Raw genomic sequence first — 139,934 nt, forward strand, 5'->3', positions numbered from 1 at the left:
ACTACAGAAAAACGTACTAGCATTGTGTCAAAACATTGGTTTGGGATATTGCAAAGTGACAATTTAATTATAAAAACCGATCCAAACTAAGCTTTACACCTGTAAAACTCCATTTAAAGGGCTGCATTCATGCATCAAATTTCCTACAAACTAGATGTACGTCCATGCATCGCTATAGAACATATTTGATGAGAAAATGTTTGTCTTCCTGAATTAAAAGATCTTTTATCATACCAAAGTAACCAACCAAAAAAAGCAACAAGGTGAAGTTGCTGCCATGGTGTCCTCATCAGCTCCATATGGTATTCTATTGACATGTTTAAAAACTCTCATGAGTTGCAGCTCATGACTATCTTGATATTTCCATAGACCACAAACAACATGGTCTTGGATCTGATACCTAGAAACCCTCCCTGTGGTATTTCTATGACTGTGCTTAGAAATTCAATGTTAGCTAATTTAGATCGATGGGAGCATCAAACTACATAAACTCACGGTACACGTGCAAAGACAAATTAATATAAATGAGCCAAATTTTGGTTGCAATAATCATGCGCATTGGTAATTTAAAAAATCTATATAATGAAGAAGGGTAAAATAAGGCATGTAAATGTCTATATTTGAGATGGACCATATGGTAAAAAAAAACATAAGCTCTAGAAAGTTTTGTATTTGAGATAAATCAGGATAAAACACATAAGTTCTACAAAATGCAATAACTGACTTTCCTAAAATGCTCTACTCAATATGGCAAAGTTTATGGACCTTACTCTCTATATCCAAACGATTGAAGCACTAATGGGCTGCAAATTTTAATTCAAAATGAAAGCACTTGCTGTGATTTAAGCAAGTAAACATCAACTCAGTCGAGAAATGCAGCAAAATGAAACTGTCACTACTCAAGATAACACTAAATCAAAAATATATCTCCAACCATAACATCAGCTTCGTGGGTTTTCGAGCATTATTTTACTGCTGTTAATATTAGTTTGGAATTGACCAAAATTATTTGGGTTTGTCCCCACATGCGCCTGAAAAATTTTGTTTCGGTTCATTTCTTCTGCTCCGCCCCTAAATGCATGTTGTCACTGACAGTATGGAGCTAGCTTCCCAAACAGAACTCCTTCACGTTTATGTTCATTCTTGGGATTATTTAATTAAGCCAAGTGTAGTAAAATAATTCCACGACTTTTTTTTCAAAACATGGGAATCTTTTTTTTCAAATTTTTGCGAGCATATAATAGTAAAAGAAATAAACTCTTGCTATGATTACTGGAACGGTTTGGCAAGCACCATGACTTTGAATGTTTTAGCTTTAGCATTACAAGGGAAACAAACACGAAAAATTTGCAATGTGGATATAATATAATTTGCTACGTGAAAGAGGTAAATAACATACATAGGCAGTAAAGCAACGAAGTGAAACAGCACAAAGGAGATATATGTAATAAAACAGCAGAAAGGAGATATTAATAAAAAGAGGCCCCATTAAAAGATGAGTTCACAATTCGCTGATAAGAACACAAACAATCCTAGTACAGTACAAAAAAAGGAAATATTGAAACCAGACAGAAAGAAAGATGAAGACGATGTTTTCCACACCATATCATCACGTCAACTCAATTCCAAATTTCCATGTCACCAAAGGGAGGCCAATAGAGCACGATTGTTTCAAATTTCAGTTCTCATGACGATGGCTCTAGTTCACTAGGATCAGTCCCAAGCACTAGATATACCTTGACCGCCTCCACCGTAGCTGCTGCCGCCACCATAGCCGCCACCACCATAGCCACCGCCTCCATAAGCTCCACCTCCACCACCATACCCTCCACCACTGCTGCCCCTGTCTCGCCGGAAGTCACGACCGCCGAACCTAGCACCACCACCTGATCTGCGGTTTCTGCCGCCACCACCACCTCCATACGATGAACGGGCAGCATACCTCTCAAGCCATTGAGGAACCTCCTGGTTAGCCTCCTGCATGAGCTCACTCAGTGACCGTGCCAGTGAGGTGTTGCTCTCGTTGAAAAATGCAGTTGCCAGACCAGATTTCCCTGCACGCCCTGTCCTTCCTATCCGATGGACATAGTCATCGATATCATTTGGGAGATCAAAATTAATGACATGAGCAACATGAGGTATATCCAGTCCACGAGCAGCAACATCAGTTGCCACGAGGATGGGAGTTGCTCCACTCTTGAAGGATCTCAGTGCATATTCTCTTTCCTGCACGAGAACAAATGATACTATGTTCAACCGGACCTTGCAGAAACCAGAATAAGGGGATACAGACATCATCGTTTAAAAGAAGAAGTTTTATAGCAAAGATCTCCCCAGTGCACATGCAAAGTATGATGTATCAGTATTTACCCCGTTGTCCAGGATAGCTACAGAAAAAGAAGGGTACTACCTGAAGATGTGCTGCTGGTATCTCAGTATTAATTTGTAATTCTATATTGAATGATGTGATCAACTAATCACATTTTCAATGCAGACTCAATTTAATTAGAGATTTACAGCTCGGTAGCAACTTAAAGAACTAAAAAACTTAAACTCACAAGTTCATCAGTACTAGTAACAACTATATTTTGAGATGATATCTTAAGATAATAGTCCAACATCACATATTGTGAGCTCTCTTTCAGCAAACATGCAATAGTAAGTGAACAAGGAGGTGTTAGGTCACTACATAACTTAATTCGCAAGCAAACATGATATGCTAAGTTGTAAAAAATTCTAGTGAAACAAATTAATGAACAGCTATACTATAATATTTTCAAATATCTTTAAACAGATTCAACCATGCACTGACACACAAAAGAATACACTTTTCTATGAAAGCAAATCATAGCAATGCCACACCTGTTGTGTTCTGTCTCCATGAATGCTAGTTGCTGGGAAACAATTGTTACAAAGCCAGTTCTCCAGAGCATCAGCTCCCCTCTTTGTCTCCACAAAGACCAAGGTAAGAGCTTGCTGCAATAATCAAAGTGAACACAATAAATCATTACAGATGTGCTAGCAAGTATAAAAATAATGTGATTTTAGAAATAACCAATGGAATACTTATGCTAGTTTCGCATACACAAATACCAAGGAATTTATATGTTGAAATGACAGGATAACAAAGAGTTAAAATAGGGAAAGACGCGGGACGGCCCGCGAGTAATTTAGAATCAGCTCTAGTTCAACTAAATGAAAATGAATTAAGTATCACTACAAAATAAAATTTAGTTCATTTAGTTGAACTAAAGCCGACCGAAGGCCATCCCTAACTTGACATACACAGTACCTTCCCATGTGTACCATTTGCCCGTTGTGCATGAAGAAGGTCCATGAGGTAGCTTCTTTTGTCAGCCTCAAGGACAAACTCAACCCTCTGGACAATCAAATCAGTACTTGAGCCAACTCTCCCAACAGCAAGAAATATGTAATCAGCAAGGAAATCTGAAGCCATCCTCTGTATAACAAATTCATAACGGATTATTAGCATAATCCAATCTTGGTAACTTTATGCAGGAAGCCAGAAACAATATACAGCCCAAGAGAAATCATGGTAACTTGGGAATGATTGATGCTTGCAATATCATGGTACTTTTTCAATGCTAACCAAACAGAAATTGCTAAGTAGGTTCAAACACTTTTCAAGACAAATGTATTGTGGCGGAAAAAAATAGTGCCTTTTTCTCACCATAATACATGCATCCACATGTTAAAAGATAGATCCAACCACTTTGAAATTAAGTACAATGTTTTATTTGTATGAAAATCTGATGATCATGGTGGAGACGAAATATGATAACAGAAAAGCCATGTGTGAAACAAAATATGCAAACATTCATTAAGAAAAGAAATACAGCATATGGAAAACCGGATGCTTAAAAGTGAATAAAACTCCAAGAAAATAAAATTAGTGATACGACAAAACATGAGTAAACAGGAGACTGAAACAAATTTAGTGATATGACAGAATAGTAGTATAAAGCCAGATAAGGAAAGAAGCAAACCTGTATCTCCTTTGGAAATGTAGCACTAAACAACATCGTCTGCCTCTCTCCACGTGGAGGCATGTCCATCTGCTCGACTATTTTACGAATCTGAGGCTCAAATCCCATATCAAGCATTCGATCAGCTTCATCAAGAGCTAAATACTTTATCATCTGTAATGAGACTCTAGCCCTCTCCAATAAATCCATTAAACGGCCAGGAGTCGCCACAAGGATTTCAACACCTCTTTCTAACTCCCTCAGCTACAAAAGAAAAACAACCATGCACTTTACTTAGTAAAGACACAATAGATCACAATGCCCAATAACATGGCAAAAATCTTCCCAGCATTCAAATATTAGTGTATTCCCACTATAATTGTATTTCTTGTCCCGTCACAAGTTCTGCTGCTAAAACCCCCGCTAACATTATTGAAATAATAATTTGTATCTATTTTATGTAGTTTACAACATATATGGCATTTTTCTTTAGTTTCACTCATGGTATGTTGGCTCTCGCCTCTTGGATCTCAAGTTTTATCAACATTGGAGTTTATTAACCCAATTTAAAAACCCTTTTAGTAACAGAATGATAACAAGAAAAGGAACAGATTTAGCCAAGTTTTTTTTGCCAAATGCTATTGTAGTTGCGCATCTAAAGTTCAGTTCAAATATCTATGGAATACATAATAATCCTACGTGCATTTACAAATGATGGATCCAAATGGACACTAAATCTCATTTCATTACTGCATTTCTTGCACAAGCACCACGATGTTGCATCTCTACCAACACTATCTGGACTATGGATTCTGGGCTTGTTGCTACTTAAAATTTTCAAATAGTGGTAATGTTCATGTCATCATAAGTTTCTAACAGAGACTTAAGGACAGGCCACAAGGTTTGCTTTTCACTGGTACGACTATGATGCTTACAAACAAAGGCCTTGAACTGATTTTCTATTTTATCATAGCAGATTGTACACGTGAACTTGCTAAAGCATTCAGTTTTCTTGCCTGGCGTGTTATTAAAAATTTAAGCCACAACAATGTAAATGCATTAATATATCATAGTAAATGCATGTGAGATTAAGGCATGCCAATAAAGCAGAAACAAGGTGCAGTCTTCAGGGCTATGGACACAAAGCACCACATATTGGTGACATAAAATGTATGTTCCACACAGGTATGCAGAACCCAAAACACAAGGCATTACTAGAAACACATCACAGACTAAATAGACACAAACCTGCTGATTAATCGGTGCTCCTCCATATGCAACGACTACTTTAACACCAGTCTGGTATGCAAACTTCCTCGCTTCTTCATGGATCTAAGGTATGAAATATTGCAGGTAAATCAACCAAAATAATAACGATAGTTCTGGGAATAATACAAAAAGGAAAACAATGTTCAGTTGGACATACTTGGACTGAAAGCTCACGAGTGGGAGATAGGATTAGTGCAAGAGGATATGCAGTCCTAGAACCCCGTGACCTGGGAGGTGGCCTTGACTTCATGATTCCACTGATGATAGGGAAACAAAAGGCTGCTGTCTTTCCAGACCCTGTTTGTGCACAGGCCATGAGATCCCGTCCTGCCATGGAGATTGGGATGGCATAACGCTGCACTGGTGTTGGCTTCACATATTTGCACCTTCTGATATTCTCATTCAACGCATCGCCCAAGTCAATCGCTGCAAATGTGTTGACTGGTGGAGGCACATCATGGCCACTTGTCTCAACAGGAATGTCTTCGTAAGCATCAAAATTGATGCCTGTGTTCTCACCCTCAAAGTCAACATCTGCAGCGTCACTGTTGGCAAAGGGATCTGGTTCACGGTCTCTTCGGTCCCAACCCCCAGGGCGGGAGTTCCAACCAGTGCCGCCGCCACCACGGCTACCGCTACCAACGCCATAGCCCTGGCGAGAACCACCCACGCTGCCACTGCCACCACCATTCACAATGCCTGCCCAGCCAGGGCCGCCAGCCACACCAGGATGGCCAGAAGGCTGTGCAGCAGCTGAGGGCAGCGTGCCAGCTTGTGCCGGCACCGCTGGAGCTGCTTGGGCCTCGACACCGGCACCAGACGAGTGGCCACGTAGGTGCGGAGGAACGTAGGAGCTGCGCGGCAGGCGCGAGTTGCCGTGATTAGCAACGGGTCCGTTAGCAACAGCAGTCGCGGGCGCCGATTCCTCGGCGTTCGCAACTGAGTCAGCCCATGAAGATCGCATAATAGCACAAGAACGTTGATGAAGGCCTACCACTGATCACTGAAACATAGCATGACGCAAAAGGTTAGCTAAGGATGCTTAGTCCAGAAATCTAGACCAGTTCACAACAACCAACATTTGAACACACATTAACCAAACAGAATCAGGTTTACTCAAAATAACTCATACATCTCCAAATATCTAAAACATGAAACACGGATCAAATCTAGGTCTATATATAACCAAAAAAGCTACTGAGCAATTGGTATCCTCCAAGTAGACACTAGAGACAAGGAAAATGCGAATTTAGTACAAACTCCCGAGATAATTACGGCTCTACGCAACCCGCTCATTTCTACTGGAGAGGGAAGATCTTCGCAGCTAGATCTACATCAACACATACACCCGCGGACCAAACGAATAATTTGGGGTTCGCCAGTTCGGTCTAAACCCTAGCACAACATGCCAAAGCAATCCCAAGCAGCAATCACCCAAGCAGGGGGGAGGGTATACCAACCGAGAGCCGGTCTCCTGAGAAGCGCAGGCGACGGCGAGCAGGAGGAGAAGGGGAAGGGGAAAAGGCCTTGGGAGCAAGCGGGGGACGCCCGTCGGGTGGTTGAACGAGGGGAGGCAGCTTGCTGGGGAGCGGGGCTGGCGTCGCCGGCAGAAGCGGCGGCGGTGGAGAAGGGAGTCGAGGAGGCGGCGGCGGCGGCGGCGGCTAGGGCAAGGGGAGGGGGAGTAGGGGGGCTTCGTCGTCGGCCGTCGCGCGATGGGGGTTGGGAAATTGGGATCGAAGGGCAGAGCGGATCAAGACGGCTAGGTGGGCCGTTATGGGCCGGCTGCGTTCTTTTTCCGTGTGAAAGATAAAAGATTATTTAAATTTTTATAGCTATTTAATTATATAAATAATGAAACTAACTAATATAAAGTTTAAAATCTACTTTAAAATGGTGGGATGATAAACTTATAAAAAACATTTTAAAAAATATATAGCAGTTAAAAAGCGTGTGCGTAAAAGCCAAGAAATAATCAGGTAATATATATAGAGAGCAAGACTAATGTGTGCACCTCTCTTAGTAGTATAAGTTATTCTACACCCCCACTCTTCTAAGGCTTCCCAAGACCCATCCCACCTCCTACCCTCCTCTCAAGGCCTAAAAACATCCCCACCTTGTTTAAAGGCCGGTCAAAGGATTAATCCCGTGGGGTCAACCCATTTATGTGCTTCCTCTCATATCTATCTAAGCTCACCTCTCATCTCACAGGAATTGTGCAGTAACACGACGATAAAAATACAGTAACACGACGATTAGTTTGCAGTAACAATGTCAAGACATACCCATGAGGGGTCTACTTTTTTAGAACATTTTTTTCAAACAATATGGTACAAAAGTTCTTAAAAAATAATATATGAGTTGAGAGATAAAGTTGTTTAAATTTCAAAATCTTAAAAAATATCTATATGTGCAGTAATGATGCGGCTCCTATATAGTAATAACGTTATGTTGCTATAAAATATATGTATTATTACTACACAATTGCAGTAACGTCGTGATAGATGTGCAGTAACATCGCGATATACGTGTAGTAACATATATGTTGCACAGTTGCAGTAACGTCATGATAGAAATACAGTAACATCACGATAGAAGTACATTAACATCAAGACTTTATATCGTTGTTACAGTACAATTATTGCGTGTGAGGGAGCTAAAAATATGGTATTCCTAATTTTAAAAAGCAATATCTCATATGTTTTATATTATTTTTTAAAACCGTTTTCACTACATTGGTTAAAAAAATGTGATTTAAAAAACTAGATTTGTCATGACTATATTTTGACGTTGATGTTATATATATATATATATATAATATATATATATATAGCAAAACTAATATGTGTACCCCCTTAGTCAAACCTGTCATTTGACCTTACTCCAGACCCCACATTTGCCAACTCCTGTCTATCTGAAAAGTACACTAACACAAAGCCAAAATTACAGTAACATGTCTTATAATATATATATTCTCCGTTTTACGATGTAAGACTTTCTAAAATTGACTAGATTCATATGAATGCTAATAAATCAAGACATATACATAAATTATATATTATAAATTTAGATAAGACTAGAAAGTCTTACCATGTTTTTCATTCTGCAGGGCATCACAGTCCTTCAGGAGTTCAAGGTTGGAATAAAGCTATACAAGCTTACCACCTGCTTAAAGAAGTCATGTTTCTTTCAGCTTAGAATTATTATAATCTAGATTATTGGGTGTAAGCTGAAAGAAACAGACAACTTATTGAAGTAGCTTATTATAATGTTGATCCCAGCTTATTATAATCTGATAAGTTTATTTAGGTGAGCTTTTTCTAGTTTATTGGGTGAAAAATTACTCACAATGCCACCCCACTCCCTCTTTAAACTTGCAAACCCAATAATCTAGGCTATAATAATTTAGGAAATAAACAACTCACAACTTATTCTACTACAGATTATAACAATCCAGCTTATAATAATCTGACTCAATAATCTAGATTATAATAATCTTAAGCCGAAAGAAACAGGCCCTAAGCCTACTGCCTCTGATTTATTTTCATTTCAAGTAATTGATTCTTGAATCTAAGTTTGATTGCTTGATTTGTTAAAAAATGCATGACTATTAATTATTTTGTTGTGATTTATTTTATCATCAAATATCTTTAAGCACGGTTTATAATTTTGCATATCTGTATAAAAGTTTTGAATAAGATGAATAGTTAAACGTAAATATAAAAGTCGTTAAATAAAAAATAAAGGAGTATAATCGCAATCTTAGGCTCTTAGTTTCTGTGTGATTGACACAAAGACTAAGAGCACATCTCTAAAAAACTTGTCTTCTGTTACAAGTGGCTTAAGTTTAGCTTTTTTTTTTCATGTTGGCCCCTAAAGCCATGCACCGTGCAAGGTTGTGTCAAGTGGTCTCATAACACCAAGTTGGATGCCGCATCCATAGAGGAGAGAAGCGTGGGGGCAAGTGGAATAATGAGACCCCACGTGTATCGCGTAGGTCATGGTGGCCTCAACTCACCCTAGCTCGAGAAACACCAAAGCATGCTCGAAGTTGTCATTTCCCTTCGTTTTTCATCAAGAAGACCGCTCATGCTGCTAATCTGCCCGTCTCCACCGGATATGCACGTGCCGGTGTCACCTCATCTCACCGCTAAAGCCACCACAATCTACACTAACCTACACCTCTCAGGAGCATATCGGAGGCCGGTGAAGGATGATAGAAGGAGGATAATGGTGTCAACCTCTTGGTCCACGCCGATTCACATGTCATAGCTCGTCTTGCGCCACATTGATCTGCATCGGTGCTAGGAGTTTGTCGGTCACGCTAAGAGCAAGTATAATAGCAGGTTATAAACTGGCTATATGCTTATATGAAGGAGAGAGAGGATGAGAGAGAATGTAAGCATGTTGTAAGCTTGTAACCAGCTTGGGCACATGAACCAAGAAACTTTGTGAGAGTGACATGTGGGTTTTGTACTAAAGATAAAGAGCTAACTAGTATATGGATGGGCTAAAAAAAACTATAAAAAATCTTATAGCCAGCTTGTTGGCTATATTATTAATCTTGCTTTAACACTAAACTCCAAAAATGTGGCACTGTTTGGACCATCACCCCGATCTATGTTGTTGTCGGTATGTCGCCTCGATCCATGGGGACAGGGATGAGGATGTGGGATCGATGAACGAGGAGGATGGGATGTCGGCTGATTGCGGTGCTCAAGGAGTAGGGGAGGACGGACCGAGCGTGTCACTCTTTAAATTAGAGAAAAGATAAGGCCTCAAATAGAAAAAAACATATTTTCATAAACTAGAACACTTTTAATGCATGTCTCCCAATATCTAATGTACTCTATATCATCAACTAGTAGTAAATTGTAGTACCCACGTGTAATATTTTGTATTAAATTTATGTTCTTGTCGGCAGTAACTAGATCTTGACTCATATCAGTTAATTAATGGTAACCGCAATTTTTCATTTAAATTTATATCCATCTCAGCAACGTTAAAATTTTGTTTAATTTAAATCATTCTCGCCGGTAAGCGGCAACTAATACCGGATCAGTTGAGCGCGGATCAAGCCTAAAACATTGGATCCAACCAAATTTTTGGTAAACCAACCGCGTCTTTCAACATGCACGACACCAGCAAAGTTTCTACCACGAACACTGAGGCTAGGGGCTGTTTGGCGAGTTTTAGATTTAAAAAACAACTACTTAATAGCCAGCTTCTGTATTCTTAGTTCATTTTTCAGAATCTGTAACTATAGATTCTCAGAAGCTATGAAGCTATGGACCGTTTAGGGCAGCTTCTGGCAGAAGTAGCTTCTGAAAAAAGCTGCAACTAGGAAAAGCTCTCCAAACAAGCCCTAAGAATTGTTCCAGCATCCAGCAACACACATCAGATACTGTGCAGTTGATTGATTCAATTGATGCCGCTTATGTAGTTTTATCATTTTCATTTTTCAACAATCGTGTCAAGCATCACACGCTAATGAAATCCCAAGACATAGTTAGGCAAAGTGCCTAAGTACTGCCATTTGGAGTACCAAACAGGGTAGGCTGGAAACTGTAATGGGCAAACACAAATGCCACAGTAATCAGTATCGGTATTTGGTGGAGTAATCCTTTGGGGCGATCACCAGACCCCGGCCCTTCCGAGCACCCCTGTAGACAGTCTCCACAATGTCGATGAACTCCTGCTTGTCCTTCAGGGCCCAGTTGATTTTGTTGTTGTTTCCAGTCCCAAGATCAATCATGATGTGCTTGTTTCGGAAAAAGAACATAACCGTTGATGGATCATACAGCTCGTACATGGTGTTGAAGTCCGGAACCTCGGTGATGTCAACTAGGTAGATGACAGCAAAGTTCTTTATGGTCTCGGCTACTGCAGCCAACACCTCATCCATCTAGAAGATAAACAGGAACATGAGTTGGTAATTCTACAGCATACAGCAGTATTTAAAATTACTGCAAACAAAGGGGCACTAACAGATCAGCCTGCAGGTTGTGGGCAACGCCATAAGACCATAAACAGCTTACAGCATAGATTTTTTCTTTGCAAAAAAACAGGAGTTGCACTCACAAAACAAATAGCATTTCTCCATTTATCTGAACACAATCCCCGCTTAAAAAGGATGGAAGGTACAGAGTGTAGCGTATCCCCTATTAAATTTCATTGAGCAATGCATAGATACTTCAGTTTTGTGAAGTGTGAAATTTCGATACTAAATGTGCATATAACTCTTTTAGTTCATCACAAACAGATCAATATCTTAAGTATAAAGTTTATTTCTTATTTCCCAAACATTCACAGTGGCTAGTTTTTAAATATCCATTGTACATGTAAATAATAATATATAAATATATACACTGTAGCAATCTTTCCTGAAGTATTTTCCTTGAATAAATAGTTTAAGGATGACAGAAATTCCTAAATCCTACTGCTCTTGTTGGCACTGGCTAGCTATACCCTACAGAAGAACAGGGCTTGCAACCAATTCTATAGGTCAACTGTTCCAAGCAGTGGTGTAACCAAGCCTCATGCTAATTCGGCTATAGCTGAAGAACCAGAGAAAATCGTCCACGAAAACAATCGTTGAAAGAGGGCAAAACTAACCCAAACAACAGATCGCCCAGTTCACGGTTTGTCCAGACACTGGTTTCTGCCTCTAAAGCTGGAAGAAGTTTAAGAATGCTATTTGAAGATAAAACCAAGGCATGGTTTAATATGTAAGGCAGAAAGGAGGAATGTTGCATTTACACCTAGTTAACTAAGTAGTTATTGATGTGAAATCATAAGGTTTACTTAGACGAAATGAGCATCCTAAATACTTGTCACTTTCATTAGATTTTTCATTAGAGCTGATAAACAAATCTCTTTTAATTTGAAAAGAATGTTGAACTACATTCTATAACATGTTAACTTATGAAAATTGGAAGGTTAAGACAGTAATCATGCATAAATCAGGGAGATATGAGTATCGAAACCATGGTTATGCCCCACAGACCCAAAACCACTATAAACCTAAACTCACTGGAATTTACTCACTTAAAAGAACATCCGCTAACGTAGCAACTAACAAGATCACTAAACAGTTGATTAAAGTAGAAATCATTGTGCTAAAGTGGTGTTCCATGCTCCTTACAATCTAGCCACTTGCTGTATTCGACAGCACCACACAAGGGGGCTCGATTTCATGAATTCAGGAGCACAGGATCCCCAATTTCAGTAATTGATCCAGGACAGTTGGTCGAAATGAACCCGACCAGCGCAGCGAATTCGCCGCATCTTATAAGCCACCCATCCTGGCTCCTGCCATACCCTACCAACAGTTCTTCTGCCAGAGCCAGAGACAGAGCCAGCCACAAACAACCGCTACAATCTACCAGCCCACGGAATCGCGACGGCAGATCGAGGCCAACCATGAGCGGCAGCACAAGCACGCACTACTCCTACCCTCACTTAGCTTCCCCTGAAAGCTAGGGGCTACTACTACTAGGGTTACGAGAGGAGAGAGTAGGCACCTCACCTGCATGCAGGTCTCGTCCCAGTCGTGGCCGAAGCGGATGATGACGAGGCGCTCCTCCTCGGCGAGGATGGCCTGGTCCACCGCCCACCCGGAGTGCAGGTGCGGCAGCAGGTACGACATCCCCCTTCTTCCTCGGCGGCGGCTTTCCCTCGGCGAAGCTCCGGCGGCCTCCGCGACCTGCGGTGCTGATTCGCGAGTCGCGAGGGGAAATTTTGGGCAAAAAGCCAACCCTTGGCGTTGAAGGATCGGAGTGGAATACGAAGGGCCCACAAGACAGTGGCGTGCGAGGTAAATACTGCTCAAAATGTATTTGTGTTTGTATATTATTTTAGAAAAAACATAGAAATGGAATAAACACTCTAAACAGAAAAAATAGATATTATCAAATACAAATAGAAGTAAATACAGAGTAAGAAATTATTGGTAGTCTATGGGATTTTTTTTATGACATCAAAAGCAGCCCCTTATAATGGAGTTAGTATAAATTAGTTGGTGTCGTGTGACACCACATGCTAGCTCCGTCCTAAATTATTGGAGGGGTGAATATAAATTGGAACAAACGTGGCATAAATATTTAATAGAATATAAAAATCCAGTAAATTATGCTCTAAAATCAAGGATGAGATATCACTAGTACTTTATCCAAAAGATTATTTCAGGTATTTAAAATTTAAAAATTATTATGTTAGGGCCGGAAGGTAGCTCAATTGTACCGTTAGCTCAAAAGATAATTTTTTTGGTAGCGCAAATGACTCTGGAAATGATTGGTTTCTCATGAATTTTCTACTTTTTCCTTAATATACTTCTTAATTAAAAAATCCCATACAAGTTTTCAGATCTCACTTCTTAGTTTATTAATAGAAAAGTGTCATGATGAAAGGACTGACCGTGACTACGACTAAACTGTGCATACGTTGTGTTTTGCTATAACTACGACTATACTGTGCATGAGCCGCGAGAGGCATGGCCGATCGAAGCACCAGCACGGGTCGGTCCGCCACCTATTTTTCTCATGATTTTTCTATTCTCTTATTTTACTTATTTTTTACCGCACATATTTTCTAGTTTCCGTTATTTTATAATAATTTCCCGTATATTTATTTACTCAAATTTTCCTTTGGTCTTCCATTTTTTTCTTTATTTTCCTGCCACATATTTCGAATTTATGGCCATCGATAATAGTGGGCCGTAACTGGCCCATGGGCCTCTATTGTACCAGGGCCGGCCCGGCACGACCCGACTCCTTGCTGGGCCGTTCCTGGGGCGAGAGAGTGGCGCATGGGCCGGCACGAATCCACTTGATCACGAATCTCGCACGAGGCCACAACACCACCAACCCAAACCCTTCTCCTCCGCCTCGTCTAAACCCCGCCGCCGGAATGCTCCTCCGCTCCCTCCTCCGCCGCGGCTCCGCCGCCGCCACGGCGGTCGGCGGCGTGGGCACCCGCGCCACGGCCGCCCGAGTAGCCGATCCGCCCGCGGCGCTAGCGTCGCTCCTCCTCGCGTCCCGGTCGTACGCGAAGGCCAAGGGCGGGGGGAAGCCGGCGGGGGCCGCGACGAACCGCGGGAAGGTCCGGGCCAAGGACCCGCGCGGGGTGGCGTCCGACGAGGGCGCGGCGGGGGACTTCGAGGGCGGCGGCGCGGGGGCCGACGACCTTGATGTGGAGTTCGAGCTGCCCACAGACCCGCTGCCCCCGACCTACGACCCCGCGCTCGACGTCGGGCCCGGCGGCCGCCCGCTTTTCGCCTTCACCGACACCTTCGCGTCGTTCTCCCACCGCAACGCCAATGCCTACGTCGATTTCACGTATGTACCCGCTTCTCTGTTCTCTTACTGTTACTCTCACGATTGGATTCAAACGAGATTATGCGCGTGTTCCTGTTTCGAATTGCTGATTTTTATATGAAATTGGTATCTTATATGGGGTTTTGGTGAATATCAGATCTTATATGTGTTGTAAATCACATAAAAATAGGCTAATTCAGAAAATAAATTCAGAATTCTGCTAGCTGACAGAAAGCAAATAAACTGAACTCTCTGAACCCCATGAACCAAACAAAGATAGAGACATAATCTAGTACTCAACCAGCTTGGAAAAAATATGTAAATAAGTAATCAGCGCTATGAAAGCCATAATCAACCCAACATATTTCTAATCATCCTTCATATGATTCAAAAAATAAATAAGACACCGATATGAAAGGCCTCCATATATTCAGATTAGGTACATTGAAAGAGATAAATCCCCTGGACATATATGTATACACACACTAATCTTTCAGGAATATAAACGACTATCACCAAGTAGAAAATGTGAGGATTAGACTACACAAACTAGCAGCACATACAAAAATTACTGCAAATACCCATACTCAAACGCGCATATTCAGGATACCAAACAATACTTAGCTCACAAGTATCAAGGAATTAACATAGCAAAGGCTACCAGACTAGACCATTCGCTGCCAGTAAAGTGAAGAACACAAAAGAAATATCTCACAGTAGTTGTCTCAGAGAAATGGTGAGGCGCGTCGGATTGATGCTGTCCCAGAGAACAATATCGCCTCGCCTTTGCCGCGAGCTCCTAGCGTCTGTTCCTGGAGATACAACACCAACACCCGGCGTTCGTGGCAAGGTGAACGGCGAGCTGAGGCTTGGGAGATTGCAGCGAAGCAACCCCGAAGAGCACACTCTCGAGTAGAAAAACTCGCCAGTCTCTTGACCAGTGATTTTCTTGGAAGAAATTGTTGAGCTGCCACTGTGAAAGTGGGAGACGTCCTCCTTTTATCCCCGCATGGTGCAATCATCCTTCACGAGAAATCAGCACCGATCCAACAAATCCGCGGATTGCTACCAATCAAAAACGGATCAAGGCTGCATCTCTTGTGCGCGTGGAAGGCTCAATCTCCAAATTTTTTGCTTGCCGTTGAGGTCGGAGAGAATCAGAGAGAGAGAGAGAGACGCACGGAGAAGACGAACGAACTCCTCAGGAGAACGATCCCCTTTTGCAGCCACGTTCTCCTTCTCCTTATCTCTTCATCTTCTTATGACACATGGGACCCACTCACATTAATTCATTATTTATTTTCCCAAATAAAAAATCTCAAAATTAGAATTTTCATCGTATTCCAACAATATGGGGTTTTGGTGAATATCAGATTATGCATCAAGTGTCAGAAAATGACATTACTTAGCAGCAGTAGCAAACAATTGGTTACCATTTACCACAATATGCACTGAATGCACACGGTTTGGTTCTCGTATCAGTGTAAATAGGTGTAGTTCGGTTTGGTTATCGTATCAGTGTAAATAGGTGTAGTTCTACAGGATTATATTTGTATGGTTAGCTTTTTTTTTTTTTTGCTTCATGTATGATCTAATGGTGGAGTATGAGTTTTGCTGTTACCTAATCTCCCTCGAATTTTCAAGTATGGACACTTTTATTATCATTTCACATCCATTTCCTGAACCTAATTATCTAAATAATGTTATTTTACCTTGTACTGATGTAGTACACTCATAGTTCTGGTTGAGGATATTCTGAATTCATCAATATGTTTTTGTATATCCTATACTATCTCATTTGATTCATAGAGATAAGAAAGCTGCTACATAGGTTGTAATAAAGTATGTTTGAAAATTTCTGTTTCAGACTTAAGACCATTTTGGGATATTAATTTTTTAGTTACTTTCTGGCATGGGAACCTTTTCAGTTTGGATGAATGGAAAGCTATGTTACCAGAGGGATTGCCAGCCGGGATGATGAAGGAGTTTCAGGAGACGAGACGGTGCGCTGTGATGGTGAGGGAGAGCTTCCTAGACCTACGGGATAACTTCCGAAGGATTGTTGATCCAGCTATTGCAGCCAAACGCAAAGGTGTTTTGATACTCTTGCATGATTTTGTTTCGGTTGTTAAGATTGCATATGATGAATTGGATCTCTTTATATATCAAATTGTATATCATTTTACTCCTGATATGCACAGTTCTTGTATGTTCTACCTTGCATAAGTCTTTGAATATTTCTGAGATTTGCATGGTTAGTATCTGTTTGGTCCAGAATAAATGCTATTTTATGGGCATCAATGATTTGAATTTCTCTTTTCCTTACTAAAATTTTCTGTCTAAATAGTATGAGCATATCTGATATAAAATAATGATCTGGTTTATGCATATATCTGCGGTACCATTACATTCAGAATATGGGTCTATGAACAGCTCTCAGCCATGTTTCCTGCTTTACATGTCTTCAGATGCCAAAAGACAAATTGTATTAGATGGTCCTCGGAGCTGTGGTAAAAGCATTGCACTTGCAATGCTTGTCCACTGGGCGCGCACTGAAGGATGGTTAGTTTTTTATGTTCCACAAGGGAAGGATTGGACGCATGGAGGATTCTTCTATAGAAACACATACAATGATCTCTTTGATACTCCAATACAGGCTGCAAAGATCTTACAGGTGCTAACCTCTAGATGATGTCTTCATTCATTGCCCCCCTCCTCACCCCACCCCAGTATTTGCTAACAGGCTGCAGAGACTTGATTACATGGATGAATACAACACCTTTCCGCTATTTTCTGTTAAGTTTAATTGGTTAATTCATATTTTTTTCCTATTCTTGTCAAGTTATTTGCTAGTTAAATTTTGCTGACCGTTAGTTATGTTTCAATTGTCTGGTTCAATTATCCAACTGTTTTCAGTGGTCAAGTCTTTCGTTTCTCATCCAATCTTGCTTTTTCTTCCATGGTTTGTTTCTTGTAGAGTGTTGGTATCTCCTTCCTTCTGCATTTTTAGTTTCCAGTGTGATTTCATAATGGTGATCAACTAGATGCAAAATCTAAGTGTAACATAATTGTGTACATCATGGAAGTATGACGGTCTTTTTTTTTTAGTTTCCACTGCATCATGGAAGTCATGGTGATCTGTGTGCTTGAGCAAATCTAAGCAAAGGGGGAGTGGTGGAGAAGGTATTAGTAGATGTAGCAGTCAGCACAATAACAAACAGAGCCATAAACATAATGCAAAAGGAAACAGTAGATTCAGAGTATAAAACAACTGACTGTAATTGTATGCATATTCAATTAGGTTTTGTGCATACTTTCCTTGTTACTCATGGATGCATAGATTTGTATTAAGTAAATATGCCTGATGTTAGAGAGTAGGCTATTTATGTGACAACAAATTTGTTGTTTGTGAACAGTCAATATGATGTGCAGCTAGGAACCTCTTAGTACTTTAAAAATTTGTTGCCTAAAACAACTATTACTCAGTATCTGATTCTACTGATGCTTCAGGATTTCTTGAAGTACAACGAAACCCGCTTGCAGCAGTTACCATGTCAAATTTTTGAGCCTATTCCCCTGGGGGAAGGTGCTGGTGTTGGAATGATGAAGGGGGCTGACACAATGGAAATGCCTGAAGGTTCAACATTGTATGATCTCATTCAAACTGGGATAACCCAGTCACATGCTGCAGTTGGTGTTGTAGTTCATTTAAGGAAGGAATTGTCACTTGTTAAAGATGTGCCCGTATTGTTTGCCATTGATCAGGTACAGTTAAATGTTGAGGCCATACCATGCCATACCTACCGTGACCTCTATATTTCATGCTCATCAAATCCATTTTTTTTCCTTGCAGTATAATAGTTGGTTTACATTCAGTGAGTTCCAGGAACCGGTGACTGTTAGATCATGTCGGCCAATTCATGCAAAAGAGCTTACAATGGTTAGTTGCACCCATGCGTGCACACCATGTCAAAATATTTCCTTTTATTCTTGCTTTAAAATTTTCCTTTGAAAGTAGCAAAAGAAGTATAGCCTTTTTGCTTTTTTCATAGATTTCTTGGTTGGTATGTTGTAAAATTTTAATTGATGTGTAGCAGTGTAGTTTATATGGATCTGGAATACACAGTTATAGTTTACTATAAATTCATTTATGATGTGCTCATGTATCTAACATGGGAAACAAAATTAAAATTCTCAATTTGTCATTGTGCTCATCATACATCACAGCAATTTTTTTTATGTTTGTCTTTCACCAGTTGTTTATAGTGGGCATGTAGTCCTCTTATATGTTTAGGTTTTATTGGTTTGATCCATTCTTCCACACAGGTATGAATATAATTAATTAATTTAATTTAATGTTTCACTTACTGCTTCAACAGGTCAATGCTTATAGGCCAATGCTACGCAATGATATGATGGTAGGAGCCTTTTCGCATTCAACTGCAGTTGGAAAACTACGACAGGATCTCCCAGATGTTCCATCAGACGCTCGTGTGATGTTTCCACGGTACACAGTAGATGAAGCTGAGACGGTTTGCCACTATTATATGAGGTATACTGTTATGACTTGCATTTACATACATCTACACGACCTTCCAAGTTTTATCCTTGACTTTTAAACCTTCATTTTCACTTTTGTGAAACCATGGAAAAACCAAAATTTTTTTGTTGGCCAGGCAAAAGATCATTCGGCGTGAAAATTTTTCAGAAGAGAAGTGGAAAAAGATATATTATTTGTCAAATGGAAACGGCTCAGAGATGAGATGGCTTGCTGCCTTTATATGAGGTAGTGGACTCTCGAGATTACCTATTTAATGCATTCTTCCGATTGGGGAATGATGAAATGATCTGCAACCACATAACTTGGTCCATCAGCTTCTGAACGAGATTTGCCCTTCAATTTGAAACCCCTTGCTATAAGGAATTCTCTCTTCTCGTTTTCACTTTTTCGTGCAGTTCTCATACCTGGATTTCATCAGTTTTAATGGCTGCAGCAGGCCGTGCGGGTTTTAATCTGAAGCGATCCATTGTTGTATAAGCTGCAGTACGTCTTATAAACACCAAGGAGCAAAGTTGCTACCTAATGACATTTCTATAGTTTTTTCCCCAGTAACTGAAGTGCGAGCATTTTTGGCAGCAGCATAAAAATTTCACCCGTGTGCCTGACGACTTTGATTTGTACTGGGTAGGAATTTAGGATTCAAACAAGTCAGAACTCTGTGTGCTGCAGTGCTGCCCATTTGTATTTGATGAATTTTGAGGTGCCTTTCGGTGATGCAGAATACAAATAAGAACAGACTGCTCTTAACTCTCCTTTTGGTACAGCTTATATATATATTTGTGTTAAAACTATTGTGCAGTTTGGGATTAATTTGGACGAGTTAGCGCCAATTTTTTTTAACTAACCAAGAAATATTGCTATTACTATTCCCAACCCGAAGCTAATCATATTTGATTGACAATATCTACTATAAAGAACCTTAAGGTGTGTTTGGGGAGTTATTAAGAGCCTGTTTGGGGTAGTTTTTTTCAGCTGCAGCTTTTTCCAAAAGCTGTTTCTGCCAGAAGTTGCTTCAAACAGTCTACAGCTTCTGAGGATCTGTAGTTACAGATTCTGAAAAATAAACTAAGAATCCAGAAGCTGAGTTTAGAAGATTTTTCAGATTCTTAGAAGCTGGCTACTAAACAGCTGTTTCTCAGAATCTAAAGCTCTCTAAATAGGCCCTAAGAAGAGAATGGGAGTCAAGAGCAATTGGACTATCTACTCTTTTGTTTGGTTAGGAGACATGTGAATCTGAGGGTTGTGGATTGGGAATTGGGAGAGAAACTGTGTTTTAATACCTAGGGAGGGGTTGAGTTGGGAGGTAATTGCTTCTTTTATATTGTCTAGATAAATCTGTGTTCATCATCACTTAAAATCCAGTTCTCACATGAACTCCCAACCAACTCCTTCTGTGTTAACGAACAAGGGATCGAGACTAAAAAGTTAAATTTCTATCTTAATTTCACCATTAATTTTCTACTCTAAACTTACAATCATCTTTCCCAAGTTGCTAAATATGCCATAACGGAATGTGAGTTCGAGGGGTATGAGTTGTTAATTTTGCTATTAGGTTGGTGGTGGTAGTAGTTTTGGGAGGGACTCGGAGAGGGAGATTATGAGCAAATTTCCACATTTTTAATACCTAATAAGATATGGTAATTGAGAGGGAATTACACAAAGGTAATTATTAGCTGACTTTCTCCGTCCAGAGAAGTGAGGAGAGAAAAATGGTGGTTATACATGATAATATCTTAGAGTCGAGTCTTCGCAGTTATTAAGAAAAAATTGTACGTGGGGTAGATTAAAAGGAAATAAGAGTAATAAAAATATATTTTGTGATATTAATGAAGAAGCCATACCCAACTCTACCTTTATACCTACGCCTATAAAGTTAGTGGTGTTGACGTGGATAGGAAAAGAATCGATACTTTCAACATATCCTAGATAGAAAGAAATAAATTTAAGCAGTAGATCATCACTTGAAATCTAGCTCCCGCTATAACTCTTCACTATTCTCACCTCTACTTCCAAACAAGTGATTTGGGCTGCATTCGCCCTCTCCCTCTAAGTTAACTTATCACCCTCATTTTTCACGCGCACACTTCCCGAACTACTAAACGGTGTTTTTTTAAAAGTTTTCTATAGAAAAGTTATTTTTAAAAGTCATATTAATCTTTTTATATTTTTTAATAATTAATAATTAATTAATCATGTCCTAATCTAGTACCATGTTTTCCGCGACGGGTAAGTTAGCTTATCTTTGCTCAACCAGACGCAGCCTAGGAGCAAAAATAAAACTCAACATGACCAATGGCTTCAAATCAACTCCCTAGTCTAAACTCCTAACTGCCTTCCCAACAGTTGCCTGGATGCCGTCGGCTGCAGCTACGAGGCTCGCTGATAGCGCACTGTCCCAGGTTGTGGATTTCAGGTGGCCAAGTCAGGCAGTGATGAACAAGCCGTCTGAATCAGATCACAATACTAGTTGTGACTGTAAGTGATGCTAAAATGCAGTGGCGGATTTAGGATCCGAAGGTTGGAGGGACTGATTACCTTCTTCCACCTCTAGCCCCCTTCTTCTTCTTCTTCCTCCCCTCTTCTTCTCCCTCTCCTCCCCTCTATTTTCCATAGGGGATCCAGCGCGTAGGGGGTTAGAGCCCCGCTAGCCCCCCTTTAAATCCGCTCCTTCTAAAATGTCTCTCTTAAATCTCTAGGGATATTTCAAAGAATGCTTATGTGAGTTAGTGATCTGATCAACCTTTTTCATTGGTTTGTGCTGTCCATGAAATGTTTGATTTAAACACCAATAAGTTTGTCATGTGTCTTTTAAGCATTAACAATGAGATAAACAGAAGGTTAGTTCCTCTTATCTTGCGAATGAGTATTATTGTTCTGGATGATATCATGGTAAGAACTAAAGGTCTCTATATTTCAATCTCGTTGTTTATAACTCTATTTGCAGCAGCTTCATGGACAATCAGTACACAGAAGAACCGGAAAACCTTACCATTCAGGCTTATTAATCCTCATTTGCATGTATACAAAAATTGCTTTCCTCCTTAGCAATTCATAAAATAAATTTGATAGACGTAACCAAAAGCAAAAAAGATGAGATCAATAGACCTAATGGCCTAAAGATATGTGATATGAAATGATGGATTTAGATTCATGTTGCACCGCACGGTCACTCGGCGAGTCACCTAAATAAAAGCTTTTCCGCTCGAGTTTTATTTGGTATTCCGCCTTTTCTTTTATTTGTTTTTCCCCTTTTCTTATCTTATTTAAATAAAAGTGTATCCTCATATAAAAAAAATGAGTATATTCATTACCGTTCCGTGCCTATAGCAAGATGTTAGTTGTTTTATCTACTTCCGATGGAATGCATGCATGGCTGAAACCACGAAACTGTTCTTCAAATTTTCCGTATATTTATCCATTGGATCTATCAAAACACGGACTCTTGCATCAGAAAACTATATATATATATATATATATATATTGTCTTCTCGAACTTCATCGTCGTCGTAGGTTAGCTATAGAAACTTCAATTAATCAACATCAAAGAATTTACACGTACGCAAGCACAAAGTATACATATTTTTTATTGAATACATTTTTAAATATTTCTAATAATGTATTTAGAAATTATTTTTAAAATTCGTATCGTTTCATCGTGACATCTCACCTGACAATCAAAGCATAATAATATATTAGCATGTCAACGTTTTTGCCGCACTAGTTCGTCAGTAAAGATGACAATGGATATATACCCACTGTATATCACTACTCCATACCTATCAACACGAAAATAAAACCCATACATTCAAGTATCCATTTACATTGATGTGTATAATTTTTTTCATATCTACACCTACGTGGGCAAAATTTACTCACAGATAACTCAGACCTAATTATTATCCACGAGTGTAATAAAAAATAACAGTACAGGACTAGTGGCAGCAGCTGGAGGCACGACTACAGGGCGGCACAGCAACGCCTAGAGGCCAAGTAGTACGGTGGCAACACCAGAGTGGTCGACGGCTGCAACAGCAGACTCGACGATGACTATGACGGCAAACTAGGTGCTGGCATCGGGCTTGTGTAGGGGCTGCTGGGAGTGCCCGAGTGGTAGATGAGTACTGAGGGCGGCGGAGACTGTGTACTCGGAGATAACCCTAGAAACACATCCATGACGGGTCGTAAGTTACAGCATATCATCGATACGTCGTCTGTGACGGACAGTAGATTACAGTCTTTCACCGATACACCTTCTTTGACGTGCCGTAAGTTATAGCTCATCACCGATGCATCTTCTTTGACGGGGCGTAAGTTAGAGCCCGTCATTGATGCATCATTCGTGACGGAATATGGATCAAATTTTGGCCCGTCACTGATGCTTGCATCTTTGACGGGCTGATGGGCCTGGTCACGGATGTCCCATCTAGTATGCTTCGTTCTGTAGTAGTGAGACCACCTGCTTGCACTAAGTACCTCTGGTGCAATCATTGAACAAATCGTATGTTTGGTTCCCCTTCTCTCCCTCTTCATCCGTATTGCAAGAGCAGAGGAAGGGTAGCGACAATGGAAACTACCTCACCCTGTGACGTAGCTCAACTGTAAGTGAACAAGGGACACGAAGGGATGCATGTGAATCCTACTACTTTTATTTTATTTTTGAGAGACTTACATGTCAATCTATTTTTGTTTCTTTTTTCCTGTGTGTAATACCGTTTAGGCACCTCGGAAGTGTCACATTGGATAAAAGACTATGCCAATGTGCCATGTAGGATAAAAAACCATCAAGATTTTCTCAGGTTTGATAACTGAGAGAAACTTCGTATTTGGTTTTGTGGTTGAGAAACAAATTTAGATGAGACTATGCCCTCGATCTTTTTTTTTCTTTATGCTTATGTTTATTAGCCAAAATTTGAAATTTGAAACTAAAATTTGGAGTAGACTTTAGGGTTTTTTTCATCGGGGTCTATTTTCCGTCCTTTGTTTTTAGATAATTAAGAGCACATGTATAAAAGTCCGACCCACAAATTATTTTATAGCTTTTAATAAGTCGTTCGCATATGTTTAATTTCAGCAAACCAATAACTCTGTAAAGTTGAGGGAGGATGATAAACTTTGAGATTGGTTGGTTAGCTACTACAACTCGATACAACTTAAGTTAGCTAAATTCAATCAAGTTATGTATGTGTTTGGTTTGTGCTACTGTGACAAAATTTATTTTTAAATTTATAGGGCTCATAGGTCAATAACACAATAAAGTGTGGCAAGGTTGTCACACGTTAGCTAAAATGTGATTACATTTTGTTAACCGAACATGGGCAAGCTAGCTAAATTATTATGACAGTCTTAGGCAATTTGATTACACTAACTAAACAATCCCTTTATCCGTTTTATAATATGCGCTAAGATATTTGAGGGCTTAGAGTATCTCCAAGAGTTTGCTATTCCTACTCAAATTGAAAAAAAAGATACCCTCCAATGGTTTGCCATTTGGCTTTCTCAAATCTAACGATTTTTCATATCTCTTCATTTGCGCCTATATTTGGGGGTTTAAGTTTGGTTTATCATCCACACAAAAGTACGACACACTTCTTTCCCATGCGCGCACGGAACTCGCACACGCCGACTCTGCCTCCTACGTGTGCCACCGCCGTGTCGTGTGTCGCCGCCTCCAGGGCAAGCCCACACGCTGCGTCGTCACTCGTCGGCGTGCGTTGCAGGGAGGCCGGGTCGGGGCGGCGAGGCGCGGCGCTGGCCTATGCTCAGAGACGGCGACACGCGACGCTTGCTTGCGCATGGAGGCGGCGGCAGGGGAAGGCGCGGCGCGGTGGCAACGACCTGTGTGCGGCGAGTAGACGGTGGGGGCAAACAAGCGGCAGGGTCGAACACGGGATCAGTATGTGCAAACAAGCATCAGTGTGGAGGAGACTTTCAACTTTCGGATTGAAAATAACATATTATGGGCCCAATTTTAGTTTTACCAATTAAAATGTACCAAACTATTAGAGATTAAATACATTTTCTTTACCATATTATTTGGAGACTTAGATTTGGGAAATAAAATTTATCTGGCTATTGGAGATGCTCTTGGTTTGGCAGCCCCAAAGGTCAGCCCATTCTCCGTGGATGGGCCATGATTTGAACGAGGCGGGCCCTCCTCCATTCCGGCCCACGAATAGTATATGGGCCGGAATTTTTAGGCTAAAAAGACCTAGCTTCCCCTTCCCCTAAACCCCACGCTTGAAACCTAAACCTTTCCCACCCCATTCGCCTCGCCGGCGCCGCCTCCGCCTCCGCCGCTGTCGCCCGCAAACCCAGCCGCGCGCCCGCGCCGCCAACCTCGCTGTTCTCCGCCATGGCGCCGCGCGGAGACGGCAGGAAGGGGAAGGGCCCGGGGAAGCCCGACCTGCGCCCCCACAGGAAGCCGTTCAAAAAGCACCGCAAGGAGGAGGCGGTGGACGAAGGGGAGGGAGAGCAGCAGCAGAAGCATCCGGCACCGGACTCCGCCGCCGTCCTAGCCGCAGCCGCCGACGATGGAGACTTCCCTAGAGGTGCCCAGTCGCTCTGAATTCCCCCGTCCTTTTGGTCTCCCACTTTTTTTTTTTTTCGTGTGTGCCAATTTTGTTCGTGTGCGGTGTGGGCAGGAGGGCGTAGCCTGCTGAGCAGGGATGAGATGGCGGAGGCGCGCGCCGAGGGTGAGGCGGACTTCGAGAGAGATGAGAGGAGGGGAAAGAGGAAGAGGAAAGGAGCCTCCTCGTCGGCGGCCGGTGGCGACGACGACTTGGGTATCCTCTTCGGTGGGGCGACCACTGGGAAGCTCCCACGCTTCGCCAATCGCATCACGTTAAAGGTATATGGAACACATTGCCTCTCATATGAACATAGACTCCTGTAAAGTTTAGTCCTTGATTTGTAAGTCATGCCTCTAGTTTCTCCGTTGTCAGACACACACACACTTGATATGTAGTAGTAGTTCAATCAAGAGTTTCACTTATGTCTCAGCCTGTGGCGCATCTAGTAATGGATAACTCCTGATTCAATTGAGCCATTGAGAATGACATGAAACTGATTGATACTTGAGGCTGATGTCAATAATACAGTAAATTAGACAGAACACATAGAAGCAATGATTGAGACTTGAGAGCTAGTTGTGAACATTGTTAACTGCTGCTAATTTGGTCAAACTGGATGTTTGTATCACCTTTCTCCAATTTTTCTGTGGAGAGGTGTTGCAATACTAGTAACTACTGTTCTGTATCCACCGCTAATAGCTTTGAACATCTAATACTACATGTATGGACCCATAGAATGTCATATAAATGTTTTATCTTGAGCCAAATGAAGCTTTAGGATCTATACATTTTGGACCCCAAACATACCTCTACACTATGAATGGACTGTAGCAAGTTTATCCTTGCTCGGGATGTTAGATCAGGATGGAGCAAGAAACATAATGTCAAACTAATTCGAAACCAAACTTTCCATTTTTTCTTTGCCAATAAAAGGAGAAAGTTTGCATTTGTTCCTTTTATGTTATCAATCTCCTTGCCTTCCTAGGATACAATTTTATAGGTATGAAAAGATTGACAAGAAAATAAACTATGCAATTCGTAATATCAGAATTGTCCCGTCATTTCCGTGCTGTTCCTCTCGCCACATTTGTCCACATTACATGATGCACAAAACGACAATTCTTATCTCAGCTGTCTGGGAAACAACCAGATTGTTCAGCTATTAGTGTTTTAATAGACTCAATTCAATTGAGACATTGAATTTTGGATAGCACGTTCATTACATTGGCTGGCATACTTTGCATGTAGTCACTTCTAATTATCTATTTGTAGCTGTCCTTATTCTACATTAACTTGACTTACTTTCCACTTTTGTTTTGGTCCTGACTTTTGGACCCGTTTCATCAGTATCTACTTGTACGTTACATTAGTTGGGGATATGGCATGTTTGGTCTAAAATAGCTACTGAGAAAATAAATCATGTCTCAGTGCTATTGCTTTAAGTGGATAGAGGGAGAACTGCTGTTGGAGTTGCAACAACCTCGCACTCCCCATCGGCCCATCCACTTATTGAATGACCCCAACAAAAATTTCTAGTAATGCCATTTGCAGTTGTGGAGGATATATTGCATGAACTTGAGTTGTGTGCAATGTTGTCTGATCGGCTGATCGAACCTGATCGCCATGGCACCGATCAGGTCAATCAGACCGATTAATCGTCGATCAGACCGATTAATCGAGTCTGATCGGTACAGTACTACAATATATGCAGTGTACTAGTGTGCAATATAAAATACAATAATAGAGGAATAATTTGATGGTTAGATGGTAATTACTTTGAGCTTTGTTGTTTGAGGTGCCCATAACTCTAGATTCTAGTCCTATACTCCATATATTTCTAACAGACTAAAATTCTAGTCCCATACTCCATACTAAAATTCGACGAGACTAAAACCTGCCCAGCCAACTCAAAACTCCAAAGTCACATGCTGATCGGTTGATCGCCACCCCTTCTAATCGCCCGATTAATCGGACCTAATCGTCGACTAATCAGACGATCAGGTTTCTGATCGGCCTGATCGTTACGAATGGCCTAATCGAGGTCAGGGGACCGATCAGCCCGATTAATCGAATCGCGATTAATCGGACGATCAGATAACACTGGTTGTGTGTGTATATGAAGGTGATGTAGTGCGCACAACACATTCTAATATTCATGGTATAATTTAAAATAGGCACCATGATGTTGTTGGCCCCTTCGAATGAGTGCGTTAGATAGATGTGATAATAGCACTATAACCATGTAATTTGGTTAACTTTAAATTTATGAAACATGCAGAGAAGGGGAAACTCAAGGATTTTTTGTTCTAGTAAATGACCTGATTAAATTGTAAAATGTTTTCTGTTTGATCTGCAACAAGAAATCGTGGGACATATTATTAGAAGTTCAAGTTGGTCGTGGGGTCTGTTGCTCTCATTATGATTTTTTTGATAAAGTAGCCATGATATATATTTTTTCTTTTGCCAGAATATTTCTCCAAATATGAAGCTATGGGGTGTTGTAATTGAAGTTAACCAAAAAGACATTGTTGTGAGTCTACCTGGTGGAATGAGAGGGTTTGTTCGCTCAGAGGAAGTGCGTGACACTGCTTCGCAGGAAACTAATAAGGTATTGGATAGTTTGAAACTCTTATTCCTTTAGAAACTCTCGGTTTTGGTGTTGGTCTATCTGCAAATTGCCAACAATAAATCCAACTGATGCAGTTATATATTTTAGTTATGATTTCTCATTGTTAGCAACTTGTATTCATTTGTAGGATAGCGAGGGCAGTATATGTGCAGAGGTCGTTCATGTCGGGCAGCTTGTTCCTTGTATAGTTCTAAGAGTTGATGATGATAATAAGGAAGGAAAAGTGAACAGGCGTGTTTGGTTATCGCTACGATTGAGCCGGATATACAAAGGCCTCTCTCTGGATGGTATCCAGGATGGAATGGTATCATCTACTTACCCTGGTTCTGATGCATTACCAGTTTAGTTCTCTTGAAAGAACAGCATGGATTTCCTTATGCATGTTAATTCTTAGGTACTCACCGCCCAAGTGAAAAGTGTTGAGGACCATGGTTACATTCTTCATTTTGGAGTATCCTCTTTTAGTGGATTCATGCCAAAGGCTGACAAAGGTAGTCATAAGCAATGGCTAAATCAGATGTTTGATAGATATTGCATTTTATCCTGCAGCTAGTTAGTGTTCTAAACTTCTAATAGCAGTTACTTGGATCACTATCTGTGCTTTAACTCAGTTTTAGGTTTGGCAACCTTGAAGCTTTCTTAGTACTTGGCAGCTGTACTGTATAGTTGCTTGTAGTTTCACAACTTGTTGCGTTTGCATTTGTGGGAAAACACAATATTTGGTTATCATAGCCCTTTGGTTTCCTCTACTTGTTTACTGTATACATGATCGCTTCTCTTGGTCTTTCTGCATTGAGGTCATGTGCTGATCATGATGTTTGTTTTGGGGAAGTACTTACAGAAAATGTGAAGATTGGGAGTGGGCAACTCATACACTGTGCTGTCAAGGCAATTGATAAAACTCGGGCAATTGTTCACTTGAGTTCTGATGAAGATTTGCTTTCTAAATCTATTGTACGTTGAACTATTATTGGCCAGTGTCTCCAGAATAACTTCTGTACTTTGTTTCTGATATCAGCTATCACTTATTTCTTTTTTTCCCCTATCTAGATTAAAGATCTGAAAGGCCTTTCTGTTGATAATTTAATTCCTGGCATGATGATCAATGCACGTGTTCATGCAGTTCTTGGAAACGGAATTATGTTATCATTTCTTACTTATTTCACAGGAACAGTAAGTTCTTTCTGAGCACCTCACCATTTTAACTTTTAACTTCACCTTTTCTTTCGTTTAATGGTACTCTCATTTAAACATTACACTGTATTATTCTTGTCAGGCTGATATTTTTAATTTGTCCAACTCCTTTCCCTCTGGTAGCTGGAAAGATGATTACATTAAGAATAAGAAGGTATTCAGTAATTTCTCTGTAATATGATCATTGTTGACCCTGATCTCTAAAATATTGGGATATGTGACATTTTTTATGTGAATGATATAGATGCTTATAGTCACTTGTTATCACAGTTCATCAGTTTGTCCTATTCATGCCATCATCCTTTTAATTCATCTACATTGTTTGTTGCCTATTCTATTTTTTATGCTTTTTCTTTCTTTAGTTTTCAGTGAGAAACTTCAAAGTCATGTGTTTACATGGTTCTTCTAATCACTAAAAATTATTCTTGGCTGGAAAACTGAAAAAGGATCCTTGTCCAATTTGTTTCTGAAAATAAGGGCAAATTATGGTAAATGTACAAAAGGGATTGAAGTACAAGTAAGTATCTTGAGGTGACTCCCTAGGCCGTCACAGACTGCCACATAGGATCTAATGTGCTGGAGCAAGAGAGTTAATGGGGTGAAACCATGTCTAGCACTATCAAAGCACACACCAACACATTGCGAAACAAACAAAATATCATTAGGGGTTAAGGTAGTGTCTGTGACACAAAACGAGAGGTAAATAAAAAAGCAAGAGGATGAGTGAAGGATAAGATTTATTATTTGGTTCAACAGACCTGATGTAATGGTAAATAGTTTCTATAATGGTGTCCTGATGACATTAAATGACAGACATGATATGTGATGTCTAGCATTGAGAGTGCCCTACTAAGCATGTATGTCTGGTTCCAAGTCTGTTTTCATCACTACTAAGCATATATTAGTACAGTTGATGCATCTTTTCCATAAAAGTATAAAAAAAATCATTCATGGACTGGGACATTTGGGTCATGTTATGCATTTGACATGCCACAAGTGATCAGAGTTGTACAACAGATGAGCTAGAATGAGAGAAATTGGTACGTACCATCGCAAAGATGCACAAATGGTAAGTGACTATCGCATGCTAGTGGAATGTAGGGCTCAGGCCTACATTTGAATGTCACATGTTATGGCATTTTCCAACTTTATGACCTATGCGATGTTACCAAGCAGATAGTACACTTTGATTATCTGTAGCAGTGTGAACGGAGCAACTTTATGTATGTTATGGCTGCAAACCAGTCAGGCCCATTGTTTGCTGTTATGCCCTTATGATTGGACTACAGTACCACTGCTATCCATGCTGAAGTAGTACTGGTTCAGAGGTAGCAGTAGCAGCAGCGGCAGAGGCATCTGAGCCATCTGAACAAGTTTAGAAGATTAGGTTTCTTTTAGTGGTTTGATTATTATTTGATTATATTCCATATTACTCTTATATACTTTTTCTATTGTTAGTTCTGGATTGTTAAGGCAATCCTCTAAGGATAGGCTAGGCTGATCACGAAACTGGATAACAAGAAAGCTCTCCCTATCCTTCTACGGCAGCAATACACCATGGCCTCATGGCCCTCGGCCATTACCCTTACGTTCCCACCCCTACAATACAATCTTCGTTCATGAAAATGAGGTCACAACATTTGAACATGGCAAAAACATACTTACTGGTAGTTTAAATTTCAAAGTCTGCAATTCTGCATGACAATATCCACTTGGTCCTATATTTCATTTGCATTTGCTCAGTTCCAGATCAATTTTTTGCTTCCAACAGTTTGGTTATTGCTGTGGACATTTAGAATGAACTTGTTCCTGTTTTAACCTTTATTCTATTATCTACAGGTAAATGCTCGGATATTATTTGTTGATCCGTCAACAAGGGCAGTTGGGCTTACATTGAATCAGCATTTAATTCGTCTTAAAGTACCCCCTATTGTAAGTTCTCCATTTTTGCATTATTGTTATGCCTATTAAGTTGGCTTTAGTCAAATATAGTTACATAAGACTATTCTGCCCTGCACTCCTGGTCTTTATCTTTTGCGATCTTGGTTTTTTCCATATGTCAGAGCGTTAAAGTTGGAGAAATCTACGATAAAGCACAGGTTCTGAGGATGGATAAAAGGGCTGGTCTTTTTCTTGAAATACCTTCTCCAACTCCATCACCTGGGTTTGTTAGTGTATGTTACTTTCGTGGATGCTCTGATGTTGTTATCATTGATTGGCCTATTCTAGTTTCATGAAGATCCATATTATATTTTCGAATATATCTTCAGATACATGATGTCTCAGACAAAGATGTGAAAAATGTGGAGAAGAAGTTTAAAGAAGGCAGCATGGCACGTGTCCGTGTAATTGGAGTGCGACATCTTGAAGGAGTTGCAATAGGCACGCTAAAAGTAAGTGCATCTCATCTTGTGCAGTTTTCTTAGTGGAGGTTTTCCTTTACAGGAGGCGTTTTTAGATGCAAATCCTGCCTAGTCTGAAGCCTTGATTTGCATTTGAATTTTGAAATCCTTCAAATTTGACAGCGTTTGTTCTTACTGAGCAGCTCATTTCACATCCGAAATACATTTCTTATCACCTGTTGGTTCATCCAATCTTACATTCTTATGATCGATTGCATTCGGTAATTCTATTCCACATAAGACATTAAGGGCCTGTTTGGTTGAGTGACTCACCTTTCTTAAGTTTATCATAGTTTTTAAGCTAACTTGACTAAGGTTTGGCTAACAAATTTGAAGCCACACTTCAGCAAGCAAGGGGAAACCTTGCCACACTTTTTGTGCTATTGACATGTGGGACCAATGTGGTAAAGAAGAAAATGCGCCACAAAGGTCACATGCCTAACATGGTCAACTGGCCTTAGTGGCCTAACATGAAGTTGGAGCCAACCAAACAGGCCCTAACTAAGCTGCTTTTGGCAGTTTGTTTGGTTAAAATTACCAATTTATTGATAATTTTTCTTACTGAACATGTGCATATACACTATCCTTGGATTTATTTGGTAAGGCTGCATTGTTTTATGTCAACTTTGCTACAAAAATATGGAGTCGGTTGAATCATGGGTGGTGATTTGATTGAAACGATCGTGTTTGTTTCTTTAGTGTTGTTTAGTATACTGGTAGTCCAGTCTATTCATTATAAGCCAGCCACTTTCTTATTATCTACTATATACTTTGGATTTTTGCTCAATAAGGATCAAATGTACTCCCAAGATAAAATTGACTCCTCTTTAACTCGTTAAATCAGTATATCATCTTATGCACTCCCTATGCAGTTTGCTAATCATTGTCTTCCATCATTTGCATATGCTAATGTCAAGTATTACACTTGACATGCCAGGCAGTAGAAAAAATGAATGAATGTTGTAATGGTTTAACTACCAAAAAATCTTTAGCTCTTTGTCCATTTATTTAATGATATTGTAGTTCACTTCAGATATATTTTATTAGATTTACATCATGAACTGGGGTGAAAATTCATGAGCTTAAATGCTCAAATTTTCTTTCTATTTGCAGGAGAGTGCCTTTGAAGGGTCTGTTTTCACTCATGCTGATGTTAAACCTGGAATGGTAGTGAGAGCTAAGGTTGTTACTGTTGAGCCTTTCGGTGCAATTGTGCAGTTCTCCAGTGGTGTGAAAGCACTTTGCCCTCTTCCGCACATGTCCGAATTAGAACATGTTGTAAAGCCGCCAAAGAAGTTTAAGGTGCTACTGTGTTTTTCTTGTTGCCCTCTTTTAATTTGTTTGCTTTATGCCATGGAATTGCCATATGAAAAGCATTACATGTTCATGAATGACAATGCAGTTTTTTGTGTTCCTTTATTTAGGTTGGAGCTGAATTAATTTTCCGTGTTTTGGGTTGCAAATCCAAGAGAGTAACAGTGACATTCAAGAAGTCCCTGGTGCGTTTTCTGTGCTCTTACCACTGGAATTTCTATTTACCATGATTCCTTGTGTAGTCTAGAGCAAGGTGGAATATTTTCAGATTTATCTTAATTCTGTGATAAGATGATTCAAATATAGATGTTACATTCTTTTTTAGTTCATTGTTTTGGTTTGTCCTAGTGGGAGTTCAATGATAAAACTGTGTGCTTTTTTACAGGTTAAATCAAAACTTGACGTGCTGGCCTCATATGCTGATGCCAAGATTGGTTTATTGACACATGGATGGATTTCTAAAATTGAAAAGCATGGCTGCTTTGTGAAATTCTACAATGGAGTTCAGGGTTTTGTTAGCAGGTTAATCTCTCACTTTTGAATGCATTAATTCAGTGTCCATTTTAATTGAATTCATTTTTTTATGAGTGCAAACTACCACTATCTACTATTTTTCTTGACAGCTACTTATTTTTTGTTGAACATGATTCTGAAACAATTCATTGCACTACTACTCATGATTTGGTGCCAGATCTGAGCTTGCATTAGAGCCAGGTACTGAAGCTGAAAGTGTTTATCATATTGGGCAAGTGGTCAAATGTAGAGTTGTGAGTGTGGTCCCTGCTTCAAGGAAAATAAATGTTAGTTTTGTCATATCTACAAATAGGTGAGCACCTTTCTTTTCCTTTTTCATATGATAAATGAGTGCACTTTGATGTTCTTTTATTTTCTGTTCTTTTTTTTGCAGAATTTTAATGTGATGACAAGTAATTGATGTATTTTTTCTTCCTTGAATATGTGGAATTATATGTAGTTTATTTTTAAATTCCATTTCCTAGTCTTACTGTTTGTTTTTGTAATGTTATTGGTATCTAGCTTATTCATTTGTTAGATGTTATTTAGTGTATTTCACTTTAGTCATTTGTCTATTTGAAACCTGTGAAATTCCATTTAGTGGAAACTTCCTATTCTTAGCAGTTAGTTGTTCTACAAGTATACGTCTATACTACGCGAGGCAGAAAATTCTCCTTTGTTCATTTTGTTTTTCGTCCGCCCTTTTCTTAGTTTGTCTTTATCTTTGTCCATTGCCAATACTTGAATTCCCTTTTTCTTTTTTGCTGGGAAAATGGTCCTGGTAGCTGTTGTGATGGATTAGTGAACCTGTAAGGTTCTTTGCTGGGAAATTTTTCTACTGTGTGTAAACTGAAGTAAAAAAAAAATCACCTTTTGTTTGTCTTTCTCTATCATATAGGGTCATTCAAGCTGACACCTCAAAGGTGGGGAGTATTGTATCTGGTGTTGTGGAGCGTCTTACTCCTGCAGCTGTTATTGTCAGTGTAAATGGCTTCCGCAAGGGATCAATACTTAATGAACATCTTGCAGACCATCGTGGTATGTCCTTTTAATTCTTCATTTTCTGTGAAAATGAGGAAACTCTATTTCCCTTAGACAAGGAGCATATAGTCATCGACAATATGCAATATCTTTTTTATTAGTACATCGCTGCTGTTATGTGAACCTTGACCGTCTACCTTTTTCAATTAGGTCAAGCTGCTCAGCTGAAGAACTTGTTGAAGCCTGGCTATGAGTTCAATGAGCTCTTAGTTCTTGGTAAAATCTCCAAAATTGAAAATTGTATCCCTTTGTCAACTCAGGGGCAAGCATCCACATATTACTCTGTTTCTAGTGTCTAACATGTACTTCCTCTGCTTTTTATTGACGTTGTGGACATTTAGGTCTACGTTTGACCATTCGTCTTATTTAAAAGAATTATATAATTATTAATTATTTTGTTATGATTTGATTGATGACTAAGGGAACTTTAAGAATGATGTATATTGTTATATATTTGCACAAAAAGTTAAATAAGACGAATGTTTAAACGTAGATCTTGGTCTACGTATATTGTCTGTGTTACACTGCATACAACAGATCTTGGTCTACATATATTGTGTTTACGTTACAATCTATTGTTATTTTATAGATCCTTCCCCGTGCACATTTCCCCCTTTCATACACGTATTACTTCATACAACTAAATATTGCCTTTTTCATTGTAAATTCCATGTTCTGCAGATATTGAAGGGCAAAATCTAGTTCTTTCAGCCAAGAACTCACTGATCAAGTGTGCAAGTGACATTCCATCAGAAATATCTCAGATGCAAGCAGGCTCTGTAGTTCATGTACAGTTTTTTTTTGTTGAATTTCACATGGATTTCTTTTTGTGGGCAAGTTGGTTGACATCCATTTTTTACTTAGGGTTATGTCTGCAACATCATAGAAGCTGGTTGTTTTGTTCGCTTTCTTGGACATCTGACTGGTTTTTCTCCAAAGGATAAAGTATGCATTTTTCTGCTGTGCTGTTGTTTTGTTAACTTCAATAAATCCTAATCTTTTTTGTTTCTTGAAGGCTGTTGATCGCTCAGTAGAAAAGCTCTCCAATGCATTCTATGTCGGCCAATCTGTCCGGGGTCATATCCTAAATGTATGTTTGACACTCCCCTTTTGGTACTTCCAAGTTTGCATCCTATGTTACTTATATTCATCTGAATGTTTGACCTTTTTACTTAGGTAAATGCAGAATCTGCGAGAGTGAAGCTCTCTCTTCAACAATCTATGTGCTCTTCACCAGACTGTTCATTTGTTCAAGGATACTTTCTTTTAGATCAGAAGGTCACACTCGAAACTATTTGCTACTCTAAGTTTACGCACAATCTTATGTTCATCTTGATTATTTGTGTTGACGGGCACCATGATGGGATTGTAGCAATGTGATCATAAAGATCTTAAGATGAGGTCCAAGCATGCATGATACTAACAAATTTAATACCACCAGCGAAAGGGTCATGTAGGATGATAGTATTATGTGATCTTCTGAATGTAGTATTGAACTATTGGGTTCCTGGCATACCTTGTGCAATGCAGGATTTAAGGGTGTGTTTGTCATTGATCTTAAAAGTCCCCCAACATAAATTTTTAGTATAGCAGATCACATGCAACCTGGTCATCTTAATTTAAAGATTGCATTACAAGCACGGTAACACAAAATGAAAGTTTAAGATATCACACAATTTAGAGTTTTACTATTTCATTCACCTGAAATATCTTATCAGTCATCCAAAACAGGACTTACTATGCTTAAAATTGTTTCTTCTTTTGGGTGTACTTTTTTTTTTGCAGGGTTCAATATGTTCTTTTTATCTTTGTTTCTAGGTTTGAAACTTAGAATAATTAATTGTTTCAATCTTTATCCAAGTTAGGAGGATTGTTTTTATGTAAGTAAGAGGAGTGGTAGAGAGTGGTTTAGCACTTTTCTAGTCACCTAATCAATTGGCAACCCCATTCTCATAGGCACGAATGCCGTTCTTTGGATATGTTTCAATTTTTACACTTAACAAATGGTGTCTAACTTTTTTATGTAGATCACTGAATTGAAGCATTCAGGTCCTAGTAGTTCTTTCCACAGTTGGTTGAAGACTTTTGCCATTGGTAACTTGGTGGAGGGGGAGGTGGGAGCGATTGAAGAATATGGCGTGATCCTTAACTTCAAAAGCCATCCGGATATTGTTGGTTTACTTGAACATCATCAACGTATGCATCTCATCTTTCTTGTTTTATTGCACTTTATTTTCACTGGATAGATCAATACCAAACTTGTTTTCCTTTTTCTTTGCAGTTGGTGACAGTAGTGTTGAAGTGGGCTCTTCTGTGAAGGGTCTTGTTATCGATTTATCTGATGGAGTTGTAAATTTATCCCTTAAATCAGAACTCATTCGAAGTGTCAACAATGATGGAAAAAAGAAGGTACTGTTAACATGCGCATTTCTGAAATTCTCGATAATATACCAGTCTGTTTGGTTAGGAGTTGCCTGTCCTCTAAAAGAAAAAAAAAAGGTTTCTTTGCCATTACCATTTGATCATTTTGCACAAAATTCCTGCACACAATTGTATCTGATATTTCTTTTCTATTCTGTCTGTTCCTTAGCTCTTGTTTGACTTTGCAACTGCTGGCCTAACCTTCGAGTACTCCATGTTAATTATGGACAATATTATCACTGTTTGTTTAGGAAAAAAAGACCTCGATTCACATGCTCACTGAATAAAACATTTGCACCATTACATAGGCCCGTTCGAACCAGATAGTAGCTAGTGGATTGTAGTTATTTCTGATTTTATGATAACCTTCTGAGGATACAAACAGATGAATTTCAAATTAAAATTTTGAAAGAAGAAATTTTGATATAGAAACTTTTTCCCCCCAAGAATTGCACCTTTTAGCATCTTGGAAATACCCTCCATAGTCTAGTAGCTAGTAGCCGATTAGAATAGGGCCTTGCTAATCTACTAATTTACCGATTTTGATTGCTTTGGGGACAATATCGGATCTAACCTCCACTTCTAACTTCTGTATTTTACTATTTTTAACTGATTATATACACACTACAAGTAAGTCTTTTTATGTTTAACCTCAGAAACGTCACAAAGCTGCAGTTGTGGACTTGGAGCTACATGAGGAAGTGAATGCAATAGTGGAGTTAGTCAAAGAGAGTTACGCGGTGTGCAAATTACTCTTGTCATGTAACCAGTTTACAGCTTCACAAAAGATTGATTCAACCTTACTTTTTTGTTGTCTTGATCAATGTAGGTTCTTTCCATCCCTGAATATAATTATGCAATAGGTTTTGCACCACTGATGGATTACAACTCACAACTACTTCCGTGTCACAACTATGAAAATGGACAGCGGTAATTTTTTCGTGAATTAATTTTAGAATATCACTTTGTTGTTTTAAATAACTTTTAGTACTTGTTAAGTTGGTCGCATACTCGATTCTGTAAGTGCTACACATTCTTGCTTGCTTGTAGGGGGGAAAACTATACCTGAATCTTTTACAATGTAGCCTTTTTGAAAACATTTTTCACAAATAGACCTTTGGGAGAAACATTACCGTAGATGGACCCATAGCACCGCGCCATGGAGAATGGTACCAAGGTCCTACTGCACAACACCAAGATGCGTGGCGCCAAGCTAGGTTGACTTGATATAGCGACGATGATGTGGAGGCTGATGTGGCATTTTTTGGGTGGGGGGGGGGGGTCGGTGACAGACTATGTGGCAACGAGGGTTAGCCCTAGCATGCGTGGTGCTGAGCTGGCTGACCCTGGCCCACCTTTTTTTGCCCCTCACCCACTCTTTCCTCATTCTTCCCAGCACCAAACCGAGCCCGAGCAAACTTCTTCTCATTCCTCTCTCCTCACACCAAAACCTCTCAAATCCACTATTCAACATTTTTTTGGTGGAATTGCAAGGTTTGTGAGCCTGCTCAATTCCACCTTGTTTGTTTTTGAATTCATTGGCTATTTTTGAAGATCGGGGTGAAACCTTAGAAATAGATGTTGCTCAAGTTTTTGATTTATAGTGTTGCAGTGATGGTTTGAGTCATAGAAACGTTATTTCAACAAATAGATGGATCTCAAGGTTTTAACCCTATCTCCAAAAATAGACAATGAATTCAAAAAACTTCAGCAACATCTATTTCTAGGGTTTCACCTAGATCTCAAAAAATAGCCAGTGAATTAAAAAATAACAAGGGAAGTTGAGGAGGCTCCCTTACTTTGTGATTCCACCAAAAAAATCTGATGAAAGTGGATTTGAGCGGTTTTGGTGTGTGGGAAGGGGGAGAACAAGCTGGCTCACGCAGGGAAGAATGAGGAGGAAGAAAGGAGTGCGGGGAAAAAGGAGGTGGGCCAGGGTTGGCCAGCTTGGCGTGGTGGCACCGACCCTCGACGCCACACAGGCTGGTGCCAACCCCCCCCCCCTCCCCCCCCTTCCCCAATGCCATGCCAGCCTCCACATCATCATCGCCAGACCGGGTCAACCTAGCTCGGTGTCACACATATCGGCGCTGTCCCAACGCGGTGCTAAGGGACCATTTCTGGTTAATGTTTCTCTAGGGGACTTTTTGTGAATTTTTTTTTGAGAAGGGCTGAATTGTAAAAAAATAGAAAACTAAATGTTCTTAGATAGCTCTTGATAAGTATACCTAACTCGAGGTACTAATGAGTTAACTATTTATCCTTCCATCTAACCGGATAGCCAGGCCAAGCTTGGATGAGCTAGGCTTTGGCTGAAGGACTTGGTATAAAAGCCTTCAAACTAAGCTCAGGTTTACTTTTAATTGGATATACAACAAACATTGATTGTTTGTGCTTGGCACATGCTTGAACCTTGTTTTTGGCTTGACGAGATTGTGCATACCATAATTAAGTGAAAGAGTTTCAAGGCTTGAGTACAGGTATAATCATGGCACACTAGCACCCACACACTATTCATGCAAAGAACGTAAGAATTACTCCATCCCAAAATGTAACTGTTTCTAAAGTTGGGCACGGGATTAAGAAAATAGGTGGTAATGATGGGAGGAAAGTTGTGATTGGTTGAGAAGAGAATGTAGGTGAGAAAGTTAGATGGGGAATGGCCGAATGGTTGTGTTTGGTTGAAATGATAGCTAGGTGGGGAAATAGCTTCATTTTGGGATAAAGATTGGGTTTGTAGAAATAGCTTCCTTTCAGGCTTCCCATAGCTATATCTTGATTGTCTGAGAAAATTCTTAGAATTAGACGTGCAATTGCAGCTATGAGTAATACTTGCTTTCATTTTTCTTATTTTTGTTTTTTTTTTGGTTCAAGTATTACTGTTGTTGTTGGAAGTATGGCAAGTTCTAATCCTACTGGAAGACTTATCCTACTATCAAAAGCATCAGGCCATAATTCTGGTGTCCGCAGTTCCAAAAGAGCGAAGAACAAAAGTGACTTCAAAGTTGGGTCACTTGTTGAAGCAGAGGTTCAACTCTTTTTATAACTGATCCTACAACTCATAGCTCTTTATTAAGTGTTGGCAACCTTTTCACTTACATATCATGTTTGGTCTTAGATTATCGATATCAAGCCACTTGAACTTCTTTTGAAATTTGGTTTCAATCTTCATGGAAGAATTCATATTACTGAGGTAAATGTTGGGCTTTATTTGAAATACTTTCGTTAACATTGCTAAGTTGCTGGTTAACGATACATTTTTTCAGGTATTTGACGATGATTCCACTGATTGCCCTTTTAGTAAACATCGAATTGGGCAAACTGTCCAAGCAAGAATTGTTGCTGAGGCTGAACATACAGGAAAGAGTGGCAAAAATTCCAAATGGGAACTATCTATTAGACCATCCTTGCTTCAAGGTCATCTGGAGTCTCTTCTATTTGTCTTTTGATTAAAACTCCCCTTTAATTTATCCATAGCATTTTTTTGTGTCCACATGTTTATATTACATGCTGTATGATTTTCACACTATTTTGCAGTCTCTTATGCTTTGTTATGACTTAATTTTCTGATTACTTGTAATTTTTACTGGAACTATTCAACAGGAGGGTTAGAAGACTTTGCTGCTCCCAATGCCAAACTAAGGCATTCAATTGGTGACATTGTGCGGGCTTACGTTGTCAAGGTGGATCGAGAATGGATCTGGTTAACTGTATCAAGAGATGTTATGGCCCATTTATTTGTTCTTGATAGTTCAGCTGAGCCTGCCGAACTAGAAAAGTTCCAACAGTGTTATAGTGTTGGCCAGGCAGTGGAGGGACGTATTATTGGTGTAAACAGGGAGAAACGCCTGTTGAGACTGAAAGTACTTGACAGCCAGAGTGAGCTGGAGAATATAGATGAAAAGCAAAAACCAGTCTCTGCTACTGTTGAACATACAAAACAAGGAGATATCATTGGTGGACGTATTCAGAAGGTTCTTCCTGGAGTTGGTGGACTTGTCATCCAGATTGGACCTCATCTTCATGGAAGGGTTCATTATACTGAAATTGTTGATTCTTGGGTGCCAGAACCCATTTCTGGATTTCATGAAGGCCAGTTTGTGAAGTGTAAGGTCTTAGATGTAAGCCGCTCATCAGAAGGGTCTGTCAGAGTTGATCTATCGCTTCGTTCATCAATGTGTGAAAATTCTAACCAGTCAAGATTGTTTAATGATTCGTAAGTGATATGGTCATGAAGATATTTGTTTAATTTATTAGAAATTGACGAACATACTTTTCATTTATGCTTATTATATTCCTCTTTTGCTGTAATTCACATGACAACTGTATGTTTTTCCAAACATGCCTTAATATTAAGCACTAATGCTGCCTAGTAACTAATGGTCATATTGGATATGAGAATCTGTGGATACTATGGAAACAAAATCTAAACCAACTCACATCGAAGCAGGCATGCTCATTGAAAAATTTAGGTTTTTTAGCTATTATATGTTAATAGTTGCATTGGTCATATCAATCAATTCATGTTTAACATCATTATTTTGCAGAGAAATTTGTACCTCCCGATTTGAGAATATCGTTAATATGTGTCCTGGAACAGAGATTAAGGTATTTTCTTTACATTATTTGTGTAATTAGAATTTGTTCGAAGAATTTGTACCATGAGCTGAAAGTAGTGTGCTAATTGCTAAGGCACATGGTATATCATCCAGTTGCCTAAATTATAACTCCTTTTTATTCATTGAAAAGCTGTAAATCTTTTCAGTAATTTTCATACAATGTTTTCTTTATAGGTTTTGTGTGAAGACACAACAGACTCTTTTTCTGTATTTTCCAAGTTTACCTGGCATGCCTTTAGTAATAATCCATAAATAGTTACTGGATGGTAACTGTTTTAGTTCTGGACTTAAAAACTCTAGTGTTAAAACTTAAAAAGATGAGAAATCGTGTTCACGGTACTATGTTTTTTTTGGCAGTAAGCACCTAATGGAGCAAATTTAGTTCCAGTTAGTACGCTTTTTACATTTTAGCAATAGATGTATCTTCTATATGGAGTAATAATGTGCTGCATGGTAATATTTTTAGGGCTATGTGAAGAGTGTGAATTCAAAAGGATGCTTCATTATGGTGTCTCGGATCATTGAGGCTAGGATCATTCTGTCAAATTTATCCGATGAATATGTGGAAAATCCTCAAAATGATTTCCCAGTTGGACTGCTTGTACATGGAAGGTGGGATCTGATCAATTATAATTACATAGAGTTTAGTGGTGTTGCCTTGGATCTAATAAAGAAACTATGCAGGGTCCTGTCTGCAGAACCACAATCAGGGAAAGTTGAGGTATCACTTAGGAAGAATACTGGCAGCAAATCTCAAAAGTCTGATGATGTTAGTTACAGCAATCTGCATGTTGGGGACATTATTGCTGGTCAAGTTAAGCGGGTTGAATCCTATGGACTATTTGTGACAATTCAGGGCAGTGAGTTGGTACGTGCTGTCTTTTTTAGATTACACACAAATGTTTGATTAAAATCAGAAACTTATATGGATTTTTACTTGTAGGTGGGGTTGTGCCATGTATCAGAACTTTCTGATGAACCAGTCGTTGATATTCATTCCTGCCACAAAGCTGGTGATATTGTTAAAGCCAAAATTTTGAAGGCAAGTTCTATCCTTTGTTTTAGACAACAGACTAGCTATGAAGCCTTTGCAAGTTTTACCTCTTATCACCATGGTATTCTGCTTTCTGTATGGGTATTTTATAATTCGTTGTTCCCTTTTTACATTTAGATTGATGAGAAACGGCATCGAGTATCCCTTGGAATGAAGAAATCTTACATTGGATCTGATTCTACTGTTGATACAACTGATGATGAGGATGGTGAAATAGTCCCTATGGACATCAGTCATAATCCTGCGATGAGTATAGATCTGAACCATGCGTTAGTTCTTCCAGAAACAGAATCCAGGGCTTCAGTGTTGCCACTTCAGGTCTCCTTGGATGACTCTGAGGCTTCAGACCAAGAGAATGATAATGAAGGTCAAGAAATTTCTGATAGAACTGAAGTAGATAATAAAAAGAGCAACAAAAGGTTGAAGGAAAAGGCGAGAAACCAAAGGTTTTTAAACGTTTTGTCCCATCTTTTATTTCCACAAATCTTCAACATAGGCACCAGACCCTTACATCCCTGTGTTTGTAATTTCAGAGAATTAGAAATCAGTGCCTTGGAGGAAAGGACTTTACAGAGAGATATACCGCAAACTCCAGATGAATTCGAGAAGTTGGTCAGGAGCTCTCCAAACAGTAGCTTCGTCTGGATAAACTATATGGCGTTTTTGTTAGACCTAGCAGATATTGATAAGGCCCGTGCAGTGGCTGAAAGGTTTGTTTGCAGTGTGGATACTGTTTTCACTTTTCTTTTGAACAATGTGACGGTGATGATGATCAAGGGGCTAGTAACCAGGAGTTACTGCCCACCCCTGTGTATATAAAATTTGGCCAAGTATTTTGGAGTTCTAAATTATATCATGTTAATAGAATAGAAGAATCCCAACATATTTTGAACTAAAAAAAATCTCAAAGTATTTCCAAAATTCTGTTAATATAAGTGGTGGAATTTCAATATTATCAGAGATATATCTGTACCCAACTTTTAACTCCTGATGAAGCTTCAATTATGTCCTTCATGAAAAATGTATTTTATACAAACCTTTTGCACTCCGTTGTATTAATGTTTTCATCTTATGACATGGTTGATTGTCATTAGGGCTTTAAGAACAATAAACATCAGAGAAGAGGAGGAGAAACTTAATGTTTGGGTAGCATATTTTAATCTGGAAAATGAATATGGGAGTCCAAGGGAGGTAATACTCAAAATTATATTATTTTATTCTCTGTTGTCCGAATTGACTACTGATTTACTGTTGATATATGTCAGGATGCTGTCAAGAAGATATTCCAAAGAGCCTTGCAATATTGTGATCCCAAAAGGGTGCACTTGGCTCTTCTCTCAATGTATGAGAGGACAGAACAATACACACTAGCAGATGAACTTCTTGATAGAATGACAAAAAGATTCAAAGCTTCCTGCAAGGTTAGTGTGTCGCTTTCCTAAATTCTTGTCTGGACCAAATTCGTGACTGTGTGATTTAACTGTAGATTTGGTTGCGCTGTATCCAATTGTCCCTCAAGCAAAGCAAGGATGTTGAGTATATCAAGACCATAGTGAAACGTGCACTTCTAAGTCTGCCTCAGAGCAAGCGGATAAAGTTCTTATCACAGACTGCTATCCTAGAATTCAAGTGTGGTGTGCCTGAGGAAGGGAGATCCAGATTCGAACTGATCTTGCGAGAGTACCCTAAAAGAACAGACCTGTGGAGTGTTTACCTAGACCAAGTAATCAAGCATTTACAAACTATTACTTTTAATTGTTATCTTGATGAACAATGCAATTTGATTGACAAGCTTGATCTGTGGTAGGAAATTCGCCTTGGTGACACGGATATGATACGGGCACTGTTTGAGAGAGTAACATGCCTTAGTCTTCCTCCAAAAAAGATGAAGGTATGGCTTATTCTCAATGTTATCCTATACTTGATTAGTTATTTAGTTGATTCCGAGGAAATTCCAGACTCATTTATTTGTAAGATATGCAACCCAGCTGAGAGTTAGGGAATCGGTTCAATTTATTTGGTTGACCTGTTGACTGTAGCACATCTCACTGAATTGATTTCCCCCTTACAAGAAGGTTTTCCTAAATTGGTGTTTGTACAATACGAACTATTAGTTTTATTTGTCATCATTTTTTGTGGTCATGTTTGGAATTTATATGGGCTATTTCCTCATCAGATTTCTAAATATTGCTACTTTACCAGCATTCTTTGTATAATCTAATGTGTTGTTGGATTCCTCACTCTGTGCCCAACCTCTGCAGTTCTTATTCAAGAAGTACCTGGAATATGAGAAATCACAAGGTGATGAAGAGAGAATTGAGCATGTAAAGCAGAAGGCACTGGAGTACGTTCAGAGTTCACTGGCCTGATATCAAAGACAAAAGCACCCCTCTGAACCTAAGCTGCTGCTGCTGTGGTGCACTATGCTGACCGCGGGAAATCGTGACTGCAAAAAAAAAAAAAAATTGATCTTCTGCAACCTAATGCAATGGCTGCTGGCCTCCTGCTAAGTTTTCTGCGAGATCCTGCCCACTTTATTGCTCGTCGATGCAGAAAAAAAAGATTGCCCGTCGTAGATATAAGATGATATGAGGTATTTGCGAGCTATTACACTAGGTGTGCTAGTGCCATGCTTGCATGTTTCTGAGAAGTGGTAGAAACACGAATATGTTGTGGGAAATGCAGCCCGTTCAATTTTGTAGGATTTTGCTTCGAATTGATGAAGATTTCACATAAAGAGGGTGTAATACAAACCTATTTTTGTGATGGAATATATCTCGATTACCTCCTTGCTCTGACCGGAAGCATGCGTCTCATTTTAACAAATCAGCAATATTTGAAGGATAATTTTGAGAGCATAGTAATGTTTGTTGCTCAATCAAAATTCACTTTTAAAATCGATTCGGGCAGACATTGTAAAGAGGGATAATTTTGAGTGCGACTTGTTCTTGTAAGTTGGATTATGAGTCCTCTCCAATATTTCAAGAAATTTTCGCAGCTATTTTTTATTTTGCGAAAAGCCAGGAGAAGTCGAGGATCAAAGAAACTAGCTGTTCGATGCGCCACATTTGTAAATTTTGATTAAAGGTGCATGCAGGCGGACTCGGATTCCGTTTTAAAAACCGGCAAATATTTTCGCGGTTTCTTGTGAGTTCGGAAGTGGAGTCGGAGTCCGCGCGCTCCTACCGATATAAGCAGCATCTGCATCTGCACGCTCTACCTCCCACGAATTCATTTTGATTCGGTTCATCATTGAGTTCTTGGATTCAATCGATTCATCCCTGAGTTCTGACAAGGCTAAGGCGATCGGTCGGAGCGCGGCCAATGGAGTCTCCGGCGCCGGCGTCCCTCCCGGAGTACGTGCAGTTCGAGGGGCAGCTGCTCCCCGTTGAGTGGCTGGAGGGCGAGGTCCTCGACGAGTTCTTGCGCTTTCTTGATGAAGCGGCGGCGGCGGCGGTGGCGGAGGAGGAGGAGGAGGAGGAGGAGCCGCACGAGGTGGAGTTCGAGGTGGAGGAGGAGGAAGACCGGCAGGAGGTCGAGTTCGCCGCCGAGGACGACAGCGACGACGGCGACCTCGTGGTCGGCCCCATGGGCGATGAGGATGCTGATGTCGACCTTATGGACGCCGACTTCGAGGTCGAGGACGGCGACCTCATGGACGAAGTCGACTTTGCTGACGATGGCGAAGACGACGGCGGCTTCGACCTTGTGGCGGACGCCGACTTCGAGGACGACGGCGACTTCATGGACGAAGGCGACCAACCGGAGTTCGACGACGACGGCCAAGAAAAAGATGGCGAACTCACGGCGGCCGACGAGGAGGAGCCGGCGCAGTCTGTACCGCACATCGCCGCCACCCCGCGGGCGTCGGCGGAGGACGAGCGCGACGAACACGGCGGCGTCCACCTTGCCGACGACTCCTCCGCGGACGACGAGGAAGACAGCGACTCATTCGAGGAGCAGGTGGAGCAGGAGCTGGCGCTGCTGCTGGGGCGGTGAAGGCGCGCACCGCGGCGGCGCCGGCGCCGGCGCCGGTGCAAGAAACCAAGCGCCCGGATGAATGTATTTCGCTGGTTGTTGGAGTCAGCTTACTTAGCTACCGATTGTCAGATTTGTTTAATCTGTAATTAACCTTAATTTGTAGGCTTTGTTGATTCATTGTGTTGTTTTATTAAGTTTTCTTAAGGTTACGAAAGTAACGGAATACAATCAAATATTACGAACGAGTACGTTATTAATACGAATTTAGTACGATGCATCTCTGGGTATGGGTATGGATGATACTACATGTTACTCTTGGCTTTTTACTCGACTTTTTACATGACCACTGTCTAAACTGCTAAATAAGATTAACTTTGTTTCAAAATGTGAAACTTTATAGCATTATCTAAATCAATATGGATGATGATGAATCTATACATATATATAAATGATATACATCGATCAATATATAAATCTAAACATAGTAAAAAAAATCTTACAATATGAAATGGAGATATTACGGTTCTTGCAAAATTTTCTATACACGTCACACGTGTTCATTATGCCATCTTTCTAAAAATATATTTTTAATTTTAAGTTAATATTATTATTTACACCATTAAATAACCATTAAATAACTATTGACAAATTAAATAATCTTTCATTAAAAAATATAGAACACATCTATGGGTTTGTGCATGTAGCCGTCTTCTATCTTATATAAAGAGGTTTGTTTCAATCAAACAAAAGAGTAACAAAAAGTATCTCGAGATACCGATACCTTACGATACCAAATCGTTTCTGATCGTTGGATCTAACAGTGCATATCCTACTCAGCTAGATCCAACGGTGAGCGAGGTACTTTTTGTTGGACTGGAGCAACTCTCATATAAAAAACATAACGTTTGTTTTGACTATGACACAAACATGGCCATAGTAACAATCCAGGTAATTAAGAACACTGCCATAAAATTCATATTCGTTGTGAAATTGACGTGGGCAAATATCCCTGTCAATACATACTAGTACCATCACATCCCTTGATATAGCGTCCTTTCAGTATGCTGTCATGTACATGAAGTTATGAACTTGAAACATTAAACAAGATATAGCTATCGTGTCACACATGGTACCAGTGATGAACCTAGAACAGAAACTATCACGAGTCCAATACGTAATAGTTATCTAATTTTTACTTATATACTAATTAATATGATATAACTTAGTAACAATTAGATAATTTACTCAGGGTATGAGGATCCCGGAAAGATGAACATATGTTTACCACTGCCCGACACAATTCACAGGTGTTTGGGTCTGAATGGATCAACGTGAGTGGCACATGTCTATAAGTGACAGAAAGCACGAGAGCGACGGGTATGCGAATGCTATCGATCTATTTGTAACACAAATATTCCTCTCATCCATTCCCCTAGTTAGTGTCTCTCTCGTCCCCATTACATCTTCTCCCGACAATTCAAATCTTTGTCTCGAGTTCCTAGAAGCGAATAGGGGATTGTAACAATTGAGATTTGCTCCGATCAAAAAAAAAACCTCAAGGTACCGGTATCTTACGGCATCAAATCGTTTTTCACCATTAGATCTAACTGAGCAGGATGGATATTGTCCAACGATCAGAATGATTTGATACCGTGAGGTACCGGTATTTCGAGGTACTTTTGGTTGGATTGGAACAAACCTCATAACAATTGGTATCAGAGCAATCAATCCTAGTGTATCCGGATAAACTATGATATTTTAATTTTACACAATTATAATATTACGTTTGTAAATTTCTCAAAAATCATAGGCCATGCCAACCTAGCAGTTGGCCCATCACCCCTCTCCCCCCGTCCCCACTATGCCGAATCCAACCACGGCCCAGCGTCTCCAGCTACTGGACATTTACACGGTTCATTGCGTGATTCATGCATCTCAACTTCACCAGTTCACCGGGCGCCCGTCTGCTAGACTGCTAGCTCTCCTGCAACTCTGCCAGCTTCGTCATTTGTACAAACGGGGTACACAGGTTGTAGAGCAGATCACGGTGTGTTGGTCAGGACATGCTACTTCATATGCGTCCTAGGAAGACTGTTCACTACTGTGTTCGTGGTTTGCTAATACACCCTCCGTTTCACAATGTAAGACTTTTTAGCCTAGTTTAGATTCATATGGATGCTAATGAATCTAGGCACATATAAATTATATACATTTATCATTAATAAATTTAGATATGGCTAGAAAGTCTTACAATATGAAACGGAGGTAGTACTAGGATGAAAAACTATCGAAAAACCATTTTTTCTCATTTTTCATTTCTATATTTTTTTTCATCCAAAACAAAAACGAGACGCAGAGTAAAAATGATGACGGCATCATTAATGTCAAAAGTTCGGAAATGGAACCTTTGGAACCGAATTGTACCGATATCGGTCAGAAACCAAAATTCATATAAAAACAAACACTACAATTGTTATATTCAGGCATACTTATGCATGAATGCATGATCATACCACTTCACACAATCATACCCACATCAAGACATCATGTCATTCATAATAAAATCATATCATTCATATTCAATCGAATAAGTAGAGATACATCACAAATAATAAATTTGAAGATTGACAAAAGCTCAATGGTATGATAAATTAATAATTAATTCGGGAATCAATATAAACAAAAGACATACCACAATACCACAAATAGTAAGCGGGGAATACCACAAATAGTAAGCGGGGAAGGGAGGTGCGAGCAGGCATTGCGAACGATGGGACGAGAAGGTGGATAAGCGTCGGCTAGGGCGGGTGTGGCTGGGCGTCGGCGGTTGGCTGCTGTTCCTATTTTCGGTCTTCAGTTATTTCCCATAAAAACATGCTACGAGCAATTTTACGGTCCAATAAAAAATAACAAAAGGTATCTCGAGTTACCAAATCATTTCTGACCGTTTGATCTAACAGCATACATTTTACTCAGCTATATCCAATGGTGAGAAATGATTTGGTACCTCGAAATACTTTTTGTTAGACGTAAGCAAATCTCACATGCTACAACGATGCCCTATTGGTATTATTTTGTGCTTCTGGAAATTTTCTAAAATTACTGGCCCAATACGAGATAGCAACAAATCGGAAACATATGTGTTTCCGTTTCTAATAAATTTTTCCGTTTCTGTTTTCGTTAGCGGATGAAACGGCCAAAAGTAAGCGTAAATGGTAAATATTTTCCGTACCAAGGCCGGAGCGACCAAAGTGACAACTCACAGCGACACAGCCTCACGTGTTTCGGCCAAATTTTTAAGAATTTTTTACTGCTATTTTTCATATTGAGAGAAGCGAGAAGATGCCCAGGTTCAAAAAAAAAAAAAAGAAAGAGCTGTTCGATGCGCCATATTTGCAAATTTTTGTTTAAGCTAGCTGCAGTCGGACTCGGATTCCGTTTGAAAAACCGGTAAATATTTTCGCGGTTTCTTGTGAGATCGGAAGTGGAGTCGGAGTCGGAGTAGTCCTGCCGATATAAGCAGCATCTGCATGCTGATGCAGCTACATCCCACGAATTCAATTCAATTTGATTTGATTTGATTCGATTCAATTCATCCTTGAGTTCTTGGATTCAATCGATTCATCCCTGAGTTCTGACAAGGCTAAGGCGATCGGTCGGAGCGCGGCCAATGGAGTCTCCGGCGCCGGCGTCCCTCCCGGAGTACGTGCAGTTCGAGGGGCAGCTGCTCCCCGTTGAGTGGCTGGAGGGCGAGGTCCTCGACGAGTTCCTGCTCTTTCTTGATGAAGCGGCGGCGGCGGCGGAGGATGAGGAGGAAGAGCCGCAAGAAGTGGAGTTCGAGGTGGAGGAGGAGGAAGACCCGCAAGAGGTGGAGTTCGAGGTGGACGAGGAGGAGGAGGACCCGCAGCGGCAGGAGGTTGAGTTCGCCGACGAGGACGACGGCGACCTCGTGGTCGGCCCCATGGGCGATGAGGATGGTGACGTGGAGCTTGTGGACGCCGACTTCGAGGACGTTGACGAGGACGGCGACCTCATGGACGAAGCCGACTTCGCTGACGATGGCGAAGACGACGGCGGCTTCAACCTTGTGGACGCCGAATTCGAGGACGAGGGCGACTTCATGGACGAAGGCGATCAACCGCAGTTCGACGACGACGACCAAGAGAAAGATGGCGAAGTCACGGCGGCCGACGAGGACGAGCCGGCACACATCGCCGCCACCCCGCGGGCGGCGTCGAACGAGCGCAACGAAGACGGCGGCGTCCACCTTGCCGACAACTCCTCCGCGGACGACGAGGAAGATAGCGACTCATTCGAGGAGCAGGTGGAGCGGGAGCTGGCGCTTCTGCTGGGGTGGTGAAGGCGCGCGCCGCGGCGGCGCCGGCGCAAGAAACCAAGCGCCATTTTGTTCCCGGCCAGCGCGGATGGATGTAGAGGCTACTGATTGTCTCATTTGATTCATATGTAATTAACCTTAATCTGTAGGCTTCGTTTATCCGTTGTGTTGTTTGATCATCCAAATTGGATGAACACTAATGTAACTTTATGGATCATATGTTTTAAAAGCACAAACATTTGTTTTGGATTGTACGGTGCAGATTAATCGTTAGTTTTTACGTACACTTTCTTAACAGCTGAACATTTTTTTTTGAAAAAAAATGTTTGATAGAGAAGTTAATATGTCACATTTATAAATCGATTTTTAACTTTATAATTGTTAATTTTACCGTTTATAACATTAACTATAACGAGGACATCTCTGGTATTACGGTATACCCACACCCATGTGACACATCAGACCAATCACACGAGTAAGAGCAACAATCACTATAGCAAGAGCAAGAGAATTAACCAATCACATGAGCAAACGCAAGAGTTAAAACACCCGGTGAATATTTTCCTAAAAGATATTCATTTTAGTGAGAATGGACTCACTACCTAATGGACAAATTTTGCTTGTTATCAAATTCAAAAGACAAGAGAAGGGAATAAAGATCAAGCTAGCTTGATATTTGGAGAAAAAAAATAATCAACTTGGATTTCGCTAGCTTGCAACACAACTCTATAATATATGTTAGAATAGATAATTTAGTGTTAAATGTCATTTGAATTTTACTACATTGCTACAGCTAGCTACGCTAGCTTATAGATCAAGCATACATTGCACATAGACATGCACGGTACCGCCGACACTACACTCTAGCAAGCGAAGTATAATAGCCGTCGTCCTACTATGCCTATATAAAGGGTTTGTTTATGTAAAATATGTTTTGATACTTTTGATACATTGAAAATATATAATTATTGTTGTAAAATTTGTGTGGGATACTACTACACCTCCTGTAAAATCAGGAATTGATTTGAGTGTCTTGACTCGGTTGTTCTTGTGATTTGCTTCGTTGGTTGCAAGAATCCGTTTACTCCACGTGAGAGTAAAAATAGGATCGAAGCATGTGGTTGGGTAAATAAGTGACACAGGTTACCGTAACCAAGATGATGGTTGGTGGTGTCACTCATTAGGTTGCATGGGTCCACTTAGCCGCAATCTTATGTCATGAATATTGGGCTAACTCCTGAATCCCTTATGAAAATATCTATTAAAACCATATAATATTTCCTCTTCAATCTTTCAAGTGTCAACCATAAAAGAACACCACTGCGACACTTCAGTCTTTTGTTGCATGCTATCATATTTTGGTCGTATCAAAATTTGGTAATGTTTGGAGAAACACTAGTAAATATTACTCACGTATTTGTTACGTTATTAATAGGAATTTAGTATAAACGCATCCATTGGTGTGCGAGCGTAGCTGTACCTGTACGTTTTTTATCTAATAAAGAAAATAACGTCCATTTTGGTTTTAAACCTGCCACTACTCTGTCACTGTCCCAGAGCATGTGTTCGAAGATTAAGAAAGTAGGTAAAATTTGAGAAAATGTGCTAATTAGTTAAGAAAAGAAAATAGGTAAAAAACTTTAGTGATGGAGGTTTACACCTGGTTGAAAAGAAGAAAGTAGACTATATAGGTTGTTATGTTTTAATATTTTTTTCAGGAACATTGCCACAAATTTTAGTTTCATTATGAAAACGATGTGGGCAAATTTTCCTACCAATACATGCTTTCAAAGCAGTCTTACCTTCCTTTCTATAGCGTTTTTCTTTTCAATACGCTGGACGGATCAAATTTATTAAGGCACAAGATCAAACAAGTTTCAAATTTCAAGAAATGTTTTCAGGTCCCCATCTCAATAGTCATAACCTGAAGCAAGCATGTTTCACATATACCACGAGGGTCGCGAGGATTACTTTCGGAGGGCAAAAGGATTGTATCCACATCCTTCTGTCACAACACTAATCGTTATTTACAAGGCTTTCGCTACAGCAATGACACGATCTGTTGCGAGATGGGCCCATCGATGTATCCCACAATGAAACACAGTGCTCCTCACTAAGCTGAGATTTGGTATGTATTGGGTATGTGCTCCGATAGCATCTTCCAATCGCGTAACTCGGTGCTTACCTCAGGTCCAGCAGGTTGGAGAAACATGCCGAACAGTACAAAGAACAAGTCGACCAAGCTGAATGATTACGGAACACCTCAGTTGAGCGCGTAATGTACCCTCTCCAATGTTCGCATGACCTGGAAAACTGAGATGTTGCTCTGCCTCTTCTTTCCAGGAGAAACAAGATTGAGAACATCGTTCTGTTGTTCGCTGGTGAGCTCTAGGAACTGCACAAGCATGTCACCGTCCAGAATGGGTGGCACTCCCGACTGCCACATTGGTAGTATAGGTTATTCAACACTTTGAAAAGACCAACTTCCAGACCAGTATGGCAGTTTTAATTATCTTACCGGGATACCACGATGGCGAAACTCTGCATGATCATTGCCCAAGAGTGGAGCAGTTAATGGGTGAAGTGAGAGTCTTTCTTGGACATATTGCAACAGTTGATGCTCCTCACTGCATTACCAACTCATTAGCTTCAGAATCAGAACACAACAGATGTGCAGATGCAGATGAATTAACTCTTGTTCCTTGTTACAAATGGACATTGAATGTGGAAGGACATAGTTTACGAATTACTAGTTTTTACACCTGTGCCTTTCTCATTGTATGCAAAAGAATTTGTTGGGTCAAACACAATCAATTTGGATTGGATTAGTAATAGAACAGCATAGCACCAAATAATCCCAAAGTGTTTTGTTTTTGAGAAGAACAATTGAAAAATGATGTGCCAAATATAACTCTGGAACCTGGCCAAAACTAAAGCAGTTAACCCACATTAACTAAAAGTAAATTTTATTTTCCAAATTAATTTGCGCAGTCACCCAATAGGCCAGCAGTCAGAAATAACAGATAATGGCATGTATTTTTAGATTCTAGAGTTAGAACCTTCGATACTACACCTTGTGAGTGGAACCATAACAAAGATACTCCCCAGCAGAGTGCTTGCCACAACACAGTCGTATACCGACTCCAACATAGGTTCTGTCAAATCATCAATTGGAAGCCATTGCTTGAATGCAACCTACAGCAAATTACAAGATGAGTTTACCATAGGAAAGCAAACCGTTAACATGAAATCAATTGTTGTTCACGCTTTTTAATTGATGATAACCAGGAAAATCTCCTGGATAATTATGGGCTGTTGCATCTAAGGAATTGTCCTTAATGGACCCCTCATCTCCTCAGAGTCAAAGCTACATGCTTAGTAAATTGGAAAAAAAAAAGAAAAGGAGGAACAGGACCAACCGGTCATCCAATCAGAATCATGGGATGACCTCATGATGACTGCTGGGACCAACTCATCCTAGGATGATTTGATTCCTCAAACAAAACAGCACATTCGTCTATCAAGTTATAAACATACAATTCATCATTTGAATCCTAAGCAGATATACAATACACCTCATCCAAATCCTCTCTTTGGTATGTTCCCATCAATAGAATGTTAGCCCAAGACCCCATAACAAAAGCTTTACCTTTTGGATACTCATAGCTGTTTCACCCATATAAAATGAACAATGAACCGCTAGATTCTTTTCCGGACTTTCAGATACTGCAAGATATGTTAAAACAAATATCAACGTAGATCTTAAAGCAATATACAATTAAATTAAATTAGCAGCAATTAAGTAATGCATATTTAATAGGAAGTATACAAACATGATGAGAGAACATGCAAAACATTTAAAATTTTGAATTCTATCCCAATTTTTGTAACAATCCCAGTACAATTTTTCCACCAGCTATTACAATGTTCATGCATAAAGAAATTAGATCGATAAACTAAGCATTAAGGCTACAAGCTTACAAAGCATGAACAGGAGAAAAGGTAGAGAGGCACTACCATTAGAAGAGGCCCAGAGAAAATAACAAGCAGAAACTAAAAAGGAAGGGATGGCATCGATATATATGACAGGGCATACCTTCCAATCTTGGGCAAGACAACACAGATATGCTCCCACGTCGATCAGATACAACAGCAGTTTCACAGTTCAGAAGGGTAACATCACCCACTAGTCGTTGGGCAGGATCAGAATAGATCAACTCTAACTTCCTAAGATTCTGATATTAATAAAAAATGGGGATTAGACGTAAAAGAAGCTCCGCAAAAAACAATGTCATAAATAATGCATTATTTCAGTCAAGTTATACCTCATGATAAGAATAGAAGAGAACACCATCACGACAATCACCCACTGCAATCCGTGATGCGTACGTCTTCAAACAGGTTATTGTAAATCGTGTTCTACACATAGTATACCTCTTTATCCGAAGGGAATTTTCATTTAAAAGGCCAAGGACATGAAGCTGTCAAGATAAAGGGAGTAAATTTTAGATCATAGTTTTCTACAGTTGTGGTAAACAGAATAGATCTCTCTGCATTATCATATTAGCACCAGAAAAGTAAGAGTGAGAAATATTAGTGTGAAGGAGCTTGACAGCCAAAGTGCATCACAATAACTGTTTGTTTTGGAAAATAATAACACTCCTGCAGGGCTACTTTTTCACGAAAAAATTAAAATGACAAACACCCCCCTCCAATCTCTACATCGGCAAATTCAATTGTAACTGGTCTACCTCTCCAGTTGCTACTACAAAAATCGTCTGCTATTAATGTGGTCTTAATGCACCCTCTTTCCGTTCTGCCGGCAATCTACCGAAGTGAGAGAGGCCAACATTACCATACAACCTACAATGCTATTTGCATTGCCAGGATAAATGTAGATTGAATGATTATGATGTCAAAGAGAGTTGGCAAGATGCCAATCAGGAACCTTTGCAATGTTATTTCTATAGATCTGCTACCGAGGTAAATTACTTTCTAAGAACAAATCATGTATGACAAAATAGACTTTTAGGAACAACCAAAATCATACCACATTTCCAGCTGCTGCCAACACATATCTATCTAGATATGGATGTACAGCAAGAACAGCACCATTGAATGCATATTGGGCCAGTGATCTCAAATGGCCTGCCATGTGTTCAGGTTGAATCTGATTGCAGCAAACTTCATCAGGGCTGCTGCACATGCTGTTACTAGACAGCTCCTCTGCTGCATATCCAACAAATTCCGGGAATGGAGATCCAGAGTGAGATGAATTCAAATTAGAGGCTGCAACAAATGAACCGCTCTCACGAGGACTTTCAATAGTCTCCAAGCTTAAAACAATTAGACGACCCTTGATACTGTTTCATCCAAAGAGATTAGTTACGATAACGATATAAAAGCAGTTTTAAAACACTCATATAGTTTGAAGAAAGGACATTGAACTGGTAAAACTAAATACGAGCAGAAAAAATGTAAATAAAGATTTTAATACAAAAAAAAGAAATGATTCAACACAAATATGCATCGAGTGATAAATGACAGCAATGGTCATAATCAACGAGGGACACAGACATGTGCCTCAAGTTTTGCCAATTCATAACCATGTAACTTTTTCTTAGAATACCAGACTACCAGACAAAGCCACTAAACAATAAGGTGGAGGCCAAACCAACAAATCATTAGTAATAATTACACTTAAGCCAAGAAAAAAGAACGCTGGTTGAAAGTTACAGTAATACTGCAAAGTTCTAATGGATCAAGGGCACCTCACACCTAACAAAACAATACTGCTTTGGCAGAAACATAGTTGAGTTGTCAACCCTACCTTTCTGCTTCACCATTTGACATCATTGGCCGGCCATTGGACTTACTAGTTCCAACAATTAATACTTGATCATTCGCTATCTTCGCAATTTGCATGCATTTTGCTGTTTCACCAGGTTCACACTTGAATCTGGAAAGCAATACCCCATTATGTGGATCTATTTGGATAATATCTGAAGAACATGACATGCTGGTTAGTCCAGTTCTCAGCACCAACAGTGTTCTACTATCACTGTGGTACAAAACTTTCCTTGGAGTTCCTCCGATTGAAAACTTCTGTGCATTTAATCTTTTGCCATGAACCATTTCAACCTGATAAGAAAATAAAATTAATTTAAACTGAGTGCAATTAAATGCACATGCAAGCTACTGTGTGAAGATAAACATGCGACTATGTGAGAATACATACATGCATATTTATAGTGAGAATAATATAAACATCACTGTCAATAATACCCACAAGGTCACATGATTATGTTATAGTTTTGGTATGTTTTTCTAGAATAAATTGTACCGGTAACTGCATCATGTTTATGGCAGATAAACAGATGATGGGACTGAAACAAAAGAAATCTACTTGAAATATAACCACAGCAACATAACAGGGCAAGGTTCAAACAAGAGAACTATGACTAAGAGGTAAAATAACGTTTTAGCGGCAGGAGAAAAGGAGTGAGGTAACATAACGTCTAGATCATGCATCTTGTATTTTGCTGCAACAGGTTACTAAACTACAGTAGATTTGTAGATGCAAAACAAGTTGCCACACATGGCAACTCAGCCAAGCCAACAGGTTACTAAACAGCTAAGAAACTCTTTAACGTCAAATGATGTTTTGCACTCCTAGTTGGTCAATGGATATGAGCTTATTACCAACCAATATCCCTTTGGCCATGGGGAAAATAGAATACAGAATAGGAGTGTTTTTTTTACTGGATATATGGCGCAGGCACTCTGCTATAAGCCTATATTGCCGCCCCTTAGTCAACATGCCCCATTTGAGCAAGATATAAGGTATATGACATGACCTAGTTGCACCTACTGCACAAATTGTAGTCCCACCAACGCATTTGACCTGAAAAGGAAAGGTGCTAATGCTAACAACTAGAACATACCTACATTTTTCCCTTCAAATATCTGACTGCTAACTGACAAAAAGCAGTTAAAGCATGGTAATGATTAGGAAAATATGTCCAAGGGTTTTTATGATGCAAAGGGCACATTGCATAAAAACTGGACCAGGATATACATGAAACTGATGGTACTTCAGCAATTAATTAATCCATTAATCCACATATATTGTGAATTGGACAACAGCGAATTCAGTCACAAAATTGCTTGGTTCATCACAGAGTACAGTCACTAGAAGAGTTGTATTATCATGTGAACAAGAGATGAAGGAAAACTTAGTTTTCTTTTGCTTTCCTTTGCATTTTTCAGTACAGTTATGCAGTGCAATTCTGCCACTATCACAAGTTAACGACTAGTGAAAGTTTTAGTGTCACTTTGATTCTCTTTTTACTTGTTTCAGACATCAAAATGGTCTTCCAATAGAGAACTTTGACCTTTACTTTAAAAAATATATCTCTAACTAAAAAAACTTAAATGCAATGATATGAGAGAAACTATGGATGATAAATCTATGCATATCATTTCAAAGTAACAAACAAATCAATTTTATGTATAATAGAACACAGGAGTATTATATCACAGGAATCAATCAACAGACATCATTTCTAAAATGATAGGTTAGTTTGCACTCAGCGCACCCTTTGCACCGGGCGCCAAACCTGCTCTGACTATCTAGTTGGAGAATTCATTCGAATGAGATTTGACCCCAGATTTTAGATATCTTATGGTTTGAGTCCTAATAATTCAGATATGTAACTGAAGCAACAAAGCAATCATTCTTGACCCCTCAAAAAGAATCTGTGAATGCTTTGCTTGTGAATTTCATTTCATGAGTCCTAAAAACTTACCAGATGCAAGCAGTTCTCTGCAACAAAAAGAAGACCATTTGGGCAATCAGCGGAAGACACTGGTGTCACATGGGAAGCAGGCAAAAATGAGATGGATGAATATGCCAGGCTGTGTCTAGCAGAATGTAATAGCCAAGGCCTATCACCGAGAACAATAATGTCAGCATTGGCTCTATCATGCAATGGTACCAAAACTACAGGAGTGATTCCAATACGCCGAATAGCAATCAACTTAAGGGATGTATCATCACAAGGGGCAAAGGACTCCTGGTAAAAGGATCCAGCGAAACACTGCCCTTTGCTTGTTTGTGACTCAAACCTCAGTAGCATTCCATTTCTTAGTCCCGCAAGAATGTAGAACCTCGCAGCTGCTACAAACCTAACATTTTCAGGTATACAACCACTAACAGGAGTGCCAAGTGCATTGTTTACTGATATATGTCCAACAGCAAGTTGCCTAAATGCTTCTCCAGGTTCCAATGAAATGACATGCACAGAAGGTTCATGAGTTCCAATTACAGCAAACTTGTGAACATTAGCTCTGAGATCTTTTCGAAAACCACCACCCATTGCACAACTAGAAGATACAGTATCAGGCTTCCAGTCCTCTTGTGGAATAGATATGCAAGACACCTCATAACATAATCGGACATGTTGTATCTCATACAGCTCATACTGAAATGAAGATAATGATCTGACACCAAGTATATAAAGGCAACAGGGACTTGATGTAGCAACAACAACAATATTATGTCCAACAGCACCAACACTGATAGTGACATCAGGATACCAGTCAGCACAAACAGGAGTCGGTAGCAAAGTTCCCTCAGGGTGAGCATATGCTGTAGGTAAACAGAGCTTTACACATGTTCTGTGAATTTGCACAAGCAAACCATCAGCTACTAAACCACATGCCAAAGTGCAAACATCAGGCTGAAATCCTACAGCATCACTGATGTCATTAAAACTCAGTCCTACCGATAGTACTCTGGTTTCCTCAACGAATGACAATACAAGAAAAGAGTGATAAGCATCAGTTTTCTTCATTCTCAAGGTCCACAAACCAGTAACACCTTGATAAATAGGTTCTGTCATAAGAAGTTTGTCCACATTCACACCATTCCGTATAACTCGCAAGGATCCCTCCGGGCACATTCCACAACATGCAAACATCTGATCCTGTTTCTCACCATAGTGGTCAGCAATTGCTAGGTCCAATATTGGCGCTACATTCTGAATTGAACTTTTATGCACCAATCTATTGTGTTCAAGTTGGAGGATCATTCCATCTCCCATCTCTACAAATCCAACTACCATTCCTTTGTCCATCCATAAAAGAGGTTTGCATGACAAACCTCTATGGACACACTCATGCAATACCTTTACTCCTTCCATATCCAAACTAAACTCTAGAAGATGAAACTCCCCATCATCCAAGCAAAAGATCAGTTTTGGATGTCCTTTTGTGGCATTTGGCTCCCAGCTCCATGAGCAAACAATCCTGGATTTCACTATAGCTTTGTTATCAACACCATCAATGTCCATGTAACTGTCATCCTTCATCATGTTATTTCCAGAGTCTCTCAATTCCAGCAAAGCACAAGCTACCACATCATCATCGCCATCTAATCCTCGACAGGAATCTTCAATGGTGATATGATCCCCAATTAGACTAGTCGTCAAACTTATTCTATGGGTACACGAGATGTCCTTTGGATTCCTCAGATCCATCAGCAGAACATCACCAGCACGAAACAGAAGTGCAAAGCCATACAGTTGGGGGATTTCTGAGATCTCAAGTGCCAAAGGTCCAGCTTCTGAATAACTAGATATGAGGTCAATAGTACGTTTATGGGAATCTAGCCCATATAGTGCCAGGTCATTCACATCAGAGCTCCTACAGGAACAAACATGTTACAGAATATTAGTAAGATATCCAGATCATCACCACAAACTTAAAGAGCAACCCTGTGGAATATGATTTTGGGAAAAACCTGTTAACTATCATTGCAACCACAGGATAATATTCTTCATCCAGGCAAGTTGATATAAAGCACATGCTCCAAACTGTACCATGGATACTGCTGGTATTATAGGTCGTGCTGGTGATTTTAGCATCCTCTTCATTTTCTGGTGGATAAAAATATTTCTGAAATTATGACATGGAAGAATCTTCAAGGTCTGGGACAATGTACTGTAAGCAACAAGAGTCAAAGAAGGCATTATTTACATTCAAGAGCCACCTGCTCAGAAACTTTACCTCCATTAGGAGCATATTGTTTGTGATCCACTGATACACGTACCAAAGCAAACTCATCCTCATATGCAGTGACAGCAACAAACCTAGATCTGACACAGTGCAGCCAAAGTCAAGAACCATTTAACTTCAAATACTCAAAAATGTTGCGTTACATCAAGCAATAATGAGGTAAAAGGCCGTACTGAAGTATTGCATTGTACAACCGTACTGTAGCTTGTAGTACCATATTATCATATATACACCTAAAAGATTCCAACAAATAGTTCTTTTTTTGGTAATAAAGAAATAGTTTCCATGCAATCCATTCAGGCCACAGACAGTCCCCCTATAGCATTCAAACACCAAGTTCTACAGTTTAGGCATTTTCATGGATTAGTTCTAAATTCTAATAGCACTTTCATGAAAGACATTCACATAAACTAATAGCCTGAATGTTGCAAACTTGCAATCAAGAGTATAGGAATAGAGACAGCTATGTTTTGTTCAAAATGAACATAAATATAAACATCTTTCCATCAGACATGAGCAAGGTAGAGTCAACAAAGGAAAGATTCAAACTTTCTTCATGCCATAATTAAGGGAAAATCTACAATCGACGTCCCTTTTTTATGCCATTTACTGAAATACAGTGCCATTTTTCTATTTAGCTCTCGAATACTCTGAATTTGCGCCTATTTGCAAACACACATCTAACCATTAAAATATCATTTTGCTTGCCATGTAGTACAAGAACTAATGTATCACCAACTGATGATAGAATATTGGAGGCTTTTGTATCATGTAACATGTGAAGTTTTATGTAAACAAGTTCTTCAGAGAAAGAGAGACTTTCACTCACTCTCGGTCTATAGCTAAAATTCTGCCAAGTCGATGCCTCAGATTTCCTGGTTTGGATAACTCAATATTTGCAACTGCAAAGAACCTACAATAAATTGATACATGATCAAGTATCAATAATTGTTATTTGAATCGAGGCAATATATATCAACGTAACTCTGAATCTCAAACAAAACAGGATAACAATTAACCTGCGCATTATATTCTTCTATAAATAATGAACCTAAAAAAACTATTCACTTAGTTTCTTGTGTGTAAGCTGCAAAGTCAGAAGATGGAACCAGTATCCTGTTTTGTTCTCAACATGTAAACCACAGTATATAAAAAATTGTGTAGAACTAAACCCATTTATCAGTGCTAAAAAGGAGTGCAATTCGCTTTACTTCTAGGTACTCTCATAAATATATATGTGCTTCCAGATTCTAAATTTCTAGTTGCAATTTTGACATGTCTTGCATGTTGAAAGTGTTACACAACCTATATATTTAAGTGTTACACGTCTTGCACAAAAAAATGGCATTTCCCCCTTTATTTTAATTTCTCACTGGTACTCTGGTTGCATGTATCATTAGGCAACCATGTATCATTAGGCTATTAGAGTACAACTTAATATTTTCAATAATTAATAACTATTATTGAGTCTTGAGTTTATGCAACCAGCTTGATCCATGAAGATAGAAAATTGGATCACAGATAAGGAAGGGGCAGCAGTGACCTATGCATCTCAGAACAAAAGTAAAGAAGAGATAGCTTTCCAGAATCCGAAAGCAAAACTAGAATTTCTTTCCCTTCTATCTGAAAAAAGAAATATAGAAAATAATTATATTTCCATCTGTAAACAATTCAGGAAAAAAGTAGAGACAGATATGCACAAGAAAATATTACAAGGTATTATGCTTTGTTATGTGAAAGAACGGCACCTTTGGCATCAAACTGGAGTGTGTATAGCGCCAGTTCAGGACACCAATATCTTTTATAATACCAAATGTAGTTTGTTCACAGATTGATTGTAAAACACCATCTTCACCAACAACAACCAATTCTAGTGAAGTTTGCTGCAGCAATAACCAATATTTTCAGCAAAGCAAGAAAGAAACACGAGCAACAGAATTCTTCAGAATTAACCGATCAGCCTTGTAAGTTGTAACAGAGATCATAAATTGAGTTCACACATCTCTTGATATACGTTTCTATTCAAATAACAGCAAAGACTGCAAATGGTTCACTCAACATAAGCAGTAACATACGCCCTACAGATTTTATTTTAATTTGACCAATGCCCTACATTTTGTATCTTCTACCAACATGGCACACAAATTTATCCAAATATGATGAAACAAAGGGGCACCAGGCGATGACATATTGTATAGCAAATGATTTAGAATTATTCTCTTGATGGAAATGATACAACGCTAGCCTCAATGACCCAGTCGGTAGCATCACAGAATTTAGGTTTAGATATTCCCATCAAAGCAGAAATGTGTCTGGTATTCCATGTCCTTACACCACTACAAGCAGGGTAATCATGGCCAGGGTTCACGTTACCGCGGTTACCGCGGCGGTAACCGCGGTAACCGGGCCCTCTGTGGAGGCTCGGCTTCGGTAAGCCGCGATAACCGAATTTAAATTTGAAGAGAATTTAAAAATTTTGAGGAATTTAATGAAAAAAATATATGTTGTATAGGTTGATATATAATGTAGTTTTGTCAAAGAAATTCATAAAAAGTGTATTTCCGGCGTAATTAAAAATCATAAACGAGAATTTCGGAAAACAAAATTGAAAAATAGCCTATTGCAAATAATATTTCATAGGAAGATGGTTAAGAATATTTTGTTGTTGAGTCATTATTAATTTGCACTAGACACTAGGTACATAATGTTGAAATACAAATATACAACGATGGATATATATGGAGAAAAATTATATATGCATGTTAGTAATAATGGGTAGTAGGTATAGTTGTGACGCAGCAATTAAAATGATGTTGTTGTTACTTGTTATTGGTGTGAATTATTTGGTGAAGGGTGATATGACGGTGTATGTTTGTATGTTGCAATATCAAGAATTTAGATAAGGTCCCGTGAAAATTTTCTTGTTTTCCCTATAACATGTCCTATTTTTCCTATGACACAAATATAGTCACAAAATATTTTCCTATTTTTCATGTATTTTTTTAGATTTTTTAAAGTTTTTTTTGCATTTGACATCACACCCACGTTTTCCTCGCGGTAACCGCGGTTTCGGCCGCAAAAAATGTGCAGGAAACCACGGTTTCCGCCGTTCTCATGTGTTGTTTCAGCAAGCAGTTACCACAGTTATCGCGCGAAACCGCACGGTAACTGCGTTTACCGCGTGGTTTTGAATTCAAATTTTTTGTTTTCAAATTCGTTGCGGTTTTTGCAGCGTCCGCGGTTTTGGTGGCTCGCACGGTGAGTGAAACCCTGATCATGGCTGCCCCCAAACCGGACCCTCCGAACACAACCACAACCCCATGCCTAAGGCACGCAAAGCATCCCTAGCGCTCCGATCCCTCCAGAGAATTCGAGCATAAACAAACAGGCCGCCGCCTCGAACATCCTCTCCGCAAGGCGATTGCAACCCCTACTAGCCTACACACGGATTTACCGATCAGGGGAAGGGAGGCGGTCCCGACCTTGCAGAGAACGACGTCGACGCAGTCGGGCGAGCGGAAGCAGCCCCGGGCGACGTGGAGCACTGCGCTCCCCCGGAGCACGCGCTTGGCAAGGTAGCGGGTGGAGACGGCGGCGACGGCCGTGGATGCGGATGCGGATGTGGCCGCGGCCGCGGCGGACGTGGAGGGGCCCGAGGAGGACGACGACGACGAGGCGGCGACGGCAGCGGCGGTGGCCGCCGTGGAGGACTCCATGCGCGCCTCGCGGCGCGGCGCCCCGCCTCTCGAAGCTTCGCCGGCGACGAGGGCTAGGGTTTGCTGTGGTGGGTGGGGTTGGTCGGATCGGTTCGAGAGACTTCGAGCGAGCAGAGCGAGGAAGGAACAGTGCAGAGTGGCGGAAAGAGGACGCCGTCTTCTGTGGTGTGGGACCCATTGGTCAGTGACCCAGTGATGTAAGCTGCATCGCGTTGGCGTATTTTATGAGTTTTTTTTATTACACTAGCATATACACCGTGCAACGAGTTTTATTTTAAAAATGTCATCTATTAATATTATTTTTTGGTATCATCTTTTAATTCATACATATATTTTTTTATTAACATGTGAGCCTATTGACCCTATGGTATTTTCTCATAATATGTAGGGTTAAGTGGAAGTGGTCGACATGTGAGATTCATAGTTTTTTTAAAAAAAATCAAAGTATAAATTAAAAACATGTAGTCGGCGGCACATTCACTGCCATCAGCCACCACCACTAGCCATGTTTATATAAGTACAATTCACGCAAAAGTTATGAATTAGTATGTTTGTTCGATATCTAAATTATTTAACATAAAATAAAGAAAATATTAAAAGATTTCTTTTAGTTATTGCACTATTTATTTTTTTAATTTTAAATTGATTTAATTCTTTTTCCAAGTATCTGATTGGCTTTGAAATCATTGTAATGATTGAAATCATGAAAATCAGTGCACATGTACTTATATTGTGGTAAAAAAATTGAATCATATAAATGCTTATATTTTGTGACGAGGGAGTACACAACTGTTGTGTTCCTTCGCTTGGCTTTTTGTTGTTTTTTCCTTGATTTATGTGAACACACTTCTCAAGCTACTAAGTACTCCCTCCGTTTCATACTGTAAGATGTTTGACTTTTTTACTTGTAATTTCTAACCATTTGTCTTATTCAGAAAATTATGAGAATATCATTTATTTTGGTTGTGACTTACTTTATTATCAAAAGAACTTTAAGTATGACTTGCCATTTTTTATATTTGTACTAAATTTTTTTAATAATACAAATAGTCAAACGTTGCAACCAAAAAAGTCAAACATCTTACATTATAAAACTGAGGTAGTAGTAAAAAAAACTATATACAAGTTCACAACCTTATGTTTCTATAATAGATTTTTAACTTTGCAGTAGTGTTAACACCAAAATTTGGTAAATTTTCGTATTGAATTCGGATAAGAAAAGGTGCAATTGCCGATAGATATTTTATCCGGAAGAGACCGAATTCAAGGAGGAATCGTGAAGACCAGGGTTTGGCGGCGTAAATTTATCTATTAATTAGAGTTAGTTAGGATTTTTATTTTATCTCTAAGGTTGTTAGAGTCCGATCGGGACTTGTGTGTTAGAGACAGAATCTATCTAGAAGTTTATTATTTCTTTTTATTTATTAGGAGTTGTATGTCGTGTCCAACACGGTCTAGCCTCGACCCGAGGTTATAAATATGTATGTCTGGGGTCATTATTTTTCATCTACATCAATCAATAGATCAATTACTCTCGGCGCATCGCCACCCTCCTAACTGAGGTTTCGACTCCGGCGGAACTTGGCACCTGACGTGGGGCTGCATCGTCTCGATCTCCGACGGAGGGGTAAGTCCTACGTTCCGCCGGGCCACGGTAATCGTTCGACTAGATTAGAACTGTCTCGGTTCAATCTGATCTTCTAGTCTAGTTGCGCGATTGCTAGTTATCGTATCAGTTTCAACTTAGATCATTTTCGTGTTTTGAGTTGATCTGGTCGACCACTTTGGTCGATCTATGTTGGTTTGATATTCGCTATTTGACATATTCAATCTAGTACTGTCTCGGTTAGGTCCGATCTAGTAGATTGCGTTTGTCAGATGGTTTACTTATTGTTTTATCGGAGTACCAACCGATAAGTTACTAATCATCGGCTCATTGGCTTGATAGCAATCTAGATCTGTTTAGTATCTATCCCAACATTGCTAGGTTGAATCTTGAACTGTCTCGGTTGGGTTCGATCTTCTATAATTATTCTTAGCAATTTAGGCTAGGTATTTTATAGATCTTGCTTATTTGTTCACCGTCTATAGCTGATGATTTTTGCCGATCTACATGCTTATCATATTTACATCAATAGAGTAGTTGATTGCTTTACTGCATTATCTTTATACCAATCGACTTGATTTTGTTAGATCGGTAGTTATTTATGTTCCATCGGCTTATGAGAATTACATGCAAGTTGAATTTAGCCGATCGTAACACATGATTCATTGTTTATTCCAAGTAATTCGTTGGTTTATCTATTAGCCTTATCGATCTTCATGTTTCCTATAATCATATCGTGCTCAACTGCATACTGTCTTGGTTAAGTCCAATCTTTATACGTCTATTTCAATCTGGTTATAGGAGCTCGTCCGATCGACTAGGATTAATAAGTAACTTGGTGGATTAAGTTGGTCTAATATTTGATTCAAGTCTATCTCTATCGAGTTTCTAGCCGATCCAAGCTTTTTATACCCGATTGCTCTGCCTATCGGCTAACCGTCGCAGCACCAATATTCGATCGACTGGATTTTTAGTTACCTATCGGCTTGATAGCCGATCGGCTTATTTTACTGTCAATTGCAGGATCAAACTGACTGGCACGCCCGCACATCATTCTAAGAATTTAGGTCCTGCACTGGAGCTGTCTAAGATTGACTCCCAGACCTTCGTGTGTGACACGTCAACGTTCACATTTTGATGTCAACAAGTAGTTAATTATATTATTTATAATATTAAATAGCAATCATAAAAATTAGATAATCTTTCATTTTCTAGCCATCTCAAACATGGATGTGCCTTCCCTCTGTTCCAAAATACCAGAATTTTAGCGCAATTATTATAGTACTAACTGTTTGGCCAACACGTGTATCGATTATCTTATTGTGCAATGGCTCCTAAGGCCTTCCAATAGAACAATGCACTAGTTTAAATGGACGAGATTCTCTAACGACTAAAAAGTGCTGACATGTGGGCCCATGGACGATGAATCCACATATCGGTGGCCACGTCCCTCTAACTTTACCTTGGAGAATCTACTTACGTTTATTGGTATTCCTAGCAACAATTCTAGCCTATTCCTGCCAACTACCACTCACATCTTTTCACTTTTACTTATGTGTATATGTCAAAATTTAAATTTTCAACCTTAAATTTAGGGTTGATTTCGAATTTTTCATCGAAGTTTATTTTCTAACATTGACTTTTAGATTGATAAGAATATATATATATAAAATTTATTTACAAATTATTTTTTGTTTTCAAATATATCGTTTGGCTTTTCCATAAAGAAACCCAAGCAATCACCCCTTAAGTTTCAAATAAAATTTTCTCTCAAATTACTAATCAGATCTAACATCAAATTACATTGTTGTGTCCTTGCAATAAAATTCTCATAACAAAATCTCACATAATTATATTTCATCCGGGGAGGCAAGATGTAATCAATTGAGAAATTAGGCCGGGGCATTTTAGTCATTTCACATGTCTATTGGATAAAAAAATAAAATAATGCTTCAAATACTCCATAACAGCATTCTATTGAGAAGTGTAGCTAACGAGTGTCATTTTTATGATTGCATTGTATAAGGTGGCATTTTATAGAAGACATATGTATGGAGTGGCATATTCTTAATTTTTTACATATGCTTGGCTTCCTAGTGCATACTCTCACGTGAGACAGAGTTGCATGCTATTTTTGGTATTCTTTGGAATAATAGTTGGTTAAGACAGAGCTCCAAATGCCTTGAAGTATTGTTTAATTGTCCTTAATTAACACGCCATGAAGAGAGCAACCTCTCATCCTACATTAGCTAGGCACCTTAGAGTACTGATACCAGGCTTTTTCCTAACCAAATTGAATTTCCACGAATCCGTATATATTTTATAAAATATTAAGAAAGCAGAGAAAGAATAACATAAGATATTTAAATAGTCATGTAATGATTAATGAGATGGCTCCTGCGAGAAAGCCCCTCTAAAAAGAATTACAAACCACAAGAAAGGACAGTTAATTATGTCAATAATAAAAAAATGATAAAATACAGTGTAGTAATATAGTACTCCCTCCTTTTTTTTTTTGACGCCGTTGACTTTTTGATTTACATTTGATCCTTCGTTTTATTTAAAAATTTTGTCCAAATATACAAAATTATAAATCATAGTTAAAGTTACTTTAGTAATAAATCAAATCATAATAAAATAGTCAATAATTATATATTTTTTTAATTAAACGAATGGTCAAACGTAGATCAAAAAGTCAACGACGTCAAATAAAAAAATCGGATGGAGTATTAATCTGCATGTTGGCATGTTTATTGTTTAACTGATGAAGCAGGACCAAAAAAAAAAAAATCAGTTTTCAGCTCGGAGAAACACATGTCCTTCTCAACATTCAGTCCATCAAGTTGTTGCTTTAACAGTATGAACACTTGCATGAACAAAATGTAAATCTAATTGCCACTCTATACACATATTCCATTTCAATTTTGCATATCTTCTGCTGAGAAACAAACCTGCAATTAGCTGACTAGATGAAACCTTAGTTGACTGTAGATGTCAGTTTAATACATGTGCATCTACAACTATAATGGATAGACGAATGGACGCCAGGCCAATAATTGAACTAACCCTCCCCATATAGGTACATGGAAGAACTAAAAGAAAAAAAAAACAACTGATTGTTTTCACTGGACAAAGAAAAGGGAAGCATACACAAATGGAAGATAGCCATACCCATACTGAATTCAGCTGAGCAGCATGTATAGCAGCATCGTCACACAGATCCAGCACCAACCACTTGTCCACTCCCTTTCCATGGATCCTGATACTACAAGCAATGAACGATGCAGATAGAGAACTTCACAGAAGCAAGGTCACATTCATATGTACAGGACCAGAATAATGTCAATCATTAAATGACAATTTCATTGCTCATTATTGGGAAAAGAGTACAACCTCTTGAAGATTACAATCTAAACTTTCCAGACTAACTGAAACTTGGAACTTGAAGGCAAAGTTTTATGGAAAGTAAATATGCAAAAAAAAAAGGTACAAAAGGTTGCACATTTTTGCATAAAAGAAACCCTCACGGCTGATAGACATCTGGAAGCTGAAGGCCTACACTAGCAGCAGATTTGTTCAATATCTTCTTCATCTCTTCTGACCGGTCCACAGCTATATTATACGAGAAAAGCAGGTCCTGGATAATCAAACATAATTTACAGAATTAGCATAGTGCACAGTGCATAAAAAACCAATTGGAACATGCCAGTATTGCCACAGTGTGACATTTTTTTGTTGTGTCTAAACTAGGTGTGATTATTACTGGGAAGTGGGAATTAGCAATGAAGCAACTGCGAGCTCGTATACTAAAACACATTGAAGGAAATTCAATTCATCACGTTAATCAGAACAATGGTTTGGCACAAAGATAGTAAGGAACCCAACAGGAAGGGGGAAAAGAAATCTTCCTAGCCATTTCATCGAACACATCGTCTGCGAAAAGAACGCACAAAACAGGAGAAGAGCATCTCTAGGGGAAAATGCACAACCTTGTGGCTGTGGACGCTGGTGAGGAGGTAGGCGTAATCCCCGGCGAGCCGCAGCCTCGCTCCGGCGTCGGCCTCCGTGCCCGTGGGGCGGCGGAACTCGGAGGCGACGAACTCGCGGAAGTGCTTCCTGGAGGCGCCTCCACCCACGTGCCTCCGCACCGCCTTCAGCACGCGCCGGTACACGGACGCCGCGGCGGCCACCATCTGGTCCGTATGGTCGGCTGGAGCCGCAAGATCTGGCGGGCGGCGGCTGGGTTCGCCGGAGGCCGGGAGATCGCCGGCCGCCGCCTCCCTCGAGTGGGGAAATGGGGAAGGTGAAGAGCAAAATGGTCCGCCACAATCTGAACGTACATTTCTCATCCAATGGTGGTGAAGTCTCATCACGAGGCGTAATTAATTAATTATAATCCAAACTTGTATAGATTTTCGCCCTGATTATTTGGAACTCGGTTCTAAAGTTTTGCTCAAGTAGCTAAATCATAGAATTTTTCAATGACTTTATAGCATACAAATTATAAAAAGATAGTGAGTACGCCTGAGTACATACTCTTTTTGGGTTGCATGACTAGGAGGAGTAGTATGTGAAAATTAAACTTTAATCCAATTAAAGCTACTGGTTCAAGGTTGCATTTCATCATTTTTTGTATTTGTCTTTCCTGTTAATCAAGGAGACTAATTGAATTGACCAAACAAAAAATAATATAATAAAAATTTCTACCCCTTGATATACGGCTAAAAGAAATAGTAGAGTAATACCAGTCTCGGTCTTTTAATATCTCTATAAGAGTCATTTGAAGCATAGATATGAGATTTTGTAAATCAACTAAAACTTGCATATCTTATTGAGCTCTATAATTTTGATATAAAGTTTGATTTTATTTGACTCCATATGACCTATCAACAAAATTTAAAGATATTATATGGTAAACTAAATTCGCATTTAGACCCTCACATCATAAAAAAAAAACACCCTGTGGTGGGCAATTTTTTTTAAAGAAAATCCTCACAGAGGACGTTGGGAGTGTAATTTTGTAAGTTTTGAAAATAAAAATATGCTTTTGTAAATATTGAATAAAATAAAAAAATATTCAAGTAATTGACCGGGATCCTGCCGGGCCTGCCACAGGAGTCATGAACAGTTTTGGTAGAAAAATCAATTTAGGGCTCATAAATCCGCATGTCTTCCGAGCTTTGTATTGTTAATTTCACGGTTTGTAAGACAACATGAGATGATACAAATTCCATCTTCTCTAAATTTAAAGTTGAGGGCTGTATCTATTCTCATTTGTTCATCAAAGATGATGAACCGCGTATGGTCAATTTGATCTTTGCATATTGGTGTTGCCATCATTCCATCAGCCCCATCACTATGTCTGTTAATTGATCTTTGCATATTGTTGCTGCCATTGGGGTTCTGACTTCTGACTACTAAGGCCGCGTTCGGCAATAACGGCTTATCTAGCGCGGGAAACGTAACAATAGATTAGTATTAGATTAATTAATTATTAGTTATAAAAAAATGAAAAAATATCATTATGATATTTTAAAGCAACTTTCCTATAGAAAATTTTCATAAAAAATATATTGTTTAGCAATTCGGAAAGCATGTGTGTGAAAAAGAGGGAATTTGAGTTAGTAAGAGGGAGAAAGAATGCGGCCTAAGGCCCTCACATAACACATTGCAAGCCGGCCCTAGACTTTGATTGGCTAAATATGACTAAAATAGGCTGAAGTTCTGAAGTTATTATGAGTCAACTTTCTATCAGGTTTCTTGTTCTAGAATATGGTTAGATAAGAATAAGATGATCCAGAAATTTAGCCTATATTTTAGTCAAGACGCTGGAAGAAAGTATATTTGCAATAGAGCACAGGACATATTCTTTTCTATTATTATTACCAATGTCACAACTTGACATTTGGTGCAAGGACAGAATCACTTTGACAAAAATGCATGGACATTGACGAAAAGACATATTTTAGTGATATAAAATAAAGCTGAACATCTGAGGAGTACACCTAAGCCATGATCTCCACTTCACACAAAATAGGTCCTACATGTTTCTCAAGACATTTAATTTTCAATCCATGATGTGTCTTTAATTATTCATATAACGATTCTGTATTATCATGTGAGATTTTCTCTTCGTTTTCTATTTCTCCTCTTCTTATTTTTCATCCATTTCTTTTCTTTTTTTTTTAATTTGGAGATGGTGCACTCCATTAACTTTGACCTCTGCATTTCTCAACGCAGGAATTTATTATATTTTATACACAAATTGTTAGTTGATGGAGCTAAGGATAATCTTTGCCTCTGAGGCACAAGCAACCTGCTGCCACATCTGCAGTTGACTTCATTTTGCCAACCTAAGTCTCTGACCATGACAATAAAATGTGGTGAAATGAAACAAGTTTGTACATCATGCAAACCCAAGAAGTGTGCCTGAAAATATAACCATTGTTTCAAATCATATAAAAACATTGCAAAATTCAGACAATTGACTCATGAGATTTCACGGTGTCAGAACCATATGTACATATGCAGTCCAAACTGCCAATGCAGTAAGCAACTAAAAAAAATAGTTGAAAACCGTCCAAACTACATTACCACCTCACAGCAAAGTACATCTAATGAAATATAAATACATCTAATGAAATAATCTTCCACTTAACATAAACCAAGGAAAAAAACACATCAAAATTAGAACTACCTGAGTCAAACATCGTGAACTAAACTCGAAATATTCCATTTCATCAGGTTATAATGCACGATCTGATCTCTGCACATCTGCTTGATAAACAAAACATCCTGCCCCGGCCATAGCATTAGATTATAGCTAACAACATTCTTTAATCCTCTCTTGTAAAATGCTAACATCTTCACCAATCTTGTCACCTAACATGAAGCCATTAGCCCCACAGGTGCTGCCAAGTGGCAAAAAAATCGTGTCTTCACGACCTGCTTCGTTTTCCTTTGGTGGGATAGAATATCTGCAAACAGGCAGTTTGAGCAGTTATGGACAAAACAAATAAATTATATTTTCGTCATTTGAATAAAACACATGACTAGATCAAAACAATGCCGTGCCGTAGAGACAGAGAATCGTTTACGATTTTTAATTCAAGACCACTACTTAGGAAAAAAGAAATGTAGCAAACAGTAAACCGGCACAGTTTTATTTGGATGGCAATTGCTATCCACACAATGTCATAACCATGTGGATCCTCTCGTACCAATTCCATGGAGTCAACAAGTGTCAGATGCCTGCAAAAGCCTTTATTATATGCAAACGTTTAGGTGAATCTAAACTAATTTAGAACACTCCACAGCCTTTTAGCCAAAAAAAAAAAACTCCATTGAATTATTTACTTAGAGATCCCTATGAATTTTCAAACATCATAGGGCAGTTTTGATAATGTAGAAGATAGTCTTCTATGCTTGATGAAATGTGAGGGATTCCAACCTTTTCAAGGCCCATAGTCTGGGGGTTAAACCATAATACTACCCTGAGGGTGGGTTGAAGCCCATTGTTCAGTAATTTCTACAGGAAGCATCAGGCATGTTGATCTTATCGCACATCCTGAAACAAAGGTTGGTTGTGTCAACCAGGGTAAAGAACAAACATGCCAGCCACTAAGACCACATCAAGCATTGAAACAAACTACAGAATGTAGCATTATGCTCCTATGCCTCATAGAAAACTCAGTCACCTCTTAACTCACTACAAAGATTTCAACAGTAGAGACAGGCACAACATGACAAGTCCCCCACTAACCCAACATCTGAACCTTCCTCTTCCCCCTTAAATTCAGACACCATCTCCTCCCTCAAAGTTCAGACCACAGATCAAAATCACAAACTGGCAAAAACTCTGCTAGTTCCCTCTCTTCTCCATGGAGCTCCAGTTCCAGAAGCCACAAGGACAAGGGCATGCCCAGCAGCAATGCCACTACCAAATGCCAACCACGACAGCATCCAGAAACAAGGCGAGAAGCAAGTGCAGCAGCAAGTTCGTGGGCGTCAGGCAGAGGCCCTCGGGGAGGTGGGTGGCAGAGATCAAGGACACCACTCAGAAGATACGGATGTGGCTCGGCACGTTCGAGACCGCCGAGGAGGCTGCACGGGCCTATGACGAGGCCGCATGCCTCCTCCGGGGCTCAAACACACGTACCAACTTTGCGACACATGCCGCGCCAGACTCACCGCTCGCGTCAAGGATCCGCACCCTCCTCACACACAAGAAGCTCAAGAAGAGCACGCCCCAGCCTACCATCGCCTTCAGCACTGCAGTATACCAGCATGCTAGTGCTACCCCAACAACTGCTGCAAACAGCACAAGCACCATCACCACAACCACAAGTGGTGTGAGTCCTAGCAGAAGCAACAGCTCAAGCATCAATTTTGCTATGAGTGGCAGTGGCCTTCATGCTACAAACCTCGCTAATCGGCGCATGCGTGATGAGGTCTATAAGGGATACCTGAATGGTGGAGCCGAAGACTTGCAGCTGGCTTCACAACAATTTGATCAGTCATGGGCACTCAACACCAGCCTACCGCTTGGGAATGGATGCGGCATAGCAGGCACCAATGCCTGCTCAGTGGCCTTGGACCAGGATAAGATGAAGACAGAGAAGCAAGGCTCTCCATCAGCCCATGGCATGAATGGCGTCCAGGAGCAGGAAAGCTTTGATATGGGTAATGATAATGATCCATGTGATTCCTTGTGGGATCTGCCCCCTATTTGTCACCTGTCCTGCAAGTCTTTAATGTATTAGACCAACAAAACTCGTGATCCCCATACCAAGATTCCTCCTTTTTGAGTCCATTTTCTGCTATATGAGCCAATTCCATACAAAAAAAAGTATGAGGAACGATGGCCGGCAAGCAGAGTAATGTGACGGATGTATCTTGTGTTTAGATGAGGGGCCTTTGGAATGTTAAGTTTCTCTCCTTTTGATTTTGTTCTGTCAGGCTAGCATTTTTTAACATGTATGGCGGATGCAAACCAGTGAAGGTGCCAATGTGCATAGAGGTTTATCATATCTTATTCCTTATGTAAGCAATAAAGTAAAATTTTGTGGAGGATTCTTTCAGAGATTTTGAATAATTTATAAGAATTTTTGATAGATCGACAACCTTTTAGTGTAGCTTCCTACTGGCTACTGCACCAATAGCACAAAAAATCATGATACTAGGGTTTGTAAGACTAATATTTGCGTTGATGTAAGAAAATCGCAAAATAGTTTACTAAGCGCATGAGCAAAGTTTTTCTTATGACAGAGAAAAAACTGAATGATCGCATGTTTCAGTTCAGTGTCTGAAATTTCAGATTAAAAATTAAATTACAGATGGAAAATTTTTAATTATTTCTCAAAACTGAAAAGGAAATTTAAAACACAAAGCAGATCCAATTTCCAATAGATGGCAGCCGAAGCATTCCACCACTCCACCTTGATACAAGTAAAAAAAAAATAAACTAAAACACATAAATTTGGAGAATCATGGTGAATTTTGTCACCACGACACCAAACTCAGGGCTAATCCTAATCTGATATCAACTCACTGTGATTTGAAGAAAAATAAAAAACACAACCACCTCCAATCTCTTACACGGACCAAAAAACCATGGAACTAGGTATTACAGTGATGCTCCTAACTAGTCAATATCAAATCGAAGCCTCAGTTTAGCTCTATAATCCTAGTGAGATCCTATCACAATACTACGAACATTTCGAAGACATACACCGACAAATAGATCGCAGCCAAAGCACTCCACCTCGATGACCAAAAAAAAAAAAAAAATAACACACATAAATCTGGAGAATCATGGCGGATTTTGTCACGGCGCCACCAAACTCAGGGCTAATCCTAATATGATATCAACTCATTGCGATTTGAAGAAAAAAAGAAAAACACAACTACTACCTCCAATCTCTTATACGCACAAAAAGATGGAACTAGGCATTACAGCGATGCTCTTAGCTAGCCAATCCCAGCTAAAACCCTAATAAGGCGCTACAAGGGGGGAAGGATGCGGGAGGGTAGCTCACCTCTCGGCGCCGTGCAGCAGTCGGCGGCGGCGGCGGCGGACGGAGAACCTCGCCGCCGTTGCCCGCTCCGCCGGTGGGGATTTGCCCTCGTCCCAGATCAACTGCTCGTTGGGCCGGGCCGGAAAAGTGGTGATGTGTAATGGGCCATGTCTGGCTCAAATTCCGTCTCGAATCGACCACTATGAATAAAAAGTCCGTTTTCCATCCCTACTATTAGCAATGTAAAAGCAAATGCTAAAAATAATCCACTGTGAAAAAAAAGGACCTACAATCAACTTGAAGATTAAGTTTTCAAATTTAAAATTTCGCTTAATCTTACATAGCTAAGGTAAACGATGGAGCCGGACGGGACTAACCAACTGAGCTATACTCAGCTCGCTCCCCGAATCCAATTTCATAATTACTATCAAAACAAGTACACTGTTCTACCTAAAAATCTAAAATAATTCTTCAAAAACGAACTTAAAAATCGATAATCTGCACCAAAACCAACAAAAAATATTATAAATATTTATAACATTATAAATATTTCCCTAACAAAATAGTAGGCTCCTTTAAAAACATAGAAATTTCACGTGTTTCCCTCCCCTATAGTACACAAACTTATTTTACTCATTGGACAAATCTAACTACTCAAATCATCTGTATTAAATCAGACAGTCCACGATTCATCTATCATATTTCCATTTATTGGCTCCTCAAATTACGCGTACATTTCATCTATCTTCCACACATTAAATCTAAAGCATTAATTCCGAATTTTTAAAATATCAATATATTTTTTAAAAACTATGAAAAAATTGTGCAATAAATATTTGCTAGGAATTATATAACTCACAATAAAATTAAACTTGAGAGTTGCACGGTTGGTTTATACTTTTGATATATACAACGTAAGCAAAATTTTATTTATTATAGAAAACAAAAGGTTGTTTGTGATGCAACTCATGTTTGTATAAAGTGGTTTGTATTAAATTTAGTATTATAGGGTTCAAATTTTGTGTTAATATCAAATAATATGAATAAATTATTAAATTAAAACTATCCTTGTAATATATGAACTTGGTATTGTAGTGATTATGAAATTAATGTATCAATTATCATGCAATATATTAAAATCATCCTTGCAATTTGTTGATATCATAATGATTCTAAAATTAATAAACTTGAAAACTATTAATTTATTACGATATGGTCCAACCTATAATGCAAAGCTATAATAGCCACCATTAAATGATGGTTTACTGCTATTTTGTCAGAGTTTGTTTAAATAATCAAATTAACAAACGCTTGATAGATAAACAAATTCGAACGTTTGTTTTATATATGATTGCATTAAAATGAATTTATAATATCTTATTTATATTATGAAATTATAAATTAGATCATAGCGTTAGCATGAGTGTGAATAGAAAAAAGAAAAATGCCGTATCATTTTTTTATCTACTTGCACCGTAAGAGTAGGTAAAATAGCATAGCTAGCTATAAACATATTTTAAGGAGATAAGAGGTGAGAGAGAAATGGATTGTGCTACAGATTTATAGTTATTTGTAGCACATACTCAAAGACATAATATGTGTATGACAGATGAGATGTAGTAATTATATATTTTATAAGTTGCTATTATATAAATTAACTATTAGATTGACTATAGATAAATTAGAATGACTATAATATTAAACTTGCTCTAACGCTGACACCTGCACAACTACTTCTACTCATATCTGACGTGATTCACGATAACGTTTTCTTTAAAAAAAAAGCAGGACCTTTACCATTCATTACAAAGAAAACGCAGAGGCCTAGTTTCTTGACACTAACCTTTTTTTTGGAAAAACAAACTTCTTGACACTAACCTGAACTAGTCTACAACAATAAATAACAACTTGACCAAGTACCTTGATGGGACTAAAATGTAAAACAAAGAAGCCTACTAGGATACTATCTAGAATGGATGGAACTACAATGCACAAATAAATCAATGTTGAAATTGAAGACCTTTCCTTTGGCCTATGGACAGAACTTCACCAGTTATATGAATATAAATCCCCCCCCCCCCCATTTTTTTTGAAATCACCATGTTCCCAGTTCAAATTGTTTAGTTTACAGTTGAACTCCTACATTTTTTTTATTTTTAGAGAAGGGTATTTTTACCCGGCCTCTATGCAGCCATTTTTTTAATTCGAGAACTTTAAAAACTTAGCCCAAGTAGAGGACTTAGCCTCTCAAGCACCCAAATTTCTAAAATTCATGTTTCTATGGAGATTTAAACTCCTACATGATTATCCATCAGATTCAGACCATCACTATATTGTGTGTTAACATCTTAACTTTTGAGGTGGTTTTCCTACAGAAGGTTCTGATCCTGTCTCTCATTATCATGGCCCCTATCCTGCTACCATGTTTTGTACTTGAGCTGAATTTTGTGCATTTTGTTCCTTGTCACAACTCCTTTGCTGACAGCCTACAGTGTTGTAACGTCGAACCTGCCCATGAACCATCATGCAAATCACAACTTGTTTGATGAAATTACATGTATTTAATATTTGAGGAACAGTGATTAACATTTCATGAATGTTCTAAAGTTTTTCTATCGCATAACTACTGAAATAATGGATAGACATGGAAGATCTTTAGGAGAGATGCTATGACGAGTGAATACTGAATATAGTGTAATTCATCGGAGATACCAAGGGATAAATTCTTAGGTTAACTTTTGATCTAAATTCTGAATTTGATACTCTGTGACTAAGCTGTGTACCATTTATGCAGGATAAAACCATCTTTATTGAGAACCAACAAAAACTTTATTTTTCTTGTTTGAAACAACAACTTGCTATATCTTTGCTGAGTTGGACTTTCAGGAGATAACACCAAATTACAGAGATTGATTAATCAACAAGCCTTAAATACATATTTTTTTTGCATGGCTTGCTTAGTTTCCTTTTTCCCATTATGGATTGCTCTGAATAATTTTTCCCATTATGGATTGCTCTGAATAATTCTTGACATTGTTTTGCACAGTTGTGTGCCAAGTGTTCTGCTGAGTGAGGATGGGCCCCAAAGCACCATTTTCACCCCCTTTGTCACCTAGCAAGTAGCACAATCCCACACACAAGCTAAGCCTTGCACCTTGGTGCAAAGCAGTTTCTAAGGCTTGTGGTCATACTGGTATCTCCACACTTCTTCCCCAATATAAATACAAAAAAAAAGGAGAAAAATTGAGAGAGAGAGATCACTTGAAGTCTTGGAAACCAGCAACCAAAATTGATGCTTGGGGAGCATCCATTGGAGTGGGTCCAAAGCAAGAATCTTTTCTTTGGCAAAGTGATCTGAATCTGATCGGTGATCAGCTGCTGTGTTGTTAACTTTGTTATATAGATCTTTGGTTGGGTTTTTGACAAGATGGAGAAGGGAGGTGTCGGCATGGATGCAGCAAGCCTCCAGGACATGTGGGACTGGGAGGTCCTGCCTGACCACATGAGCTCCTCGATCTCCTCCCATGGCGGCGGCCATGGCCGGACCACTCTTGGTGGTGAGATCAGCTCTTGCTTTTGGCCTGAAAGATCTCTGCTTTTTTTTTCTTTTTGTGATCGTTCAGGAAAGATTGCATCTTATTCGGTTGAATGATGATAGATCAAGAAACGGAGGGATCGAGTCTGCCTCCATCGGAGGAGGACGCCGGCGCCGGCGCCGACATGGCCGTCGACGAGTGCAAGGACATCGGCGTCGACGTGGCGGCGGACACCAAGACGGGGCCAGAGGCAGAGGAGCCCCCCATGGCGGCCAAGGCAGCCCAGCTGCCGGCCTCCGACGGAGCGGAGGAGGAGGAGGCGTTCCAGAGCTCCGACGACGCCACCAAGGTGATCGACGACGACGACGCCGGCGGCGAAGAGGACAAGAAAGGGGGCAGGGGAAGGGCGCGGCCGGAGTGCGTGGTGTTCAGCGTGGGGAAGCTGCGGGTGAACGGCATCGGGGCGCTCTGCTCGTTCGGCGTCGCCGCCGCCACCGTCTGCATCTTCCTCGTCGGCGGCAGGCTGCAGCACCACCACCGGCAGCAGCAGCAGAAGATCCAGCTGCAGCTCTATGGCGATGACAAGGTTTTGATGGCTCGTTTCAGCGCCCTCTTTCTACCAAAAATCCATCATTTATCTTTTTTTTTATATTAAATATTACTTTTTTAACATCTAATTCATCGTCAAATATGATGGTCATAATTAATTCTCTACCAAAAATCCATAATTTATTTTTGTGCACGTGCATGCCTAAGTTAAGCAAGGGGTTTGGTAGATTTTTGGTGCGATGGAAGTTTGTAAATTTTCAGTCACCTAAAATTATACAGTTAATTAATTCATTCATTGAGATGCATCTTGAGACTTTCTAACATGAAGTTTCTATTAGAAAAACAAGACGAAATCCTTTATGATTTTGGAGTGATTTTTGTTATGGCTTGATACTGAAAGAGAATCTAAATCGGCATATCAGTTAGGTTCTAGGAAAAGAAAATTAATTGCCCAAACTATGTTTTTTCAATCAACTTTCACTTATCTTAAACTCTTACCCATGAGAAATTTTGCCTGAATATGATTTGATTTGTTGATGTGCAGAGAATGCAGCAGGTTGTGCAGCAGACATCAAGGCTGAACCAGGCAATGTCATCTGTGATGGGAGGAGGTGGATCAACTAGGGCAAACATATCATTTGGTGGCTACTATGAAGGCTTTTGATCAACCAATTCATCATTAAGAATATGTAGTATGATCAAGTACAATTAAGTTGCCATTCTAGCAAGTAGCAACTTACATATTGCACCCTATCACCTTAGTTGTGTGTACCATATATACACTGGATGTAAATAATTGGGTTCTTGGGACCTTGGCACATGTAGATGATGAGGATGGAGCTAATTATAGATTATTACTAAGTTGATAGTTAAGGAAAATAACAACTGTTTGACTTGTGCTTTAAGTCAAAACCAAAAGAGGTTGAATTATGGGGAAGCTACCATACCGAAGATGAGTTGTTTTTTCATTTGTGAACTGGTCAGATTAACTAAACAAGGTGATAATTTTTTCAGATTATTTGCACTTCATTTCGTGACAAAGAACCTTTCAAGCTAGAAAATACTACATCCGTCCTTAAATATTTAATGTCGTTGACCTTTTTATACGCATTTGACTATTCATCTTATTAAAAACTGACAAATATGTAAAGCTATATATATGCATAAAAATATACTTAACGATACATGAAATGATATAAAAATAATTAATAATTATGTAAATATTTTGAATAAGATGAACGATCAAACATGTATAAAAAAATCAATGACGTAGAACATTTAGGGACGGAGGTAGTATTTCAGTTTTGAACTAGTTTTCGTACCATGCCTAACCATGCACTGAATCTGAAAGAACTCTGTGTTGTCGATTAGCACAGAATACATTGCCATCACGAGTTAACAACTGAAAATGGGCTACTTTTCTCACTGCAATCCGATTAATTTCCAACAAAACTCACTGAAAAACAAATATCTCAACAGCAATATCGTAACATGTTGCAAAAAATATATATATATATATAAATCTGCTGTCAGTCAGATCAAAGCCAACTCTGACAAGTTTCTTGTGAGGTTGAGTTGAATGGGCTCAAACTGTATGTATGTAATTCAGTAGTTGTATTGCTGACGCTGACACCAAATAGAAGCCAGAAAGAAAAGAAAAGAAAAACATTTGTTGCATGTGTTTATTGGCATTTGTCTTTTTTTCTAGGGCATACGGTTGCGTGTACGGTGCATTTGATAGACTTGCTAGTCGTTATCATGATTGATTTATTATTATTTACCGAATTTGTGCAGATTTTACATCAGTGGTAGTTCTTTGCTTGACGAATTACAAATTATACCTGCAGCAGACTCAATGTTGGAGAACGGGAGAGTCGGAGACAGATGGTTGGAAAGAGGAGGGGGCATGGCTGGTCAGTAAAGGTTCTAGGCCGCGTTCGCTGGTCCTCTAAGTTAACTTACCGTTCTCGTTTTCCGCGCGCATGTTTTCTAAACTGTTAAACGGTGTATTTTTTATAAAATTTTTTAATAAAAAAGTTGTTTAAAAAATCATATTAATCTATTTTATATTTTTTAATAATTATTAATTAATTAATCATGTATTAATCTAGTACTACGTTTTTCACGCCGGGGTAACTTAACTAACCTCTACCCATACGAACGCGACCCTAGTGAATCTAGCAGACTTACGCTTTTATCTTTTCGCTTATGCTTATATTTACGAGTCAAAATTTAAATTTTTAATTTTAAATTTAGAGTTAAATTTAAGGTTTTTCACTAAAGTTTATTTTCTAGCATTGGCTTCTAGATCGTTAAAATACGTATATAAAATTTATATTTATAAATTATTTTTTTAAAACATGTCGTTTGGTTTCCTCACCCCTTAAAGGCCATTATCCTCCTCTCTTTGAGACGAAACAGAGCTTACAAACCATTATCTTCATTAATCACTTATTGAAAACTATGATTGTGGTATCGTTAAAACTAATTGAAGAGCTTTGTGTTGTTTATAGGGGAAAAATCATTCTCAATGATCACTTTGCTCCATAGTACTACCATGTCCCTAAATGTTTAACGTCATTGACTTTTTTATATACGTTTAACTATTCATCTTTTTCAAAAAATTTACATGATTATTAATTATTTTCGTATCATTTCATTTATTGTTAAATATACTTTCATGCATATATAACTTTACATATTTTATAAAATATTTTAAATAAGACGAATAGTCAAACACATATAAAAAGTCAATGTCGTCGAACATTTAGTAACGGAGGGAATATAATAGTAGGACAATCATTGGTGTCTTGTTAACAAGGCTAGCTAAACACCTATGCGATCAAGGGGTAGGTTGATTGAACATGATTTTCCCCTCTCAACTATAGCTTTCGACGTACTTCCTCTGTTTAATAATTTTAAAAGATGTCTGATTCTTTTGCTTATAATGTTTGATTATTTGTCTTATTTATTTATTTTGCTTGTGACTTACTTTATTATCAAAAGAACTTTAAGCACGATTTGTCATTTTTTTTATATATGTACTAAATTTGGAATAAGACGAATGATTAAACGTTAAAAAAAAAGTCAAACATTTTACGTTATAAAATAAATGTAGTATCAACTAATATTGAGTAAGTCCAGTTTTGGTCCCTTAACTTTTACCAAGTAAATTTGGTCCTCCCAACTCTCAAAACTGTTACAATGTCCATCAATGCGGTTTTGAGTGGTTTTGCCTGTTTATGTCGATGTGGCAGCTGAATTGGCTGTGAGGGACACACGTGGATGCCGGTCTCGATCTCGACCTAGGTCTCCCATCCATGTCACCTCTTCCATGGATATTGCACGACTCAACCATGGCGCCCACTCTTCACACGCATTGTCTTCTAAGCGCACATTTCTTAAACTCTTACATATTTTTTTTAAAATAATTATATATGAAAGTTTACCATCTCACTTTTTAAAAATAGATTTTTGATTTTATAGTAGTTAATTCCATCGTTATAAAAAATTAGATCATCTTTCGTCTTCACCCGTAAAAATATAGCCTAAATCTAGAAAAATCAATAAAATCGAGGAACTAAAACTAGACTTGATTCTTGAATCTGTGGCCCTACCTTGTTGGACTCTTTGTCCAGTTCCACTAACAACGCACTGTTCTTCTTGAGGGCAGAGTTGACCCTCGGACAATCTAGGGCATGGCCCAAATCAGAGGGGTACTCTCACTATATATATGATAAGGCATCCTTTGCTGTAAACAGGGTTGTGTTTACGTCTACGATGCTACTTATATAGTATACGGCTGCAGTCTTTTTTGCCACACTATTTCTCGACTTTTACATATATGCTTTGCTAAGCTATGTATTTTTTATAAAAGTTGATCATATCATATTTTTAAAATAGATCTTTCAACTTTAAAGTAGTTAATTCTATTATTTATAATATAAAATTGCTATCACAAAAATAAATCGGTTAACGTTTCATCCTTCATCTAATGAAAGAACGCAGTCCAGAGCTATTGTGGCTCTTTATCTTGGGCCATTGATGTGGCTCAAACAGTAAAAAGACATATCCTAATGCATGGCATTGTATCTCCACTGTAAGTTGTTCTCCGGATTCCACTGTACATATAAGCACATGCTCCCTCCGTCTCTAAAGGCTTGACGTCATTAATTTTTTATACACGTTTGATCATTCGTCTTATTCGAAAAATCTATATAATTATTAATTATATTTTGCATTTTTTATAAGATGAATAGTCAAACATATATAAAAAGTCAATGGCGTCAAACCTTTAGTGACGTAGGTAGTATTTAATCCATATCCTATGAAGTAAGCATAACTTAACTGGTTAGGCTTACTGTGGTATAACCTTAACACATGTGCTCGTATCTACAGTTAATTAATTACTTTTTCTATGGTACGTGACAATGACACATCCATCGCTAGCAAAGCACCAATGGTTTAAAAAAAAAAAGCCTGAGCCCTATAATTTACCCTGTTCCTTTCCAATCGAATTTCTTCTCCCTCTTCATCTTGCTCATGAGCATTTCTCGGCTGTATTTTTCAGGTTGATGAAAGATTAAAATTAAAATAAACTATATAAAAATAAAACAATAGACTTCTGTCTAGAAAGATTTAGCAGTTTGAAAGCTGGGCATGCGCATAAAAGGTGAGAAATAATTTGACCCAAATAACCCAACGGTTGTCGCAACTTTTTCAGATAATGGGCCCTTTCTGCTTCCGGAAGGGAGACACCCATATCGCCGACGTACTTCACTTTGGCCTTTTGATTCTAAATATTCTTGGTTGGGGTATTTACCTTTTGGAGAAGCATAAATTCGATCCACTTTATTAAAGCTTGAAACTCTATCCTAAAGCTTATTGATTAGGCATCTCCATTCTGCATACCATTTGTATTATTTTTTGAACCAAGCTTAGATTATACATTGTATAATAATTGCTACAAAAGTTTTGGTGACACAACCCGATGGGCGATGGCTCCGTTGGTTATGTCACCTGACCTGTTTATTTCATGTTGCTTCGATTTTTGAAAAATATTCAATCAAACAAGGGCCAGAAAGAAAAAAAAAAGGGGGGGGCATAGGATGCTTGGGATGTGGTCATAATTTTTTCAAATGGGATCCTCTGGATTTGAACTCTATTTTTTTTCTTACTTCCTCTGGCAAATTTTTTTTGACAAAATATATATTTATATTTAGAGAGTTTCGTCATATAAAGTTAGTTTATATATAGAAAATTTATAGGTACTAACATATATAACATATAAAGTATCTATAGAAAAAATATTCTACATTGAAATATCATCTTAGAAAGCAGCTTATAACAGAAATAGGTTATAACATAAGCAGCTTATAACAGAATCATATTCTGTTATATGATTCTGTTATAAGCAAATACCTGACCTGCCCCGTTCCTAAGCCTACTCATCCCACACGGTTATTTTTCTTTTACAAAAAGGAATTGGCGGTGGGGTTGTGGTGGATTCAACATTCACCAAAAACCACCGCTCCCTTTCGAAAGGAGTATATACCATAGAATTTTGAGAATTTTAAAATTGAAACAGCCTCAAAAATTGGTTACATGCGTGCATATTAAGTTAGGGAGGATAAGTAGCATTTTCCTCGTTTGATAAATATGTTGTTGCAAGTATATAGTATTTTTTTTATTGAGGATAAGAAATATGATCGGTGATTGCTCTACTTCCAGTGCTTATAAAGAAATCAATCGTCATTCTTTGCTTATTCATATAACACTATTGACTTTAATTTAGATCTATTCGTATTATTTAATATCATCTTAGAAAGATTTATATATGCACTAGCTAAATACGTATGCCTTGTTACGAAGAAATATGAATTATACGCATGTTAGTATTACTTTGGACTAACTTGTATTTTAGAGATAAAAAATATAACCTATATAGAACTATTTTGTAGTATTTTATGTATAAAAACATAGTTGGTAAAACAATATATATAATAGAGTTGGTGAATGATAAATTCACTGTCACCACCATTATATTATATACACATACGCTCACACACATGTTTCTCCTCTCACCTAGCAGAAAGCATAGACACCGTTAAATTGCATATGAATAATGCAACTATGTGCTACACATTTATGGTTGTTGTAAAACTCGATGCCCGTTATACAGTAAACTCCTAGAAGATACGTGTCAGATGCTTAGTGTAGGAGAGTTACTCAATATACACCCATTAATTTTTTTGGGCTTCTAAAATGGAAGCACCGGATTGAATCTTTAGCTCTAAGAGCAGGTACAGTAGTAGACTATATAAGCCAGTTGTAAGCATATTTTAAAGAGATAAGAGAGGAGAGAGAAGAGATGTGAGCTACTAATTTGTAGCCAGCTGCACACGGACTTCAAGACAAAATGTGTGTATGACATGTGGGACCATGTATGGATGTTTTATAGATAACTATTATATGAATTGCCTATTAGATTGACTATAGATGAATTAGAGCGAGTAGTTGGACTTGGGTCTAAACCACTTATGCCTCCCGGTTTCTCAATCCCTAGTAACCACCTCCCACTCCAATGCCATGCTGTCGTTGCCGCCCTCTCTCCCACGCCTCCTACCGACTTCACTTTTATAGACCATAACTTCCTTGACCTGCCCCGTTCCTAAGCCTACTCATTCCACACGGTTATTTTTCTTTCACAAAAAGGAATTAGCGGTGGGGTTGTGGTGGATTCAACATTCACCAAAAACCACCGCTCCCTTTCGAAAGGAGTATATACCATAGAATTTTGAGAATTTTAAAATTAAAACAGCCTAAAAATTGGTTACATGCGTGCATATTAAGTTAGGGAGGATAAGTAGCATTTTTCTCGTTTGATAAATATGTTGTTGCGAGTATATAGTATTTTTTATTGAGGATAAGAAATAATTAACAAGCAATCAACGGCTAGGATTTTATGGCCGTGGCCCTCGCCTCTAGAGAGGTAAGATGGTGAACTCCGAAAGAGTTTTTTTTTCTTATGCGAGGATGGAATAATATATTCTTATTAATGAAAACAGTCTGAAGATGATGCATTTCATCCTGGGCTTTCTGGGGATGGATGACATCTCGTCCTAGCACTGGAGTGTGGTGGCCATGTATATTTTAAGAGATTTTTTATCATTTTTGAAAAAGATCTCAATGTACCAAAGATTTTAGTACAAATTTTTGGTATCTTAAGATATCACATTTTTTTACACTAAATATAGTGGTACCTTGAGATATTTTTTTAAGGATGGTAAAAAAGCTCATATTTTAATGATGTCATACGCACGGAAAAATGATTTTACTGTAAAACTATATTTGATTTCTCTGATATCATATTATCCGTAGAAAATCACAACTCTAGGCAGGCCGAATTATGTACTGTTTGCACTAAGTAAAGTTGCATTAATTCACAAGGGATGAAATGCATTTATATATTAGTCTAATATTACTTTAGCTACCTGTTCTGTGCTTTAGTTTTGACTTCAAATTATACCATGGACAGACTACGCAAGTATCTTAGAGGTTTTCTCCCATTGTTAGAGGTTTTCTCCCATTGTTAGAGAGAGCTATACCTCTGCACTACTTGAGAGGTAAAAAAAAAACCGGTGAACTTATCTTGACAATAGTAAATACTCTCTACATTCCAAAATATTTCAATTGTAGTCTTTCTTACACATATCATTACAGCTAAAAAGACTAGAATGTCCATTACTTTAGGATATCAATATTTCTGACCCCAACTTTAATGAACTCCAGTTATTTTGTCTCTTATTTTACCAAACTTCAATGCACGTGTCCATTTTAGACATCCGTAATATAATGATGGCTTTAAATATAAAATCTTTATGGGACAAATAAGATAGAGTAAAGATAAAGTTATTTTTAGGATATAGAAAGTACCTTTAAAAGACAAGTGAAAACTTTAAAGCATATACAAAGATGAATTTTCCATCCTGATCTTACTTGTGCAATTAGCACTTTTGGTATCTTTTCACGGAGAGATATCACTCAAAGTGGTGAGGAGGCGTATAACTTTACAAGAAAAACGCACAGACATAAAAGGATAATTTTTAAGAAATACCTCTACCTCCGCTCGTAAATATAAGAGATTCATAGTTATTATTTAGAGAGATTAAGGACAAAGGAGAAAAGACTAGGATGTTCGCCGGGTGTGTGAGAGGTGGAATCGCGTTGGGCTGAAGAAAATAGTACTCCCTCCGTTTCAGGACTTACGACTTTTTAGTCTATTTCTAGATTCATATAGATGCTAATAAATAAATATATATATATATATATTCATCAAGTGATGAATTTAGGCAATGCTTGAAAGTCTTACCATATGAAACGGAGGTAATGGTACTTAAGATCTTTCGTATTTGTTATCACCTTTATCTTTCCGTTTATACTTATACTTATAAGCCAATTTTAAAATTTTAACATTAAATTTAAAGTTGATTTTAGGGTTTATAGCTTATTTTTAGCCTTGACTTTTATTCACAAATTATATTTTGTTTGTATATATGCAATTTCGCTTATTCCTACCATAAACAAAAATATGGGCCCCTATATCTGTTAACGAGATAGTATGATCCTAACGTTTACAATCTTCTATTAAATAGAATTATTTAAAAGTGATCCACACACGAGTTATCACGTCTCAACTGAACATTTAAGAAGGTGGATGGGAGGTAATACTCTTACTTAACGTCTTCAAGTTTCTTTTGCACATTTATGATCATTGACCAACATAAAGATTAAGCTAGTTTTTAGATTTAATCCCTCACCTAATGCCAAACACACATTTAAGCTTTAAAATTTCCTCATCACCAACGGTGGGGATATAGGAGAGTTACTCCTGTGCTCTAAACAACGTTTTCGCATAGTCACATCCAGTCTTAACGTCAATATTGTTGTAATAAGCATAATATATGTGTAAATATTACGATTAAAAGATAATATATGTGTAAATATTTTATATACTTGCTCTTAGCAATCTAAAAACAAAGTCTAAAAAATAAACTATAATAAAAAAGATTTAAAATCAACTTTAAATTTAAGTTTTAAAATTTAAATTTTGGCTTGTACGAAAATACGAGGGATGTGCCTTTTAGAAGGCAAAACTACCAACACTAGCCGAATCCATACTAAATACTCCAATTTTTCAGAGTTTCCTGTTTCATAACCATTTTTAGAAGGACAGGCAGACATGAACAACAGAGACCCTTTTATGTCTTAGCTCCATATATATATATATATATTTATTATTATTATTATGTTACTACCTGCGTATTTAAATACATGGCATCGTTGACATTTTTCAACATCTGTCGTGCAATTTTGACCACTGTTTTGTTATAGTATAACAATAATATCTAACAAAAATAATATTATAAAAGTACTTTATACTCTTGTCAGAATTTTCTCCCCTTGCTAATACCCTTTTTAAGTACATAAAATCCATGGTAGCTCAAATTTTGGACATTTTAGGTGAACTAAATGTAGAGTACATATTTAAAAGTATGTAATTATATAAATCCATTCAATTTGGTGCGCTTGGCTTGCGAACGCTCGTAGCACTATCAGGTAATTTATTTTTTGCATCTCACACAAGCTCAATCTGTCTTTGTCAATGGAAAGTTTAAGCACGCATTGATAAGAGCAGCACACCAGCAACAGAATAGAAATGGTAAAAAAAAATGCATGTGCTAACAGTCTAGAAGAATATAAATTCAAAAGCTTAATGGTTATATGAACTATATGTTTGGTGTTATTTATTTGCGGTAGTAGTACAAACTAAAAACCAACCCTACACCTAGCATTTAAAATCTTTGATCTAAATCCAACAGGTTCCAAATTCAAAAAAATTCATTGTCCTGTAATTTGTCTTTTTTCTAATAAAAAACAAGATATAACATCAAACATAAGAATGGAGACAAACTCAAAGAATGGACCAAAGAACCCTCAAACTTGGTGTTGTTGAAATATGATATTTTGTAGCCTGCAGAGAGATCACATAAAAAAAAATCATGTGCAGAAGATCATTCCGGTTTTGTTCTACCTTGCATTAGTATTCTTTTGGAGGTAGGTTGAAGTGTGAGAAATAGCCATTCCAATGGAAGAAAAGACGAGGGGTAGGAAGACCAAGAAGTGGAAAGGGACAAGATACCAGCATAAATTGCTCATGACACCCTGATTGGGTTGCAAGGAGGCACAATGTGGCAGGAGAGGGGTAAAGTGCAATAGACTTCACCCTCACCAAAGCAAAGCTGATGGTTACTTACCTCCTCCTCTCCTCTATTTCCTTCCCATTTGCACACTGCCTCTCTTCACCATTCCTCCATGGGGTGGCTCCACTCCCTCTTCTCCCCCATCAAGAAGCTCTGGGTTCGCGTGCATTCGGAGCGTCGCAACCGTAAGTTCTTGCAAATGCAACAGTTCTTTCTTGATGATGGTTTCCTTCTGCATTTTCAAACATGATGTTGTGGAGATGCTGCCAATTTTTTTTTTTTTTTGGTCTCTGAACATGTTACATGTCTCTGAATTTCTTGACAGGGAGGGGAATGTACATCTTGTACAAGGATGTTCAGTCCTGCCAGGATGAGGATGTGCATGTGCTGTGGTCGATCCTCATCGACTCACACCGTCATCCAGCTCTCATGAAGCTGAAGCTCTGAAGTCTCTGAGGCCATGGCATGAGCAGCAGAAAACTTCAGAAGCTACTCTGTGTAGGCTACAGAGGGCATTCCTGAGAAGCCATTCTAGGGTGTGGTTTTTGGCTTTGATGATGATGATCTTCATTGGCCATTGTTCTTGCATTCATACACTCAAAAAAAAAGATAAAGAGAGAGGTTTGTGTGTCTTTGTTCTTGGTGTTACTGAACCTGAAATTTGGTCATGTGCATCCTTAGTTGGTGCATAGGCTAGGAAAAAAAAAGGTTTGGTGAGGGTAAAATGTTGTTGTTACATGTGAGTGTTTTGTGTTGGGATTGATAATGAGTGTGAGGCTGAGCTCATTGTACATACACACATACATACTTGCATACTTGCTCAAATGCCTTACCCTTGATTGTGGTATTAGAGATAGGTTTGGTAGAGTGTATCTGTCCCTGCTTTTGGTTATTTAATATCCTATCAATTTCTTGTTGCTTGATGTGTCCTTTGCTCTCGTTTTCTCCTGCAAGCGTGCCCTGCCTGTGCCAAGTGGTCATGCTCATGAAAATTGTACATTCTGTTTTGGACCATGGTGATGATGTGTGTTTTAGGTGTTTTAATCAACGTTTTAGTGAGCATGGAATGATGGCATCCAAAGCAATGCCTTGATCTTGGAAAGATTCTAGACGCTGAAGAACAAAAACGTTTTATGACGTAAGGTGTTTTGATTTTATCCTAAGCCAAAATTCTTCAAATTTAGTCAAGTTTATAGAAAAATATAGCAACATATATAACACCAAATTAATTATATTAAATTCATTTTTAATATTTTTGTTTGATGTCGGAATCGCTATTGTATTTTTTTATAAAGTTGCTTAAATTTAAAATAAGTTTGACTTGGCAAAAATAAAAACACCTTAAGTTTTGAAATAGAGGGAGTATATGACAATATAAACTGAATTTGCAAAAACAAAACAAAAAACAAAACAGTGGAAATATTTTGAAGGAAATACGGCATGCCGACACTAGGATGAGGTGTTGTGATCACCAACAAGACAAGTATTCCGTATATTATTTTGTACGTGGACTTTGTGGAGTTGTTGAGCAAAGGTTTGGTATCATGTTCAGCACAATATTTATTGCAAGGAGATAGGATTTGTGGTCTAGATACTTCACACGTCTCTCTATTCAGACAAAATTTGTATATGTTTCAGACTAGTTTCAATGATGCTTCAGATTCCAGTTCTGACATTCTACGGATTTTACTTCGGTTCTGGAATGGCAAAAAGGGGCTATATGTTTTTTTTTTCAGATTGTTTGTTCTTGTATTTCAAGCAGGTTTCATAAAGGCCTAGTGCAAATTTCATAATATTGTAGAAATTCAATTGATGTTTCAGATTTCAAATGGGCAACAAGATTCAAGAAATTGGGAGAAGCTTAGAAATGTGATTGATATGGCTTTATATGAAACAAGCTCAGAGAAAATATAATACCAATGAATTATTGTGGAACTGTAGTTGTAAATAGTACGAGTTACGTGATAAATATGCTCTGAACAATTATCATGGAAGTACATAATATGGCAATGCATCAGTGGCAATCAGCTATAAGGCCAGAAATTCATGTAAATTTATTTGCAAATTGCAAGGTCATGACACCAACTGGTTCGTTTCCTCGGCCCCATCAAGTATCCTGATCACCTGAAAAGGATCACTTGAAAAAAAAGTCAGTTGCATACTGAAGGAACATCGCATCTTTTGTTTCTGAAACCATACATGAGCTTTAGAATGACTAGCTAAACATACGCTGGTGGTAATATCGACATTATGTAAGAAAAAGGAAAAGTAAAATTGTGATACTAGCAAACAAGGTAAAATGGACCAACGAAGAAAAATGCATTTTGGCCACCGTGATAATTAAACAGCATTATAAATTTAACCCGTGTTACTCATAAAAGTGCAATGAATGTATAAAAGTGATATTGTGCATATCTTTCTTTATACTACCTCCATCCCAAAATAATTCATACTTAGCTGTCTTACACACGACAATGCAAAATCAAAAAGACTAAAAATTCCACTATTATCTAATTTCAATACAAATGTCTCCCACTTTCTCTAACTTCAATATATTAAATACTTCGAAGAAGAAGACTTTGTAGGACAAGTGAAGGGGGAAATGAAGTTATTTTGGGACGGAGGTAGTAATAATTAACATTTAACGTGGCAAGACATTGGTCAATATATACATAGGTCAATGTATAAGAATATGTAGTAGATCTAAGTGGGACAAAATAACACTTCCCCTGCAGCAGGAACAATCCTATATCCTAAGGTGGTGTTGGGATATTGGGGAGGGGGTAGGAATGGGAGCAAGTTGGAGAAATCCTAGTCCCTCATTGTTTTCCCTTCCTCAATATTTAACCATAGATGAGTTGCAGGTGGGTAGTGAGATATAATATCCCTTTCCCACCCTCCCAAACCAATTATCCAAACAGGCCCTAAAGTTTGGTTAAAGACCTATGTTTCTGCTTCTAGCAGTTCTTTGTATTATTTTTAAACAACTAGCACAGATGAAGTACCAAGGTGAACCCTAGAACTCAAAACATTTTTATCAAGTAGCCAGTGGTCACTTCTATCTAGAAGATGAAAGATCAAAAGCAGCAAATGGCAAGAAAAACATAGAATTGAAATTCGAAAATAACATCAAACAAAGAAGGGTAATAGGTAACCACCTAGAGGGAGGAAGATGAGTTATCAGCCAGACGTGACAAGCAAGCTTTATAGTATGGTACGACATCAGCTTCTGCACGCGAGAGAGCTCCCAAAGGAGTAACAGTAATCTGGCACAAGCAACATATAATTATCTGAGGATGACTTTTTATTAGAAAACAAAAGGAGTATTGTCAGGTATTCCCTTTTTAGAGAAAAGTAATTAGGTCATTCTTACATATCCATCTACAAGGGACTTGTGATCCATGTCATCCCCTTCCTCTTCATCATAACTTCGCCTCACAAGCTGTTCAGATTTTAATCAGAGCAATTAATGAAGAAATATTCTCACAAAAAGAATGAGCTAATATTTCAGCTAAGGACAAATCTTTTGATTTATGCTTTTATAACTAGTGCGCAATATACCATCAATATTGTGGCAGAAAAGCAGAATAGCTAGGATTTCAGCAGCATGAAATTCAATTCCAGTAATCTCTTATAAACAATTTACACTACTTATCCACAATATACCATCAATATTGTGGCAGAAAAGCAGAATAGCTAGGATTTCAGCAGCATGAAATACAATTCCAGTAATCTCTTATAAACAATTTACACTATATATCTTACAGTATAAAGTAAATAAGAAAAACCTAGAACGGTAACGTACATGGAATTTTCTAATTTTGCCAGGTTAATTATCAGATGGGGTTCAGTGTGCTTGAAAGAATAAGATAAAATTTGGAACAAAAAGTTTCTTGGAGCAATGTGAAGTTACCACTCTTTTAAACAATAGGTCATTCTCTGATGAAGTATCTTGTTCACTGTCCTTTTCACTGTCGATATCCATGTTTGCTGTCTGGTAACTTTCTACTGCAGGCTTCTTATAAACTGTTTGCTCCCAACCAATTCTGGCCATATACTTTCCTTGCTTTGTAATTTTGTATCCCTACAGACAATAACAACATAAAAGTATACACAGAGTTGAAAATGTTCTTAAGCAGCATCCGGGGAGTAATTTACTAAAATATTACAGTCAATTACCTTGTGGTGTGCAGCATCAGTTGGTATATCTATATTCAAGAATGAGCCTCGAGGATATGTTCCATTCTTAATCTCAACCATGACAGTATTTATTAGAGGAATAACAACCTCTGCAGCCATTTTGAGGTCGTTAGCACTGCTCTGACCTGCGACCCTGAAAGTTCCAATTGGATGTCAAACTGTGTACTCCAGTTTTCACTAACTAGTGATGTTCATAGAGTTGAGCACATAAAAGATGACAATGAAGTGTGAATTAGTAAACATTAAGCATATATGCATCAAATTAACTTAATGTTTTACAGCTGAAAGTTGGTGGATTTGTATGGAACCCAATGGGCTATTGGGATCTCACCTTTAGGAGAAGAATCCAACATGTAGAATGCAGATTAAAGGTTGTACTAATCACTGCAATCACAAAGTTTCCCAAAGTGGGACAGGTAATTCTACAAGAAATAAATCTTGCTTTATGAATGAGTCATTGGCAAATTCATTTACTCCGGGAGGAGGCCAAATATCATGAACCCATATTAGACTAGAATATACTAAAGTCCTCTTTGTTTGGGGCTTATAAACCGACTTTAAGCTAAAAACTGTAAGCCTAAAATAAACAAACAGTTTTTTTCATTGTTTTTTAAAGCCATAAGCCACTAGTAAGACAAAAGCTAGGTTCGAGTAGTTTTTTTAGCTCATTTGGAGTAAACATCCATTGAAAAGAAACCTCAAACAATACTTTAAATTATCAGCCTCTCTGTAGATAACAGTACCCCAAACCATCATCTTCCACATTGCAGTTCACTTTCAATGGTACTCTCTTTGGATTAGTTATACAATGACACTACACAGGATGTACTGAAGAATGGATATAACTATAACTATAAAAAACAAGTTTATAGTTCAGAAAGTTTGACCAGCAGATAAACTGCAGAAGCAGTCTATCAATACATCATTCTAAATGAAATGGACAACTAATATGACAGTAAAGTCTACTTCTTAAATAACTAGGAGCTGCTGAATATGTGAATGCGTTGTTTGAACAACAGAGGAACAAAAATAGCGATTAATAGCAAAGAAGAAAATTTTTGCATACCAATCATATGACATAGCTAATGCAGGAATCCCATATAAGAATGCCTCCCTAGCACCACCAACTGTTCCAGAATAGACACTGCACAATAAAAACATAAACTTCTGATTATCCAGTGCTGTTGACAAATTTCTTTCTGACCGTAAAATCAGAGAAACTAATTACAGTACTATTTCCTTAATAGTCTAGAGTACGCCTTAAACAATGGTTTTAGCCAGAAAATACTTGTTGATATATTTTTTATGATCTTGCAAGTACAATCCAGATAACTAACTTGAACAGTATACTGCTGGTAAAAAATAGCAAAATTATATCATGGCAGTAATTGTGATTAAAAATATCAAAATCTCATTCACATGGGTATTATAAATACAATGGTAAATATAATTGCACGCGTAAAGTACCAACAGGTATCTCAAACAAGCAGGAGCAGCAATATGTTTCAGATTATGAACATGCAAGGACAGATGTACTTACACATGGTATCCACAATTGTTGCCAACATTGATTCCACTAACTACCTGCATTATAGATGAAAGAAAGTAAAATGCAAACCAAGCATTAGTAAATACAAGATTACTAGTAAACCTTTTCATAGTTGAAGATCACATAAAAACATAAATGGACATGCAAGTTATCTATGAAGAAATTGCAAAACTTGCCAGATCTGGAACCAAACCATTAAAGAGCTTCCCAGATATGCCTAAAGAGGCACAGTCAGCAGGAGTCCCTATCGTTGATGATGATAAGTGAAGTGTTAAGCATTCAACATGCACTGCCTTCAACATTGAATATAATATTTTTAAGGGGAAGTTCATATGTAGATGGTATCAGTAAAAATACAAGACCTGAGGCTGCAAATGCTGTAGCACCATCTATATCAACCCGTTTACAGCGGAGCGCAGGGCGCCATGTGATGGAGTGGCTAACGCCTGACCTGTCTCTGCATTTTTCAAGCACAGGAATGGTGCCTTAAGAGTTTCCCTAAGAGGAACATGATCACATGCTACTAGTAAATGCTACTGAAAGCCCTCTGTTTTATTCATCTCAGAGCATCAAAGCTCATATTATTATGTCATTTTTCTTCTCAAGAGTGCATGCCAGTTTTATGTTCAAAACATAATCAGTACTTTGCAAAGGAGACCACTCACTAGATGAACCATCCTTTTACTTGATTTAGTACACAAAATATCATAGTTTTGGATCACACTTGTCCCCACAAAGGCATTTTAATTGAGCCCAACTTGGCAACCGAGCGGTGTATTTGGAGCTAAAAACTAGGTAAGAATATTCTACAACAGGACAGATTCCATGTTCTGCGCCCATCATCTTGCAAAGACTTGATACCCGTATAAAATGATTTATGCTATTCTTTGTTCCCTTGCTTTTGTGATCCATGATCCATCATGTTCGGTGAACAGAGAAGTTCATTTACATGTTCCTTGTTCACTGATCTGTTTCTTTTGGCAAACCTTGGCATTCCAAAAGCAACGCAAAACATGCCCGAATAACAAAAATGGAATCACTAACACCACTTTTCGCTGTTAAAATCCCCATGTTCCTCAATTAGTTCCCGTAATTTGAAGATAAGCGATCAACACGCAGAACATAAATGAAACAACACTGCATCAGCTGCAACTAGTCAGTAATTTGCAAAAGACAGAGAGAGAGAGGGAGAGAGAGAGAAAATCTCTCCCCCGTTCATATCTCTGGTTCTAGCTAAGAATTGCAGAGAAGGGAGGAAACGAGGCAAGCAGCACTCCTTCCTACCAACTCCAAGCCCCCCTCCAAACCAAACCAATAGATCACCATTTCACCAACACAGCACACCAGCATCACAAGCGGAGCAACTACCGCCACCGACCATCGGGAACCGAGGGAGATGAGGAGGGGAAGGGGAAGGGGAGAGGACTGACGTGTCGGGCGCGCAGACGAGGACGCGGAAGCGGCGGGCGGCGACGAGCTGGTCGACGAGGAAGCGGAGCCCCGGCGCGTCGATGCCGTCGTCGTTCGTCACCAGCACCACCGGCTCCGGCGCCCCGGCCCCAGCCGCCGCGGAGGAGGAGGAGGAGGAGGAGGAGTCCATCGATCGAGGCACGGCACGCGGCGGCGGGTGGCTGGCTGCCTTCCGTTTTCCGTTCCGCGCTACGCTTTGCCGGCTTCTGCCTTCGCCGTTGGCGCTGCACGGGGTTTTCGGCGATTGGTGGCGGCGGCGATTTTTGGGTTTTATTATAATGCTACCATAAAAGATAACATGCCACGTAAGCAATTAAGAGCATTTTCAACAGGATGGGTATCTCACTTGTCATATTTAAATTTGGTAATTTTTGCTTATATAAAAATGCTCTCAAGAAGAATGACTATTTGACTTGTTATGCTATTTAAATGGCTAAACTTGAGTCATCAATGACTAAATCTAGCAACTCATTTCCTCACTAGCACAATTACTGTCCGTGGATCCCGTGTGGATGGGACCCTCTTGTCATCCTCCCCCTTGCTAGGATTTGGAGAGTGGGGATGGATAGCCTCTTGGAAATGCTCTATAAATTTGAGTTGCCAAAACTAAAATGAATGGCTAAATTTTGATTTGTCGAGTCAAAATTTAGCCATTCTCTTGGAGATGCTCTAATGAAAAAAAATCATCCTCCTTCCGCTTCACAACGAAGTCTTTCTCATATATAGATACTAATAAATCTAGACACATATATAAATTATATACATTCATCAATAAATAAATTTAAGTAAGGCTAGAAAGACTTAAATATGAAACAGAGTTAGTATCTTACTTAATACATATCTTAGAGCATTAACACATATCTCTCTGGAGCATTATGTTATATTGTTAGAATAAAAGATAACACGACAAATGAGTAATGAAAAAAAATAAAAATCATATAGATGAGTAACATCAAATCGAAGTATGAATACGTAGTGATTGTATTATAAGAAATTATTACTAGTATCTTGTATCTTCTATTAGTTTGTTATACGCTGCTCAGGGGCGGATTTAACATGGGGCGGCGGTGGATCGAACCCCCGCTATCCGTTAAAATTGTTGGAGCCCCACGAAGACCCTCTAAAACTTTATAGCAAAGATCAATAAAAGGATAGCTAAATAATCTTTATTTAACTTATTTAGACCCCCTAATCTCACTAACTAGATCCGTTACTGACGCTACTTCTGGAATTCGGGCTCTTAAAATGATTCCATTTTGAGACCCTTTGAGGTGGTCCATTTTGATATGAATTAAGAAAATGTTTGGTGATGACCTGTGGTCAACTAACGAGCGGTTATTTTAAAAGAAGAATATGTTATCACATCCGTATATGTCATATTTTAATGTAGATGGGAGGATATGTTTAATGAGAAAATATGTATATGTATATTTAAATGTAAACGGTTGTTAGGTCTCTTTCTTTAATTGAGAATGGGCATTTTTTTCATGTTAGAATATAATATAATTATTCTGTTCAAACGGAACATCTTTTTAGATGTGCATTGTCTATTTTTAAAATTGTGGTTTCCTCCTATGCCCAAATCAAGAATTTGAACCTTTTAAAATACTTCCTCTATCCTAAAGTGGCTATTTTTCTAGTTGTTTACCAGTTAAGGTCCGAGAAGAAAATGGTGTAGCATCTCTTAAATGTATGGCTGTGAGTGTGGGGGTGATTGAAGGTAGAATAGAGAGAAATTCGAACTGAAGATCATTGACAGACAAATACTCAATCTGTTCCAATATAAATGTGTTTATTGCACTGCAAAGACAAAATAGTTAGAAGAAAAAAGACTTAAATTTATCTTATTAAATAAGGAGATTGTTATGGAGTGAGAGATATGTACGGGTAAAATGGATATATGATTAAATATGAGCTGATTGATGAGACAACCAATACTTTACAAATGCATTCTTTGGGACAATTTTGAATTTCAAAAATACACTTATTATCGGACAAAAATAACAATACTCCTACTTTATACTAACAATTGTTTTATGACAAATTTTTGAATCCAAGATGACTATTTTTGGACAAATGAAATACAAATATTTATCATCAAAGGGCTTATTTAGTTTGGAGAAATTTCACCCTACGATAATAGGAAAAGTAATTAAAAAGTATGTAAGTACACACAAATATATAGGATTTTTTTCCAAGTGATTGGAGTGTATAAGAAATTTCCTTTGTTTCCTCTATCCAACTCATATGAAAGCAAAATTTTCTTTGTGTTTTCCTGTACTTAATTCAAACCATGAATGGCATCACAAATATTATTCCTCGCGTATCCAAATCCTTTATTTTTTTTCTTGAAAACGAATTAGCCCTAAACATATATGCCAACTTCCGGCAAACTTTCCTTGGACCCGTGGGTCTTTTAAATTGTTTAAGTGGTCTCCATGAGAATTCTGAGTATTTCTTTAAATTTCCGGTCAAGTGACGCATTTTGTGTTTCTTTTTATAAAGGTTTGTCCGTTTGTGCAATCTTGAAAAGAACATTTGATTGTCGACAAATGATATACCATGTCTTTTGACTACAATAGTGTGGTGCGTTTGTTGAGTGATTGAGACGCGAGGTTTAAGATACTTTTGTACTCCATCCGTTCCTTTTTATTCGACACTGTTGATCAACTTTTAAGTAATAAAATATTTTTAACTTATAATGTTTCAATTAATACGAGTACTTTAGTTATATTTAGCGTGCAAAACACTCTAATAATATAATGTAACATCTTGTTGAATGTTCATAACTTTTTGCAAAAGAAAATGATCTGTCAAAGTTTATACAGAAATACAGTGTTAATTAAAAAGAATTGAGGAAGTACAATTTATGCTGTTATGTAATTAATTAATACGTAAGATATTGTATTATAGTGTAGAAGGAACATTTAGGGAAATATTAAAGACAATTTAATAGAATGATTTAATCACATACTTATACTGGTCCTGCATATTGAAATGTCATGTTTTTTTTCTAAATTACAACATTTTTCTTTGCTCAAATTATCCAACTTGGTGATGATTTGTCCACTTGTGTATCTCACATTCTGGATCCCCCAAGTGAGTATATATATTCCTGTAATGAAATTGATACATTGTTCTGTTCCTGAAAAACAGCACATATTCTTCTAGATTTTTTTTCTAGAAATTCTTTTCCACTGTATAAATAAAAAGTGTACTGTTCACAACAAGAGTAGAGTACTGGAGCTTCTATTTATCACTACCAAAAGTACCAACCAGGCCACCACATTGGAAGCAGCCAAGAAAAAAAAAATGGAGAAAACCAAAGTCATAGATTGCGTTCTTATCTCACACGAATTTCCGATTTTATGGGCATACTTTTCCGACTCATAAACTGTACGTCTCGTGTAAAAGGTTTATATATGAAGTTTCATGTATATATATATATATATATATATATATATAAAAGGTAAGTGTTTTATTTCTAGTGGTTAATTTAGTTGTTTATCACTCAATTTGCCATCAGAATATTATATCTCAGCTATCTCAAACATCATCATAGTTTGTCCAGGTTTTTTTACTAACCCAATCTCGACAGGATATTCATTTCATGCACCTATTTTTAACTTAAAACACGAGGCAGATAATTTAATTTGTAGACTCAGGTATTGCTTTTTAGAAGAAAAACAACTAAACAAATGGAGTTCATACGTCCTGCTTCCACGAGAGAAAGTTGTAAGCAAACAAGTGCCTCTTTTCTACAAAGTTGAGTCGTGTTGCCATTGCCATTGTGATGGGCGCAAACTAAATGTATAGAGATAATGGCCAAATTAAGCCTACTCTTTGGGAAATAAAAAGGTCCAATGACTTTGGAGCGTGTCATAGACGAGAAATGAATCCGTTTGTCATTTAATACTAATGACTCATGAGATATCACATTATCACGTGAAAAATTGGTGGCCATAAAATAAAGGTTCTTCGTAGTACTAGGTAGGCCGTGTTCAGCATCGGTTTATTTATCAGGAAAGCGTAATAATAGATTACTATATGATTAATTAATTAATTAATTATAAAAAATAAATTAATATAATTTTTAAATTAACTTTTCTAAAGAAAAATTTTTAAAAAAAATACACAAAGCATGTGCGTGAAAAATAAGAAAATCTGATTTAGTTAGAGAGGGAGAAGAACGCGGCCGTAGTATCGCCTACTATCATACTAGCTCAAGTCCTATTGGGCTCGTATGTTAGTGAGGATGATTCTATCCATCGGTCATCGGGACTTTTAATTTTTTGCCACTATTTATCATATTCTCTTAATCCCCTCATAGTTACTGGGGGAGTGGCAAATCTATTGCCACTCATCATGTAAATGTGGCAAATAGTTAAATTTCCCCCGGTCATAGGATTTAGGTTGCAATTAATGGATGACAGATGAAGTTGAGCACTTGAGCTTACGATGATTATTTAATGGCACAAGCAATTGAAATAAATATTAGAAAATCGATAAGTCGATTTTAAATAGTTTCCTAATAATGATGACAAAGAAAGTTCTTTTTTTAAAAAAAATGCCTTTTAGAGGGCTGAGAAGCATATGCGGGATAATCATAATCCATAGAGAAAATAGACGATCGGATGGATTATTAGAGGGTTACATATATAGATATAGAAGAGAATAACTCAAAGTTTATACTTGTATAGTGTTATAGTGGGAAAATCATATTAAATTGTGCTCTTTACGCTCTAATAATTGCAATCTGCAAAGATGTATTTTCTCCGGCAGATAAATCCATCACAAATTTGTGGGAGAGACCTGACAAGCAGCTAGCCTGATAGCCCACGTTAAACATTTGCCTGGCCCAAATTGGATACTACCGGCCCATATAGGATAAGATGACATGGGTATATATTGAGTTGTTTTTTTAGGCCTCTTCTCCCATCTTTTCGCTTTTCAGAGGAATAAGCGAAAATGCATTTTGTAAATAAAAAATAATTTATAGGTAAAATTTTTATATACATGTCTATAGCGACTCAAAAGCGAAATATATAAAACAAATCATGCTAAAAAACCATAAAATCAAGTACAAAATTAAGTTCTAAAATTTAAATTTTAGCTTATAAGTAGTTGCAACTGCGAAATGATGGGAGTCATTATATATCTGTATACTATACGTGGGTATCTAATGGGAATTAGTAAGGTTAGGAAACCGTTGCTGGTCTCCATCATCTTAAATGTGTCATGAAAAACATTCACGGTATACATGGGTATATCTTCTGCGTAATAAAAATATTTTATTTTCATATGACCTGCGTTATCTCCGTGTGAGTGGCATGGGTGACACCGAACCTTTGTCGCCGTCGAAGTGAGCCTCTAAGGATGAGATAACATAGATAGTAACTTCTATACCTCAACTTTAAGAACAAACTATTTTAAATATAATCGTTAACTTTATAATAATTAACTCATTCATTTGTACCATCAAAAACCATTTAGATTTCCATAAAACACACACTTGCTTAATTCACAAAGTGGCTTATCAACTTTTCTAAACCCAATTGGAGAATTAATGACCCATCTATCCATTGGTCTTTGGAATTAATGGAAATTGGGTGAGGTGTTGGGCGTCAAAGTAAACGAAAAAAAGGGTGATGAAAGCCGACCATGGTGCTTCAACCACGACCATGGAAGGTACACACGATAAGGCGCACTTCTCACCGCCCAAATGAATGCAATGCCCTCTTTGCCTCTATGGCCACACACTAACTTTCCTCCCTAACATCTAACCATATATATGTGGGCCCGGCTACAAAACATGCTCCATGATTGTAATGTTTCAAATTAATCCATAATTGGTAATTCAGACATGGAAATGTTAAAACTCTACAGGATTTACTTTTCAGAGCACAAATATTATTTATGTATAATTATTGATAGAGGAGAGCTTCATATAAGTTTAAATGTGGTTGTACTCACAATCCATATATTTAGAGACCCTTCCAAACAATTGTCTAAAAAATTCCACAACTAACAATTATCTAAATATTCACAGCTTTATATCATGTCACTTTATTGGACTTTTTATGTGTACCATACCCTTAATCGAATACCATTTTTGCCAGATCGCATGGTATTTATCAGATCTTGCTATTTTGAATGTGCTCATCTATAGTACACAAGCAACAATTGATCCTTGTGGTTATAGAGTGTGAATCTTATCACTGGTCAATTGATTCATTTTTAATTAATCATATACTCCCTCTATATTTTTTATATCACACCGTTGACTTTTAGGTCCATGTTTGACCATTCGTCTTATTCAAAAAAATATATATAATTATTAATTATTTTGTTATAATATGATTTATTATTATAGAAACTTTAACTATGCATTATAATTTTGCATATTTGGATATAAATTTTGAATAAGACGAATGATCAAACGTAATTCTAAAAGTCAACGGTGTTATACATAAAAATATGGAGGGAGTAGTTGCATGGAATTGTATGCAATTTCTTTTTACAAAATGATCAGCAAATAATTGGCAAATAGGCTGTAAGATGCCCTCAGTACCGCCAACCTCTTGTTTGTCATTAATATAGTTGAATAAATTGTGTGCCTATATACAAATCATATTCTTAATGAGGAACCTCCCACGTAGATAATCTTCACACGGTCAACATAGACAAATCATCGCATAACGAAGCCTTACCAACAACTGTCTAAACAAACAACCTTTAAAGCTAATACAATAAGGTTGAGTCAGCATGTAGGTGATAAGTTGATCCACATCACCTCAATCCTATTTGGAAGGCCTAGAAAATAAAAGAGAACCGTAGCGAAAATTTATTTTTTTTGCCACTCTTATATATCAATGGCAATAAATTAATTTACCACTCCTCTCTCATACGTATTGTGAGAGTAATTAAACTCATTACGTAAAGAATGATAAAAAGTTTAAAGCCCAAACATAGTAATAAACCCTTAATCTATCATCGGATGATAGCACCATAAAATAAGGCTTTACCTCTAACTGTGGCCCATTACCGACAACAACCCACGCGATTTTATGGGTCCCGTGTGACTATCGATACAAAAAGCTCACGAGAGCTATAGTTATTTGGGGGAAAACTAGATTATAAAATAAGAAATGGAAATATAGGAATACGTACCTGGTATCTTCATAAAATTGCCTTTATAGGTCACACAGTGTTTTGAGAGCCGGCTATAGATAATACCGTCGACTTTACTTTTATAATGGTTCTCATTGTTTCATATGTACAAACTGTTTATAAGCAAAAATTAAAATTTTAAAGCTTAATTTTGTGATTTTTTATAATAATTTATTTTACCACTTTTGTTTTTAAGTCGCTATGGACATGTATATAAAATTTTACCTATAAATTATTTTTTATTTACAAATACACAATTTTATGTTTTATTCTAAAAAGCAAAACGATCAGAGCCAAAATATATGAAGCATATATGTTAGTTACTCTCTTCGCGTTTTCATTGATGTGTTCTCTCTCATGCAACAGAAATATTCGTTCATATAGAATTTAATGGTGATTATACTTTCTGCTCTGCTGAGTGAGAGAAAAAATATATACGTAGGTATTTGTACATCTTAAACATAAGAGAAATATTTATAAATAGAATCGAATTTTCATATATACGCACACTCGGCGATAGAGAGAGAGCAGAGCAGGCATGATGCGTGTGCGTTCACCTAGCGAAAAGAGGTGAGCCCTGGCGACAAAAGAAAAAGGTGAGGTTTTTGTTTGGTCAGCAGGAAAAATTTTTTAGGAGAGATATTATATTGACGTATACGGTCATTTGAAGTATTAACATAGTCTAATTATAAAATAAATTTTAGATTTTGCCTGTAAACCGCAAGACGAATCTTTTGAGTCTAATTAATTTATCCTTAGCACATGTTAATTACTATAATACTTATGACTAATCATGTACTCTCTCTGTTTCATAATGTAAGATGTTTGATTTTGTTGCTTGCAATGTCTGACCATTTGTCTTATTCAAAAAATTATGTAAATGTCATTTATTTTACTTGTGACTTACTTTATTACCAAAAGTTAAAAAAAATTAAGCACGACTTATATTTTTTTATATTTATACTAAATTTTTAAATAAGACAAATAATCAAACGTTATAAAAAAATTAAACATCTTATATTATGAATCAGAGACAATACTAATTAGGTACAAAAGATTTGTCTCACCATTAGTGTTAATGTCTATGTATATTTAATGTTTTATTTAGACGTATAAATATTTGATGTGAAGTTTTTAGAAAAGTTTTTGGATTAGTTTGTTACCCTTTCCGTCGAGAGTGGAGTAATTGAGTTGGAGCGGTGCTGCCACGAGGCCCCGCGACAAATCCGCGGCCGGACGGCATCTCCGCCTCCTCCCCCACCCGCATCATCCCATCCATCGTCCTCCACCTCCACCTCCCCGCACTCCTCGAGCTCGCTCACGCCATTTATACTCCTCCTCCTCCTAGCTGCGTGGAGGCGTGGAGGGGAGGGCTACTGGTGGTTTCTTTCTGCTGCTGAGCCATGGCCATGGCAGCCACGTCCTGCGCGCCGGCCACGCTCGGCCCGGCGTCGTTCGCCGGCGGCGCTCGGCGGGGCACCGGGCGCCCCGCCAGGGTGCGCTGCTCGCTCGACAGCAACGTCTCCGACATGGGCGTCAACGGTGAGGGGGCCGCCGGCCGAAATCTTGGAGCTTTCTTTGGTTTATCCGGTGCGGGGGTTTTGGCTGTCCCTTCCCCGAGAATGGTTAGGCGGATGGATAGAACCAAAAGAGAGAGAAAAAAACTGAATTTTGTTTGCTTTGAATTGGATTGTGGCTGGGATTGGAGATTTCGATTAGGAGTGCCGCTGAATTTGTGGATTGGTAGTTGCTGGCGAGGAAGCCGACTGTTCATTTCTAGGTTCAGTAGCTTTGCGGCCGGATTACTGGAACGTGTTACCGAATTCTGACTGCGAAAGCCATTGATTTGGGGATCTTTTGCTTCTTGTATGCCAGCTCCAAAAGGACTGTTCCCGCCGGAGCCGGAGCACTACAGGGGACCCAAGCTCAAGGTGGCCATCATAGGGGCCGGCCTCGCCGGCATGTCGACCGCGGTGGAGCTCTTGGACCAGGGTCATGAGGTTTGTCGATTACGTTACCTGTAATCATGTCCAATTATGATCTTTCAGGAGGAGACAGTGCGTTTGATTGTCCAAATTGAGGTGCTGTTCCCCCTTTTTTTTTGCAGGTTGATCTGTATGAGTCCCGGCCATTTATCGGCGGCAAAGTTGGTTCTTTTGTGGATAGGAAAGGGAACCACATTGAGATGGGCCTTCACGTGTTCTTCGGCTGTTACAGCAATCTTTTCCGTCTTATGAAGAAGGTACTGTTGTATGTACTCAGTCTATGAGATGGTTGGAGAATGTCTGATTTTCTAGTAGGAGTATATTGTGTTAGTCTAGAATGCATTAAGTAGATATGGAGCCGAGTAATATGCTTCTTCAATCATGAAAAGCAAGGAATGCCGCGTGTTTGCACTTACCAGGGATTTGTGCTTTTTTGCTTTATTGGCCAGGTTTGATAGTGATTTTTAATCAAGTTGATCCTTATTTTGTTTCAGGTTGGGGCTGATGAAAATCTGCTAGTGAAGGAGCATACCCATACGTTTGTAAATAAAGGAGGCACGATTGGTGGTATGTTCAGTTATCATATACCTACATGTTATGGTGCCTTTTGAATCATTCATTACTTTTGAGTTGCACTTCAGAGAAAATTGAACTGTTCCTAGTATTTTAAACTTTACAAAATGTTAATTACGAAACAATTTTCTAGAAGAGTAATAGTTATTTTCTGGGCAACACACACACATAAGCAAAAAAAAACTTGTGCTCTGGCACACTATGTGCTTAGTTTTGTTATCAGCTTCTTGCATTAGGCCACTACTGATAAGGCAACTTGCCGTATTTCTACTCGGAATGCCATAGAAACTTGGGTGTATTTTGCTATATATTTATATTCTTTTTATTTTTTGGAATTTTCATATTAATTACCTTGCTAATTGCTATACAGAACTCGATTTCCGGTTCCCTGTGGGAGCTCCGTTACATGGTATCCAAGCATTTCTAAGAACTAGCCAACTCAAGGTAATCACTCCAAATTCTTATCCAGGCATACAGTGACTAGAATATCAAGCTTTGACTATCTTTGTTCACCGTGTTTGGTTTCACACTTTTGGCTTCCCAATTATTGTAATTGTAATATATTTGCCTTGAACTCAGTCAAAATCATGCCTATGCTCTGCATCCTCATTTTGATGTTCTCTGTGTGCATACTTTTTAGTGATCTATTATTAATTTGTGAATGTATTGCTTGAGACTATGGGACGCAATGCAATTAGCTGAGTTGAGTTGTAAATATTCGCAGTCCTTGAAATTGCTAAAATATATCAGTCTGTTTAATCTTACTGTGGATGTGATTTGTGCATAATTTGTACTGTTATTCTTCTTCAAAGTCATGGATCAAAACGTTGCAATTATTTCATACCTACCTATATGAGCAAATTGCATAACTAGTTCTTGATTGCCATATCACCAGACTTGATTTCCAAATTCTATGGACTTATTTATGTTGCAAATCTTGTTATAGCTCATAATTGAAAGATTTTATAAGGGTGGATAGGCATCGACATCCCTTTCACATTTACCCATCTATTTTATTCAGTAAATGTTCATAAGATGGATTCAAAATGTATTAATTAAAAACATTTGCATCATGTTGCAGGTTTATGATAAAGCAAGAAATGCAGTTGCTCTAGCTCTAAGCCCAGTTGTTCGAGCTCTTGTTGATCCAGATGGTGCATTGCAGCAAGTACGGGATTTGGATGACGTATGTATCCTCCTCTCGTATTTAAGTGTCATTAGGAGTATCTACCTAGGCAATGTATTGAATCTGGAACGTAGGTTACTAGTACACTTCCTTCTGTTTCATCCTCATTGCAAAATAGTTATATTAATGTGTGCCCTGTAATGATTGTAGAACCGTTATTGATGAAATATTTTTTTCCATTTTAACTTAGAGATAGATAGCTTCTAAATCTAAATGTAAATTTTTCAAGTGATACTTTTTTCAGGTAAGTTTCAGTGATTGGTTCTTGTCCAAGGGTGGTAGTCGGGAGAGCATCACAAGAATGTGGGATCCTGTTGCCTATGCTCTTGGTTTCATCGACTGTGATAATATCAGTGCTCGTTGCATGCTTACCATTTTCACTCTGTTTGCCACAAAGACAGAGGCATCTTTGTTACGCATGCTAAAGGGCTCACCTGATGTTTACCTAAGTGGTCCAATAAAGAAGTACATAACAGACAGGGGTGGTAGGTATGATGATGAAGACCGAAATTTCTTTTGCATAAGTATGAACTGCACGATTGAAAATTTGCACCATTTAACGAATTCTTCAGGTTTCATCTGAGGTGGGGATGTAGGGAAGTTCTCTATGATAGGTCGCCTGATGGGGATACCTATGTTAAAGGCCTTCTCATCTCCAAGGTTAGCTCCATCATCTATAAAGTGTGGTTCTCTCTTGCATGAATGTATAGCTACATCATGTATGGAAAATATGTGCCTTGCTGTAGGCTTAACCCTTTTCTTGATACTTTAGCTAACACTTATTACACTTGGACATTTTTAGGCTACAAGTAGAGAGATAATCAAAGCAGACGCATATGTCGCAGGTTCTTTTTCTACAATTTTGTGTTCTTTGAGTACCAGATCCAACCATGCAATATTGATTTGGCTTTGTTGATTGCAGCTTGTGATGTCCCGGGGATCAAAAGGTTGCTACCTTCTGAATGGAGGCAATGGGATACATTTGACAACATCTACAAGTTAGATGGTGTTCCTGTCGTAACTGTGCAACTTCGCTATAATGGATGGGTTACTGAACTTCAAGATTTGGAGAAATCAAGGTAACTCCAGTCCCCTAGCCCGACATTTTTATCAATGCATGATTCACACCTAATAGTTTTCATGGAGAATGTATTTGTTTCTGCTAAACAATGGCTAGTGTAAATGCAGTTCACGTTTTTGCATGATGCTGAATGATACGTCTGTGCATATTTGATGTAGACAACTGAAAAAGGCAGTTGGCTTGGATAATCTTCTCTACACTCCAGATGCGGATTTCTCCTGTTTTTCAGACCTTGCACTTTCATCTCCTGCTGACTACTACATTGAAGGACAAGGTTCCCTGATCCAGTAAGGCTACTTTCTCTTCCACACTGTTTGCATTTGTAGTCCATAATTAAGTTTGTCCATTCAGTGTTCTTGACATTTGGCTAATGTTCTATGGAATTATGGTTTATCTTTGTACAAGCATCTTACTAGGTGACTAGTGTAGTAGGACTGGTGAATTTCATGCATCAAATTGATAACTGTTGCAATTAAGCTCACCTTGTGTGTGTGGGTATGTGGGTGGGTGTGTGAGTGGTGTCTTTGCTGTTTCTGGAGAGGGGTTTTGGGGCTGGGCTCTATAACTTAATCCTTGTTTATTTCTTGCTTAATGAAATGATATGCAGAGCTCCTGCGTATTCGAAAAAAAAAATCACCTTGTGCTCCTGCTTCATTTGTAGAGCTGTGCTAACCCCTGGCGATCCTTACATGCCATTACCGAACGAGGAGATAATTAGCAAGGTTCAAAAGCAGGTGGATTTTTAAATACCTTTCTGTTGATCAAATTACTCCTATAAATTACATTTCAAAAATCTATAGCTGTTCAATAAAGACCCCTTTACAAATAACCAGTCAAGGCCATTTCTTCTGCCTTTGTTATTATTTTATTGTTTCAATACTTACTTCAGAGCGAATACATTTATGAATCCGCAGGTCTTAGAATTATTCCCATCATCAAGAGGCTTGGAACTTACATGGTCGAGTGTGGTGAAAATCGGTCAATCGTTGTACCGTGAGGCTCCAGGAAACGATCCATTTAGACCTGATCAGAAGACTCCAGTTAAAAACTTCTTCCTGTCCGGCTCTTACACAAAACAGGTACTGTAAATCCAAACCATACTTAGTCTCAGTCACAGGCAGAAATCAATTAGCACTCACCAGATACAACTTTTTTTGATTCTGCGATGCCTGCAAGGCATGAATTTCAACCAGAAAAAAGAATGTTCAGTTCACATTCGTAAACCTGGACGATGCACATCCCGCTGCCACTAGAACACGCTGGATCACTCCATGAATTCATGAATTTTACTGCTGTATTTACAGGACTACATTGACAGCATGGAAGGGGCGACTCTCTCAGGCAGGCGAACAGCGGCCTACATCTGTGGGGCTGGAGAGGAGCTGCTCGCCCTGCGAAAGAAGCTCGTCGTCGACGACAGCGAGAAGGCCCTGGGGAAGGTTGAGGCCCTTCAGACAAGCTGAGTTTCAGAATGGCACTCTTGCTGGAGTGGACTGGGAAGGTTGAGGCCCTTGCAGGCGATTTCTGCAGCGACTCCTGTAAAAATCCTGTCTGAGCACTGGATCGATTTTGCCGCTGCCATACACGAAATTGTTGGCCCGTTCATGGTGTTTTCGATATAAACTTTGTGATTTGAGACCAGAGTGTGTAGGTTGGCATACGGGATTGCATCAGGCAGCGTGTAGTTCTTCAGCTTAACCGATCATTGAACCCATTGGTATATTTTGTCAAAAATATAGTGCACACATCACTTGAAATCTTGTGAGAGATGGTGCTTAATTTGATGAGTCCTACAGCACTTTATAGGGTTTATTACTTTATTTAGGCTTGTATATAAGGTGTACTATAATATTGTGTGGTGGTGTTCAGTGAGCACTTTATGGAGTAATTAGAAACATTTTGCAATTAAAATATGCCTCATAAAAGAAAAAAAATGATCAAAGGAGATGCTCACCCCCTCCTAGAGTGAAACTGAATTCTGGTGAGGTGACTGAAGAACATACGTGTCTTCTGGGATCTCAAGCAAAACTGCAACTGGGATGGCCTGCGTGTCACCTTGAGCACCTCACAAATCTGCCTTATACTTATAAACCAAAAATTAACTTTTTAACCTTAGATTTGGAGTTAATTTTAAGGTTTTATTCAACCTTAAATTTTTCAGCATTGGATTTTAATTGCTAAGAATACGCATATAAATTTTATTTGTTTGTAAATGTGCAGTTTGTTTTTTTTATAGATGCCCAAACAATCACACCCACACAGATGGTGTGAGGTTCTTTCCTTCCAGCCTTTCAGTTTCAGGTAGCTGAGCTCAGAAGCACGGCCAATGGCGCCAAGCTTAACCGCCAAACGGCTAACGGTAGCTCACTTCTCATGTGGGAAATTCTTCTTCCCGGCCCTTGCGCAGAGGAGTCCTCGCCTCCCTGCCGTCCGGTGCAGCTCCGGCTCGCCGGACGGCGGCGCGCCGCCGCTCGTCAGAGCGGCGGTCAGCGCCGTCACTGAGCTCCTCAGGGCCCTGTCTCCCAACAACCAAAGGTACAGTCCCTTTCCTCCTCTTCATGTGATGTTCACAATTCGGCGTGTCAACGATCCGAGATGGCAGTCACGGAGTGTTTTACCGAGGGACATGGATGACGATCTAGTCTTAGGATTATCTTTTTCTTTTATTTTCTCCGAGTATGGTGTTGTGTTTGGCTTTGTACATCCTAGCTATACGTAAGCCGGGATGGTTCTTCTCGTAACCATTGTATCACCTCGATGTAATCGACTGAGTTTAATAGAGCTCTCATCATCTTAAAATAAACAAGCATCTATCTGGATTTGACATGTTGGGCTGTTGGCTGTGTAGAGAAGATGAGGCTCTTCAGAAGGGAGCTGCAGGAGACACAGAGCTGGATCCCCCAAGTAGCGTGGATGATGTGGTTGCTGTTCTTGAAGCTGATTATCAGCGAGCCTATTTCCTCACTGGTATGGATTTCTTTCCTGCTGCTGTTGCCAGGTCATGGAGGTGAATTGAGACTTAAAATTGCACATTTCTTTTACCTTTTTTTAGTTCCTATAATGGTTAGAAAAAAACTTGAAATTCAATTCAGTTGCATAATTCAGACTCTCATGGTATAAGCCGCAGTAAAGCTATAATGCATTGAAACACTGTATGTTTTCAGGAAATTTTACCCCAGACATATACACTGAAGATTGCTTATTTGAAGATCCAACAATAAAGTTCAGAGGTGTGTGATAGTTTCACACTTAATGCAATTGCGAAGAATAATGAGATTTTGTTATGCTAAATGCACTGCTGTTCTTAGTAGGAAGGTCTAGATACTCACAGAACCTTGATTTGCTAGTGCCGTTCTTCGACAGCCCTTCACTTGAGCTTGAAAACATCGAAAAGGTAAAATTTTCTTTCGGAAATCGTCAAGTTTCAAACGATTTATCTCCAATTCATGTCTACTTCCATCTTCTGTCTGAATATATTGCAAACATCAATTGTATTGCAGCTGTACCTTGAAGGATTATCTTCTTGTTTGGTTATAGTGCCATAATGTCATTTGTCAAATAATTCCAGTATGATCTGATGCTGTTGCAAAACATGCAGGGGTTGAGGGTTGAAACAAAGTTCATCATGGCAACATGGACACTAAGGTGACACCATAATCTTAAATTTCGTTTCGTTGTTAGGTGAGGCTAACTAATCGTTTTTGCAAGTTCAAAGTAACTGAACTAAAATCTCTATGAATCCAAGAGGGGTTTTGTACTAAATACTGCGAAATGCGATGTTTTTCTTGTGTTCGACAAATATGCCTTTATTTTTTTTCAGGACATATTTGAGGCTTCCATGGAGGCCCCTCATCGCCATCAGAGGGAACACAACCTATGATTTAGATGAAGAATTCAAGGTAAAGAAGAACAAAAACAAAACAACCTTTTCTAAATGTTTTTTTTCTCCTTTTCATTTTCACTCAAAAAAATCAAGAACATTATTGCATTTATTCAGGTTACTAGGCATGCTGAGAGCTGGGATGTCTCTGCACTGGAGGCGATTGGCCAGATTTTCGTGCCGGCTCCGAAACAAACAGATGGCAGCTAATGAGCTGAAGCAAACATGAAACCGTATGATACTGGTGCACATGTAAATTTTGGATTGATGTTATATTTAATTAGTTAGGTTCTATGATCAGGTCAATATGATATCCATGTAAATCAAGCGCTTTTTTTTTTGAAATTTCATAGAAATTATGTATGATTCATGCAGGGAAATCATTTCAATTCTTGCGAGATTTGAAAAAAAAAATAAGAGAAAGATACGGTACACCGATAAATTATCAATTTTACGAACCATAGTTCATGTGCTAAGTAGTTTTGCAAGAAAAAGGCTGCTATTGAAGTTGAGGGTTGCAATTATGGAAAGTTTGTGATTTGCGAATAAACCTGACGACACGAAAAAAAATTTAAATACTTAAACTCAAATAGGGCCATACAATAGTTGACTGATCACCAACTATGAAGCTTCAAATGTACCAAACTGACGCTCCACAATCTTCCGCTTAGCCCTCCAAGCCTTGTCATATGTGATTGTGTATTTATACTTGTCTTCTATGTGATGGATAATTGACCTTGGTTCGTATGCGAGGTTGTTTACAACATCATCATATATCTCCGTGGCAATGAATGAAGATGTCATTTTTCTGTGATACTTCTCAACCTCTTGAACGTGATAGGTATGTTCAGTGACGATTGATACATCCCAGTAATCCTTCCATTTCCCCTTGTAAGCATGTACCCTCCATGGACAACCGTTATCTGACTGCCTACACTTAACTTCGTAAACTGACTTGCTAGATTTGACTACCCAAAAATCCCTTCTCAATGATATTAACCACTGTTTTACTGCCTCTGTCAAATCCTCCTTATATCGATATTTCGCCCCCTTTATGACCTCGTTCTCCTTCTCCCATGGCACATGATGTACCTCCTCTTGATGTACCTCCTCTTGATCGGCACCATGTCTTCTCCTTCCTCCTCTTCCTCATGTGCAACTCCTTCATCTTCATTACATGAGATGGCTTTATCTCTTCTCCGACTAGACCCCTCATCCTCGTGGATAGTCGTTGCCTGAGTTTCCTTCTTGTTAAACATTGTAACGAGAATGACTGGTGGCCATCCTCGTTGCATTGCACTCTGCACATACCATCTCCATGTCTCTGTCGAATGCACCGACATCAATTCCCAGAAATATCTTTTTTGTCTGACTTATTAGCACATACACGATTATGTCCTGAGTTTGGGAGTCAAAGCGAAACCCCCTCATTAACCAACTGTGAAGGCCACCAAAACTCATATCAATAGGTTTTTCAATGCCCCTGACGGTGTACCTGAGTTGGACTTAAATCTACCCCATATGGACCATACATAATGTTTCCTTCACCATGGTACAACCGACACTGCACTTTATTTGTCATACCTGCAATGGGAAATAGACTATATTTTTAACACACACTATAGCACACGGTGAGCTATGTACGTACAATACGACTAATACCGCATCAATGTAGTTAACTAATCATTAGAACACATGTTGACTAATGATAACCGGCTTGTCAATTATACTATGTACTACTACATTATAACATAACTATGTTGACGAGTAGATATGTTGTAATTTTAATCTTAATATATTATGTAACAAACTTACCGCAAACTTTATTCCTAACTAGATCATAACCTACCTAGATTTTTTTACTAAACTAACTCCTAATTTACTATGTCACCAAAGTAAATTTCTACAAAAAACCACATTGCATAACAAATAAACCATCATTTTTACTATAAGCGACAATTATTTCATATATAAAAAGATTTCAAATACTTACTGGAGTTGGACACGAAAATCCGGCAATCTACCTTCCCTTAATCTGCAACTCCAGTCGGCACCATGTCTTCTCCTTCCTCCTCTTCCTCATGTGCAACTCCATCCTCATCTTCATCACATGAGCCAGCGTCATCTCTTCTCCGACTAGCCCCCTCATCTTCGTGGGTAGTCGCTGCTTGAGTTTTCTCTTTGTTAAACAGTGCAATGAGAATGACTGGTGGCCATCCTCGTTGCATTGCACTCTGCACATATCATCTCCATGTCTCTGTCGAGTGCACCGACATCAATTCCTAGAAATATCTTTTTTCTGCCCGACTTATTAGCACATACACGGTTATGTCTTGAGTTTGGGGCTCAAAGCGAAACCCCCTCATTAACCAACCGTGAAGGCCGCCAAAACTCCTATCAACAGGTTTTTCAATGCCCTTAACGTTGTACCTGAATTGACTTAAATCTACCCTATATGGACCATACATAATGTTTTCTTCACCATGGTACAACCGAAATTGTACTTTATTTGCCATACATGCAATGGGAATAGACTATATTTTTAACACACACTGTAGCACACTACGAGTATGCACGTACAAGATAACTAATACCACATCAGTGTACTTTAACTAATCATTAGGACACATGTTGACTAATCATAACATGCATGTCAATTATACTATGTACTACTACATTGTAACATGATCGAGTAGATACGTTGTAATCTTAATCTTAATATATTATGTAACAAACTTATTGCAAACTTTATTCCTAACTAGATCAAAACCTACCTAGATTTTTTTACTAAACTAACTCCTAATTTACTATGTCACTACTTTATTGCAAAGTAAATTTCTACAAAAAAACACATTGCACAATAAATAAATCATCATATTTTTACTACAAGTGACAATTATTTCATACATAAAAGGATTTCAAATACTTACATGAGTTGGACACAAAAATCCGGCGGTGTACCTCCCCTTCATATGATATTCTGGTCGGCACCATGTCTTCTCCTTCCTCCTCTTCCTCATGTCCAACTCCTTCTTCATCTTTATTACATGAGTCAGCTTCATCTCTTCTTCGACTAGGTCCCTCATCCTCGTGGGTGGTCGCTGCCTGAGTTTTCTCCTTGTTAAACATTTTAACGAGAATGACTGGTGGCCATCCTTGTTGCATTGCACTTTGCACATACCATCTCTATGTTTCTGTCGAGTCCATTGGCATCAATTCCCAGAAATATCCTTTTTCTGCCCGACTTATTAGCACATACATGGTTATATCCTGAGTTTGGAGGTCAAAGCGAAACCCCCTCATTAACCAACTGTGAAGGACGCCAAAACTCCTATCACCAGGTTTTTCAATGCCTTTAACGATGTAACTGAATTGACTTAAATCTACCCAATGTGGACCATAGATAATATTTCCTTCAACATGGTACAACCGAAACTGCATTTTATTTACCATACCTACAATGGGAATACACTATATTTTTAATACAAACTATAGCACACTACAAGGTATGTACGTACAAGATAACTAATACCACATCAGTGTACTTTAACTAATCATTAGAACACATGTTGACTAATCATAACCAACGTGTCAATTATACTATGTACTACTACATTGTAACATAACTATGCTGACAAGTAGTCATGTTGTAATCTTAATCTTAATATATTATGTAACAAACTTACCAGATACTTTATTCCTAACTAGATTATAACCTACTACATTTTTTTACTAAACTAACTCCTAATTTACTATGCCACTGCTTACCTACAAAGCAAATTTCTACAGAAAACTATTGCAATAATAAATAAATCATCATATTCTAACTACAAGAGTCTTGAAATATAAAAGAAATTTCAAATACTTACTTAAATTAGCCACAAAAATCAGGCAGAGTTTCGCTGCAGCAGAGGCCTCCCCGAACCCTGCTTCTGCGAAGTGGGGAGGGTGGAAATGAGGCTGGGGGAGTGGCTGCGGGCCTTTTATAGGCCTCGTGTATAAACCGCCCTACCGGAGGGCGGCAGGGGGCCGCCGCCCCCGGCCCACGGCCCATCTCCTAGCTTCCCGAAGCATCCACCGCATCGGAGAGAGAAGAGAGGAGAACGGCGACGCCTCGTCGTTGCGGGGAGGAAGCTTCTAGAAGCGTCTCGAAGATGCTGTCCTCCCTGTCGGCGTGGCTGGTGAACCCGCGGCGGAACCCGCTGGCCCGCCTCCACATGAACGCCGTCGCTTCCCGCCTCCGCAAATACGGTTCGGTTCGCTGCCGCCCCTCCCTTCGAATTCCGCTGCTAGGGTTAGGGTTTGGCCGTCCGTCCGTCCTTCCGTGAGGGATCTGATCGTGACCGGGGTTTGTTTGCCTGCAGGGCTCCGGTACGACGACCTGTACGACCCGTACCACGACCTCGACATCAAGGAGGCGCTGGGGCGGCTGCCGCGGGAGGTGGTGGACGCGCGCAACCAGCGCCTCAAGCGCGCCATGGACCTCTCCATGAAGCACCAGTACCTCCCCGCCGATGTCCAGGTGAGGATTGGCATGCTCGATGGTTTTTCTGGTTCAATCCCCCCATCTATATGCATGTGTGCGGCCCGGAACTAGAATTGTTCTTTTTTTTTTCCCCTTCATTTGCTGCATTGTGGATATGGTTGACTGTGATGGCGCAGCTTGCGGAGCTGACTAGTTTTGATGGGGCTAGTGCTGGAGCTTGCTCTGCGACTTATGAATTGGAAGGATAGCGAGTGGTTGACAATTAGTGAATTGGAAAGGGTGATGAACGCTTATTTGATGCTTGCTATATGAAAGGAAGCTGTTGCAGAATGATGCCATGTCCCATGGCACTGTTAGTTTTGTAGATGTGACAAATTTTTGCCTGTCCTTGTGAGGTCTGTCTGCTAAGGTTGTTTGGTGGATTCGCTTATCTTGATCTCTTATACCTTTGTTTTGTCTAGGATGCAGTAGTTCTTTGACTTTTTTATTCCAATGTTGTTTTGAGAATATAGTGGGCTTCCATTTGAATCTATAAGACATGTGACCCAATGATTCATTGTTCACCTAGTCGCTAGTATGACGGTTACCCAATGCCTAGAGACTAGGAGGGTCTAGGTGGTCATTAGACTGGGGCGTGTTTCCGTCAAACGGTGACTAGCTCATTTCCTTGGATATCACTGCAGAGTAGTTTCCACAAGCCGTGATTAGTCGCTGCCTAGGCAGCCCTCCTGGCGAACGCTAAAATGAATTGTATATTGCATTAATGTTTGTTTCTACATTCACTAGGTTTGGTTTTGAGTCTTGGTTTCTTCTATCAACTACCATCTGATTAGTTTTCTTCTTATATCTAAAAAGACATCTGTATACATCTCGTAAGTTATGACACCATTAATTTTCATATTTGGCAGGCGATACAGACACCATTCAGAGGCTATTTATCTGACATGCTTGCTCTGGTAAGTGCAATTCTCTTATCAGTTATCCCCCAAACCTTTTGTTACTTGACCTATGGATCACATAACTTGGCAGTAGGCACTACACATATTACCACATATTGGGATAAATTGAACTCCAGGCTTACTTGATAGTGTTTTATTAGCAGCCATCTTTTACTTGATCAATCATTGTTTTGACATGTTTGCCATAGACCGATGGTTTCTATGCCCTCACTTCGCCATTGTAAGACTTTTCAAAATACGCTTTATGAAAGTGAACATAGGAAAGTATTTTCATACTTCCTTTTGTATACACCGTACCAACTAGTCAACTTGACTACATAAATCCATCGGTGTACAACGCCAGAGTACAGATGAGGTGGGAATTATAAATTAATGATAGGTTTCTCCTGCTTACAATCCATCAATTTGCTTGTGTGATCGTGCATCTCCCCATTTACCATCAATATTGGAGGATAAGCACCCCTGTACCCTATGGGAATAGACTAGAGCCCCTAGGGACTCTGTCAACAGATCGTGAAGATGATTTCTACTCAAAGCACCTTGTAAATGATGCTACTTGGAGATGGTTAATTGCTATACACCAATAGTGTGTCATCAGTTGTAGGGCAGCACCATGAACAATTGATATTGGTGATTTTCTAGAGAAACAATCTGTTGCTATCGGTAGATATGACTTGTGTAGTACTCGTCTTATTTCACTGGTTGCCCCCTCTGTTGGCACTAGAATATCATCATACACGTCTAGATGTTTCTTCCAAAGAAGTTGATCCTGGACTTTCACCGGTGAATAGGCCTTAAAAAACAGATTCCTATTGAATTTTGTTAAACTCGGTTTTTTTCCTGGCTACTGTTTGACACACCATGGTTTTCAGGTGAAAAAGGAGGCTGCAGAGCGTGAAGCATTAGGAGCACTCCCCCTGTACCAGAGGACCATTCCGTGAAGTGCCTACTTCGTAGGCCCGTTTTATAATTTTCGTAATGTATGAAAGTGCATGCAATAAAATGCAGGATAGATGATACTGTACCATGTGTAAGGCTCAAATCCTTGTTGTGTATGCTTATGTGAAGATCCCCCGGTACCTTCAGTTCTCCATAGATACTTTTTGGTATGACAACCGACATATGTTGTTGGCCGTTTTTTCTCTTATGCTTATGCTTGTAAGCCAAAATTTGAAATTTTAACCTTAAATTTAGATTTTGATGTTTTTTCTTTATTTTTGAACCTTAAATCTCTAGGAACTAATATATAAAAGTTTTATTCACAAATTATTTTTATTTACAAATATATTATTTTGCAATCAATTTAAAACTCAAAACAGCTTCACTTGGAGCTGACTAGCTGAGCAAATTTTCATTGTTAAGACTGGCATCAGAGCCGTGCCCCTTCTGTTTCACGATGTTTGTATGCTAATGGATACTGATTCTATTCAAACCTTGATTTCTTTCCCTAACAATAAATTTGGTGAGACTCTTAAGCATACACCATGTTACACTTATTCGACTTGAACCAACAATCATAATGAATTTACTATAATCTATACTTTTTTAAAAAAGGATTCACATGGTGAGTGGTTGATCTTCCGTAGCCACCAAATAACATATGGAACCATGAAATCGGTGGAATATTCAACAGCTCCTTGAAACGCATGGGCTGAATGGCTATTTAGCTAGTTCATATATAAATATAAGGACAATGAATCTCTATTACTAAAATACCTTTATAAAAGTACATAAATGCTACATGAACGGCTAATCAAATGACATTCTTGTTACCAAAATTAATGATAATTATGTAATTTTTTTAATAAGACGAATGTACAAATACGTGTCAGGAAAGCCAGTAGGAAAAGAAACCAGATAATGAGGTACAATAACAGACTATAAACCATCTATAAATATATTTTAAAGAGATAAAAAAGGAAAGAGAAGAGCAGCGAGTTACATATTTGTAACCAGCTACAGCATGGACTAAAGTCACAGTGTGAGCTGTGTGTATGATAGGTAATATTAGGTATTAATAGTGTAGTATATGTTTTGTAGATAACTATTATATAAATAGCTATTATATTAGAGCAACTCCAACAAATTGTGTATAAGTATTTGGATAGCTAAATTTATATAAAATGTCCAAAAACATGCATCCAATAGAATGGCTATTTTGCCTCGCTCGGTATCCTGCTCGGTTAAAACTTTTCCCCATTCGGCATCTATCCAGAACGAGAGGTGCTCGCCTTTCCTCCCTTCCCGCGCACAGCGATAGCAGATCATGCCGTGGGACCATGCGCACAGCCGCATAGAACCGGTTCGGACGGTGGTTGAATTCTGTTATTGTTAATCACCGTGGGCCTACAAGTGATGATGTGGAATTGATTCAAATATACACGGTCCTGATTTTGGATGGGTTGTTGGATTATCCACCTGTTTACAAACATTTTTATCTTTTTACAGATCTCCATACTAGGCAAATTTACATATGGATATTGCTAATTCATCTTTTTACAGATCTCCATACTAGGCAAATTTACATATGGATATTGCTAATATGTTAGAGTTGCTCTTAACTATAGATGATTGGGATTTGGAACCAGTAGTTAGATTGAAATTGCTCTTATAAATTTGTAAATTTGTAGATGCTTGGGTCCTCCGGTCCTGCGCCAAGGCAATAGGGATTGGGCTGGGCTGGTCTGGGCTGGGCTGGGCTGGGCTGGGCTGGGCTGGGCCTCTTCCTGAAAAAGCGTTACGCTGTCTCCTCCCTTCGGCCTTCGCTCTCCCCCTCCCCGTGTTTCTTTCTTCTTCTTCTCCAGTTCCCACCCCGCCACGGATCCCAGCCAATACCCCGAGCTCCCAAAGCCCTAGACCTCCGCTGCCCGCCCGCGCGGCCGCAATGGAGGACGAGGAGATGGAGAAGAAGGTGCAGCAGTACCTGCAGCGCAAGGGCTTCCGCCTCGCGGAGCTCGCGCTGCACGAGGAGCGCAACCGCCTATCCACCGCCTCCTCCTCCTCCTTCTCAGAGGCCGCGCTCTCCAGGTAGGGTTCCTGCTCTGCTCTCCCTCGCCCTCGCCCTCGCGCCCGTTCTGCGCTCCCTCTCCTCGGCCTGGGGCTTGGAGTTCGGAAACCTAGTGGTTGGATGATTTCCTAGTGTTTTGGTGCAATTCCGTTGGAGATTTTCCGAGCTGTTTTTGACACCTCGACTACTACGGGGCCTCAATTTGTTGTGAGCTCGTGGTTTCCCTCTTCATGTGGAAGTAATCTGTGCCATTTTGGAGAAGGGAAAAGGTAGCTTGGTTGGGAGTTGGGGATGGTTTTGTGGAGGAAGCGATTGGTAGCATCAATTTGAGTGCTGAACCCTCGTCAGCAATTTCTGTGACGAGGTTGACTGCAGAGCTACATTTCGACGAGAAATTCTGCCATAGTTTTCTTATATTGTATTCAACCACATACTCTCACTGCATGGAATGGATTCTAGAGTAGCACTTGCTTCTGACTGCAGGGATGGTTTTTCTTCTTGTGTTTGTCTCGTTCTGATATTAGCAGCATCTAATTCTGTACACATATTTTTAGTTCATTCTACATCTCTTATGATCTCTACCCTGTACGGCCTTTTGATCGTGTCATCACCTGCAATGATAGGTCCGAAAACGATCCAGCGAGGTACTATGATGGCTACAGTAAACTAAGAACATGGGCATACAGTTCTCTTGATCAATACAAGGTGTGTTACAAGCATTGATTGTAATTCACTTCCATAACCCCTAAATTTTGTAGCATTTCACACCATACATGTTTGACCTGTTTTGAGGCATGAAATGATTATATCCAATCTGTTCATTTATTAATGTGGTACTCATATAGAGCTAATTTCTGTGGTACTCATAGAGCTGGTCACTTGTTTCTCTTGTTAAAAATGGTTAAGTCTGTTTTATGTACCAAGCTTCTAGAGTCACAGTTGGTTGCTTCAGATGGAGCATCTACTTAAACTCTTAAAGAGTCTTTTTTTTTCCTTTTTTTCTTCCATTAATCCACACTGTTGGCCACCTTTTGGAAGGCAAAAGAGTATTCCTACAAACATATGCACTAACTACATGACCAGAAAGTATGTTTTACCTCCTGTGGATTTGTTTCTTACATAAGTTACTATTGCTCTTTGATTTTGTATAATTCGTTATATGCATTTTATATGTTTCTAAATTATCCATATACATTCTTTCTGAATTTTGATTTCTGTTGTAGCATGAATTACTCCGCATTCTTTATCCACTGTTTATCCACTGCTTTATGGATCTAGTGGCAGAGGGGCATACGCAGGAAGGTAATGCTTGCTATTAGGTTGATATAATTATGAATCTTGCCATTTTTTGCTTTCTTTCAGTTTATTCTGGGCAATTCTTCTTTGATATATTAACTTATGAGTGCTGCAGCTCACTCATTTTTCCACACATTTCGTGAAGACCATGAGCATTCGAGGGATCTCAAGAAGCTGGAAGGCATTCTTTCTCCTTCACACTTGGAGGTAGTAAGTGAGACTGTCCACATTGCACCCTCCTATTTGGAATGAAGACTTACTCTTTTAATTTGATTTTATCTTCTCAAACTTTACAAATTATGACCTATCCTTCTAAATGTTGTAATTTACAGGAAATGGAAGTGGCTCGATCTTTAAGGGAAAATAAATTCAGAATTAAGCTATGTGGGGTAATTTCAACTCTGTACTATGCACTATTTTTTGTGGGACAACATTTTGTGACAGCCACTGTAATTTCCTGTGTGATTCAATGGAAATGTAAACCAGCTTCTCCAACTAAAGTTTCTGTATTGTTTTGGTGGCAGTCTTCATATGACTTGCTTCTCCAGTATCTCCACAAAACACAAGCCCTTGTGTTGCTTGGAATAATCAATGAACGCATAACTTTTGAAGGTAAGATTCCCTAATTCGTCGTGATTAGTGACCTAAATGTTCATCCTGCATTTGCTCCTTGTCAGTTCTCTGAATCTTGTTCCCATTTTCCTATACAATGTTAACAGTATCCTCTGGGAAGTCTCCATTAATCGCTGATGACTCAGATGCAGCTGTTCTGATTGGAACTAGCAAGGACTTGAGGAAACAGATAAATCAGAAGGAGGTGCATTGGGGGGTATGTGCTGTACCAGTGTGGTGGTTTCCCAATTCCCATCATTTGTTTTATCAATAGCTATGATTCAGATTAAACGGTTTAAAACTATTAGAACGATCAGTTAATATTTAATGGGATTCAACACATGTGTTATTATTATCTGTTCACTATGCTCAAACATTTGATTTTTTTTATATAAATTCCACTATGAAGATGCTTGAAGATTCACTTGAAGAACGAATGGAGAAGGCAATTTCAGATTCTGATAAAACTGAAACAGAAAGCAAAGATGCAGACACAGAAGACAACAAGGCAAGAAACTATTTATAGTATGCTAGTCTTGTTACATTTTGCTTCCTACTCGTCAGTCATTGAAACACAAGCTTTTCTTTTTTTAGTGTGAGCCATGCTGTTAACAGCTTGAGATGTTATGCTTGCTTTATTATATAAAAAAAATACTTCCTGATATGCACTGACTATCAGCCGTATCCGAGAGCAATGTTTCATTGATTTGTTCCACTCTGCGATTCTGCATTCTCCTTTGTTCAGTGCTCCCTAGCTAGCATCTAGGAAAGCTAGGTATCTAGATGTTTGTAGCCTTCTAAATTCACTCTTTCTTATATTTGCTACAGAAAAGATCCTTAGAAGGTGGAAAGCAGGCTGGTTTGCATAAAAAGATCAAAAAGGACAAGCTTGTAGGAGCCGCAGGGAAAAACATGAAATCTGAAACTAGCATGGTTTCTGTGGCACCACGTGTTAAACCAGAGCTAACACTTCCAGTGACGTATGCTTTTAATCACTTTCAAATTTTATTTCGAGAAGTCCAGTTTGGTCATCTAACTTTGATTGTCGTCTGGTTTGTGACCTAAGATTACAGAGTTCTCCTGAAATGATTCAGGGTTTTAGCTTAAGACAAAATCATAACCTTTTCTTCATTGCATTTCCTGGTCCATGGTTAGGAGGAAGGCAACCAAATGTTCTTTAATTCATTTTTTCTCGAAAACACAAGAGAATTACGTTTCATTTCATCAAGATGAAGGAAATAAAGCAAAATATAAAATAGGAGAACCAAAGCCCTCCCACCACATAACAAAGCCAACACCGGAAGCGCTAGCTGCCCCAATTTGAACAAGCCCTCCCACACACACAACACAGCCAACACCGGCATAAATAGCTGCCCCAGTTTGCCGGCCCACAAAGAAGCTTCTGGAGGGCAGATGCTCCTGGTAAGCACCAAAGATTTCCCTCATTCTCGACCACATGCAGGACCATCGGCACACTAGGATTGGCGCCATTGAAGACGCAGTCACTGCGATGCTTCCAAATCTCCCAAGCTACTAGGATAACCAAGGAGTTAAGCCCCTTGCTCACTTCCTTTGGCCAGCCTTTAGAAGCTTGACACCACCATCTCACAAAACGATCAGTTGAGGATTGAGGTGCTGCATCAGTAAACCCCAGCCTTAAGAAGAGTGTCCTCCACACTTGGTGGGAATAAAACATAGGAGATCAAAATGTGTTGGATGAATTCTTCACTTTAATCACAAAGGGGACATGCCGCTGGGTGCTACAATCCACTCTTAGCAAGTCGGTCGGCTGTCCAACATCTATTATTGACAACCAACCAAATGAAGAATTTACAATGGAGAGGGGCCCAGCCCTTCCAAATGCGTTTCCAAGGAGCGAACTTGATTGATCCCAGGAAATAAGCTTCGTACGTGGATTTACAAGTGTACGTACCATCTGTGGCGAACTTCCAAATATGCTGATCTTAAACTTCTTGTTGCAGAACCACCCCTTCTACCAAATCCCAAATGACCGAGTACTCATAAATGACCTGGGCCGTCAGCCACCCATCTTCTATTGACCAAAGCTTGCACCACAGTAAGCTGCTTCTTTGCCCTTTTTGAGATCAAAGCAAAGAGGTTAGGGGCCAATTCTGCTACTATCTTCCCTTCCAGTCAGCTGTCGCACCAAAATTTAATTCACGTGGCCAGTGTTTCATTTTCCCTGCAGACTGTTGTTTAAAATTTGACCCCTGCTGTGCATATGCTATGGACCAACATACTGCTTCCTGATTCACACTGCTCAAATGATTTGTTTATCCCATGTCCACATGCCAATATGTTATTGCTTAGAGGTTTGCTCATGCCTTGACCATTGCCAGTTGCTTAACTGTAGAATATTTGGGACGTCCAAAGCACTTTTATACTCCCTCTGTTTCATAATGTAAGACTTTATAGCCTTGTCTACATTCATATGGATGCTAATAAATCTAGACATATATATAAATTATATACATTCATCAATGGATGAATTTAGGCAAGGCTAGAAAGTCTTACAATATGAAACGGATGTTGTAAGATACTAACAAACGCAAATATTATATTGCCTTTTGCTTTTCAGACTATCAACATAACATGACTATTAAATCCACTGATAAGGTTTTTTATGGTGATGTTTTCTCTTGTACTCCGTCCACAAATCCTTTCTCCAAAACCCATGAATCCAGGATCCTTTATATGTGTGGAAAGGAGAGAGTATTAAATTGTAATAATTTCTTTATTTACATGTTTATTATTTTTGTTGTTGGACATCTTTGTTGACTCATCAGCCTTCATTTGCCAAGTGTACATTGATCTGTAAGAATCTGATAGATATTTACTGATTTTTCCAGATCTGTTGAAGTTGAGCAGTCAATTCTTGAGGACTTGCGAAACCGTGCACACTTGAATAGCTTGGCATTGCCATCTGTCAGCTTCTACACATTCCTTAATACACATAATGGGTAAGGTTAACTATGGCTCAATGTCTGTCAATTTTTATTTGCAATTTTGCATCATTTGGTTTAATCATTATATGTGGAACTCAGGTTAAATTGCTCATCGATTTCGCATGATGGTTCATTGGTCGTCGGTGGATTCGCGGACTCATCAGTGAAGGCTAGTCCTTTTAGGTGGCGTCTTATTATGTGATTTATGAATCAATTCGTAATATTAAAGTGTAAATTCTCCTTGTTCACCAGGTTTGGGATATGTCAAAGATTGGCCAGCCTCCCAAAACATGTTAGTTGTTCTCCACTGCTTATTTTTTATGTTTGTTCTGCTTTTTGTTATGTTGAAACACTTATGTAAATTTGTGCCTGGTTTATGTCATGATTGCCTTCTGTTCTGAAAAGTACTTCAATGGTATATCCTTTTGGGTCATTTGAAGTTCCAATTACAAGTCCTAAGATTGAAATGATTTTCAGTCATACTTGTTGGATGTACTGATGCACTCATGACATTGCAGTATCTTACTCTGGAACCTTTTCAGAACCTTAGAAGTCTTATAACATTAATTCCCCTAGCATCAAAGTCAATTGTTATGCAATGATGGTATTTACTGATTGAAGGACCTGTAATTTTCAGCTTGTTCACAAGGAGAGAATGGGCATTCCCAGGGTGAGCGTGTATCGACATCAGATGAAGGGAGAAAATCCTATACATTATTCCAAGGTCATTCTGGACAAGTTTATTCTGCCACGTTTAGTCCAATTGGGGACTTCCTCTTGTCATCATCCTCTGACTCAACAAGTAAAATCTTGTTTCATTTTGCTTATTTTGTATCATTGTCTTGTTACTTTGTCAGTTAGAATTCATAATTTATCTATATTTTCTTTACTTGTTTCAGTCCGCTTATGGAGTACCAAGCTGAACGCGAATCTTGTTTGCTACAAAGGACACAACTACCCTGTTTGGGATGTCCAAGTATGTGATTATCAGTTCTTTTAATATACCATTAATGTAGATACAATATTTGAGGTATTCTTACTTTGATGAGCTATTTAAATACCTAAAAAAAAGGGAAGCATGAGTTGTTGTGCTGCACTCCTTTGTATTAGTGTGGATCTTGTTAAACATGAAGTGCAATGTTCCTTGTGAAGTACTCCTAACTGATCTTTCATTGTTAGTACTCTTCATGATGGAGTATTAAGTACTTATATGTCCTAATGAAAAGCTCATGGTCTCTTCTGTTTTCTTCTGTCAGTTTAGTCCAGTTGGTCATTACTTTGCTAGTGCTTCGCATGACAGGACAGCTAGAATTTGGTCAATGGATAAAATCCAGCCTTTGAGAATAATGGCTGGGCATTTATCTGATGTTGATGTAAGTGTACTCATGGTTTTTGTCATTTTCTTATGTAGGATCACTTAATGTTGGAATATCTTCTTACATGCTTATTTTCTAAATTCCTGTATTGATGTCTGTGTTTTTGTAAATATTTTTCCTGACAGTGTGTGCAATGGCACGTCAACTGCAAATACATTGCCACTGGCTCTAGTGACAGAACTGTAAGACTATGGGATGTTCAAACCGGTGAATGTATAAGGATGTTTATTGGCCATAGAAGTATGGTTTTATCATTGGCAATGTCTCCTAATGGGCGATACATGGCTTCTGGAGATGAAGATGGAACCATCATGGTGTGGGATATATCTTCTGGTCGTTACATCTCACCACCAGTGGGACACAACTCTTGTGTCTGGTCACTTGCATACAGGTAATTATCATTTGATGCTGTAGTTGACTGATGAAAATTATATATATATATATATAGACACAGCAGGATTATGTGACTACTCTAGTTATAGCATGGCTTGGCAAACTGGCTGTGGTGCATGTAGGACTGAGTTTTGTAAAATCAGTTGGTTTATTTAGATTGAGTAAACATGATCTATATAAAAGAAATCAGCTCATTGTTTCTTTCATCCTCATTGATAGGATTTATTTGGAAGGTTGCGCAATTTTAGATTTCTTTAAATGATATCAGTCATAAGGGCATTAGAAACCAGAATTGGCTGCTTCTGCCTTTTGCCTTTTTTGTTTTAGAGCTGGGCTTTGGGATATACAAGTGGAAGCAAATTGGAGTATTTTGGTACAGCTTTAATTTGGAAGTTTTTATTAGAAGGGTGAAGGAGTCGTAACGGTAGCAAAAACATCCACATGGTTGTTTTCAGTTTCAATGTGCAGTGACCAGCTGTTAACTGACGATTTTTGGAACCCTGGTGACATTTTTTTTTAACCCTGTAAGAATATGTTGATCCCTCAGTTAATGATTGCTACTTTTCTATGTAATTTTTTTTTACCATCAACAGCTCAGTACTACTTTGCTATGTAATTTTTTTGAGTGAATTGCACTTTGGGTCACAATTTAATACCTAAGTTTCACTTTGGACCACCTATAAACCTATCTTTTCATTTTGGACCGTGTAAATTTGGCACCGTTGCAGTTTGGACCACCCCAAACGATTTTTCAGTACACATCAACCACCTTAAACACATCAGTACTGTCAAGGTCATCGGGTCCCCGGGTAACAGGACCTCAGCTACGTAGTTCATAGTCGCGATCCGTCTTCTCTGGCGAGGTTTTACCCCTCTGCCGTAGGATTAGTTGTAGAACAGAGGAAGAATCGATGACTAATATCTGCTTGAATTTTATCCAACATGTGGTTAGAGGAATATATAGCCCAAGGCCTCAACCAATTATTTCTAAACTTAAGGAACTAAAATAGTATAAACCAATCTCTCTTTCCTAATTTATCCTCAACCAATCATTCCTAAACTTAAGGAACTAAAATAGTAAACCAATCTCTCTTTCCTAATTTATCCTCAACCAATTATTCCTAAACTTAAGGAACTAAAATAGTAAACCAATCTCTCTTTCCTAATTTAGCCACTCGTGGCGGTTTCCTTTTGCGCGGCGTCGCACGCGCTACGTGCGCCCCCATATGACAAGTACACTGATGACCTACCATCTATGTATAGTCAATATATTTTCTGAAAGGGAGCATGATGAGAAGTTGTTCAGGGTGGTCCAAACCACAACAATTGCAAATTTACTTGGTCCAAAGTGAAAATATAGGTTTAAGGGTGATTCAAAGTGAAACTTGGATAATAAAAGACGGCCGAAACTGCAATTTAATCTATTTTTTTATGGTCAATAGTTCAGCCTTTTTCGTTGACTATATGCTTTGAATTTCTCAAATAAATCAACAAGATTAGTACAGGCTTCAAAATGTTATCATTGCATTCGCATGTCAACCTCGCTTTTAGCAGCATAAAAACACACAGTTAGTTACAAGTGAAGCTGTTGGTTACAAACTTACAGGTGATTACATATGGAACATTTTGTTTAAACTATCCTGTAAATGATCCTTTATTGTTATGCTTTTCTTTCTGCTTTATGTGATGTAAGGTCACTTTTACTCATACAATGCTTCCTATGTATCTTGTATATGTTTTGTATATACAAATGCTCGCTGTTATTTCTTTCATAGGGTGTAAGTCATGATGTGTTGTTCTGTGATATCTGTAAGCTGCATTCTGCAGTAGTTATAGGAAGAAATATGGTTGATCTCTGTTAATATATTCTGCAATTATTTTAGCTGTGAAGGGGCATTACTTGCATCTGGATCAGCTGACTGCACTGTGAAACTATGGGATGTCTCCTCCAGCACAAAGGCTCTTAAGATGGATGATACGTGAGTTGATCAAAGTGTTTATAAAGATGCTTATACCAAATTGTTGCCTTACTCTTGTAAAATGTCCTTATATAGCAAAGGTGGTTCAGCTAACCGATTGAGGATGCTAAAGGTCCTCCCTACAAAATCAACCCCTGTTTATACTCTGCAGGTAAGAATTTTTTTCTCCTCCATCCATTATGTTGCATGAGTTATAATTGTTACTTTATGCATTGTAAACGTTACTGCTTCTTGTTGCAGTTTTCTCGGAGGAATCTTTTATTTGCGGCTGGTGCTCTCTCGCGTGGCTCCTAAGCTTCTGTATGTTCTATAGAATACAGCTAGCATTTAGTTTTGGTTTCAATCAGTAGTGATATTGATTCCTAATAGGGTGGCAAATGTTAGCATTACATTATCCATTAGTGACCCATGTGAATCTGTTTTAGGGATAAATTGAAGCACGATCATGCTTCAATTAAATTGTAGCTCGATCATGCTTCAATTTCTAATTTGTTGCAATATATGTAGTGATGTAGCATTAGCTAATTTAAGTTGTGCAATTTTCGGTAGTGATACATCTAACAAGTCTTTACATGTGCCATAATGTTTCAGCCAATCACTTGTTCCTCAAAATCTACCATTTGTATGTATGGATCCACTGCTCTACCTGGCACTCCCTTCAGATCCATAATGCTCGCCCTTTTGGATAAAGACTGAAGTTAAACTTTTAAAACTTTGACTATCAATAGCTTTTTAAAATATTTAGTTTGAAAACACTAGGATAATATGCATAGGTTAGTATTAAAAATACTTTAATAAAAGCAAACATATATATATATATATCATGATACAAAATTATGGTTAAAGATAGGTTTTGGAGGCTGTCCTTGTCCAAACGATAGGAATTATCAAACTGGAGAGAGTATCTGCTAATTTCCTCACTGTTTGCTCTACTGATTGGCCAAGCTGGCTACCTTACTGCCAGCAGTAACGGATCAACTCTGGATATCCACTGTTTTTTGAGGGTGAGGGCATGAGGCAAACTCGGATCTTTGTCAATCTACAAATGATCCTGTAGTGGTACAGTGGAGTGCAGCAGATACATGTATTGCCTGTGCAAATGATGGCGGATTTCGGCAGAATTGAATTGGAGACGGTGCCTGTCTTCGTAGCTTCAATGTTCAAATGATGTGGTCTGCCGGTACCTGTCCATGCACGCACACTCTGATACTAATACATCTCTGTCTCCCAGTACAAACAAGGTTATGGATCTATCAGCTTGACATTTCACTCTCAGCTGCAAACTTATGATGGTCCACGCTCTCAGCTTTCTCCCATCACACCACTGCTTTCGCCATCCATCTAAAATGACTATTTTTTTCTCAAAAATAAATACACCTCGATTGGAACATACGGACCTTTGCTAGTTTGTATGACAGATTATGGACATGAAAATTGCTCATATGGATGAATTAAATATCACTATAATGCTAACAAATACTCCCTCTATTTCATATTATAAGACTTTCTAGGTTTGACTAAATTCATACATGTATCAATATACATGTATCAATGTATATGTTTTACATGTATCAATATACATGTATCGTGTATCAATGTATATATTTTGTATGTGTCTAGATTCGTTAGCACATATATAAATGTAGACTAGATCAGAAAGTCTTATAACATGGAACGGAGAGAATAACTTGGAAAAGTTATCAAAGCAATGTTGATGTAGAAAGTTTTTGGAGAAATCGCACTTCTGAAAGCGTGACACAGATAATCCATACCTCATACCGACTGCTCTTTCCCTATCAGTGGTCGCTGTATGTGTGTTTCAGTGGAAGATCAGAGAAGTGAATGCCTAGACCAATGTTGGTGAAACTGAAACCTTACCAACCTCCCCTTTACACAGCTATAAGCTTTCAAGTGTGTGCTGAAAATGTGTGTCATGTATCCAAATCCTAGTGTTGGCCTTACTCGCCAGAAACACTGACACTCCAAACCACATAAAAGGTAAATTTGTATCCATCTGCAGAGTTTGCAAGCAAACAAATGGACTGTCATTGGGTTTTGAATCCCTCCCAGCATGCACATGACTTTCTTTTAGATAAATGGAAAGCAATGCATGTGACTACCTAACACATATTTTGCTGGTATCCTGGTGAATCTTTGAGCTGAATGCTCACCTGCACTTCACCAGAGAATATCACAGGCATAAAACCATACCATTGTACTGCTAGATTTCCCTCATGAAACATAGTTAATCCCTCACAAATTATACACAGCCCATCTTGCTGGCAGTATCTTCTTTTGAGAGTAATCAGTTGATCAACATGATTGGCAAAAGGCTCAACTTTTTTCATATCCATCAAGGAAAACAGTTGGCATTGTGTGGATGAAATGTAGCTTTCAAAATCCAATCCTGCATTGCCTGCTCAGATGGGTTTTGAGGGCAGGGTCCTCTCCATGTCCCCATAGTTGGTACATGAGTGACAGGATCAGCTTGCAGCCTCATAAGCTGTGACAGTGTGAGGTCCCCTCTCCTCTCTCTCTGCTCACCATGTATCATACACAGTACCAGCAGCCTTTTTGGAGTCCAGACACTGCTCCATTATTGTGTGTGTCTCCTAGGCTAGACCCTTTGTCATTTGGCCTCTTCTTCTAGGACAACTGCCATGAATCTCAGTTCTCAAGCTCACATAGTGCCTTGCATGGATTCATCTGGTGATGTGCTATTACAGCCAACACTCAACATTTTGGTTTAACTGGATGAGCACAGTTAGTTTAAAAGATACTTTCAGTACAAATCTTGCACCTTTCCAGTATGACATTGGAAATATAGATGCATAGGATTGTGGTCGCGAACCAAACAACCCCTAACATCTTATGTATCCATGTATAGGTTGAGCAATCTTTGCAGTGCTCCATTTCAAGAATAACAAAAAGATTAGGCTGATTTGATGATAATAAACTGGTGCTTGCACATCTCCTACCTCCCACCCACTTGTGGTAGGGCATGTCTCTATCATTTTGTGGACACAAGTGATTTGGCAACTTGATCACACTAACGATTTAGATCATGATCCTTAATTAGTTTTCTGCAAAAATATTCCCCTTGGTGGTCAGGGAGCAAAGATGCCCCTTTTTATAAGTTGTGTGGTTATCGATCAATGCATGATGTGTGTATTGATTTCTTAAAGGGTATTGGAGAATGATTGGCATATCACAGTAGTAGTGTAGCACTAGCAAACAGCAGATCCATTTTAGTGTCTGAACCATTCAACCAAAAAAAAAATAGTATTATTCACCCGCCAATAAATTTCATCAAGGTATTGGAGCATTCTCTGCTCACTGCATACATACAATTTACAATTCCTGGAACACTGTATGCATGCATCATCATGTGAGAATCTCTACTGTACATTCCTATCAATTGTCACCATACCCCCATGAAGCAGGAGGAGCATGGTGCATACATACTAGATTTCTTCCATTTTCAATTCATTCCAAGTTTGTGTTGCAGCCTTTGCAGGAGCTAGCTAGCATTGCTCTCTTCTCTCAACACAAGATGATGGTAGGAAGATCAGAAGGGATCACTTTTTTGGCCTTTGATGATATGAGTGGAGAAATCTACCCAGCTAAGGTTTAGTGGGAGCAGCCCATGTGATGATGGTGGGGGTGCAATTGGATCATGTCATCTCCTTTTTTTTTTCTCACCCCTTCCTTTTTCTTGTGTGACAAAGGTGACATGGCCTCATGTGATGATTGATGCATGGGAGAAAAGAAAAAAAAAACTAGTAGTAGCAAACTAGCAAATGCAAAGTGCTCTTTGCTGAAAATGCAAGAGGAAAGTGGCTTTCTTTGCAATGGCATAAACCTAAGAGATATGTTGGTGAATTTCATGAGTGCCTGCATTATAGAACCATAGATGGGGTACTAGCTTAGCTTTTGCATGGTGCTTTTCTTTTGATAATTGTGGTGATGCAAATGCAGCACAGTGTCCTCAGAATATCGGTTAGTGCAATAATTCATTTTGATGAACTAACTGTTGTTATGGTTTTTGTTAGTTGAGATATGACACCACATAATGTTAGCATCACTCCTAATTTCCTTTATTTATAATGACTTATCAATTGTTGTTTTTTTGAAAAATAGTTTGAAAAAAAAACACAGAGAGGGCTCTAGGAAAGATGCCCTTTACACTCCAAGTTCTGTTGTTCCATGAAAAGTGAGAAGATTGCCATGCCTTTTCTTGCTTGCATAGATTCCATCTGTTGATTGGTATAGCTATATATGCTTTTTAGGAAGGGATCGATCCATGGCGTTCATCTTCAATAACACGCAAAATGAAGCAAATGTGACCGAAGTTGCTCCTCACCGAACACAGGAGAGTGTCCGTAGATGAGATGAACCAGAATATTGGCATCATCGTCATCAGAAAGTAAGATTTGTCATATGCCTCTGCATCGACGCATATCACCTTAATTACTGGTACCTATCTCACTCTATATGCTCAAAAAACTATTTAAAAAGTATTATTGCTATATCAAAATATAACTAGTTTTACAATTTAAAATTGTCTTAAAATACGCTTCATTTGTTTCATATTGTAAAATGTTTTAGCTATGTCTAGATTTATCTATATATCAATATATATTATTTATATATATGTCTAAATATATTAGGTAGTAATTGTTTTTACATCTATCGCATCATCTCAATCGATCGTAACCTTGAACGATTTGATTTCTTTACATGTTTTCTTTATCTCAATTCATCACAGCTATTCTTTTGTCCTAACACTAATCTCTAAAAAGTCATAGGTACTTTGAGACAGAGGCGGTACATTTTTAGCTCATTTTGTTGAATCACATGGATCAGTAGACAGTACATAGGCTAAATTATGTCTGGCACAGAAAACATAGTAATAAATTAGTATATGATTAATTAATTATTAATTATTAAAAATATAAAATAGATTAATATGATTTTTAAAAAACAACTTTTCTATAAAAACTTTTTACAAAAAATACACTGTTTATCAGTTCGAAAAGTATGCGCGCAGAAAACGAGGTGGCTTAGTTAACTTACAAAGCATATCCGAACGCGGCCTTACCTCTGGAGTGACCCGGCCCGGTCAGTGCTCATGTATAATGACTGTAAACTAAAAATATATATATATATATTATTATCATCCGTAGGAATTGGATAAATGTAGCTATGATGTGATAGTGAGTGAAAAGGATGACTCCATGAATAAAAAAAATTACAGCTTGATTGTCTGTGAACAATGGAAATCTTGAAGAGAGGTCAACAGATGCCTATAGGCACTAGTACTGTCATTTGGACCGTAAAGCATGTGATGTGTTCATTTTAAAATATAAATATTTTTAGTTTATTTACTACAGACTAGAAAATATTAAAAAAAATCTTATTTAAGTTATTTTAGTGGTTAACTTTTGAATCTTAAATTGATTAGATTCTTTTTATATGCATTTGATTGACTATACAATGATTGAAAGTATAAGAACCCGTCCAACAATACTTATATTATGTAGAAAATTTGTATGTTATGATGCTTATATTTTGAAAGAGAGCGAGTAAAATAACAAAACATCCCAGCTAATTAATTAGTTTAATCCTAGTATGTTATGATCAGAGAGTTGCTGTAACTTTGGATTCCTGAACATAATTTACTCCTGATGGGTAAAAAGGACATGGTGATTAATGTGTAGTGACGGGCCCATCCAAAACCAATCATGGTGGAGCTGCAGTAGTAACTGTGACAGTATTGACCAGATGTTTCGACTGTGTGACTCCTAACAAATTTTTTGAGCCTAACTAATCTATCATTAGCACATGTTGGTTACTGTAGTACTTATGATTAATTATGTCCTAATTAGACTTAAAAGATTCGTCTCAAGATTTCTTACACAACTGTGCAATTAGTTTTTTGATTCATCTATGTTTAATGCTCCATTTAAATGTCCAAAAGTTTAATGTGATGTTTTTGAAAATAAATTTTAGAAATTAAACAAGGCCACTGTTGTACGCGTTTCACGTGCTGTGTGTTCGCCCCAGCGCAAGTGGAAAGCGGCCGCCAGTACTGTGTCACGGGCGGAGCCGGTTGCTTCTTTTTCCCGACCAAGATGAAAAGGGTTGAAAGCGTAGCAAAAAAAAAAAAAAAACCCATAATGGTTCACTAGTCGAACCGTCGGATCATCGGGGTTTTTAATAATCATACTTAATTTATATTATTTTTAAATTTTGATATACAATCGTCATAAATAGATAAAATATGTATAATTTATAATGTGATACTGCCATACTACTGATTAAAAAGCGGTTTAATTTAAAAAGGCAATCTATTCACTTCAAAATCGGCTAGTTTGCCCAAAAAACCAGCTGGTTAACTGGTTTTTACCGGTTCAATTACAGGAGCGGTATTTAAGCAGAACCGAGCCATCGAGGTTGTTGGTTCTGGTTTTTTTCCAATTCAATCGTTGTTCAGTATGGTTTTTTTTACTATGGTTGAAAAAGACTTAGTCTTTTGTGGCATCTCAACGAAGACTATGATCGGTGGATCCAAACTTTAGTAAAACAAATCATGTCTCCTTTCATGGTTTACTCATTCTTGCTCTATTTCATATCACACTTAAGGTTATTAATTTTTGCCCTATCTACTTGCATGCTTAGTTTACCTAGTCGGTGACCTTATATCTTGATCGCATATCTAGCTGGTCAGCTTTGATTCATATACACATTGCTTTTGATAGATATAACTTGGTTTGGTTTTCTTGCAAGTTTGCTTCTCTGTTCTTGATGGAGATCCTGTTAGTATTCAATGAAAATTATGTTAGTCCTCAGCGGAACTTCTGTTAGTTTTGTTGCTTCTGCATTAGCTTTAAAAGTATAAATTGCCTATTCACCCCATCTAGGAGACATAAAGGTCCTTTCATCGTGAGGACGATATTTCATTTAGAGTGTCCTAGGTGTGTAAGGTTTTGGTAGGGGTTTCTCACACGATAGTGAGCCTATCTTAGTCACATACACGCACGTGGCTAAGTTGTCGGGGCCCAGAGAAGTGGTTTAGGTGGCTGGAGCTAAGCTTGGGAAAATCATATTATGAGTTTGATTCACTTGCAGGCCACACCCATGTTTGGAGCATTTGAGTCTTGTTTAATTCATGTAGGTAAATATGTACACCTCTCATTAGAGCAATAACTATTCGAATTGTCATATCCACAGTTACATACAAAGCTTGATGTGTTTCTCACTCATGTTAGCATCAAACTTGGGTTATGTTATGATTTGGTTTAGTCATGATTGATGATGGATGTGTAGGAAATGTTTATATGGGCAATGGTGACCCATGTATGATGTTAGAGCAATGGTTGTGCTCATTTTAAATTCATCAGATTTATATGCTTGTTTTCCAGAAATTTCATACTTTTTTGACTTTTTATTTGTCCAAAAAACTTAATTTTAGGACAATCATTATATTTAAGTTTGATAAAGTGGATATAAATTAAGTTTGATAAAGGGGATCTAAATGCATTGGAGATCGCTAAGGTAGAGGGAAAATTCATTGAGATTTATTACAGTGGTAAATATTTGCGTTGGAGTTTACTCAAATGAAGAATTTATTACCTTTTCAACTTGCATTGGTACATTAAGTAAGGGAGAATTTTGCTACAGGACATCGTGACTTTGGGAAAATTAGCTTGGGGACACCACGGTAGTGAAGTTTTAGGAGAAGACACTACCGATAGTTGAAAAATAGCCACAGGACACCGCCTTCCATTGTTTAGTGTATATGTGCTGACATGGAGAGAGAAGGGAAATTTTGATGCGAATAGACCGAAATTCCATTGCTTGATTCAGTTGAATACTTTGGATCCACCGGCCCCAATCCATCCTCTCTTCTCTTGGCAGACCCCACACACACACACATATATATATATATATAGGCTCCATGAGTCGGGGTCTAAAAACATATCAAATCACCTCTAAATTTCGATTTATATGGCTCATTAGATTCTTCATATCAAAATCTTGTAGCACGCAAAATTTTTTTATTTTTGGAGATTTTTAAGTATTTTTTTGAGATTTTTAAAAGTGACTATCAATAAATAAATTTATGCATAGTTGTTAATGCCAAAATCTGGTAAGGTTCTTTAATGGATTGGGTTAAGTAAAGTACACAATCAGTCGATGAAAAGCTTATCCAGAAGAATCTATTTTTAAGAAGAAATCATGAAGATCATGGTACGACAGTTAAATTTTATCTAGTAAGTAGGCATGGTTTAATAATTTTCTTTTATCTTTAGGAAGTTTGTCTCATGTTCGATTAGAACTATGCTTCCATTTATATCTATGAAACATGTGTCTGTCCAATTAGGACTAAGTCTAATGTCCGATTAGGACTAGGTTTTCTTTTGTCTTTAGAAAACATGTGTCATGTCCAATATGTACTAGGTCTAGTGCCCATTTAGTATTTATACATTTTCTTTTGTTTTTAGCGAACATGTGTCTTGTCTGATATTGACTAATATTTACCCATGGGTATAAATATGTATACCCGAAGTCGTAGTAAAATATCACATAGATAAATGACTACTTTTAGCACATCACCACCCTTATTTTCAAGGTTTTTATCACCGCCGGAACTTGGCACTTGAGTGGGGCTGCATCGCTTCAATTTCCGGTGAATGGGTAAGTCCTAAATTTCATCGGCCCCGACAATTGTATCGATTAGATTAGGACTTTCTCGGTTCAGTCCAATATTCTGATCTAGTTGTACGACTGCTAGTTGTTGT

At 38.5% G+C, this 139,934-nt stretch overlaps 14 protein-coding genes and 2 long non-coding RNA genes across 26 annotated transcripts; 9 read left to right on the plus strand and 7 right to left on the minus strand.

Moving 5' to 3' along the window:
- Positions 1-1,455: 1,455 nt before the first annotated feature.
- On the minus strand, positions 1,456-6,930 carry LOC102709661 (DEAD-box ATP-dependent RNA helicase 52B). Of its 2 annotated transcripts, none has more exons than XM_040526071.1 (7): positions 6,716-6,930; positions 5,413-6,258; positions 5,235-5,318; positions 4,008-4,250; positions 3,293-3,460; positions 2,863-2,976; positions 1,456-2,226 (listed from the first exon to the last, which is right to left on the minus strand). In XM_040526071.1, exons 2-7 carry the CDS (start codon positions 6,217-6,219, stop codon positions 1,714-1,716), a joined length of 1,929 nt encoding a protein of 642 aa, XP_040382005.1. In that variant the 5' UTR covers positions 6,220-6,258; positions 6,716-6,930; the 3' UTR covers positions 1,456-1,713. The 2 variants fall into 2 exon arrangements, with proteins under 2 accessions (XP_040382005.1, XP_040382006.1); XM_040526072.1 differs by having other exon boundaries at positions 6,712-6,930.
- A 3,720-nt stretch (positions 6,931-10,650) lies between these two features.
- Positions 10,651-13,021, minus strand: LOC102709943 (thioredoxin-like protein YLS8). Its single transcript, XM_006657477.3, has 2 exons — positions 12,781-13,021; positions 10,651-11,157 (listed from the first exon to the last, which is right to left on the minus strand). The coding sequence occupies exons 1-2, from the start codon at positions 12,898-12,900 to the stop codon at positions 10,849-10,851; spliced, it is 429 nt and encodes a 142-aa protein (XP_006657540.1). The 5' UTR covers positions 12,901-13,021; the 3' UTR covers positions 10,651-10,848.
- Positions 13,022-14,145: 1,124 nt separating this feature from the next.
- On the plus strand, positions 14,146-19,874 carry LOC102719882. Of its 2 annotated transcripts, none has more exons than XM_040526479.1 (8): positions 14,146-14,587; positions 16,495-16,658; positions 17,035-17,240; positions 18,077-18,331; positions 18,420-18,506; positions 18,946-19,118; positions 19,243-19,352; positions 19,523-19,874. In XM_040526479.1, exons 1-7 carry the CDS (start codon positions 14,160-14,162, stop codon positions 19,349-19,351), a joined length of 1,422 nt encoding a protein of 473 aa, XP_040382413.1. In that variant the 5' UTR covers positions 14,146-14,159; the 3' UTR covers position 19,352; positions 19,523-19,874. The 2 variants fall into 2 exon arrangements, with proteins under 2 accessions (XP_040382413.1, XP_040382414.1); XM_040526480.1 differs by having other exon boundaries at positions 19,561-19,874.
- Positions 19,875-25,385: 5,511 nt separating this feature from the next.
- LOC102710221 (rRNA biogenesis protein RRP5) lies at positions 25,386-45,775 on the plus strand. The gene is made up of 40 exons (XM_015839779.2): positions 25,386-25,675; positions 25,769-25,974; positions 28,164-28,304; positions 28,453-28,629; positions 28,720-28,816; positions 29,167-29,279; positions 29,376-29,498; positions 29,602-29,673; positions 31,359-31,451; positions 31,583-31,693; positions 31,790-31,912; positions 33,035-33,223; positions 33,346-33,420; positions 33,621-33,757; positions 33,927-34,061; positions 34,647-34,786; positions 34,940-35,005; positions 35,471-35,577; positions 35,654-35,734; positions 35,805-35,879; positions 35,966-36,067; positions 36,817-36,985; positions 37,071-37,198; positions 37,867-37,950; positions 38,040-38,140; positions 40,085-40,238; positions 40,329-40,403; positions 40,477-40,627; positions 40,814-41,426; positions 41,758-41,818; positions 42,296-42,441; positions 42,514-42,697; positions 42,773-42,871; positions 43,001-43,329; positions 43,417-43,593; positions 43,978-44,074; positions 44,149-44,304; positions 44,370-44,606; positions 44,691-44,774; positions 45,145-45,775. Exons 1-40 carry the CDS (start codon positions 25,480-25,482, stop codon positions 45,250-45,252), a joined length of 5,712 nt encoding a protein of 1,903 aa, XP_015695265.2. The 5' UTR covers positions 25,386-25,479; the 3' UTR covers positions 45,253-45,775.
- A 696-nt stretch (positions 45,776-46,471) lies between these two features.
- LOC102720164 (nucleolin-like) lies at positions 46,472-46,882 on the plus strand. The gene has a single exon (XM_006658319.2). The coding sequence runs from the start codon at positions 46,472-46,474 to the stop codon at positions 46,880-46,882; it is 411 nt and encodes a 136-aa protein (XP_006658382.2).
- Positions 46,883-50,534: 3,652 nt separating this feature from the next.
- Positions 50,535-51,224, plus strand: LOC102720444 (prostatic spermine-binding protein-like). The gene has a single exon (XM_040525865.1). It carries the CDS (start codon positions 50,535-50,537, stop codon positions 51,222-51,224), a length of 690 nt encoding a protein of 229 aa, XP_040381799.1.
- Positions 51,225-53,082: 1,858 nt separating this feature from the next.
- LOC102720724 (DNA damage-binding protein 1) lies at positions 53,083-65,143 on the minus strand. The gene is made up of 15 exons (XM_006658321.2): positions 64,760-65,143; positions 63,026-63,160; positions 62,821-62,900; positions 62,107-62,190; positions 61,269-61,357; positions 61,003-61,138; positions 59,009-60,905; positions 57,031-57,341; positions 56,251-56,563; positions 55,526-55,681; positions 55,297-55,435; positions 54,850-54,926; positions 54,274-54,395; positions 53,719-53,827; positions 53,083-53,637 (listed from the first exon to the last, which is right to left on the minus strand). The coding sequence occupies exons 1-15, from the start codon at positions 64,991-64,993 to the stop codon at positions 53,464-53,466; spliced, it is 4,056 nt and encodes a 1,351-aa protein (XP_006658384.2). The 5' UTR covers positions 64,994-65,143; the 3' UTR covers positions 53,083-53,463.
- Positions 65,144-69,921: 4,778 nt separating this feature from the next.
- LOC102721004 lies at positions 69,922-70,953 on the minus strand. Its single transcript, XM_006658322.3, has 2 exons — positions 70,589-70,953; positions 69,922-70,236 (listed from the first exon to the last, which is right to left on the minus strand). The coding sequence occupies exons 1-2, from the start codon at positions 70,946-70,948 to the stop codon at positions 70,123-70,125; spliced, it is 474 nt and encodes a 157-aa protein (XP_006658385.3). The 5' UTR covers positions 70,949-70,953; the 3' UTR covers positions 69,922-70,122.
- A 1,631-nt stretch (positions 70,954-72,584) lies between these two features.
- Positions 72,585-76,770, minus strand: LOC102710510. Of its 2 annotated transcripts, none has more exons than XR_423660.3 (4): positions 76,637-76,770; positions 75,065-75,334; positions 74,050-74,166; positions 72,585-73,576 (listed from the first exon to the last, which is right to left on the minus strand). It is a non-coding gene; the product is annotated as an uncharacterized LOC102710510 (long non-coding RNA). The 2 variants fall into 2 exon arrangements; XR_001550688.2 differs by having other exon boundaries at positions 75,065-75,339.
- Positions 76,771-79,788: 3,018 nt separating this feature from the next.
- On the plus strand, positions 79,789-81,647 carry LOC102710711. Of its 2 annotated transcripts, XM_015839383.2 has the most exons (4): positions 79,789-79,930; positions 80,019-80,172; positions 80,274-80,737; positions 81,245-81,647. In XM_015839383.2, exons 2-4 carry the CDS (start codon positions 80,043-80,045, stop codon positions 81,362-81,364), a joined length of 714 nt encoding a protein of 237 aa, XP_015694869.2. In that variant the 5' UTR covers positions 79,789-79,930; positions 80,019-80,042; the 3' UTR covers positions 81,365-81,647. The 2 variants fall into 2 exon arrangements, with proteins under 2 accessions (XP_015694869.2, XP_040381603.1); XM_040525669.1 differs by having other exon boundaries at positions 79,789-80,172.
- Positions 81,648-92,803: 11,156 nt separating this feature from the next.
- On the minus strand, positions 92,804-98,427 carry LOC102721291 (5'-nucleotidase SurE). Of its 2 annotated transcripts, none has more exons than XM_015839332.2 (10): positions 98,142-98,427; positions 97,074-97,168; positions 96,888-96,955; positions 96,703-96,746; positions 96,229-96,306; positions 95,142-95,295; positions 94,876-95,046; positions 94,336-94,404; positions 94,121-94,228; positions 92,804-93,099 (listed from the first exon to the last, which is right to left on the minus strand). In XM_015839332.2, exons 1-9 carry the CDS (start codon positions 98,309-98,311, stop codon positions 94,121-94,123), a joined length of 957 nt encoding a protein of 318 aa, XP_015694818.1. In that variant the 5' UTR covers positions 98,312-98,427; the 3' UTR covers positions 92,804-93,099. The 2 variants fall into 2 exon arrangements, with proteins under 2 accessions (XP_015694818.1, XP_015694817.1); XM_015839331.2 differs by having other exon boundaries at positions 93,025-93,086; positions 98,142-98,425.
- Positions 98,428-106,649: 8,222 nt separating this feature from the next.
- On the plus strand, positions 106,650-112,045 carry LOC102721567 (zeta-carotene desaturase, chloroplastic/chromoplastic). Its single transcript, XM_015839071.2, has 14 exons — positions 106,650-106,893; positions 107,227-107,351; positions 107,459-107,593; positions 107,831-107,903; positions 108,280-108,353; positions 108,991-109,095; positions 109,340-109,584; positions 109,668-109,755; positions 109,898-109,940; positions 110,018-110,174; positions 110,335-110,463; positions 110,838-110,910; positions 111,091-111,255; positions 111,481-112,045. The coding sequence occupies exons 1-14, from the start codon at positions 106,755-106,757 to the stop codon at positions 111,637-111,639; spliced, it is 1,710 nt and encodes a 569-aa protein (XP_015694557.2). The 5' UTR covers positions 106,650-106,754; the 3' UTR covers positions 111,640-112,045.
- A 381-nt stretch (positions 112,046-112,426) lies between these two features.
- On the plus strand, positions 112,427-114,565 carry LOC102721853. 2 transcript variants are annotated; one of them, XM_040526051.1, is made up of 8 exons: positions 112,427-112,711; positions 113,025-113,143; positions 113,341-113,406; positions 113,485-113,570; positions 113,775-113,821; positions 113,997-114,075; positions 114,174-114,289; positions 114,432-114,470. In XM_040526051.1, the coding sequence occupies exons 1-7, from the start codon at positions 112,503-112,505 to the stop codon at positions 114,264-114,266; spliced, it is 699 nt and encodes a 232-aa protein (XP_040381985.1). In that variant the 5' UTR covers positions 112,427-112,502; the 3' UTR covers positions 114,267-114,289; positions 114,432-114,470. The 2 variants fall into 2 exon arrangements, with proteins under 2 accessions (XP_040381985.1, XP_015694558.2); XM_015839072.2 differs by having other exon boundaries at positions 112,436-112,711; positions 113,488-113,570; positions 114,174-114,565.
- Positions 114,566-114,872: 307 nt separating this feature from the next.
- LOC121054942 lies at positions 114,873-117,262 on the minus strand. The gene is made up of 3 exons (XR_005812187.1): positions 116,987-117,262; positions 116,050-116,313; positions 114,873-115,640 (listed from the first exon to the last, which is right to left on the minus strand). It is a non-coding gene; the product is annotated as an uncharacterized LOC121054942 (long non-coding RNA).
- Positions 117,263-118,063: 801 nt separating this feature from the next.
- LOC102710996 (cytochrome b-c1 complex subunit 7-like) lies at positions 118,064-120,620 on the plus strand. The gene is made up of 4 exons (XM_006657480.3): positions 118,064-118,307; positions 118,421-118,578; positions 119,451-119,498; positions 120,374-120,620. Exons 1-4 carry the CDS (start codon positions 118,211-118,213, stop codon positions 120,440-120,442), a joined length of 372 nt encoding a protein of 123 aa, XP_006657543.1. The 5' UTR covers positions 118,064-118,210; the 3' UTR covers positions 120,443-120,620.
- A 1,705-nt stretch (positions 120,621-122,325) lies between these two features.
- Positions 122,326-131,782, plus strand: LOC102711273 (transcription initiation factor TFIID subunit 5-like). Of its 5 annotated transcripts, none has more exons than XM_015839844.2 (19): positions 122,326-122,528; positions 123,132-123,213; positions 123,732-123,810; positions 123,920-124,014; positions 124,137-124,193; positions 124,329-124,416; positions 124,524-124,633; positions 124,826-124,924; positions 125,245-125,396; positions 127,287-127,397; positions 127,482-127,551; positions 127,635-127,674; positions 128,020-128,184; positions 128,282-128,358; positions 128,639-128,755; positions 128,884-129,149; positions 131,035-131,130; positions 131,206-131,281; positions 131,371-131,782. In XM_015839844.2, exons 1-19 carry the CDS (start codon positions 122,386-122,388, stop codon positions 131,422-131,424), a joined length of 1,977 nt encoding a protein of 658 aa, XP_015695330.1. In that variant the 5' UTR covers positions 122,326-122,385; the 3' UTR covers positions 131,425-131,782. The 5 variants fall into 5 exon arrangements, with proteins under 5 accessions (XP_015695330.1, XP_006657544.1, XP_015695331.1 ...); XM_006657481.3 differs by having other exon boundaries at positions 123,920-124,011; XM_015839845.2 differs by having other exon boundaries at positions 123,950-124,014.
- The last annotated feature ends 8,152 nt before the right edge of the window (positions 131,783-139,934 follow it).

The sequence above is a fragment of the Oryza brachyantha genome, chromosome 7 (genome assembly GCF_000231095.2).
Source record: "Oryza brachyantha chromosome 7, ObraRS2, whole genome shotgun sequence".
NCBI lineage: Eukaryota > Viridiplantae > Streptophyta > Magnoliopsida > Poales > Poaceae > Oryza > Oryza brachyantha.

What these genes read in the sequence shown, in the direction of transcription:
- LOC102710221 (XM_015839779.2), top strand. Translation starts at nt 25,480, where the DNA reads ATGGCGCCGCGCGGAGACGGCAGGAAGGGGAAGGGCCCGGGGAAGCCC. An exon ending in AACTATGAAAATGGACAGCG is followed by an intron (nt 38,141 to 40,084) that starts GTAATTTTTTCG and finishes TTTTGGTTCAAG; the next exon opens with TATTACTGTTGTTGTTGGAA. An exon ending in TCAAGATTGTTTAATGATTC is followed by an intron (nt 41,427 to 41,757) that starts GTAAGTGATATG and finishes ATTATTTTGCAG; the next exon opens with AGAAATTTGTACCTCCCGAT.
- LOC102720444 (XM_040525865.1), top strand. Translation starts at nt 50,535, where the DNA reads ATGGAGTCTCCGGCGCCGGCGTCCCTCCCGGAGTACGTGCAGTTCGAG.
- LOC102719882 (XM_040526479.1), top strand. Translation starts at nt 14,160, where the DNA reads ATGCTCCTCCGCTCCCTCCTCCGCCGCGGCTCCGCCGCCGCCACGGCG. An exon ending in AGGCTGCAAAGATCTTACAG is followed by an intron (nt 17,241 to 18,076) that starts GTGCTAACCTCT and finishes CTGATGCTTCAG; the next exon opens with GATTTCTTGAAGTACAACGA. An exon ending in TATTGTTTGCCATTGATCAG is followed by an intron (nt 18,332 to 18,419) that starts GTACAGTTAAAT and finishes TTTTCCTTGCAG; the next exon opens with TATAATAGTTGGTTTACATT.
- LOC102709943 (XM_006657477.3), bottom strand. Translation starts at nt 12,900, where the DNA reads ATGTCGTACCTGCTGCCGCACCTGCACTCCGGGTGGGCGGTGGACCAG. An exon ending in GGGACGAGACCTGCATGCAG is followed by an intron (nt 11,158 to 12,780) that starts GTGAGGTGCCTA and finishes TTTATCTTCTAG; the next exon opens with ATGGATGAGGTGTTGGCTGC.
- LOC102721853 (XM_040526051.1), top strand. Translation starts at nt 112,503, where the DNA reads ATGGCGCCAAGCTTAACCGCCAAACGGCTAACGGTAGCTCACTTCTCA. An exon ending in AGCTTGAAAACATCGAAAAG is followed by an intron (nt 113,571 to 113,774) that starts GTAAAATTTTCT and finishes CAAAACATGCAG; the next exon opens with GGGTTGAGGGTTGAAACAAA. An exon ending in ATTTAGATGAAGAATTCAAG is followed by an intron (nt 114,076 to 114,173) that starts GTAAAGAAGAAC and finishes GCATTTATTCAG; the next exon opens with GTTACTAGGCATGCTGAGAG.
- LOC102721004 (XM_006658322.3), bottom strand. Translation starts at nt 70,948, where the DNA reads ATGAGAAATGTACGTTCAGATTGTGGCGGACCATTTTGCTCTTCACCT. An exon ending in CCAGCGTCCACAGCCACAAG is followed by an intron (nt 70,237 to 70,588) that starts GTTGTGCATTTT and finishes TTGATTATCCAG; the next exon opens with GACCTGCTTTTCTCGTATAA.
- LOC102710996 (XM_006657480.3), top strand. Translation starts at nt 118,211, where the DNA reads ATGCTGTCCTCCCTGTCGGCGTGGCTGGTGAACCCGCGGCGGAACCCG. An exon ending in TTCCCGCCTCCGCAAATACG is followed by an intron (nt 118,308 to 118,420) that starts GTTCGGTTCGCT and finishes GTTTGCCTGCAG; the next exon opens with GGCTCCGGTACGACGACCTG. An exon ending in TATCTGACATGCTTGCTCTG is followed by an intron (nt 119,499 to 120,373) that starts GTAAGTGCAATT and finishes CATGGTTTTCAG; the next exon opens with GTGAAAAAGGAGGCTGCAGA.
- LOC102721291 (XM_015839332.2), bottom strand. Translation starts at nt 98,311, where the DNA reads ATGGACTCCTCCTCCTCCTCCTCCTCCTCCGCGGCGGCTGGGGCCGGG. An exon ending in CTGATGCTGCACACCACAAG is followed by an intron (nt 95,047 to 95,141) that starts GTAATTGACTGT and finishes TATTGTCTGTAG; the next exon opens with GGATACAAAATTACAAAGCA. An exon ending in AGTCCCTTGTAGATGGATAT is followed by an intron (nt 94,229 to 94,335) that starts GTAAGAATGACC and finishes TGCTTGTGCCAG; the next exon opens with ATTACTGTTACTCCTTTGGG.
- LOC102720724 (XM_006658321.2), bottom strand. Translation starts at nt 64,993, where the DNA reads ATGGAGTCCTCCACGGCGGCCACCGCCGCTGCCGTCGCCGCCTCGTCG. An exon ending in TCGACGTCGTTCTCTGCAAG is followed by an intron (nt 63,161 to 64,759) that starts GTCGGGACCGCC and finishes TTATTGCTGCAG; the next exon opens with CAAACTTCACTAGAATTGGT. An exon ending in ACAATATGCTCCTAATGGAG is followed by an intron (nt 61,139 to 61,268) that starts GTAAAGTTTCTG and finishes TTTATCCACCAG; the next exon opens with AAAATGAAGAGGATGCTAAA.
- LOC102711273 (XM_015839844.2), top strand. Translation starts at nt 122,386, where the DNA reads ATGGAGGACGAGGAGATGGAGAAGAAGGTGCAGCAGTACCTGCAGCGC. An exon ending in GTCTGGTCACTTGCATACAG is followed by an intron (nt 129,150 to 131,034) that starts GTAATTATCATT and finishes CAATTATTTTAG; the next exon opens with CTGTGAAGGGGCATTACTTG. An exon ending in GCTCTTAAGATGGATGATAC is followed by an intron (nt 131,131 to 131,205) that starts GTGAGTTGATCA and finishes GTCCTTATATAG; the next exon opens with CAAAGGTGGTTCAGCTAACC.
- LOC102710711 (XM_040525669.1), top strand. Translation starts at nt 80,043, where the DNA reads ATGGAGAAGGGAGGTGTCGGCATGGATGCAGCAAGCCTCCAGGACATG. An exon ending in TGGCCGGACCACTCTTGGTG is followed by an intron (nt 80,173 to 80,273) that starts GTGAGATCAGCT and finishes GAATGATGATAG; the next exon opens with ATCAAGAAACGGAGGGATCG. An exon ending in AGCTCTATGGCGATGACAAG is followed by an intron (nt 80,738 to 81,244) that starts GTTTTGATGGCT and finishes GTTGATGTGCAG; the next exon opens with AGAATGCAGCAGGTTGTGCA.
- LOC102720164 (XM_006658319.2), top strand. Translation starts at nt 46,472, where the DNA reads ATGGGCGATGAGGATGCTGATGTCGACCTTATGGACGCCGACTTCGAG.
- LOC102709661 (XM_040526071.1), bottom strand. Translation starts at nt 6,219, where the DNA reads ATGCGATCTTCATGGGCTGACTCAGTTGCGAACGCCGAGGAATCGGCG. An exon ending in GAGCACCGATTAATCAGCAG is followed by an intron (nt 4,251 to 5,234) that starts GTTTGTGTCTAT and finishes TTTCTTTTGTAG; the next exon opens with CTGAGGGAGTTAGAAAGAGG. An exon ending in CAAATGGTACACATGGGAAG is followed by an intron (nt 2,977 to 3,292) that starts GTACTGTGTATG and finishes TGATTATTGCAG; the next exon opens with CAAGCTCTTACCTTGGTCTT.
- LOC102721567 (XM_015839071.2), top strand. Translation starts at nt 106,755, where the DNA reads ATGGCCATGGCAGCCACGTCCTGCGCGCCGGCCACGCTCGGCCCGGCG. An exon ending in AAGTACGGGATTTGGATGAC is followed by an intron (nt 109,096 to 109,339) that starts GTATGTATCCTC and finishes TACTTTTTTCAG; the next exon opens with GTAAGTTTCAGTGATTGGTT. An exon ending in AAGGCCTTCTCATCTCCAAG is followed by an intron (nt 109,756 to 109,897) that starts GTTAGCTCCATC and finishes GGACATTTTTAG; the next exon opens with GCTACAAGTAGAGAGATAAT.